We start from the raw sequence: 122,213 nt of genomic DNA on the forward strand, positions 1-122,213 counted from the left end.
ACACCCATTGTGCAGATAAGGAAACTGAGACATAGTGATGTTAAGTACTTAAGTTACACCATATGTTAGTGGAAGATTTGCCCTCAGGTCATTGACTCTAAAGCAGCATTTTCCAATAGAAATATAACGCGAGCCACATATGTATAATTTTAAATTTTCCAATAGTCACGTAAGACATGTACACACAGGAGAGATCAATTTTAATAATATTTTACTCAACCCAATGTATCTAAAATATCGTTTCAACATGTAATCAACATAAAAAATTGAGATATTTCACGTTTTTCTTCGAAATCCATTGTAAAATTTTATACTCACAGCACATCTCAGTTCATACTAGACATATTTCAAGTGCTCAATAGCCACATGTGGCTGGTGGCTACTATACTGGATGGCATGACTTTAGAGTATGCCCTTTTAACCCTTTGTTCTGCCTCCCACTGTATTCTTTCATGCTATATATATACCTTCATTATGATTTTTAAAAAATTTCTCTGCATTTCCCCAAATTTTATCATATTGGAATTGAAATAATCCATAACATGGCCACAGAAAATTTTAAAAATCAAGCCACTCAAAAGGATAGTTTTAAGCATCCATTCTAAACTCTTAGAAAACTATTATTGCATTCATAATTTATTTGTAGGGGAAAAATGTAATTGTAAGTATTTTTTAGGCTTTAAAACATCATTTAAAAAATAAATTTGGGGACCAGCCTGGTGGTGCAGCGGTTAAGTTCACACATTCCGCTTCGGCGGCTGGCGTTTGCCAGTTCGAATCCCAAGTGCGGACATGGCACCGCTTGGCAAGCCATGCTGTGGTAGGCGTCCCACATATAAAAAGCAGAGGAAGATGGGCACGGATGTTAGCTCAGGGCCAGTCTTCCTCAGCAAAAAGAGGAGGATTGGTGGATGTTAGCTCAAGGCTAATCTTCCTCAAAAAAATAAATAAATAAATAAAAAATAAATAAGTTTGGAGCCAGCCCCATGGCCCGGTGGTTAAGTTGGTGTGCTTCACTTTGGCAGCCCAGGGTTTCACCGATTCAGATCCTGGGCACGGACATGGCACCACTCATCAGGCCATGCTTGAGGCAGTGTCTCACATAGCACAACCAGAAGGACCTAAATCGGAATATACAACTATGTACTAGGAGGGGCTTTGGGGAGAAGAAAAAGAAAAAGAACTAAGTTTAATTAGTATCTATGGGTTCAAACTGAAATTTAATTAACTCAACATTTGTTGGACACCTGCAATGACTCAAACTACCAGCTGCCAGAAGGAAGACAAAGATGCCCCTGTAGGAGAGCAGACTTATGTGAAGATGAGACCTGAGTATAAACAAATTTGTGACCTACTTTTCACAATTCCTCTCCCTAGTGGAATCTCAATCTTTTGTGTGTGGTCTTTAATTTTTTTTTATTTTGGTCATAATAGTTTATAATATTGTGAAATTTCATTTGTACATTATTATTTGTCAGACACCATATACACCTGCCCCTTCACCACTGTGCCCATTCCCCACCCTCCTTGCCCCCTGGTAACCACTAAACTGTTCTCTTTGTCTGTAAGTTATTTTATGTTCCACAAATAAGTGAAATCATATGGTGTTTGTCTTTCTCTGTCTGGCTTATTTCACTTAACATAATACCCTCAAGGTCCATCCATGTGGTTGTGAATGGGACGATTTTGTCCTTTTCTTGTGGCTGAGTAGTATTTCATTGTATATATATACCACATCTTCTTTATCCAACCATCAGTTGATGGGCATTTGGGTTGCTTCCACGCCTGGCTATTGTGAATAATGCTGCAATGAACATAGGAGTGTATGTCTCTTTGTATTGTTGATTTCAAGTTCTTTGGATAAATACCCAGTAGTGGGATAGCTGGGTTCTACGGTATTTCTATTTTTAGTTTTTTGAGAAATCTCCATACTGTTTTCCATAGTGGCTGCACCACTTTGCATTCTTACTGACAGTTTATAGGGGTCCCCTGTTCTCCACAACCTCTCCAACATTTGTTATTTTTTGTCTTGGTGATTACAGCCATTCTAGCGGGCATAAGGTGATATCTAAGTGTAATATTGACTTGCGTTTCCATGATGACTAGTGATGTTGAGCATCTTTTCATGTGTCTATTGGCCATCTGTATATCTTCTTTGGAAAAATGTTTGTTTATATCCTCTGCCCACTTTTTGATTGAGTTGTTTTTTTTTTTTTTTTTGTAGTTCAGTTGTGTGAGTTCTTTATATATTATGGAGGTTAACCCCTTGCCAGCAGATATATGATTTGCAAATATTTCTCCCAGTTGGTGGGTTGTTTTTTCGTTTTGATCCTGGTTTCCTTTGCGTTGCAGAAGCTCTTTAGTCTGATGAAGTCCCAGTTGTTTATTTTTTCTTTTGTTTCCCTTGTCTAAGTAGACATGGTATTCAAAAAGATCCTTTTAAGGCTGGTGTCAAAGATTGTCCTGCCTGTATTTTTTTCCAGAAGCTTTATGGTTTCAGCTCTTATCTTCCAGTCTTTGGTCCATTTTGAGTCTATTTTTCTGTATGGAGAAAGATGGTGGTGTACTTTCATTCTTTTGCATGTGGCTGTCCAGTTTTCCCAGCACCATTTATTGAAGAGGCATTCCTTTCTCCATCGTATGTTCTTGGCTCCTTCATTGAAGATTGGTAGTCCATAGATGTGTGGTTTTATTTCTGGGCTTTCAATTCTGTTTCATTGATCTTTGTGCTTGTTTTTGTACCAGTACCATGCTGTTTTGATTAGTATAGCTTTGTATTATATTTTGAAGTCAGAGATTGAAACGCCACCAGCTTGGTTCTTATGTCTTAGGATTGCTTTGGCTATTGGGGGTCTTTTGTTGACCCATATGAATTTTAAGATTATTTGTTCTATTTCTGTGGAGAAAGTCATTGGGATTCTGGTTGGGATTACACTGAATCTGTAGATAGCTTTAGGTAGTATGGATTTTAGCTATGTTTATTCTTCCAATACATGTGCATGGAATATCCATCCATTTCTTTATGTCATTATCAATTCCTTTCAGTACTGTCTTACAGTTTTCCTTGTATAGGTCTTTCACCTCCTTGGTTAAATTTATTCCTAGATATTTTATTCTTTTTGTTGCTATTGTAAATGAGATTGTATGCTTGAGTTCTTGTTCTGTTAGTTCATTATTAGAGTATAGAAATGCCACTGATTTTTGTAAGTTGACTTTGTACCCAGCATGTGCTGTAGTTGTTGATTATTTCTAATAGTTTTCCAGTGGATTCTTTAGAGTTTTCTATATATAAAATCATGTCATCTGAAAACAATGAGAGTTTCACTTCTTCATTGCCTATTTGGATTTCTTTTATTTCTTTTTCTTGCCTAATTGCTCCGGCCAAAACCTCCAGTACCATGTTGAATAAGAGTGGTGAGAGTGGGCACCCTTGTCTTAGTCTTGTTCTCAGAGGGATGGCTTTCAGTTTTTCCCCATTGAATATGATGTTGGCTGTGGGTTTGTCATGTATGGCCTTTATCATGTTGAAGTACTTTCCTTCTATACCCATTTTATTGAGAGTTTTTTATCATGAATGGATGTTGGATCTTGTCAAATGCTTTCTCTGTGTCTATTGAGATATCATGTGGTTTTTCCCCTTATTTTGTTAATGTGGTGTATCACATCAATTGATTTGTGGATGTTGAACCATCCCTGTGTCCCTGGTATGAATCCCACTTGATAGTGGTGTATGATCTTTTTAATGTATTGCTATATTCGGTTTACCAATATTTTGTTGAGGATTTTGGCATCTATGTTCGTCAGCGATATCAGCCTGTAATTTTCCTTCTTTGTGTTGTCCTTGTCTGGCTTTGGTGTCAGGGTGATGTTGGCCCTGTAGAATGCGTTAGGAATTTTTCCATTTTCCTCAATTTTTGGAATAGTTTGAAAAGGATAGGTAATAAATCTTCTTTCAATGTTTGGTCGAATTCTCCAGAGAAACTGTCTGGTCCTTGACTTTTATTTTTTTGGGAGGTTTTTGATTACAGTTTCAATCTCTTAATTTGTGATTGGTCTATTCAGATTCTCTACTTCTTCTTGATTCAGCTTTGGGAGGTTGTAGGAGTCTAAGAATTTATCCATTTCTTCTAGATTGTCCAGTTTGTTGGCATATAGTTTTTCATAATATTCTCTTATAATATTTTGTATTTCTGTGGTATCTGCTGTAATTTCTCCTCTTTCATTTCTAATTTTATTTATCTGAGACTTCTCTCTTTTTTTCTTAGTGAGTCTCGCTAAGGGTTTGTCAAATTTGTTTATCTTCTCAAAGAACTAACTAGTGGAATCCTAATCTTAATTGTCAGTGTGCACTGTAAATCTTTAAAGTAGATTATGGGCAGATTTTTCCTTTATTTTAAAGGTATAGCTTGTCTTTAATAGGTGTAAGTTTACAAAGGCTGAAAGAAAATCCAGATCTCCAAGGATGTATAGCATGTTTGACAGAAGAAAATTAAGAGTGTAAGCTTTGGGGCCAGCCTAGTGGCGCAGCAGTTAAGTTCGCATGTTCTGCTTGTCGGTGGTCCGGGGTTCGCTGGTTCTGATCCTAGGTGCAGACATGGCACCGCTTGGTAAAAGCCATGCTGTGGTAGGCGTCCCACATATAAAGCGGAGGAAGGTGGGCATGGATGTTAGCTCAGGGCCAGGCTTCCTCAGCAAAAAGAGGAGCATTGGCAGTAGTTAGCTCAGGGCTAATCTTCCTCAAAAAAAAAAAAAAAAAAGCAATGTAAGCTTTTTCCTAGATTGCCTCTTATAAGTCATCCAGAAGAGGAAATTATTTTAAGACAGCTTTCTTTAAACTAAAATTTGTTTTAATAGGTATGCTAGTCTTTAGCTAAAGTAAATTAGGCCCCTGATATACAGATATGGACTTTGAGCTTCAAATGTCTCTATGTGTTATAACTGCTCGTGTAAAACTACAACTACAGTTCATGTTATCGGAGATTTAAATTAAACACCAACAATTGAAGCACTATCTTCGCACTATCTAGAGATAGAAGAAAACGACATTCCCTTTTTAATGTTTATAAGCTCTATAGATAAATTTAAATAAATAAAAAATTATAGGTGTGTTGAGCTTCCATTTGAGCAATTGTGTAATCACATAACTACAGCAGAAAACTAAACAAGAGAAAATTGAAAAATACTTTAGGAGACAAAATTGTCATGTTTTTCTGGATCAATGGAAGAGACTTGTTAAATAGCAATATCAAAAATAACATACTTTATGTAGAAATTGAATAAAATGGAAGCACTTTACTAATAAAACCCCCATTTACATAACGTGTATTTGTAGAACACGATCCTGTGAATTATAATTTTATTGTTTCCACTTGAACATTCATACATCACTTGACTAACAGCAATCAGACTAAAAGAGAAAATATTCCAAATTATTTTAGAAGGCAAAATTCTTGCTCTGTTTCTGGGTTGTTTTAGCGGACTTGTCAACAACAACAACAAAACAACTGTAATTACCCTACCTACAAATAGAATAAAATGGAAACAATTTACTTTTAAGATTCACATTTAAATAATCTACAGTTATAAAACAGTATCTTAAGAATTATAATTCTATCTTCAATTTGAGGCATAGAATGATCACTTAATAGCAATGATACTGAGAGAAAATATGAAAATTACTTTAGGAGAAAGCAAAAATGCATTTTTCCTATGATTCTGATCTTCAGAAATAGGCTCATTAGAAGGTGAGATCAACTCTGAAGGGCTATCACTTCTGTTTTCAAGTTTTTAGACAAAAAACAAAATCCGGCTCTTGTCTAGAAGTGTTTCTTATTGCCAGTGGATGATGTGCTGGGCCATGGACAGCCCTCCATGGATCAGATTCTTGGGGAAGTCCATCCTGGCTTTCCAGAGAGGGGGACAAGACAGAAGTTCCTCTACTCAGGAACTGTTTCCTGGGACCCATCTGTGACATCTGACCTCTGACAGGAGGATAAAGTAGAAGAACAGAACCTGGGTCAGCTGCCTGCCGTCCAGTGGGAGGATTGAATTCAGCATAGTTAAGTGACCAAGATCATCTGTGGTATCATTCCTATTGGCCTATATTTCTGAAAATGTGTATGCCTCAGAGTTATCAAAAGAAAGTCTTGAGCATCTGCCAGCATGAGGGGCACCAGGACAGGCTCCGTTTTGCTGCTTTGGAGGAATTGCTGTTCAGGAGGGAGTTGGCCTGATGGAGGAATCTGTCCCTCATAGGCACAAGATTCTGGATCCTTGAGCCATCCCAACATAATGCTCCTCCTTCCTCATGCCAGGGGACTCGGGCACCTCTTGAGTCTCTGCCAAATGCCCCTTTTGGAATATCAAGAACATAAAGATACTTTTTTAAAAGATGAAATCTGAATTTTTCCTAAGTCATTATTGCTCTGAAGTGTGGATTTTATTTTCCTAAGTTATCAAAGTTTTTCTCAGCCAACAGATCTCTCAACCAAATGTCATGAACTTTATTTCTCATGATAATTGATAAGACTCAATGGTTCTTTCTGATTTTCTAAAAGGATTTTGGCTTTTGTTCTGTAGATGTCCACCCCTTCACATGCATAAATGATCTTTTCATCTACTTTGGGAAGATCCTTCTCTTCCTTCCCATAGTAAATCACTTTAAATTGAATTTTCCATAATCATTTTATTTTATTGATGCAGTTCAGTAATGACTTTAATCTTCTATTGGAGCTCTGGAATCTCACTTTAAAACTGGATTTTTCTGATTGCAATGAAGCTTGTGAGCTTTTGAGAATTTTAAATATGATTCATAAGTGCATTTGCTATTTTCACTTCTTCATATAATTTAGTGTATATTTGGTGGCTTTTTTTCTTCAAGAGTTTTTAAAGACACATTTACCTTAGCCACATAATCCAGTTTCTTCAAAACTATATTTGTTTAATGTAGTTATAAACCTTCATGACTTTGGATTAGGCAATGGTTTCTTAAATATGACACTGAAAGCATAAGCAACAAAAGGCAAAATTGGTAAGTTGCACTTCATCAAAAACAAAATGTTTGTGCATCAAAGGACACTATGGTGAAAGTGAAAAGATAACCAACAGAATGGGAGACAATATTTGCAAAACATATATCTGATAACAGTTTAGTATCCAGAATATGCAAACTCTTACCAACTTGACAACATAAAGACAAACAGCCCAATTAGAAATGGGCAAAGAAGGGCCAGCCCAATGGCATTGTGGTTAAGTTTATACATGTTCCACTTTAGTGGCTCCGGGTTCATGGGTTTGGATCCCAGGTGCAGACCTATACCACTCATCATGCCATGCTGTGGCGGCATCCCACATAAGAAATAGAAGAAGATCGGCACAGATGTTAGCTCAGGACCAATCTTCCTGGGGCAAAAAGAAGAAGATTAGCAAAAGACGTTAGCTCAGGGCCAATCTTCCTCACCAATAAAAAGGGGGGTGGGCAAAGAAAAAAAAAGGGCTAAAGATCTAAATAAACATTTCTCAAAGAAGATAAGTAAATGGCCAATAAGCTTATAAAAAGATGCTCAACATCATTAGTCACTAGGAAAATACAAATCAAGACCACAATGGGTACACCACTTCACGTGCACTATGATGGCTATAATAAAAAGAAAAAGAAATATGTCAAGTGTTGGTGAGGATATGGAGGAAATGTGCCCCTGCAAACCTTTGGTCAGAATGAAAAATGGTGCAGCCACCATGGAAAACAATTTGGCACTTCCTCAAAATGTTAAACAAAGAGTTACCATCTGATTCAGCAATTATCCTCTTGTGTATATACACAAGAGAATTGAAAACGTGTTAAAACAGGGACTTGTACATGAATGTTCATAGTAGCATTATTCATAACAGCCAAAAAGTGGGAACAACTCAAATGTCCATCAATAATGAATGAATAAACTGTGGTGGGATAGAATATTATTCAGTCACAAAAAGGAATGAAGTACTGAAACATGCTAAAATGTGGATGAACCTCGAAAATATGCTAACTGAAAGAAGCCAGACACAAAAGGTCACATACTGTATGATACCATTTATGTGAAATGTCCAGAACAGGCAAATCCATAGAGATGGAAAGCAGATTAGTGGTTGCCAGGTGGTGGGGGAGGCTACACTGGAGGAGAGGTGACTGCTTATTGCGTATGGCGTTTCTTTTTGGGATGATGAAAGTGTTACGAAATTAGATAGTAGGGCTGGTTGCACACATTGTGAGTGTAGTAAAAGACACTGAATTGTAAACTGTAAAATGGTTAAAATAGTGAATTTTGTTATGTGAATTTTACCTCAATTAAAAAAAAAATTTCTTAATATTCTATGAAATCTCCATTGTCTGATGCATTCATTATATCCAATTCCCAAATCCCATCCAAGTGCTTTTCTCCAAGAACAGCAGCCCAACCACTCATCTTCTGTAAGTTTCTTCTGTTTATTAAATTCACTGGCTCTTTTTTCCCATCCTTTAGCTTCATATGAAAGCAAGTTTACGCTTTTCTGAGCACGGGCATTTTCCTCCAACTATTCTTTATTGCCACCTCTAGGTGTTCATTTAGCTGATGTATTTTTAAGGATGTTTGTGTTGCAGCTACTTGAAACTGGATATATTCTGATGCATTTTTTAAAGATCAAGTCTTTCTTGTAATGTCGGCCATCAGCTCAACTTGTTCCCCGTGCTAAGATTTGTCTTCAGAGTCTCTCAGCCCCAAGTAAAAAGTTGGACATTTCCAGGCATTTATTAATGGCCACCAGTTTTTGTGTTTATGATCATTTGTTGAAAAGACTAGTTTACATTAAAGAAGATTGAAAGGCTCCAAATTTATCGGAATGAGGCTAAGCTGTTAACAGCATTGATGTCTTTCCTCCTTGAGGGCAGAAGCTCCAAAGGCCAGTCCTTTGTTTTTATTTGCATAAAATTGTGTTTTTAATAATTAAAAATCTGACTGTGACTGCAAATACCATTATATCTCACAGCTATTGGTGAGGATCTGTGCTGAGGTTTGAGAAGCACTGTTCTAGTTAACTCTTTCTTGCCCCCAGGCGTCAGCTCAAGCACCCTTTCCTCAGATAGGCTTTTGTGAACTCACAGACTAAGTCAGGTCCTTGACAGTGAACTCCAGAGAAGCACAGTCCTTTCCTTCAGAGGTTATCATAGTTCATAATCACATACCCCAACTGAACTGAGAGGTAGCCGTTTTCCTGAATTTGACATTAAGCATGCCCTTCTTTGCTTTAGAGCGCACCACATATGTATGTAACCTCTAAACTATTGTTTACTTTTGTCTATTTTTAAACAAAATCAATTAAATCATGTTGTATATGGCATTCTGTGATTACTGTCACTGTTTTGGGATTCATCCATTTCATGTGTGTGCTTGCGTTAATTTTCACTGCTGTATAAAAAATCCATGACATGGATAGATCACAATTTGCTTATCCATTTTACTGTCAATAGTAATCTGAATTGTGCCAATGTTTTTGCCCATTAGGAACTGTTATGGGCTATTATGCATTGGAGCCTCTTTCAGGTGTCTCTTGCTGCACATGTGCACAGATCTTTTGAGTTTATCTGTGGCAGTAGAATTGCTTGGTATATGATACGTGCTTATTTGACTTTACCGGATGATGCCCAATTGCTTTCCGAAGTTGTCCCAAATTATGTCCCCACCAGGAGTGTGCGAGTTCGCACTGCTCTACCTTCTTGTCAAAACTTTGTATTGTCTCATTTTTACATTTATGCCAGTCTGGTGAGTTGAAATAGTTTCTCATCATGGTTTTAATTTGCACTTTCCTGATTACTGAGGAGACTGAGTATTTTTCCTGTTTCTGGACATTTGGGTTTCCTCTTGTGTGAAGCGACTTTTTGCCTATATTCTTTATGGTTGTATGTCTTCTTCTTCGTTGTTTATAGGAATTATTTATACATTCTTCATACTAATCTTTCACGCATTATGTATGTTGTGACTATCTTCTTCCAGTTTTGCTTTTGCTTTTCATTCTCTTTATCATATCCTTTGTTGAACAAAAGTTCTTAATTCTAAGGATGTTTAATGTTTTACCTTTTCCTTTATGAGTTGCTCTTGCTGTAGCTTGTATAAGAAATCTTTCCCTAGCTTAAGTCATAAAGATATTCTGTATTTTCTTTTAAAGTTTTCAAAGTTTACCTTTCGTATTTGATCCTTATGAAATTGAATTTTGACTATGGCATGAGGTACGATCCATTTTCACATGGGCTTGTTTTTCTCTTGTGTAAAACAAATCTGGAGGTAGGCAATCCAGCAATGCTACTCCAAGGTATATGCCCCAGAGAAAGAATCTTGGACATATATGAACAAGTTCAATATAACATTATTCATAACTGCAAAAACGCTGGTAACAACAGAAGAAATTTAATGTGGAGAACTAGTGACAGAATGTTGGCAGAGCTGCCAATGAGAAGATGAGGCATCTCAGAGATCACCAACTGTGGGGAGTCACTACCATCCCTAGGGATAGAAGACAAAAGGAGGAGATGGTGTCATTGGAGCCCAGGAACCGGGGTATATGGCAGGATCTGTGTAGCCGCCCCTGACACAGGCAGGGTTAATAATCACTGGAAAAAGCTTGCCAACAAACTGTGACCCGGAGGTGAGAAGGCCAGTTAGCCAATGACGGGTAAGACCTCCAGGGGGAGACAACCTAAGACAGGCATCGGCCGCCAGGGGCACAGATGGAGACACGATATCAGGAGAAGAAGGGGCCATTGCCTAGGAGGGCTTGCATGTTCCAAGAGAAAGTATACGAGCACAGCAATAACATGATAATATCAAAACAGAGGCCAAGGGAGGGCTCCTTGAGAAATCACTAAGAATTCTTGGCATTCGCTAATTACTTCATCCAGAACACCTGTGTATGTTTAACACCTGTAAGCTATGTATATGTTGAAATGCTCGTTATAATAAACTCAGAGTGGCCATCAGCCCTCTCCGCATCTATCCTGATGTGTACATTGGATTGTGACACCGACAATCTGGAACTTAGAGCAGGAGTCTCCAACACCACTCAATGGATTGTGCAGCCAGGGTTTCCAGAAAAAGTTGGAGCCATGCATGGTAGGGGCTGCCCAGCAAGAGCTGGACCACGGAGGAGACACAGCTATGCCAGAGATGCTTGCCCAAAGCAGAAAGAGAAGGGGAGAAATACACTGTCTTCTTCCCTCCTCCTGCCCTCTAGTCTGCTATCAGTGCCCCTATTGGCCAAACCTAAGCAGAAGCCAGTGGGCAAGGTTGTCTGAGAGATGTGTGTCACTTGGGTCAGCAGGAGAGGGCAGGGAATGGATCTGAGTACCATCACGCCAACAACAGGCACAAGATACTTCCCGTGTCTGGCCCTAATTTACCTTCCCTTTCTCATTTCCACCACTCCCTGCCCCCTTGTACTGTTTGTCTCCAGCCATGTCAGATTATAGGATATTTCCAGGCTATGCTCTGCACATTCCCATTCTCTGGCCCTTTGTTCCAACTGTCTCCTCAGCTTAGAATGCTTCCTTGTCTCCCTTGAAATTTTATTTATCCTTCAAATATTAGTTTATGTCCTCACTCTTGAAGCCTTTCTCCCCAGTCACATTTGCGAGTTTCTCACCCTCCAAACATCCTGTAAGTGTTGGGGTCCCTAGGATTCTGTCCTTAGTGACCTTAGTGGGTGATTTAATACAAGCCCATGACTTTCAACTTCCACTGAAGTAGTGATGATTCACAGATTTATCTTTCCTAAACTCTAGACCTACATATATAGCTATGATTAGACGTTTCCACTCGCATGTTTTGTAATGCTTCAAACTCAGTATGTCTAAAACTTAATTCTTCACCAACCAAACTGCCTCTCCCAGTATATTTCACTTGTATCCTACTTAGTTGCCGATGGTCAATATTTAGAAATCACCCAATGCTACTCCTTTCCTCTGAACCTTTCCGCAGTTATAATCAGTCACACCAAATCCTATCTGCGCCACCTCATTTAAGTCTCAAAGATGCACCCTAAAAACTTGGCAACGTATATAAAAAGTCTTAAAGATACGTTATGAGTTGAATTTTGTCCCCCTAAAATTCATGTTGAGGTCCTAACATCTAGTACTTCAGAATGTCACCTTGTTTGGAAATAGCGTCATTATAGGTGAGGTCATACTGGAGTAGGGTGGTCCCCAATCCAATATAAAAATGGGAAATCTGGACACAGACAGGCACACAGGGAGAACGCCATGTGAAGATTAAGGCAGAGATCGAGATGATGCCGCAGAAGCCAAGGAACACCAAAGACGTCCAGCACACTCTGAGAAGCCAGGAGAGAGGCATGGGGCACATCCTCCCCATGGCCCCCAGGAAGAATCAACCCTGCCGACAGCTGGATCTTGGACCTCCAGCCTCCACAACTGTGAGACAACGAATTTCTGTCGTTTAAGCCACTCAGTTTGTGATACTTTTTTCCAGCAGCCCTAGAAAACGAATACAGTATGTGTACTCTGACTAAATTTTCACACCTGGTAATTAATCCTATGAAAATAATTGCACAAGTGAACAAAGGACAATAGTGCTTATAGTTGTATAGCAGGACAGACAACCTAAGTGCTTACAGTGGAAGACATAGTTCATAAATTATGGCATACGCAAACAGTGGAATGTTATGTCACTTTAAAAAGTGATAATGTATGTATAGAGCTTAAGAGAGAAAGACATTCAAAATATAGTTAAGTTGTTTACAGGGGGGCTATAAAAGAGCATATATATTACAAGACCATTTTTGCAGCTTATATTTAAGTGTGTTATAAATGCATAGGAAAAATCTGAAAGTATATCAACATATTTACAGTAGTGGAATTTCAGGTAATTTACATTTTCTTCTTTCTGTTTATCCAAATTTTCTTAAGAGACATGGTTAAGAAATTAACCTGTAAGTGTTGTTAGTTTTCTCTTTCTCCACTGCCCTCTAGTAAAGAGAAGACATCTTTGCCTGATTAGATTTGCAATCCTTCTCTACCTTGGGAAGGAGGAAGGAAGAAAAGGAGTAGGGGGAGGAGCAAGAGGGGAGGAAGGAACGTTGTCAATCTATTAAAGAACTAGGATAGAAAGATAGGGAATTTATAAAGCAAAATAGCAGTGTGAACTGTAGGAGAAAACGTTTTTGAGAGGTAGAGGTGTGAATGAGAGGATCCAAGGCAATATGGGGTATAAGAGCAATGTGGAAGACAGAAAAGGGCACAGGAAAAGGGTTCCTGGCAGTTAGAAACGAGATACTCAGGGCCAGCCCCGTGGTCGAGTGGTTAACTTTGAACGCTCTGCTTTGGCAGCCCAGGGTTTTGCCAGTTCGAATCCTGGGCGCCCACATGACACCGCTCATCAGGCCAAGTTAAGGCGGCATCCCACATACCACAACTAGAAGGACCCACAACTAAAAATATACAACTACGTACCAGGGGGCTTTGGGGAGAAAAAGGAAAAATTAAATCTTGAAAAAAAAAAAAAAGAAAGAAAGAAATAGAATCCTCTGCAAAGATTTTTGAGCAGTGCAAGTTAAAACTCAGAATTTCATTTTTATTATTCCTAGCTGTTTGTACTTCTTTGAATACAATATCGTACAAAGAAAAGACCCAATGAGTCTCAGATTAATAAAATTTACATTATTTTTTCTATAATAAACATACAAATCCCAGTTCACAAACTGATGTAAGAAATATGACTTTATTTTTCTGTATCTGAACTTAATTTTTATTATTATTCCACTCAGTGGCAGAAAGCCTCAGACAATGTGAGTTTTCTGAGATAACATTTAAGTGGAGGTAGGGAGTGGGCACAGGCTTAAGTAATGTTGAGTCACATTTGGGGCACATCTGGGCCTCAGCTCTCAGAACAATGAAAACCTTTGAGATGTGTCTCATCCCATCTGGTCTTTGGTCATTAGTCTGTCTAGGTCTCTGACTTTTCTAGTCTGATGAGTCTCTTTGCTGGGCCCAGGCTGTTTTGAGTTAAGGGGCTCCTGAACTACATTGGGCCATGTCCACTTTACTCCCTTCCACACTGGGCTGTGGGTAAACTGGAGTCTTGTCACCTCTAGGGTTCGATTTGGGACTTGGGTAGGGGACCATAGATCCACTTAAGCCATCAGATGAGAGTCTGTAATTCCCAAATCTTTCTAGGGCTTCTGACATTGCATCCCCAAGCCCCTAGCCACCTCCCAACGCACACGCTGTGAGTTTGACCTCTTTCTCAATGACGCTTGCCAATATTTAACTCTTCTGCATTATCTCCAATTCCCTTTCTCCCCTCGGTCTTGGGAAATCCTGCCACAATTTTCTGCTATCCAGATTCTTCTTAGGCCTCTGAGCATCCCTTCACTGTCTCTTTCCTGCACGTTTGTTCATCTTCTGCCCATGAAATATTCAGCATCTTAGCATTCCATCTTCGGCCCGCTGTCTCAGTTTTCCCAGGTTACCTCTTCCACTCCCAAAGATTTAACCACCACTATTGAACCTGACTCCCGAATCTACAGTTCCAGTTCAAAATCAATGTCCAGTCACTGTATATCTCTTCACGATCTCCCACAAGCCAATAAAAACTTATCCCAAACACTATACATCTTTTGGAGACCTGTTCTTTCTCCTGCATTCTCTCATTGTCTGTTGGTAGATAGGATTATAAACTGCTAAGGTTATTAAAGAAAAGTGGTTAGTGCTCTGAAGATGTTCAATGGAGGCACTCTCCATCTGTTTGGGATGGGGAGTGGCAATGCAAGGCAAGATTCTCTCAGTATTACTGCAGCCCACATTTCTGTATGTGCACAGCTCAGGAACCTGACCGTGTCACTTCCTTGCCCCAGATCTTGAGGAAAAATATGCAGTGGTCATGTTGACAGAGAGGAGTATTTTTATCATTGTTTACAATTGTTGGTAAGTTAGTCATTTTTATTATTGTTTTCAAATACTCTACAAAGAGCACACTTCCTTTTTGCCTGCACCTGGGGCGGACCACTCCAGTTACTCTCGGCTTGGTGTGCCACTGACAATTTGGAGGTCTCCAGCCTCCTCTCCTTATTGCCACCTGCCTTTCAGGTAAGGATCTAAAGCTGAGTCACTCTTCAATTTCTCACTTCTTTGTCTCTTGTCATGCTCTCCCCTTTGCCTGAAATGCCCTCACTCGATACACTCTCCATCTGGTTTCCCCTACTCTTTAAGATTCAGCTTAGTGCCACCTCCCTCAGAAAGCTGCTTCTGCTCACCCAACCCCAAGTCATGTACCCCTTGGGCTTCCATAGTATCTTCTAAATATTGAATTCCTTTATTGTCCACATTGTACTCTAATCTGTTCATGACTGTATCTTCCCCAGTTACTGGGCACAAAGTCAAGGTCGTCTTATTCATTTTCATAGCTCAAGGATCTGGGGAAATACTTGTCACATAGTATGCCTTCAACAAAGGTTTACTGAAAGAATGAAAGAATAATGAAATCACTATCATTTTATTTTTTATTTTTTTAATATTGATTAGGAGTTAACACATTTAGTGCTTCTGAAATGCTAGATATATGAGCTGATGATAAAGGTATTTAGTATTTTTCTTGGGATGTAAGTTTTAATTTCTACGAACATTTATTTTCATGGAAAAAACATAAGTTTTAAATTCTATTAAGACTTATTTCCATTGAAGGAATCTCTTAGAATCTTCTTCTACTTCCTTTCTTGATGCCCTTTAGAAACCTTCATGTGATCTTTCCACATATCTGTTTAAGGCCCTGGTTGGTCTCCACCCATGTGGCCTGAATTCTGCAACATTCACAAGGTGAAAGAAGTTTTTGAGTTTTAAAGAGTATTCTTTTCCAGGTCTCTGCAGAGCTTTTGTTTTGGCAAGACAGTTACACTCAGTGACCAAGCATTTGGGATTCAATTATTATTCCATTTATTTAACTCCACCAGCAAAGGGTAACAGAATTCAGAACGTTGAGCTACAATAGTGTGGAATTTTTAAAAGGCACTTGAAATCCTTGACAGCTGAAGCAGAGACATTTAAAATACATATGACAGGGAATCAAATTGTGAAATGTTCTCTCTGTAATCTTCACCAAAGAGATGTGCTCTGGAAATGACTCCTTATTCCAGGGGAGAAAATACGATCTGTTCGTCTCTTCCCATCACTGCCATTTATAAACCACCAAGTCTTGCAGATTTTTTCTTCCCAATGTCTCTCGTAACCATTTTAACTTTACTAGCCTTATGAATGTTCCATCACTTCATACCATCTTTTACAGTCATTCTTTCAATAGCTAGAATACTGTGTTGAAATATCAAAAAGAGCTGGAAGCAGTGGTGTGCTGGTAAATGTATCACAACCAGCTCTTTGGGGAAAGAAGCTCTGTTTGTAATACTTGCCAATTGCGATGGTATAAATACTCCCACCAAAGCAGATTTCAAACTATCACCTTGACGTGACAGAATGAGGAACAGGTGAGAAGAGCGCAACAATTGGCTTTCGTGAGCCAGAGCAAGCGGCTGCAGGTCAGCTCCAGCACACCACTGACTGGAAGATTAATTTTTCTCAAGCACCATTTAGATCAGGCTACTCCCAGATTCAGGAATCCACCTAGACCGCTACTGCCTACCATGGAAACAGCAACTGCAGTCTGTTCACTTTTCTCTACCACAAACACTATGCTAGGCCACTTGACTGGAGGCTACATTAGCCATTTAAATAATCTCCCTGGTTCCCTGATAGCCCTACAATTCTTCTCCACCCAGTACTCAGAGTGTTCTTTTAAAAATCCTGATTTGATTGTATCACCTGCAGGAAGGCAATGTTATGCCACACCAGGGAGTATGCCAACAGTGTCCCACAGAGCTATGCAGTGCCCAGGGCGTATAGTCAGCCATATTTAGCACCTCTGGCCTTTCCTTAAAATCCTCGGTGGTTTTCCACTACACTTAGGGATTTGTATAATATTGGTATTTGTATCATAGATGGCCGAACATGGGCTCTGAGGACCTTTATGATCTGCCCCATCTCCCTCTCCATCCAGCACCGTCAGTGCTGCTCTCCCTCTGATGCTCTTTGTTCCAGGTACACTGGACTCCTTCATTTCCTCTACCACACCAAGTTCTTTCCAGGATCCCATCTGGAACTCCTCTCTCCTTACTCTTCCTCTGGCTAATCCCTTTTTCCAAAAAGTCTCTGCTCACAAGACATTTTCTCAAAGAAGCCTTCCTTAAACCCCTAATCTAAATTAAGTCCCCTTCTTTAGTTTCTTTCACCATATTCGTTCCCTTCAAGGCACTATATCAGGTACTTTCAGCTTGAGTTTTTTGGTGTTATTGATGGCAGGTTTTGTGCCCAGTAAAGATTACCTACAATTAGTTTGGTTTTAGAAATGAATGTTCCACTTAAGTTTATGTTGACCTCAAACAAATAGACAGCCAGTTATTTCTCCAGCAAAACTGGATTTATTTGGGATCAGCAAAGAATTGCGATTTGGGGTCTGCAATCATGGCAAGCCACATATGAGTCCCTCAGCAGCAAGGGAGGAGAAACTCGATAGAGGGGAAGAGGAAGTTGGGAGGGCTATTGTAAACAAAGAGGTTGAGGTGTACTGGCTTTCCATTGGCTGAGTTGTGACAGTCTCTCATAGGCTGAGTTTCTTGGCACTCATGAAGAGGAAGCCTCTGACCAGCCTGATGGCACAGCTGTTAAGTTTGCACATTGTGCTTCGGTGGCTCAGGGTTCACCAGTTCAGATCCCAGGTGCGGACTTATGCACTGCGTGTCAAGCCACGCTGTGACAGGCATCCCATAATGTAACGTAGAGGAAGATGGGCACAGATCTTAGCTCAGGGCAAATCTTCCTCAGCAAAAAAGAGGAGGGTAGGTGGCACATGTTAGCTCAGGGCTAATTTTCCTTAAAAAAAAGAAAAGAAAAAAGAAGAGGAAGTCTTTCTTCTTCCTTTTGGGCTCTGCTATCTACACAGGGCATGAGAGTTCCTCCTTTTGGCCTCCTGACTCCAATTTAATGAGTTTTCTGTTTATTAATTTCCATACTTTTCCCTTTTGATCAAGATCTTTCTCTGAAAGCATTGCTGGGCAGGTTTTTCAGGTTTCAGTAGCCTTTTGTCCCTCAATGCCAGGAAGGAGCTTTCCATAGTATCATGTCCCACGTCAGAGGGAAAGTGCATAGATTGGAAACCTATTGAGGTCACGTTTGAGCAACAAGAAAAGGTAGAAGAGAGAACACCCAGGCATTTTTCTTTTCTCTTTTATTTTTGCTGGGAAAGATTTGCCCTGAGCTAACATCTCTTGTCAATCTTCCTCTCTCTTTTTTTTCCCTTCCCAAAGCCCCTACTACATAGTTGTATATTCTAGTTGTAAGTCCTTCTAGTTCTTCTGTGTGAGCTGCCACCGCAGAAATGAGTGGTGTGGTTCTGTACCCAGGAACGGAAGCTGGGCTGCCAAAGCAGAGTGGGCCAAACTTTAACTACAAGGCCATCAGGGCTGGCTCAGGCATTTTTCTTTTCTAAAGTCCATATGTCACCAAGATCATAGGCATTGGAAATCATCTGAAGCATTATGTCATTATCAAAGGTTTGGCAGACAAACTTCCAACAGGCCTGATCTGGACATCTTGGGAAAGCTGTCTCATCAGATGATGTCTACCTCAGTTCTGGGAAATCTTTACTTTCAGGTCACCAGATGATGTGCAGGTCCAGCCAGGGTTTGGTGCTTTCTTTAGGTGTGTCCATGTGAATCGAAGAGTTTTGCAGCACAAGGGTTACTTAAAAGGACCTGATAGGGGCCTTTCCAGTGAGGTTGAAGAGAGTCCTTCTGGAGGGGGTCTTTCCCAATAGATGAATCTCTAGGTTGCAAAGTGTGAGGCTTAAGGTTTTTGTCTCCCTGGAGCAGACTGTGAAAAGATTGCTCTACCAAAACATGGTGATTTTTAATAGAAGCAATTAAGCCCTTGCAATGTCAGAGTATATCTCCTTTTCTCAGCTATGGGTCAAAAGAGTCAGGAGCCAAATGCATTGGGCCTCCTGTGACTATCTCAAAGGGCGAGAGCTTACGAGTTCCCAAGGGGGTGGATCTGACATTTAGAAGGACCAATGGCAATGCTTTGGGTGAAGGCATTGGAGGATCTCTACCGATTTTGCTAACTGAGTCTTAATAATGCTGTAATACATTCAACTAAACCAGAGAATTGAGGGCAGCAAGCACAGTGAAATTGTTGTAAAACCAAACAGCATGGACTTATTGAAGTACCTGACCAGTAAAATGGGTTCCTCAATCACTGCAAAGCTTAAGAGGAGTTCCCCAGGTAGGGACAATCCTTTCTAAAAGGATTTTAACCACAGAAGAGGTAGTAGCCTGTCTGCAGGGGAAGGCTTCAGACCAGCACACAAACCATGGCTAAAACATATTTATATCCATAAGATGGGAGTTGTATGAAATCCATTTGCTAAACCTGGAATGGTCCATTAGGCAGTTTAAAATGTCTGGGCACAGTACAGACAGGTTTCCTTGGGTTGTATTTTGGACCAGTGAGAGAAGTGAGGTAGGCACTTTTTGTGATCTTGTTAATCTTTTCCCACCAGTATAGATTCATGAATGTTTTCATCTTGTCAGTAGATCAACGGTTTAATGCACGTACAGCAGTTAGGAGTGGGAATTTTAGAGTCTCCAGGAGGAATGGGTTGTTATTTGGTCCAAACCAGAGCTTCCTCTTTATATCAAACCAACAATTGTTGAACTTCTAATCTTGTTTTTCCTTTTCTGAGGCCAATTGTTGGGCTTCTCTAGCCAGTTTTTCTAAGTTATCATTTGGGGAAATATCCATTAGGACCATGACAGAGGTTTGATTGTTGCTGGTTTCTTTAAGGGCTGCATTCCTTGCAGAAATATCAGCAAGGTGATTTCCTTTAGCTTCCAGAGAGTGAAGTTCAGAATGCCCTGGGATCTTTTTTCTTTTAAAGATTTCATTTCTCCTTTTTCTCCCCAAAGCCGCCCAGTACAATTTGTGTATTTTTAGTTGTGGGTTCTTCTAGTTGTGGCATGTGGGATGCTGCCTCTGCATGGCTTGATGAGCGGTGCCATGCCCGTGCCCAGGATTCGAACCAGTGAAACCCTGGGCCACCGAAGCGGAGCACGCAAACTTAACTACTCAGCCACAGGGCCAGCCCCCACCCTGGGATCTTAATAATAGCAAAAGCAGCAGATAAAAGTATAGCATCCAATAATTCCCGAACATAGGGGCCATTTTTAGTTGTATTTCTGCCAGAAGTAAGGAATCCACGTTGCATTCACAACATTCCAAAATCATGAGCTACTTCGAAAATGTATCCACTATCAGTACAAATAGTGGCAGTTTTGCCCTTGGCTAAAGTACAAGCCCATGTAAGAGCATGTAATTCAGCCTGTTGGGCTGAAGTAGCCATAGGTGAAGGTGCTGCTTAAACAGTATCAAAAGGAGTTGCAATAGCATACCCAGCACAGTATTTGCCATTGTCACCTTTTAAATAACAACCATCAGTTAACCATGAGAAGTCAGCGTTACCCACAGGAGTTTCCTGCACATCATCATGTGGAGCCAGAAGGGGATCCGTCAGCATTAAGCAGTTGTGAGGGACTTTGTGGGTAATGAACGGGAGAAGAGTAGCAGAGTTAAGCTTATTACAACATAAAACAATTATTTGAAGAGCGGTTAGCAAAAGGATTCTATAGAATTAAGGCAGCTGACTGAAAAATGTTGAGTGTGATGAGAATTCAGGAGGCCTGGGCAAACTGCAATTTCTCCTTGGCGAACTTACGTCCCTTTAAGGCTAAAAGCTTTAGCAAGTGGATGCTGTCTTCCTGTGGGGAGCTACAGGAAGGAGAGTGAGAAAACAAATCCTCCACATGTTGCAACAAAGTAGAACCCCTAGGGAATTTTACATCGTCCAGATCAGCCTTCAGGATTTGTGAAAAATAAGAAGGGCTCTCAGTAAAACCCTGAGGCATGACTGTCCAGGTGAATTGTTTTCCTTCCCAAGTGAAGGCAAAAATGTATTGACTAATTTCATCCACTGGGATGCAAAAGAATGCACTACATAAATCAATTACAGTAAAGAATTCACTTCCAGTGGGAATGGATGTTAGTAGCGTATAAATGTTAGGAACAACAGGGCATCAAGGGATGACGATGTTGTTTATTGCTCAGAGGTCCTGAAAAAACCTTCACGCTTGGTCCTTGGGTTTTCTCCTTGGTCCTTGGGTTTTCTCACAGGTAAAACGGGAGTATTACGGGGACTAGTCTTGTAATCTCTTATTTTTATACCTTTATACCTTGAAGGGCTTCTTTACTTACAAGGTATTGATTAATTCTGGGGAGAGGTTTCGAGGTATCTATTTGAATCTTGATGGGAGGTGTGCTGTGAATTTTACCAATATCAGCTGGAGATTTTGCCCATAAGGAGGGTCGTAGCTGATCCAATAAGGACAAATGATAAGTGTTTACAGAATCAGCTCTAGCGTCGTCAAAGATGGAGCAAATAAAAGATGTCAAAGAGTCACTTAATTCACCTGGTTGGCCATTTTGATGGCTACTGTCAAATTTAGAATTATTTCCCCCTGTCAGGAGAAAGAAATTCCAGCACAATACTTTTCCAAGAAGTCTCGGCCAAATAGATGGATGGGGGTGGAGGAACTAAGGAGAAAAGGGTGTGTGTCTCTCAAAGGGCCTAAACAACAGGGAATAGTGCAGAGATAGGAACTTTTTGAGGTTTATTAGAAATCCCCACTATTTTGAACTATTTTCGTACTCCGAGGGAGAGGCTGCTTTATGGTGGTGGGATTGAGCATCGAGAGTGTGGCTCCAGTGTCACTTAGGACAGAAAGAGATTCATCTCCAATCTGGAGAAATGTTTCTCCAAGCCAATTAAGAGGGGAGATTGGGAAGAGCCCCCAGAGTTCCTCGGAGCCCCATCATTGAGAATTTGGAGGACATTGGAAAGGCTGGTTAGAGGGCTGAAGGCACTTGAAGCACTTAAATTTGTAACAATCTCTTTTCCAATGTCCTGGCTTTCTGCAGTAACACCAGAAACTAGGAGAATTTTGTTTGCTTAAGGGCCTTCATTTGCTGGAGTTGAAGACTAAGAATTTTAGTGGTCTTTTTTGGGGGGTGACTCATCTAGAGTACAAGAGAGCTGGTTTGCCATATTAACCAAATCTGGAGTGGACATAGTTTCCCATTCCATCCTGGACCTTTTACTAAAAGGGAAAGGTCTCAGTTCAGCTCATTAATAAACAGAGTTAAAAGCTACCAGGTACAATCAACATCTGAAGGAAGACCAGAATTTTCTTTAAAAACAATCTGGGGGCCAGCCTGGTGGCATAGTGGTTAAGTCTGTATGTTCCACTTCAGTGGCCTAGAGTTCACCAGTTCAGATCCCAGGTGGGGAGCTATGCACCGCTCATCAAGCCATGCCGTGGCAGGCGTCCCATGCTGCCGAGACCAGCTAGGCAGCCAGCTGAAGGGGCGGACGGAATTAATAAACAGAACACAATCTATATTATTCAATGGGACGGGGGACCATCAGCCTCAAGGACTGAGGTGATGTCCCTCGGATCGCCACATATTTATTTGCAGGTGAAGAATCTCAAGCAAGTACAATAGCCGGAACTCATGCCTGCAGGGACACGCAAGCCAAAGCCCAAAGGTTCTATTCTTCATCTCCCCAAATCACACCAGCCCATCCCAGGTCATTCCCTTGGGGAGTATCTTAAGGACAATCAGCAAGGTATGCAGACGGTGTTCTGTCCCTGCAAGGGCCCGGTGTTCCTAAGCCCCTTGTCTTCATGCTCCATGAGATATTCCCTTCCGGCCTTTGAATCCAAGGCGCAAGCAATCTGGTGTCAGTTCACAAATCTCCCAGTTACCCATTTGGAATTTGTTTTTCCTAGGCTTAAAGCTTAGCAAGAATGCCGCTATGATCTCCTGCAGCAGTCCCACATACAAAACAGAAGAAGATTGCCATAGATGTTAGCTCAGGCACACTCTTCCTCAAGCAAAAGGAGGAAGATTGGCGACAGAAGTTAGCTCAGGGCCCGTCTTCCTCAAAAAAAAAAAAAAGAAAAGAAAAAAGCCTTTGGGACAGCCCTAGGAGTTGCCCAATGAAGTCGTCTAGCAGTTGCCCAAGCCTGATCATACAACAGGTCAGCAGGTTGGTCTCCTGGTTGTAAATCTAGAGACCTTTCAGGATTTTCCCAACCAGCGAGTTTCATCCAACGCTGGGCCTGGCCTTCACTGACAAGCATATGAACTAGCTGATATAGTCAGAGAAACAAGTTTGATAAATTTGAATGACTATATTAAATTCCTCAGCAAATCTGTGAGGATCTTCAGTTACTTTGGGAAAATCTTTGATTACGGCTTGCAGCTCAGTGTTAGTCCAAGGAATATAAAAAATTACAAGTTTAGTCTTTGGATCCTCAGAAGGCTTAATTTTAAAGGGACAGGTTCTTCTAAAGAGGGAGTAGGGAGAGGTTCTGGGGAAAAGGAAAGTTTGACGAGAGTGTTAGTATGGGGGAACTGAGAGTACAGAGGAGGTGTAGGTGGTATAGAAGGGAAGGAGGTGGCTCCAGAGGTGGAGCCTGAGACACGGAAGCAGGAGGAGAGGTACAAGATGGCGCCGGAGAAGAGGAGCTTGAGGCTTCAGAAGCCATGTTATCTTTCTTTAATTGTTTGTTTGCCTCAGTTAATCTTAAAATTTTACTTTGCAAAGAAGCATTTTAGGGGCTGGCTCCATGGCCAAGTAGTTAAGTTTGCGCACTCTGCTGCAGTGGCCCAGGGTTCACATCCTGGGCGTGGACATGGCACTGCTCGTCAGGCCGTTGAGGCCGCGTCCCACATCCCACAACTAGAAGGACCTGCAACTAAGATATACAACTATGTACCGGCGGGGTTTGGGAAATAAAGCAGAAAAAAAAAAAAGATTGGCAACAGTTGTTAGCCCAGGTGCCAATCTTTAAAAAAAAAAAAAAAAAAAAGAAGCATTTTAGACTCCTGATAATGTTTGGAAGACTCAAAACACCCATCAAACTAGGCGTGCCCTTCAGTTTGGGAAACAGAGATATAGTTGTCCAATTTGGTTCTCAGAATAGTTTGGGGTGGGGCTGGCCCAGTGGCCAAGTGGTTAAGTTCACAAGCTCCACTTTGGCAGCCCCGGGTTTCACCGGTTTGGATCCTTGGATCCTGGGAGCGGGCATGGCACTGCTTGTCAGGCCATGCTGAGGCAGCGTCCCACATGCCACAACTAGAAGTATCTACAACTAGAATATATGACTATGTACTGGGGGCCTTTGGGGAGAAGAAGAAGGAAAAAAAAAAAGAAGATTGGCAACAGATGTTAGCTCAGATGCCAATCTTAGAAAAAAAAAAGAATAGTTTGGGTAATTCAAAAGTTCCCCATCATGGCCATTGATATTCTAAATTACTTTTGGTTGAAACCGTCCATTTAGTTAGAAATATGCATGAGGGAGGACCGTGATTTTTAAACATAAAACCAGCAGGGGTCCCTGCAGAGGGGGTGCCCTTAAAATATTTAGATAACTGAGATCCCATTTCTTAGAGGGTTTTCTCTAGAGCAAAGGGATAATTTTAAACAGCCTAAACAGCTCCAACAGCTTTAGCTTGCAACTCAAACAGCTTGAACAGCTCAAACAGCCTGCAAGCTTAGTGCCAGCCAGTTCCAATAGAATAGTCCAACTTCATTAAGGTAGACCGAAGATTGAATCAACGCAGTTCCAGAGAACAGCCCAGTTCCCAAAGGAATCAAACCGAAGGGTGATCAATGCAATTCCAAGGGACAGCCTGCTCCCTAGGGAGTCAGGGTAAGGCTGGATGGCACAGTTCCAATGAATAGTCTGAAAGTTGGACCAGAGGCTAACCAGTCCCCAGTATGGAACTGAAGGCTAGCTCAGTTCAAAGAAATAGCCCGATTCAAAGAGTCAGGCCCAATTGAAAGACTACTCACAGACAAACAAGACCTAACCAGAAAAGGACAAAGCCTTAAAATAGATCTTAAATAAAAAGCCTGAAGAGCCCCAAAACACAAAAAGGGCAGAAGCTCAGATCCAGGAGAAAGACTTCCCCTCACACTCTAGGGTGATGAGAAAAGCAGCGAGAGCAGCGGACTGTGTTGTGGGTACCACACCTGTTTGCTCACCAGTCTCAGAGTCGTTGGGTGTCTTTGCTGGAGCCAAATGTCGACCTCAAACAAACAGATGGCCAGTTATTTCTCTAGCAAAAATGGGTTTATTCAGGATCAGCAAAGAATTGCAGTTTGGGGTCTGCAACCATGGCAAGCCACGTGCAAGTCCCCTAGCAGCAAGGGAGGAGAAACTCTTTCATACAGGGGAAGATGAAGTTGGGAGGGCAATTGTAAACAAAGAGGTTGAGGGGTAGGGGCTTTCCATTGGCTGAGTTGTGACAGTTTCTCATTGGCTGAGGTTCTTGCTGGTCAAGAAAAGGAAGTCTTTCTTCCCGTTGGGCTCTGCTATTGATGTAGCGATGAGAGCTCCCCTTTTTGGCCTCCCGACTCCAATTTAATGAGGTTTCTGTTTATAAATTTTCAGTCATAAGATTAAAAATCTATTCATCCTTAAGCTTCTAAACTCAAAGTTAAAATCACATTGTTCTATTTATAGATAGACAAGACTTTTAACAAATATGTTTAAGGTGGACTTTAATTAATGTGTGAGCCTATTTACAAACTTAATTTTAGTTTCTTAAACATTTTAAATTATACTTATAAATGTAATGTAATTGTTTTTATTTTAAGTCCTTCAATTATCTAGCAAAAATAATGTAACTGTAATTTATTAAACATCTATATATGGTGAATACTAGGTTTTCTTAAATATTCCAATACTGTCTTCACATTTAGTAAAATCTTCCTATTAATTGAACTTAAACTCATAAGTCTAATCAATTATTCAATTACATAATATAAATTGAAATCACAAGGCAATTTGGTTTGATTTGCTAATATGCTAAACTTTCCGAAATATTACAAGCATTGTAAACAGCAAGCATACCCTCTTATTCCTCTGCTTACTACGATTACTACAGTAAGTTCAAATTAATCAGTTATCATTGATGTGGGCTCAGGGAGGTGAGGAGTAGAAAGAAAGATTTTGTGGACTCTCAAGTTCTGGTAGTAGTGCTCTTTTATTCAGAGAATAGCATGGGGACAGGACCCGTGGGCAGTGGAGGGCTGCAGCATGGGGACAGGACCCGTGGGCAGTGAAGAGCTGCAATGGGTTAGCAGTAGGGTTAAATTTATAAGGCACAGATATGTGAGTTATTTTCTTACAAAACAAAGGAAAGATCATGTAAAAAAGTCCTTAAAATGGTGCCAGGGCAGGTGGGGCCTGGTTATCGTGTGGTTGTACAACTTTAGATATGAATCAGGTCAGGACGTCCTATACTTCCTGGAGGCTGGTATAGATGGCAGGTAGGCCAGAAGGCCTTGGGCTTCTCTCCCTGGGGCAGCCTTGATCCTCCTCTTCCTCCTTTACTCCATTATCTTTATTCTCAATTCTAAGTCTTCCTGGAATTAAAATGGACAGATAACGCAGATTACACCATACCAAACAATTTAGGGTTATCTTTCAGGGAGGAGGGCACTGAGGATACAAACTGACCTAGGATTTGGCTGAGACTCAGGACTGTGTGTTCTCCCATCACACTGAGGCCTATTCATGTTCATTATAGCAGGGATTCCACCACCAGAAAGGGTCTCATATCCATTTCCCTAATTTTAGTCAAATTTGAGTCTGTAACCTCTCACCCACATTGTTTCACTTCATGACTGGATTCATTTAATTTCTTAAATTATCCTCTAAATTGAATTATTTTTAAATTATTGTATTCTTCCTAGCTGGTTGGGTTCAGCCCCTACTGATATTTAAAAAGCATCCAATAGCATTCCACATATCTCTTGTAGTTTTGTACGGAGATGGATCTCAATCTACAAACTGACAAGAGATTTTCACATATTGACGAATACAGGGTTCGAGTTCAAAACTGATTCAGCTTGAACTAAAAAGCCTGACTTATGGCCTATCAAGCATACATTGTACATCTGATTAAACATCCAAAGTAAAGAATGCACTCTCTTAAGATAAGAATGCATACTTCCCCTCCTGCGCCTTATTGGTAACGCCTGGATTAGTTGAACATCAAGATAATGTTGACCTGCTAATTTGCAACTGAGTACCACTTTGAAATTTTGATGAAAATGTATCCTGGGTGTGTTTAGTGTATGTTCTTTGTTCTAAAAAGATATAAGACTGCACTGAAACCCATGCTTCTCTGGAACGTCTTCTAAGGCCTTCCTGGGTTATAATCCTCACTCTGGCTCATAATAAATTCACCCCAATTTTTATTTATAGGTTGGTTATGGATTATTTGTGTTGAAGAAACTCAGGTCTACAAAAACTCTAACTTTTTTTTTAAATAACTCACCTTAATTAATAATTTAAGCCTCCTTTCAACGAGGAATTGAAAACAATATTGGAGTCAGTATTCTCCCCTCCTTTTCCTCCTGGAGTTTCATCTAGTTTCCAGGGAGCTCACTGAGTGCCACGACATTAGGAGAGGGAGAATGTGGTTCTTGATTGTCATCCATCAAAGCTGATCTCTGCTGTAAAGTCCCTTGACCCCTCAATTTCCCAGTAACAGCCTACAGTGGCCTCTGCTGTCACCTCCTGGCTTCCATTTATGGGCCTTCCAGGCGCTGCTCTTCCTTGTTCCTTCCACATACCCCTTAGGGGTGGGACAATCCATTTTGCAGCTCTTGCACCATGCTGAACTGTGGAAAATTCTCTGGGGCCTTCTGACACCTGTGGGGACCTGAAATTGGCCACCCCAAGATATGTCTCTTTGGCATCAGGATTATTTGAGGCTGATTGCTTTTGATAAACTGGGACAGGGAAGGAGGCTCTGAGGAATGGAACTTGCCCTTCCTTAGGACACCTTTACATTTGTAAGGTAAATCTCTATCTGTAAAGGTGCCTCCCTCTCTGTACCAGGAAGAAGAAAGGAGATGACCTTCTCTCTAAAAACTCTTAATCAATACCAAAGGCAAGGACTTAAAATCTGCATTTTATTGTGCTAGTCTGGTAACCTCCTGTAACTGACTTCCCTCCCCCTCCCAACATTGGCATTTCTTTAAGGATTAAGCATCTTTCCTTAGGCTAGGAACTGATTGCTGCGCTCACCTGTGACCGCCCAGCTCCAGACAATCGACTTGCCTCCTGCTACGCCCACCGAGATAGCCGACCACTACCTGCTGTGTCCATCAAACACTGTGCCGACAGGGCAATCTTGTGACTATTGTGGGAGGGACATTTCAATCGCATGTGAAACACCCTGTTTGGGGGTATATAACCACTATGTGCACCCCACTTCTTGGGTGTCCTTTCTTCCTTCGGGAAGAAAGGCCCCGGGTCATGGTTCCTCATAAAGCTTTGTTTAATTTTCTCATGCTATTCTGTCTCATGTGAATTTAATTCATTCTCTGGCCAGACGAACCCCCCATTTGGGAAGAGGAAATGTCTTCCTCCCCTACACACCGTATGTGTGATATAGTAAAAAATGTATATATTTGGTCTTTGTTCCTTGTTCCTGGCACAGAGCTCCTGATACCCCAGGAATTTCCTGATAGAGGTCTTTTGTTATTCCTAACAAGCCCCTTTCCACCATACCTGAATTTATGCTAATGAGGTGATTCTTGGCCTTTAGCTAGCTTCAGGATGGGGGCTGGTCACCAGAGGAACCAACCACATGATTAGAAGGTTAGAACTTTTGTCCTATCCCCCGACCTTGGGGAAGGAAGAGGGACTAGAGATTGAATTCAATCACCAGAGGACAATGACTTAATCATTCATGTCTACGTAATGAGACTTCAATAAAATCTCTAGAATAACCAGGTTTGGGGGCCTTCCAGGTTGGTGAACACATTACTGTACTGGGAGGGCGTGTACTTGGAGAGGGCAGAGGAGTTCTGTGGACTCCCCCTCCCTTCCTTGTCCTGTGCATCTCTTCCATTTGGCTGTTTCTCAGTTGTATCCTTTATAATAAAACTGTAATGGTAAGTATAGCGCTTTCCTGAGTTCTTTGAGTCATTCTAGTGAGTTATCAAAGCTAGGGGTGAGGTTGTGGGAACTCCCACATTTGTAGTCAACTGGGCAGGTGCAGGTAGCTTGGGAACTCCATTTGTGGCTGGCATGTGAAATGGCGGCTTTTTTGTGGGTCTGAGCCCTTAATTTGTGGATCTGTACTACCTCTGCGTAGTTAGCATCAGAATTATATTGTTGGACACCTTGTTGGTATCAGAGAATTAAAGAATTGGTTGTTGTTGGAAAACAACAGATTTGCTGTCAGTAAAACAATACTATGCTTCTTTGGAGTATTACTCCTCTCTGCCCTGGGATCACTTTGCTTTTCTATACCAAAAAGAAGCACAGGCAACTCTGTGAGGCTTCAAAGGCCAAGTGCCTAGACCTATCATAATGCCGTTTCTAGTCTGAGGTTGGTCAACCTGCTGGGCCATACTGGAGAAGGGGAGCACTGTTCTCCTGTGCTCTCGTGCACCACAAGCCTATCTTGGTCTTCTGTCATCCACTGGAGGACGCCCTGGGCAATGAGATGGGATGGGGGCTCCCTTTCCCAGAGACCTAGCAGCACCTATACTCTGATCACTTCGCTTCTGACTCTTCTCTCCTTCAACCTGTGGAAATATTGCTCGCCTCTGGGCCAGGAAGCCTTGCTCTGACTCATCAAGTATTTTCCCAAATCACTATTCATGCCAGAAGTTATAATCTTTGCCTTCAGAAAACCAGGATTTTGAAACTCAAGAGCTGGGACAAAATTCCCGTTAGTTATACATTGGATTCTGCTGTGTCATACCTTTTCTGAGTCATTACATACAGAATACTGAAAGGAATAAATACATAAGGGCCAAAGGGGAATGGGAAATACTGGTGACAAAACCCACATTGATTGGGGCTGGCCCCGTGGTCGAGTGGTTGAGTTCGCGTGCTCCGCTGCAGGGGGCCCAGTGTTTCGTTGGTTCGAGTCCTGGGCGCGGACATGGCACAGCTCATCAAACCACACTGAGGCAGCGTCCCACATACCACAACTAGAAGGACCCACAACGAAGAATATACAACTATGTACCGGAGGGGCTTTGGGGAGAAAAAGGAAAAAGTAAAAAAAAATCTAAAAAAAAAAAAAAAACCCACATTGATTAATATGCCCAAAATATTAACCCAGTGCCCACTTTGGCAATTTGTATTGATATTTATGGAATATTATTTGATATTAATCTTCCACTAGATTATAAACACCTGAGGGCAGAAATTATATCTCTTGTTCATTATTGTATAAAAAGTACCTAGAATAGTACCTAGCACTCAGTAGAAAGTCTAAATATTTGTTGAAGGCGTAAATTAATTTAAACCCCTTAGGTTGACATTCAATACATTTAACCAAATGATGACTCCCTGCTCTGATAAGCTAATTTTAGTCCTGTATTGACCAACTTTCTTTCTTTCTTTTTTTTTTTTTGAGGAAGATTAGCCCTGAGCTAACTGCTGCCAATCCTCCTCTTTTTTGCTAAGGAAGAGTGGCCCTGAGCTAACATCCATGCCCATCTTCCTCTACTTTATATGTGGGATGCCTACCACAACATGGCCTGCCAAGCGATGCCATGTCCGTACCCAGGATCCAAACTGAGGAACCCTAGGCCGCTGAAGCAGAACGTGCGTGCGCACTTAACCACTGCACCACTGGGCTGGCCCTGACCGACTTTCTGTATCACTTGAATTAGTATAGTTACCAGCATCTGTCTGTCACTTGTTCAAGACTGGATCATTTCCTTGAATATCTCATTTTCTTTGGTAAAAATGTCCTTTCTTCTTTCTAATAATTAATCATCTTCCCTACTTTCAAACTATGCCTTAAAACTGACCTCCAAACAACCATCTATGATTGACCTCACTTGTCTATTCACTCAGTTTTATTCATTCATTCATTAAAAATATATATACTGGATAATTACCATTATTAGACACCCATTATAGGCACTGAGGATATAAATGTAAATAAGACAGAGAAGGTCTCTGTTTAAATAAACAAACACACAAATAAGATATTTCCAAATAGTGGTAAATACTAATAAAACACAAACACATATGCCTGGTGGCATAGTGGTTAAGTTCACGCACTCTGTTCTGGCAGCCCAGGTTCACAGGTTTGGACCCTGGGAGCGGACTTAGTATCGCTCGTCAAGCCACCCTGTGGCAGCATCCCACATAAAAAAAAATAGAGGAAGATTGGCAACAGATGTTAGCTCAGGGCCAATCTTTCTCACAAATTGAAAAAAACACACACAAACATAGGGCAGTATGATAGAAAGTAACTGGGGGACAACTTTAAATAAGGGTTCAGGAAAGCACCCTTTGAGGAGGTCATGGTTGAGCTGGGACCTGAATAATGAGAAGAAGATGTGAGAGTGGAGAATTTCTGATACCATTTCTCACATGAGGATGAACAGGTACAAAGAACCTGGTGCAGGCACAAGGTTTGGTTTGTCTTGGAAAAGCAGGGGTGAGGTCATCACTGGAGCTGCAAGAACAAGAAAGAGAGTGGTAGGAGCGAGGGCAGAGAGGGCAGCAGTGCCTGACCAAGCAGGGGCCTGCAGGCTAAGAACAGGAGTGCGCATTTTATTCCAAATGTAAGGGGGCTCTTGGGAGGCTTTGAAACTTGCAGTGTCATGGTCTGATTTAAGCTGCAAAAACCTCATTGAGCTTTGGGCTATAGACAGCAAAAATGAAAGGAAAAGGACTAGGGAGAAGGCAATTGTAGGAAGAGGCAAGGAAAAAATCTTTCCTAGAGCCTTCAGAGGGAGCATGGCCCTGCCAATATCTTGATTTCGGGTGCCTAGCCTCCAGAACCATGAGGGAATACATTTCTGTTGTTTTAAGCTACCCAACTGTGGTCATTTGTTACAGTAGCCCTAGCAATGTAACGCAGAAACGAGAAAAGAAAGTGTTTTAGACAGGGGTAGATGATAGACCCTTTGGAATGCTGCCAAGAAGATGAGGACTGACAAGGGGTCACTGGATTTGACAATGAGCAAGTCTTTGGTGACCTTGCTAGGACCAGCTTCAGTGAAGTGTTTGTGGTGGAATTCTGACTGTAGTGGGTTGAGGGGAGAATGGAGAGTGAGGAAGTTGAGACAGGGGCTATAGACAACTTTTCAGAACATTTTCACGGTAAAGTGGGGGTGATGGTTGCTGGGCATGGAGGGATGTTTTTAAAGATTGCCATCCTAAGTACGTTTGTACGCTAGTGGCAATTATCCAGTAGGAAAAGAAGTTGATGGTACTGGGGAGAAAGGGAATTGCTGCAGGTTATAAGTTCTTGAGAAAGCAAGAGAGCCTGAGATTCAGATTCCTAGTGGAGGACCAAATCTTTGATAGGAACGGGGAACCGTCTCCCATTATACAAGAAGGAAGGCTCAGAAGATCACTACAGAGGCTGATAGGTTCACTGTGGAAAGATGAGGGATTTGATCAATCATTTCTATTTTCTCAGCTAGCTACTCACCTGAAAGAGAGTAGACAAGAGAAAGAGAGAGAGAGAGAAAGAGAGAGAGAGAGTGGTATTGGAGGTTGGAGAAGAAAGCAGAGTGAGCCACTCTGAAGAGTACAGAACAAACTTATTAGGGCAATACGGTGGGTTTGTGGAGCAGGGCTGAGGCCTAAGCTTGGAGATTTGTGGCTGGTTGTGGGGTTTATCCAATAATATCAGCTGCTCAAGTGGAGGTGTAGAGCAGATGGCGGGGGAGGGAGGGAGGAGTTAAGAATGTTTGTGTTAGAAATTTAAATGGTAGACTATAGAATGTATGGTGGGTAAAGAGAGATGTGAGGACATAAGAGGGGTATGTAAAGAATTGGTAGGGTCAGTGGACGGAAGCTTAATGCTGAGAAGACCATGTGAGTGTAGGCTTTATAAAAAAAAGAACCAGGGGCCGGCCCCTTGGCCGAGTGGTTAAGTTTGCGCACTCCGCTGCAGGCGGCTCAGTGTTTCTACGATTTGAATCCTGGGCGCGGACATGGCACTGCTCATCAAGCCACGCTGAGGCAGTGTCCCACATGCCACAACTAGAAGGACCCACAACTAAGAATATACAACTATGTACTGGGGGGCTTTGGGGAGAAAAAGGAAAAAATAAAATATTTTTTTAAAAAAAAGAACCAGAATGTTTGCAGGAGTGATCAGAGAGAAAGATGCTCAAAATTGAGGTTTTGAAAGTTGATGTTTAATGACAACTTGAGAGGTAACTATGAGTGTAGGTGGGATGGAGGAAAAGATCATTTAAGTGAGAGGGTCAAACTAGGAGATTGGGGAGCAACTACTTCATGGGTACGGAGTTTCCTTTTGGGGTGCTGAAAATGTTTTGAAACTCAGTAGAGGTGGTGGTTGCATAACATTGTGAATATAAGTGCCACTGCATCGTTCACTTTAAAATGGTTAATTTTGGGGGCTGGCCCTGTGGCCGAGTGGTTAAGTTCGCGTGCTCCGCTGTAGGCGGCCCAGTGTTTCGACGATTTGAATCCTGGGCGCGGACATGGCACTGCTCATCAAGCCACGCTGAGGCAGTGTCCCACATCCACAACTAGAAGGACCCACAACAAAGAATATTCAACTATGTAAGAATATTTGGGGAGAAAAAGGAAAAATTAAAATCTTTAAAAAAATAAATAAATAAATAAAATGGTTAATTTTATGTTATGTGAATTTCACTGCAATTAAAAAAAAAGAAAAAGAGAAAAAACACGCATTATCTATGCGGTTGTTGAAGTCACCAGGAATGAGGACGCAGCAGAGGTGGAGAGGAACTCAGTGAGCCAGGGATAAAGTTATCTGTGAACGAGGGAGAGTGATTAAGCATGACCTCATTCCATTTGTACCACTGCATCAAGGTGCGGTCCTATAAATTTGTTTCTCAGTTGCTTCGTGTTCACTCAACCACATTTACTGAAGACTTGTGATATACAACATCCTAAATGGACGGCAGAGTTGGTGAGGGGTTCAAAGAGGAATAAACATTGGCTCATACCACGAAAGAGTTCATAATCAAGCAGGGGAGATAATATGCACAAAGCAGCTTTACAACAAGGCAGTATAAGTATAATAGTCCATCTATCTAACTGGGTCATGAGAGGCTTGAAGCCAGGAATTATGCTCTGTTTCATTTGTATCTAACTAGCATCTGTAAAAATTGTGTTTTAATTCATTTATATCGTACCTAGAATCTAACAGATACTATTACTATGCATTCAATAAATATTGACTGATGGTTAGTATCTTTAGTATTAATCTTTGAATAGTGAAGCATGATAAACCAAAATAATAACAATAATAACAACAATGATAGTTAATGCTGCTTTCCTTGTGCAAAGCATTGTTCTGTGGTATATATATATATATATATACACATCTAATCTTCACAAAACTCTATGAGATCACTGCTATTAAGTGGGAAAATTAGGCACAGAGAGGTTGGCTAACTTGATCAAAGTCATATAACAAGGAAGTGGCAGAACCAGGCTTTGAACCTAGGTAGAATAACTCCAGACTCTCCTCTCTTAGCCACCACCTCTATTTCCTATTTAAGAAAAGGCAATTTTCCATACTGTGCTCTGAAGTCTATGACCCAAAGCAAACTTTCTCATTTTGTGGAACCGGGCAGAGACATCAAAGAGTGCTCACAGGGAAAATTCCCGAAGTGTTGCTCCTTTTTGTTTATATAGGTATTTCAGGTAAGATAATAATAATGTATTCATTTCCAAAGAGAGACCAGGGGACTTTGAGTTCTAGACACAGAGAGGTGGCTCTTTGAATAAACTCATTACCTCTTCCGATATGGTTAGTCTGACAGGAAGCAGGGTACAGTGTGGTGAGGGACATACGCAACCAACCCCGACACTGGGTCGCATCTAAGCTCTGCTCTTGACTAGCTGTTTAACACCAGACAAGTTACTTGACCTCTCTACACCTCAGTTCTCTCATTTTAGGGTGGAGATAACGATTGCATCTATTTCACAGGGTTTTTGTGAGGATTAACTGTGATAACTCATGTAAACAACCTAATATAGAACCTAGAACGTAGTGAATGCCCAAAAATATTACTCTCCTGCACAAACTCCTCAGTGTTGCTCCATTTCCTGTTAAAGTCCAAATTCCTTAGCATGACGTGGAAAGTCTCTCCTCAACTCCTGAACAGACCTCAGCTTACTTCATCTCTTCCTACATTCCCTCTGTAAATCTAAGATCCAATCACAATTGTATTGCTTATTGTTTCTTGCATGTACCTCACACTCTGGGGGTACCTAGCAAGATTTGTGATGTAATTAAAACACAATCTGATTTTGTCACCCTCTAGCCCTTAAAATTTTTATTCAGAAGGGGTAATTCTTCCCTGCCCTCCAATGTACTCTTGGACGGATTTCAAGACTTCTTAATTAAAGGGCAGTCCTACTCACTTTAAGTCACAAATCATGGTCTTGATTTGGTAATGAGAATGTGTCTAGTCAAGAGATTAATTAAATGTCTCAATCTCCGTTCAGGAAGTGAGAGTTCTCTCCAGGTGTGAAGGCCTGTGGTCAATTTCTGCTCTTTCCCCATCACTTTCTCCCTGTGCACCAGCTGCTGCATCAAACCCGGCCTGGGTGGAAGCCACCTGAAGCAGGACAGGTCAGGGACCTGGCAGTTGTTACTTGTTGGTGGCTTTCAACTTCTCTCGATCTGGCAGATGGCTAAACTTGAATCTTTCTCTCCTAGTGCCTAGTGCACATTTTTTTCTTTTTAAATAGCAGTTTATTGAAAAGGATATATGGATATATAACAGAAAGTGATATAGTTGATGGAAGAGGACCCACGATATCACTATTCACTAATTGCTCCAGGAAACTAGTTCATGCAGTGACTCAGAAGGGGGTCCTGGTTGCAGTGTGCACGGGCTGCTTCCACATTGGTTACTAGTTATTGGTAAAGTCTGAACAATCAGCACCGACTACTGATCTCTCAACTAGTGGAAGCTAGCTGGCTTTTTATAGTGATCAACTGTGGCAAGAAGCTGGTGGTCCTCCATGGATTGTTAGAAGATTCTTTTTTTTTTTTAATTAAAAAAAATTTTTCCTTTTTCTCCCCAAAGCCCCCTGAAACATAGTTGTATATTTTTAGTTGTGGGTCCCTCTGGCTGTGGCATGTGGGACGCTGCCCCAGCATGGCTTGACGAGTGGTGCCAGGTCCTCGCCAAGGATCCAAACCAGTGAAACCCTGGGCCACCGAAGTGGAGCGTGTGAACTTAACCACTTGGCCACAGGGCCGGCCCCTGAAGATTCTTAATTCTGGTGTCAATGACCTAGGTAGATGCATCTCTGTTCTAGGTGATCACATGTGACCCTAAGAATTGGGTTTTTTACCTCCAACTTCTTACTGCCAGGTCCCTCTGCCCTTCTATTTAGGCCTATTTTACAGGACTGTGGAAAACTGGGGGCCAGCCCTGTTTCCCATGGGGCACACATCTGCTCCGTGGGAAACACACACCTACCTCTTGCTTCCTTTGACAAACGCTAGCAGTGCTCATCCATCCCAAGGCAGCCGCTTCTCTTTTGTGGCCATAGGTTGCTTTCACCCTCTCAGGTGGGCATTAGGCACCAGCCTATGCATGGAACACATTTCAACCTCTGTGAACGGTCCCATGGAAGATCTCACCACCGTTAGACTAGAGTGGAAGCAGAGAGCATCCTCTGTGATGCCTCCTTTGCTTGGACAGCAACAGCTCCCTCCAAAGAAACCTTTCCCAAATCCTCTCTCTGCTCACACTTTTACACCATTTGGTAACCTCGTCTGGCTGAAGGGGTCAACGAGTCTTGGAACTAGTTTGCTCACATTCCTTTGGTAAGTTATGCCCGTGGGAGAATTTGCTTCATAAACATGCTGGCACCTGAATCTATTGCTTTGGCCCCTCACTTGACACTTCAGCAAGAAGTGGCCCATGTCAACATCCTGAAATGTGTATGTGAAATGTGTGCTCACTCCCCCCCTCCCCCACTCAAGAGCTAACTCCTATGGATTTTTCAACACTTAGCACGCCTTTCCCTTCCTCCCTCCCCGTGACCCCACAGAATGGGCTAATTCCTCCCATTTGTATTTCCATGGTAGCCTTTGCTTACCTTTATCACAACCAATCCATTCCACTTGGCATTAAAACCATTTATGGTCTGTCCCCAACCCCAAGAGCTTGGAAGTTCTTGGGGTCAGGGACTCTTGAGATTTACTGTTACATATTCAAAGACTATGATAAAATTTAAATTACCATTAACAATAGCATCAAAAACATAAAACATCTAGGAGTTAATGTAATAAAGGATATGCAGACCTCTATGTCGGAAAACTAAAAATCTCAATGAGATCTTGGGAAACTCAATAAGCCAAAATTCCAAATTTCATTCCAAAATCAATAAAGAAATGCAAACAGCCAAGATCCTCTTGAAGAAAACAAAGAAAACCAAGTGGGAAGGCTTGCTCTACTACATATCAAGACTACCTATTTAGCAAAATTAATTGAAGTGGTTTGTTATGGGCACAACGACAAACGAACAGGTGGGGTGGACTGGTGAGTTCAGAAACAGACCTACTAAGATCTGCTCACTCAATTTAGGACAGCGATGGCACTGTGGAGCAGCGGGGAAGCAGGTTAAAACCAGCATTAAGCATAAAAAAATTATTAAATTTAAATTAAGAATTTATGTTCATCAAAAAACACCATTTAAAGAATGAAAAAGGAAGCTACAGAACAAGAGAAGATTTTTGCAGCATATGTAATTGACAAGGGGCTTGCATTCACAATATACAAAGGATTACAAACCAAAAAGCAAAAAACTTGCATAAGAGACTTGAGCAATTCACAAAAGAAGAAGTCCAAAAGGCCAGTAAACATATGAAAAGGTACTCAACTCCATTAGCCCCACTCCAATGGCTAAAATGAAAAGACTGACATGCCATTGCGGGCTAGAGTACAGAGCAGTAGGAACTCTCACAAGTTGCTGTTGGGAGTGCAAATTGGTGCAAACATCTTGGAAGACTGGAGTTATCTAAGAAAGTTGAATGCCTGCTGACCCTGTGGTCCAGCATTTCTCCTCAAGAAAAATGCGTTTAGGTGTGCGCCAGGAGACAAGTGCAAAAATCTTGACAGCAGCATAATTCATAGTAGCCTCAAAATGGAATTTGGGTGTTCACGAACCCAAATGCTTTTAAAAAGCAGAATGAATTAATAAATAATGCTATAGTCATATGATAGAATTGTATACTGTAATGAAAATGAATGAACTGCAGTTTCACACAAGAACGTAATTGAATCTCAAACACAATGTCAAGCAGAAAAAGTTACTTACTGAAGAATATATACATGTGATTCCATTTATATAAAATTCAAGAACAGGCAAAACTGAGCTACAGTATTTAGGTATTCGTACTTAGGTGGTCAAACAAAGAAAAGGAAGTGACTCTATTAAAGTCAGAAAAATGGTTACCTTTGAGCTTAGTGAAACATGCTTTGTGCATGGGAAAGAGTATATGCAGGATTTCTGGGGTATTGAGAAAGCTTCTATGTCTGGATAGTGGTTCAATGGTTGTGTTTTATAATAATTTATTGATTTGTACAATTGTGTTTCTATATACTTATCATCATTTTTTTAGTTGCTTCCTCGTCTTCATAACAGCATATTACACTGACTAGCAAATTAAAAGGATTGAATGCCTTGCGACTCTTTTAACTGCAAATAACAGAAAACGTAACCCAAACTGACTTAAGCAAAAAAGGCAATTTATTGGTTAATATAATTAAAGAATAGGAGGTGGACATGCTGGCTTCAGATAAGGCTTAGATTAGGGCTCATACACTGTGATCAGATCTTGGGGTTTTTTGTTTTTGTTTTTGTTTTTTTTTGAGGAAGATTAGCCCTGAGCTAACATCTGCTGCCAATCCTCCTCTTTTTGCTGAGGAAGACTGGCCCTGAGCTAACATCTGTGCCCATCTTCCTCTACTTTATATGTGGGATGCTGCCACAGCATGGCTTGAAGAGAGGTTCATAGGTCTGCACCCGGGATCCGAACCAGCAAACCCTGGGCCGCTGAAGCAGAATGTGTGAACTTAACTGCTACACCACTGGGCTGGCCCCCAGATCTTGGTTTCTTATTATGCCTTGGGTTCTTTTACTTGCTTTGGCAAATTTTCAGATTGGCTCTTCTCTTTTGGATCCAAGATGGCTGCCTATAGTCCCTGAATTTATAGGATTCGTTTTTTATGTCCAGCAAGAAAGAGAAACTTTGCTCTCTTGATATTTCAGTCAAAAGCCCTAGTCTTGGGTCTTGCCCCGATTGGCTTGACTTGGTCATCGGTCCTTCCCTGCATGATCACCATGGGAGATAGGATAAGCAGATTGAGCCATCTATGGTCAATGACCAAAAGACTACATGGCCAGAACTGTAAAGATAGTATTAAAAAGAGAGAAAGGAGAATAATCGATATTGAGGAGGCAACTTTCAAATGTCTATGACAATCAATATCTGCTCAATTTAGTTGAATATCATCTGTTTGAAAAGCAACACACAATTTTGTATCACTGCCCAGCTCAGGCTTAATCAGAATCAACACAAAGAATGTGGCTGGGTAGGATAGAGGCACACCAGCTGAGGTTAAATCTGAAAACAACAGCAATAATATATATATATATATTTTCCCTGCTGATGTTAGAGGTTCAAAACGGTCACCAGCACTCTGCACACAAAAGCAAGGCTGGCTTATAAGACATAACAACCAAGGCAATGAGTGAAAGTTGATTGGATCTGGGTTAGAAAAAAAGTTATCTGTAAAAGATATTTCAGAGAGAACTATGAAATTATGAATATTGGCCGGACAGTAAAAAATTTAGGGAACTATAATTGATTTTCTTAGGTGTGGTAATGGCATTTGATAATATCGGAGAAAACCCTTGTGTTTAGAAGAGGCAGGCTAGAGTATTTAAGGGTGCAGCATGTTGATGCCTGCAACTTACTTTCAAATAACTTAACAAAAGACACATATAGACAAAGCAAATATTCAAAACTTTAACAACTGTTGAATCTAGCTGGTGAGTATATGAGTGATAATTGTAACATTCTTTTAGTTCTTCTGTATATTTGAAACTTTTTTTTTTTAAAGATTTTATTTTTCCTTTTTCTCCCCAAAGTCCCCTGGTACATAGTTGTATATTTTTAGTTGTAGGTCCTTCTAATTGTGGCATGTGGCACGCCACCTCAGCACGGCCTGATGAGCGATGCCGTGTCTGCGCCCAGGATCCGAATGGGGAAAACCCTGGGCCACTGAAGCCGAGAACTTAACCACTCGGCCACGGGGCCAGCCCCTGAAACTCTTTAAAATAAAAAGTTGAGGAAACAAAAAATCTTTCGGGGAAAATCTGAAAAATCCAAACCAAACAAAAAGCTGACTTGTTTCTATGTTTTCTCCCCTGATAGTCTCAGGAATTATTCCATAGGAGGTAGAAAAAGATAAATTTATTTTGGTATTAAAACTATGTAAGTTCTATTGCTTTTCCAATTATCCATGACAAATATTTATTCAGCACCAACTATGTGTCTGCATCTCTAATTGTTAATAGGGAGTTATAATTTTATCTCTTTCTGACTTTATTACAGAATAAATGTTGCCAACCAAATACTAAAGACAGAAGGAAGGGAACGAATAATATTTATTGAGAGAGCTTACTTTGTACCAGGAATATTAGCATACATCATTTCATTTATTTTTCATTATAATCCTGTAAAGTAGATATTATCATTATCCCTGTTTTGCAGATGACAAATGGAGGCATTTGTAAATTACGTACACTTGGCACAGGGTTCCACATCCAACAAGTAGGGGGCATCTGAATCTAAGAGTAAATCCTTCCTCCTACACTGCTGGTGGGAATGTAAAATGGAGCAGCCACTTTGGAAAATAGTCTGGCAGTTCCTCAAAAAGTTAAACATAGAGTTACCATGACCCAGCAATTCAGTTCTGTTCCTAAATATACACCCAAAACAAATGAAAAGATGTGTCCACACAAAGCTCGTACACAAATGTTCATAGTAGCACTATTCATAGGAGCCAAAAGGTGGAAACAACCCAAATGTCCATCAAGTGGTGAATGGACAGACAAAATGTGATATATCCATATAATGGAATTTTATTTGGCAGTAAAAAGAAACGAAATACCTGTACATGCTACCGCATGGATAGACCTTGAAAACATTATGCTAAGTGAAATAAGCCAGACTCGAAAAACCACATCTTGTATGACTTCATTTAAATGAAATGTCTAGAATAGGCAAATCTGTAGAGACAGGAAGATTAGTGGTTGCCTAAGGCTGGGGGAAAGGGAGTGACTGCTAATGGATTACAGGGTTTTTTATGGGGAGGGAGGTAGTGATGAAAATGTTCTAAATTGATTGTGGTGATAGGTGCATAACTCTGAATATACTAAAAACCACTGAAGTGTACACTTTAAAATAGGTGTATTGTATGGTATGTGAATTATATCTCAAAAAGAGTGAATGTCCCCTTTACTGAACCGTGTCACCTAAAAAAACAATAGTTTTCCTCTTAGAATCGGCTCTCAAAATCAAAACATGGGCGTAGCCAGGTGGAATGAGATTTTATGTATCATTTGGAGTCTTCTATTCAACAAAGTTAACTATTTTTGAATTGGATAGATAAAATCTCAGAGTGCCCAGAAAATATTAGAAACTAATAAAGTGAGTGAATAAATGAATAGATAAAAAGTCTCCGTTCTCCAATATTTCCAACGTTGGCTATCCAAGTTCCTTCGTTTTGGCCCCATTCTGTGAAATCTCTTATGGGACATCTTATCTCTGGATCTAGCAGGTAGTGCATAATGAACTGGCCGTGAGTTATGTGCAGATTTGCAACAAAGGACTATTTCTATGTGCTGATTAGCAATCACTGGTTCTATAAGGAATCCAGGGACTAGCCTTTTGGAGTGGCCAGAGCTGTAACCAACGTGCACTCTTCCAAACTTTGTGCTGACTTCCTCCTCAATGTTGCATACAGTCAGTGAACAGGAAGATAACCTTTAGAATCCTGAATGGTCTGCCATTCTGCACTCATAAACACTCCACTCCTTTCCTTCCAGCACCCGGAGCTAAGTCTTTTATGACCAAGCTGTGGCATTTGGGCATTTCCTTAAGCTCGGTTCCAGGTACTTATAAGTTCTGCTCCTGACCTTTGGTGATCTGGGTGAGTCTGGCGCCTCTAGAAAGTACTTCAAGTACTCTGCACTGGGATTGCTTTTTATCTGAGCAGCCCTCTCCACTTCCCCACTCCTGTTTTTTCTCGTGCTTTTCCTTTTAGTTTGATTTAGTTACTTGCTTCTGGCAATGTGGAGCTTTCCAAAACTGGATTAGCAGCCAATATAATAGCAGTAACCCTTTCATTACCACAGTAATTTTCTTTACTGGTTTTGAACTTCAGCATTTACAGGCAGCTGCTGTAAAATTCAAAGGTGAAAAAAAAGACATGTGGCTTTTTCCTGTTTTTACAAGTCCAGAGTACTTAGAGTGAGGGGTGCAGGGCTTTGAAGCCATTTTTTTTTTCTTTTGAAAAAAGGAAAGGTGAGAGCTGAGGTAGGCCTCTCCTCCATTTAAACAAAACACACAAATCCAATAACAATACCAAAGGAATATCTTCAAGATTCTGCAATTCACTCTAGAAGATGAATAAATCCAATTGGAATTTAAGATTTTTAGATTTTGGATTGAAATTTAAATATTTTTTTAAATAAAATTAACATTTTATTTTAAATTTTAAAATTTAGATTTAAATTTTTTTAAATTTTAGATTTTGACTTCTTTGTAATCTGTTTCTGGCCTTACGTTTTCTCCATGGAGTCAGGAGTAAAGTTGCTAAAATAGGGAGGAAAGCAAGGAATAAGGCCTTGCTATCTGGGGTGGTTTCCTATTCCAGTCATTAGTCATGTGGCCTCTGTAATTTCTTACTATACCAGGCTATATAAAGAGACTCATAAAACTACTGCCCTGGGATGTAGCAGGCCTGATTATTCCAAAGCAGTCTAAAGTACCAGGATGAAAGGTGAAATGTGCTTATAGAGAGTTATGAACACAATTCCCAGAAATTTCAAAACCTTGATTTCTTTCTTTTTCCTGCTTTTTTCTCCCCAAATCCCCCCAGTACATGGCTGTATGTTATAGTTGTGGGTCCTTCTAGTTGTGGCATGTGGGACGCCGCCTCAGCGTGGTCTGACCTAGCGGTGCCACGTCTGTGCCCAGGATCTGAACCAGCAAAACCCTGGGATGCGGAAGCGGAGCGGGCGAACTTAACCACTCGGCCAGGGTGCTGGCCCCTAAAACTTGATCTTTTTTATTTTTTTGAGATCGGCCCTGAGCTAACATAACATCTGCTGCTAACCCTCCTCTTTTTGCTGAGGAAGACTGGCCCTGAGCTAACATCCGTGCCCATCTTCCTCTACTTTGTGACATGCCTGCCACAGCATAGCTTGATGAGTGGTGCCATGTCCGCACCTGGGATCTGAACCGGCAGACCCCCGGCCACTGAAGTGGAATGGGCGAACTTAACTGCTACGCCACCGGGCCAGCCCCTAAAACTTGATTTCTACAGAGCTATCGAACTAGTAAAAGAGAAGTTACTCAGAATTTGATAGACTGATATCTCCAATAATTACATTTTCTAAATGTAGAGCTCGCTTTTACAATTTTAGCAGGATACAAAGGTTGCTCAGAACTGGGTTTTGCCATTTGAAATGCAGAGGCCAGAGACCTGAATTTCCAAGGAAGGCCCCCAACACAGAAATCTAGATTGAAGTGGGCTCATTTCTTTTGTAACATGCAGAAGTTGAGGCTTCACAATTTCAGGATGATCCATATAGTTGCGACATTTTACCCACTACTAGCTGTGTGTCTTCTGTGTATACTGTACAGACACTGTCACCCTCAAAGGCCAGACTGGTTCCAAGTAGCTACTGGCTCTCCAGGAACTAACCAAAGACAAAGCAAAGAACAGTGTAGGGAGTTTTTCTGGAGGGGGAATTTGTGGAAGGTCATGGTGAGGCACGGCAGTAGAAAAACTGGGCAATAAGGAGTCCTGCCAAAGCCCAGAAGACTAGCAACATCTGTGATTTCGTTCTGTGCACACACAACGTGCTCCAGGCTTTCTACTGTGGGGGAAGTTCGGAACAGCTCCTGCCCTAAAAAGTGTGTAGGCATTTAAATTAAGGTAGGAACGATGGTCAGTGCTAGCGACTCAGGCAGAACAAATGGGTTTCCTCGACCTTGGGAAGAGGGTGTGTACGCTAATCACTGGAACCTTGGACCAAAAAACAAACACACAAATGCCATTTCATTTCATACTATAGTAAAATTCTTCGAACAAATTCTTTAAACCAAGAGGTCAGAATTTTAAAATTAAAGATAGCGAACAGTTTCAATTCATTTATTCGGGCATCACTCATTTAGTCAACAGAGGTTTATTTAGCGCCTATTCTGGGCTAGGCACTGCTGAGCCATCACAGACATGGTCCCTGACGCCACGGAGTTGGCAGTCTAGGCCAATCAGTGAGGGAGTTAACTAAAATTCCGGCATCATTGCTACTGCGGTTGCACCGGCTGAGGATCAGCCCCTCCAATTCTCCCACGTGGTCCCGGCAGGTGAGTGTGGGTGTGAGCGCGTGAGGCTGGTGGTGTTTGGGGAGTGTGAGAGCGCACGTGTGTCAGAATGGCGGGTGTCACAGTGTGCGTGCAGGTGTCGCCGTGGTAGGCGTCTCCATAGCCGCCAGAGCCCGGCTGTGCGGGCCACGGGAGGCGTGTGTCTTTCGCCCACGTACCGGAGACAGCGCGGGAACCCCCGGCCGGTGTGATTGTGAGTGAGCGCGGGAGCGCGCGCGGGGGCGGGGGAGGGGGCGCGCCGTGCTGGCAGGGCGGCGCGCAGGCGCAGAAAGCGGGAGCCGGCAGCCGCCGCCGCAGAGCGCCGGGGGCGGGCGGAGTGAGCGCAGGAGGCCATGGCCGCCGCCGGCTGCTGAGGGGCTCGGCCTGTGAGCGCCAGCTGCCGCGGACGATGGTGACCGCACGGGTCGGGTCGCTGCCGCCGCCGCTGCCGCCGCCTCCCAAGACGCAGCAACCAAGGCCCGGCGCGGAGGAGCCGCCGCTGTGAGCCGCGCCGTCCGGGCCCCCGCCGCCGCCGCCGCCGCCCGAGGAGAACGGGAGGGCTGGCGAGAAAGCCGAGGAGTTGCGGAGCCCGTCTGCTCGCCGGCGGTGCCGCCCCCCGGGGAGGGAGGCCGCAGCCCGAGGTGACCGAGCGGTACCCCCCTTCTCATCCCGGCGCCCCCCGTCCACTTCCCACATCCTCCCTCCCCTCCCCCATCCCGTCGCCCGCTCCTTCCTCTTCTCCCCCTTCCCGGTTCACCGCCCTCCTCTCCTCCCATCCTCCACATCCCCTCTTCACCCGCAGCGCCCCCTCCCTCGCAGCCGCCAGCCCCTCTCGCGGTCCTCCGGGCCCCTCACCCTCTCCCTCCGACTCTGCCCTCTCCTCTCGGGGCCCCGCACGGAGTCCCCTCCCCCAGCCCCGGGCTGTGTCCGCCGCCGCCTCCCCACCCTCCTGGAGATTACCCTCACCTCCCCCGGCATTCCTGAGATGCCCTCACTCTGAGCTCTCCCCCATCGCTTGCCCAGCTCCCTGTTTCGAGGCCTTTTCTAAGCCCCTTCCTGAGCTGCTGCTTTCCTAGCTGCTCTTTTCCCCCAGTTCCCACTTCCAACTTTCCCTCTTCTGCGTCTTTGTCCACTTTGCTTCTCAGCTTCCCTCCCTCTTTCCTTTCGCCTTACCCTTGGGTCCACGCAGCCCCAAACTCGGCCTCCCCACTTTCATGCGGTTGGAGGTTGTTTGGGGGTGGGGGGGGGGGAAGGCCTGCCAAGCCGTTTTTCGAATGGGGACCCATCTGCTCTGCATCCCGTCTGTCGGTCCTGTTTAACAGTGAGGCGTTCCTTATCCTTTCCTTTTTGTCCTCATCGCTTCCTCTCTCGCTTGCCACCCTTTCTGCATCCCCCTCCAGTTCTGCTTTTCCCACCCAAGGACCCCCGAGACCTCCCTTCCGGAATGAGTCCCCTTTTTGTTCGGGTGTGATGAACTTCGCCGGCGTCTTTCTTCGGAAGCTTTTTGGTGCGTGGCGGGCAGCATCCTTGGCCAGACGAGAGGAGAGCTCCCTGGCACGGGCCTCTCTCCTGGCAGAGTTTTTGTGGACGTAATCCCCTAGCCCCGCGGCGGCAGCAGCTCCGCCGCCGCGGCTGCTGCTGCTGCTGCTGCTGCTGTGCTGCCTGCTTTGCAGCGAGCTGGGTTGGGGTTACTATAGTTCAAACGCATCTGAGATCAGCAGGCGTCAGGGGCGGGGGAGGTGCAGGGAGAGAGGAAAGGGGCTTTACAGTGAGAAGGCATCAAAGATTAATGGATGGCTTTGCATCGCAGTCTGCAGTAAACAGGAAACTAGTTAGGAAGGAGAGGAGAGGACTGTGTGTCTTTTTATTTTTTAAAATACAGAGTGTGCAGTTCTACTGAATCTTGAATCATGCCCAAAGGATGAGCTGTCGGTGCTGCAGTCGTGACCCAGGCTGCGCGCCCAGTGGCAGAGATAGCAGTTTTTATTTCCTCTGTCTGGTTCCTTAAGTTGAAAGATGGCCTTTGTATTCAGAGTGGACTCTGTCTTGGCCGCTTTGGAGATGACGAGCTGCCACAGAATTGCTAGTAGTTTATGTGAAAATCAGGTACATAAAAGTTAGCTAGCAGTGAGTGAGAGTGGGGAGGACCAGCTCTATTTAAAACGTGCCAGTGCTTATGTAAGAAGTGCCTTCTCTTCCAGGATATCTCAGTTTTGGCGGAGTTTACTTAGGATTTTAAGGTCTAGCTTTGCCCTCTCACATTTTCAGGACTAACCATCCTAACATATGGACAGTAAAGGAAATATATTTTTCTTAAGATGGGTTTTAGCTGATGGTAGAATGTTTTTTTAGTTGGATTGGACAAAGAAAGGAGATTAATGATGAAGAATAGTATGTTTTTCTTTTCATGGGGGAAAAAGGTGTAGAAACTTTCAGCCATAAATTGTGTTGTACTGAATAATTTTGAATTGGATCTATGGCATTCTTATTTTTGTCTTTTTAAAAGGAATTTTATCTGGGAGATATGAATACTGTTCATTTTTTGGATAAGAGGACATATTCCATTTCTGTTTCTTATTTAACATAATTCTTCAACAGGTTGAGCTGTGACTTTAAAAACTTAGGTTTTTCATATTGTTCAAGATGATTTGTTTGACTTCTTCATATTCAAAACCAAAATGCAATGTTTTCAGGAAAGTAGAATAAGGCCTCATGTGTTTCGTAACCCACAAATATGAATGGTGAGCTGTGCACAGGACGTTGCTGTGTGTATAAGCAGGGGGAAGTCATTTAATGAAATCGTTGTGGTCTTGTTTTTGGTTAGCATTTGTTGAGCCTTTTTTGCCGTCGTTGGAAAGAAAGGGTTTTCTTTTAAGCTGTTTTACTCTGTAGAGCATCTTTGAGTCACGTTTAGTTTACGTTACTTGTGAGACATTTTGTTGAAATATTACTCTCCTGGTTCTTTTCACATTTCAAGGAGGAAATTTAAAAATCTTGCAGGAAAGGTAAAATGTAGGTAATGGAACAGGGCCAGAAGTAGCTTTAGATATTTGGCTTTAGGAGTGTCAAGCCTTTAGATTTTATTTGCCTTCAGTTCTCTTGCTTTTTTTGAGGATTATTTGGTATTGTTTTGGTTTTAAGAGAATTTTGAGCCCCCTCTGACTTAGAATAGGCTTATTAGCTCTGTTTGACAATAAATCTAGGAAAAAGATAAATTAGCTTGAACTAAACATCACAGAGGTATGGTAATCTGTTCACCCCAGGAGAGAAAGGTCCATTTTTACCTCATACTTCTAATATAGTGATTTGCCAGGTGTAAGTGATTTCATGTATCTGCAAACAAGATAAATATTTCAGCATTTTGTTTAGGTGTTGGTTTAGTGTGTAGTGTTAGAGTGTAGTGTACGGTATTTATTTGTGATGGTCGTCACCCTGTCACGTGGTGCTTCTACTGTAGAAAGTTTCAAAATTATAAACTTTGGGGGGAAGTATTTTTTTTCTCTTTTCCTTCCGCAGCTCTTGTGGGTAACATTTTAGATTTAGTTTTCCGTGTATTAAATTTGTTTCCTCTGTACATGTCCCTATACATGGCCAGCTTGCCAATGACTTGATAAAATAACACTCACATATAGAAATAAATGAAATATTTAGTAAGCATTAGATTTGTTATTAAATGAGCATGTTTCATTCTGTCCAAGATCCTCCTTAATTCAGACGTTTCAGTCTTGAGTTTACTATGCAGTAGAGTTTTGGGATCTGTCTTGGACATTCCTCTGTATTAACAGCTTTAGGGACCCAAGATTTTCTTTTTATTCTTCTATTTGTGAGGCAGGAGTACTGGTAATTAAGAGGGAACATGTGCCATTCTGCTAATGGCCTTCTTTTGTAGGAGAGATCATCCTCTGTAAGAATTAGGGAGATTTTTTCCCCTACAAGTTCAGGTCTTGGTTTCTAATGCAGGATTGGTTATTTGTTTAGTTTAAATTTTTTTGTTTACCCCTTTAAGGGCTACAATAAATGGTGCAAGTTGGTACATTTAAAAATAACAAAATATTAAAAACAGAGGAGGGCTCCGAGTTAGATGAAATATAGACCACATGTATTAGTTTAGTAATAGTCCCTTTTTTTGTTACTTACAAAAGCAGTAGTGATTTGTATTGGATTCTAGAATGTGGAAAAATAGTTACTTTGCCATTGTGGTATAATGCCTGTCAGTGATATTATTATCTCCGTACGTGGTAATTTTTACACGTGACTGGTGGCTTGTGAGAAAAATCTGTTGTTGTGTACTTTAAAATAAAATCCCAAGAGTGCGTTGAGTGAACAGTTTGACTACCAGAGTAAGTAGTTATTTCCCGTATATTTCTTTAAGTCAACTATATGGCGTAGGCACATTACACTTTTTACCAAGAATTTTTTTTAAGTATATCCCCCTCCCCCCAATAATAGATGGGTATTCTAAGACATCTGGCAAAGAGAAAAAAATAGAAGGAAATAAAAATCTCCCCAGCCCCACTGTTGAAAGATTGTTAATGTGAATATTTTGGCATATTTCTTCCCAGCATTTTTTTTTGTTAATATCGTGAGCTTTGAGAAATTCAGGTTCCTGAATGGTATAATGTGCGATAAATATTGATTAGAGATTTTATTTTTCAGTGCTTTTTTTGCCCTTAGGATACAGCTATTTGGTTTTGATTCTCTTACAATATTTTTTTTCTTACAAAAGAAAATTATTAAGGTGGTTTTGTTCATTTAAAGTAATCAGAATTACAGTATTTATAAAAACATTAATTCTGCATTATTGGTAGGATATATATATAACATTTGGGTAATGAGAATGTTGTATGAGCAATCACTGATCAATAAAATCCATCAGTTTTTCAGAGATTAAAAAACATTAACAGTGTTCCAAGTTGAGTTGCCTTTTTTTTTTTTTAAACTAAGCTAGGAAGCTATGAAAATTAGAGGGTAAAATGGAAATACTGACAAATATTTAACCATAGCATAGCAATCTGTCACTATAATTTTCTTCAGAAATAAATGTTTTCATTTGTCTTGTAATGTCTGAAATTTCTGCCAGAGCTAGAATTGTGTTTAGCGTTCTCAGCAAAATTTTTAAAAGGATATTGTCAGAGCCAACAATCCAGAATTATCATTACTGTGAAAATTGTCCTTTACCCACTTTTGTTTGCCCTCTTCTCTTTCTTATAATTCCTTGGATTAATTTGCGGCTCTATCATCTAAAGCAGTATTGCGCTGAATTTGCCCTTTTAAATAGTAAGTTGTCCAGGGAGATCCTTCATGACTTTTTTTTTTCCATTCTACTACTCCTACTACTCATCAACAGCTAAGCAAAGATGGGCTGCAGACTCACAGTGCCTGACTTCTTCCGTGTGCCAGCATGTCTGTGTATCACGGGAAGATGAGCATTGTTTTCCTACTTTGGAGGCAGACCACGGGAATTTCAGACCAAGAGTTTAACTTTAATGATTCAAGGAAACAATATTATAGCTAATGTTACCTTTATATCATGAGTTATCTGGATTGTATTGATATCATGTACATTTAATACTTTAATTTTAATTGTAAGAAGGAAAAGGATAGACTATGAGATGCTGCAAACTAAATGTGCAGTTATCAGATTTTTATTGAATAGCTTAGGCTTTTCCATATAATGACAATTTAAAATTTGCCCTTTTTTAAGAGCTGCGTAAATCTCTCATAATTTCATAGGAGTGAATTTTTCTTTTCAAGTCAATTGGACAAAAGCTGGAGTATTCTTATAGGGTATTTTGTTACTAAATGCCTAGATTTGGAGTTTGGGGCTTTTTAAAACTAAGTTTTGAGGCCTGGACATTTAATCAGAATCTTAGGATTGGGCAGACTTGAAAGAGTCAAGGTGAAAACACAATACAAAGCTTATTTCATAAATATCTAGAAGTAGTAGATGTGGCTAAGGAGTTTTATCCATTGTAACATAGTTTTTGAATAGTATGTGGCAATCCTTAGATTCCTAAGAGGATATCTAAAAGCTATTTGAGCTGACTTATTTTTATATTTTGTGTCTTCTGAATTTTAGGCCTGTTCCAAGAAAAAACATGGCTGCAAAGGAGAAACTGGAGGCTGTGTTAAATGTGGCCCTGAGGGTGCCAAGCATCATGCTGTTGGATGTCCTGTACAGATGGGATGTCAGCTCCTTCTTCCAGCAGATCCAAAGAAGTAGCCTCAGTAACAACCCTCTTTTCCAATATAAGTATTTGGCTCTTAATATGCATTATGTAGGTAAGTGTCTACATCACCTTTTCTAATCTTTTAGTGAGCATTCTGATTTATTTTATGTCTTTGTATATTTTTGAATTTGGGTAAAATGAACTCTGGTTTACGTTAGAGGAAAACAGACAGTGTTGGATTTATTTTACTGGATGAAACTTTAAGGCAGACGAAAACATTTTGTGTTTTACTATGATAAAATGTAATGAGAAACGCTTTTCCAGATATTTGGCCTGTTCTAATTTGTCATGATTTTGGGTTGTGGTAGTAATTCAGAAAGTAAGCTTTTTTAAATCCAATATTCCTTATTGCTCCAAAACATTAATATCAGTTGAAGATAAATCATTCATTTCAGTTAAATGAAATATAGGAAGTATAATATTATTATAATATACTTTAAAATTATATTATATTTTATATAATATTTAAAAAATACTTGAAATATAATTGATATGATTTGGAGTTAGTGGTGAAAGTAATGTTGAGTGTAAAGAAATCAAAGTCAAGAAATATAGGCAGGAAACAGATAAAATTTATCAAGAATAAAAGTCATGATCCTTAATTTCTAGGTTAATTTTTGGTTTAAGTGATAATGGCAATATATTTTCATTTAACGTTACTGTTGCGTAACTCAAGACGTGGTTTGAATGATATACTATAGTGGTTTTATTAGTATTTTTTATTATTAGAAATTTCCATCAACAAGTATATCTCTTGTAAAATTGTGAAGGGTTATGTTTTATAAAATTATGAAGAGTCGTCCTGTCTCTGAGATTTATTTTTAACTGTAGATGGACTTTCTGGGTACGAAAGCTTAGCCCTGAGAACCTCTTACAGCTCTAAGAAATTACCGAATAGGCCACTGTGGGAAGAAGTTGGCATAGTAGGAAAGACAGTGTACTGGAAGCAGAACATCTGGGTACAATAAACTCATCTCTTAGATGGTACTACCTTGGGAAAGTCTGTGAAATGTTCTTTTATGCTGCAGAACACTATAATTTGCAGCCCTTTATTAAAGGCTTTGTATGTTAGCCAATTTATGGAAAAAAATTTCAGTCTGTTGTTGAAGTGCAGTTGGGTACTTGGCTTAGATTTTTAGCTTAATCAGCAGAGTAATTCACACTGTGGTTTAAAAATATGCTTATATATATATAATTTCTCAATAGATTGAAATATTTATTATAAAAACAGCTGCCTAATAACCAGAAACATTAATTTTAGAAATTGAATAGGTGCTGGTACAGTTGCAGTTCATACTCTCTCGCTCATAACTTTGGGAACTCAACAGAACCTTCTTGATAGACTTATTACATGCTATGGTAGAGTAAATTCAGTAATTACATGAGTAGATATTTTCAGCTTGAACAGTTTTTTTGGTTGGAGTAACCTCTGTGTCAAAGTATTATGTAATGGTTATGTAATGTTCTGGTTTACAGAATTTCACCCTTAAATACATTTTAAAAAGCAAAAAGCATAAAAAGTATAGTGAAAATATCTTCCTCCTATCTCTGTTCCTCATCCACTAAGTTCTCACTCTGAGCCCCAACAAGCAGACATTTTTATTTCCTTGTGTATAATTCTAGAGATATTTTTATGTATATAAGTAAATATAAAGATATATTGATATATAAATGTAAATATGTATAAAAATAAATGTATTTCCAACTTTTTGTACAGATGATAGCTTAATACACACTGTTCTGAGCCTTTTGTTTTACTTGACGATGTATTGTAGAGCCATAACTACTCTTTTATTCATGGAAGAAAGCTTTGTAGTCTGTTTTTTTTTGTTGACACTCTCTGTTCTGCCGTATCTTAAGATTTTGATTAAATGTTGAGCCTCCCCACAAGCCTCCAATTCTGTTGTATGGTGGCATAGTTTCTTTGTGTGGCTGTACCATAATTTATTGAACTAATTACTTTACAGGTGGTCATTTTAGATAGTTTCTGTCTTGTGCTGTTTGATTCAGTTTTGTACTAAATTTTGTGTAGCCATAATTTCAACAGGTCCAAATATAGCCTTGGGATAAATTACTAAAAGTGAAATTGCCGGGTTAAAGAGTATATAATATACATTTGTATATTGATCGATATGCTCTTCATAGGGTTTTACTATTTTGTGCCTCCACAAACAGTGGTTGAGAGTTCCTGCAGTCCTACATCCTTATCAAGAGTGTTATCCAGGGGCTGGCCCCATGGCCGAATGATTAAGTTCGCACGCTCTACTTTGGTGGCCCATGGTTTCCCCAGTTTGAATTCTGGGCATGGACATGGCACTGCTCATCAAGCCATGCTGAGGTGGCACCCCACGGGCCACAACTAGAAGGACCCACAACTAAAAAAAATACACAACTATGTACTGGGGGGCTTTGGGGAGAAAAAGGGAGAAAAAAAGAATGTTATTCAGCTTTTATATTTGGCTACTCCAGTAGGTGAAAAATAGATGTTTTTTAATGTAGGTTTAATTTCTCTTATTATGAGTGAGATTGAATTTTAGTCACATTTAAGAAAAACGTGCATTGCCTCTTGTGACAGTTGTCAGTTATATCCCTTGTCCACTTTTCTGTGGGATTGTTAGCCTTTTCTTACCAATTTGTGGGAGTTTGGTATATATTAGGGACATTAACCCTTTGTGATGAGTTGAAATTATTTTTTCCAGTTTCAGATCCCCTGAGTTTGCTTATGATTTTCTTGACATGCAGAATTTGTTTTTAATATGGTTTAATCATTTTTTATAGCTTTAGGATTTTGCGTCAGTTAGAAAAGCCTTCTCTATTTTTGAGTTTATGAAGAATTCTATCATGTTTTGTAACATTATTTTTGTGATTTCATTTTTTCCATTTAAATCTTTGCTACATTTAGAATTTATCTGCATTTACAGTGTGTTATAGGTATAATTTAATTTTTTTCCAGATAACTATCTGGTAGTCTCCATGTATTTATTAAATAGTTTAGTCAGTCTTTTCCTCACTGATTATTATGTACTAAATTCTCACGTATATTTTGTTCCAGTTCTGAACTTTTTTTTTGTTCTTTTAGTCTGCCTTGCTGAGGATTTAGATTATATTTACCTGTCTGATAGAGTTAGTCCCATCATTATGTAACAGACTTTTTCTGTTATTGTTAGTTTTCTGTATGAACTTTAGAATTATCTAGTCTTGTTCCCAAAACAAACAACCCTCTTGACCTTTTTGTTGAAATTGCATTATTACTAAATTTTAAGTTAGGATGAAGAGATAGCTTAAGGATGCTAACTCTTCTCTATGTAAGAACACAGAAAGCCTTCCTGTGTTCAAGATTTCTTTTGAATCCTTCTGGAGTGTTTTAAAGTTTTCTTTATATAGGTCTTGGACATTTATTGTTAAGTTCATCCTAGGTATTTAATCTTTTTTATTGCTATTCTAAGTGATTTTTCCTCCCCTTTATATCCTTTAATTGTTTTTAAGAGCTTGAAAATGAAGGTAGGGAGTGGTAAAGTTTGTGTTTATGGGATATAATTGTACCTTCAAATTTAGAAGCTTTCCAGTGTGGGTTCTGTCTTAGAACAGCAAACAGAAGTTACTGCCCAAATGTAATTGGTGGAATGTTAATTATAGAACTGTTTTGCAGAGTATAGGTTATAAAAAGGGGAATAGAAATAATATTAAAAAGGTAGAGTGGGGCCGTTTGTGAAAAGCCCTGAATGCATATGGTTAGGTATTCTGCCTAATTTGGTAGGTAGTGATGCGTCAGTGAAGGATTTAGAGCAGGTGAACTGTATTTTAAGAAAATTGATTTAGGCAGTGTTGTATAGGATGATGGATTGTGGAAGGGAGAAAACTGGAGGCTAGAAGACCAGTTAGGATTTTAGGCAAGAGGTAATGAGAGCCAGAACTAGCATGGTAGAAGTTGGAAACAAAAGAGTGAATATGAGAATAATTCTATTGAAACTGTGATCACTAAAATCATTAGTGAACTAAAATGTGAAACTCAAGCTTCGTTTGTTTACTCATTTACAGACCTTTCCATGTTTGTGAAACTGTTGACCACTTCTTTCTTGAAAATATTTCTGAATTCTTCTGACTTTCTGACCTTCCTTCTGACTCCTTTGCTGTCTTTTTCCTTTAGACTTCTTAAGTGTTGCCCAGAATTTATGTTTAGTTTTCATCTTTTGTTGTTTGGGTGATCTCACATAGTTTTGGCTGCAAATCTCTCCACTTTCCACTGCTTGCTTGACCACCTTGGTCTGAGATTAGTGTTCCTCCTCTGTCATCCCATGGCACCCAGTTCATACCTCACTATAGCACTTAGTATGCTGCATTCTTGAGGGTGCATATGCTCATCTATCTTCCTGACTAGATTATGAGCTCCTTTAAGGTAGGAATGGGGTTATTATCTCAGTATTCCCAGCACCTAGCTAGTGCCTGATAATGAATGAATTTCTAACTATCCTTAGACATGTTCACCTGAACATTCTATAGGCACTTCGACTTATCATCAGTCACTGAACTCATCAGCTTTACTTCACCTCAAACCTGCTCCTCTTTCTGTTTTTCCTATCTCAGTAGGAAAGCTGTTTTCTTGATTACCCAAGCTAGAAACATCAGAACCATCTTCACTTCCTTGTTCTCAACCACTCACCCATAGATCACCACTAAGACCTATTTAAATATGTATGTCATTGCTGACCCTGCCAACTCTATACGCTAAGCTACTGTTTTATTCCAGGTCCTCATTTTTTCCCCACTACTAACATAATCTTTAAATAGCGGAAATTCCTGCATTTTGTCAGGAAGATTCATCAGTGTTATTTTAAGCAGGTCATCATTTTTAAATGCTGCTGGTCTTGCTTTTTGATTATAAATTACTGTTGGGTTAGCTTCATTACATCAATTTAATTTATTGTGGTTTGTTTGGTTAATTCTGTAGAATGAATAGTGATACATATTTGCATCACCAATAGTTTTGGTTTGTATTTTTCAAATCATTAGATTATGTACATATTGTAGTTCAAACGATTCATTCATACTACTATGTTTTAGCGTAAGTATTCATAATCCCTCAAAAATCCTCTTGTGTGATATATTTTCTTCTCATCACAGAGTTATTTTTCCACTGGAGTGTGAAAATAGGGGTATAGGTGAGCCATAGGGTTTTTGTTGTTGTTCTGTCTTTTGTTTTCTTACCTCTTTTTGTTTTCTTCCCTCGCTTAAACAGGTTTCTATAGGATTTGAGAACCATTAGCACAGTCTAACTCATCCTATGCAAGGCTTTATATTGAGGCTTTAGCCACCAGTTCTGTCAGCATTATCTCCCAGAACTCTCCCAATACTCTTTCTGTTTACATCAAATTCTAGTCTAGCCTATAGAATTTACTGTCTCCTGAAAATATCCTTTGTGTTTTTATGGTCTCCATACCTGTTATTCTCTTTTCCTGGAATGTTTCCCCTTTTCTTGGCCTGATAAATATCAGATCATTCACCCGGAAGTCCAGGTCAAATTTAATCACTTAATCAACCATAGCCCTTCTAATGTTTATTTATTATAACACCAATATTGTATCATAATTTTGTCCATGTTTATTTTTTCACTAGACTGTGATTACTTTGTTCTTCTTTGGATCTTCCATGTGTAGGAATGCATATGGCTTTACATGTAATAATGTGGGTTGAGTGACTGGATAATTGAAAGAATGAATGAAAACAATTTGTTCAGTCTAGAGGATTTGACAGCTGTTTTTATGAGATGTGCAGGAGAAGAGAAAGATAATATCTGGAAAGGAAAATGATAGTTCATTAAAAGATGTGGAGGATCTAAGGAGCGGTATCATGTGATAGATTGATTGGAAAATCCTTCAGCCACAAACACTGCAAATGCTTGCTAAATATAATAAACATCCTTTTAAATACTGCTAAAGTCCTTTGAGATAGGGATTAACAAAATAAATTGGGGAAATTATTTTAAGAACTTCAAAGCAAATAGACATGCTTATCTCTGTCTTCTGCTGGATTTTTCTTGAAGTTAGGATGTATGAGAAATCTGAATTCTACCTCTAGTCTCTGGCACACTGCTCCTTTTTTCTTAGCTTTAAGCATGATTGATTCAGCATGAGAGGGGCATTAGGTGCTAAGAAGGGATATCTGTGTCCTAATAAAGACTCATTAATAAGGAAAATAGTTATAGAAGAGTAGACTGGGACCAGATTTTGCGAGACCTAGAATATCAGGCTGAGAACTTCAGAACTTTTTTTGAAGGTTTTAGAGCAAGAGAGTTGTCTAGATGAAAGTGATGGTTTTGGGACTGTTACCCTGGTAATGAAGTATAGGATGGAGGAGGAAGGAAAGAAACCGAAAGAAGAATAGCAGTATACTATTATATTACAGAGCAGGTTATGATGGAGCATAGAGACTGGAAAGGAAGGGTAACATATAGGAGGCCTATTGAGGAAGACTTAGCAGGACTTGGCGATGAGAGAAGAGATGGCTCAGGTTTGAGTCAGAGTGAATGGGATTTAGGAGAGTGAAAGAGGGGGTGAGCCAGCTTGTGAAGGGATGAGGAAGAGAGCTCAGTTTGTACTCATTTTATGTGAGGAAATTTAAGTGCAATATATCTCAGGCATCATGAGCTATGAGATGTCTACTTAGGATAAAAAATCGTTAAGTTTTTTTACTTATATAGTAGGTTCTCAGTAACTATTTGTTGATAGCATACATTTGGAGTGGTATATTTGAAACAGCAAAATAGATTGTTTGAGGTAGATAGTTTATAGAGAGGAAAGCAGTTGTTCAGGGACTAAATTTCCTCTGTTCATCTGGGAAGGTGAACAGAATGTTCAGGGGAGAATTTGGAGGGTAGAAGGAACTCCATGTCACAGGGCTAAAGAAGAAGAGTTTTGAGGGTGGTTGCTTCAGATGCTGGGACACGGACAAGCAGGACACGTTAGATTTGACAAGTGGGTAATTGTTGACTTCTTAGTTTCTTTAGAGTGGAAGAGTAAAGGGGTTTGTAGAGGTGTGTAGATTGTAGAGGGTACAGAGAGAATAATAGATGATTAGAAAATAGAGACATCAGTATAAATAGTTTATAACATTTGTCAGTGGAATGAGAAAACTAGGTAATATAAAAAGGGAAAGTCACTGTCAGTGCAGAGAGAAGTTTATCTTTCAGACTGGGGAAGAACCCTGCACATCCTCTGAAAACAGAGGTGTCAGGACTGGCATCAGGGGAATGAGTGAAGATGTAGTGGGTAGAGGGTCTTTAGAAGCTGGAAAAATAAGATCTTGAGTCAAACGGAAAGGGCAGCCTTAGAGAGGGGTGTTAAGACACCAATTTATTCCTCTGGGACTAGAGAATGAGAGAAGTGGTATAGAACAGATAGGTAGACATCAAGGAAAAGTGGATGATGAGTCCTGTTGTACCATTGTGTGATGTATTTGATTATAAAGCAGAGAAAAGGTACAAAAGGAGTGAAAAATTCTCCACAAAAAAATCCATAGTGCTTTTACTATGGTAAGCTTACTTTGATAGTAAAGTGAAAAACCTTAAAGTTGTTGAAACCCAGTTGGAAAGTAAAAATTCAAGCTAAGAAATTCAAGCTCTTTTTGTTAGTGTGATTAATTGAGAGACTAAATAGAATTATATTTTATTTATATCTCTCTTAATTTCTACTACAGGTTATATCTTAAGTGTTGTGCTACTAACCTTGCCAAGGCAGCATCTGGTTCAGCTTTACCTATACTTTTTGACCGCCCTGCTCCTCTATGCTGGACATCAAATCTCCAGGTAAGAATGTGACCGCATTTTTGAAATGTATGACTAAATTTAAAGTTTTCCTTTACCAATAAAATACTTTTCATGAACACTGTTGAGCTGAGGCTTTGGTAGGTATCCAAAACAGTTTTTTTGATACTTTTCAAAATAATTATTATCATACAAGATTATTAGCTGGGGTTATGCCTCAAATTTTTTTGCTTTTAAAAACAAGCTGAATTTGAAATGGGCCTTAAGGTTATGTTTACAAGAGACCCATGAGCTTTTCTATACTACATAAGAAAGAATTTCGAAAGACAGGCTATAGGAACATTTTGACCATTTGCACTTCATTACTTTCCTCATTTTAGGAAGTCAGGTTATGATGCATCAGAATCAGCATATGAGGCAGTCATGTATGTAGGTGGTGACTGGTATGGATTATTTGATGAGGTTAATTATGGAGCTAAGAATTTCTGCCTCTTTAGCAATATTATCTGTTTGCCTACGTTTGCTAGTCCTAAATTTTAAGACTGGTCTACCAGTGAATATGAGCTTCCTACTTTGGAACAGAATGTGAAAATACAGGTGAACCAAAGCCACACAGTAAATGTAATGGGGTATAATAAATCTAGGAGGTATAATTTCTTTTGTTTTGATCGACATGCATAACCATAATGAAATATATTCCCAAATCTAAGAAAACTGGCAGTTACTTTGCATATATAACAAAATACAGTTGTCTAGAGGTCTGAAACACAGATTTTGGTGTAGGCTTGAAATTTAATCTTAGAAATAGCATTTTTATATTACTAGAATTGAATGGTTGACTTTTTAAAAAATCAATTAATTATTTAATTTGGTGAGGAAGATTGGCCCTGAGCTAATATGTGTTGCCAGTCTTCCTCTTTTTGCTTGAGGAAGACTGTTGCTGTGCTAACATCTGTGCCATTCTTCTCTATTTTGTATGTGGGATGCTGCCACAGCGTGGCTTAATGAATGGTGTGTAGGTCCATGTCTGGGATCCGAACCTGCAAACCCTGGGGTGCTGAAGTGGAGTGTGCAAACTTAACCACTACGCCACCAGGCCAGACCCAATGGTTGACTTTTTAAAAACCTTCCTCCCACCCCGATTATAAAATAATGCAGTTCACTGTAGGCAATTTTTGGGAAACAGAGGAAATTTAAAGGCAGTTAACAGTCATCTGAAATTATACCACTCAAAGATAGACCTGTTAAATTCTGGTATTTCCTTCCAGTTTTTTAATACCTTACAGTTTTCACCACTTCATTGGATACAAAAGAGTGAAAATAAGTAATAGTCACTGACTCTTGGCTTCTCTTGTTGAAGCGGGACCTCCTTCTCCTTAATATTTCATCTAGTTATTTCTCAGAGGCCCCAACGTGTTTCCCAGAGCACTGTGTTCCTTGTCTGATTTCCTTGGCTCAAAATGGTGCCTGGAGGGTGGTCTCTTACTCTTTAACTTCTGTCACTATCCTTACCAAGGATAACTTCTGCCACTATCCTTACCAAGGATATGTCCTCGGATATCAAAGTTGCAAAATCTGGAGCTGCCAGAGCAGTGTGGCATTTCTTGTAATCCCCACAGTGTTTCAAATCAAGCTGTGTTTTACTCTGCAGTGGAGACAATGACTGTTCTAATTTCGTGTCACACAAATATGTGCCTGTGTCTTAGAATCCTTCATGAGAACAACTTCAGCCTTTTCCTGTAGCATCTTTCTCCATAGAGCTTAGACTAGGAGCCCAAGGGCCAGTACTGACACAGACAACGTGATATCCTTTCCATTCCGGTACCACCAGGCTCAAACCCTGACACAATCTATTCCTGTGGCCTTATCCAGACACCTCTGAATGTCAACTCAAGCTCGAGGTGGAGGTGTTTCTTATCTTGATTTATTCATTTTTAAACAAAATTGTGTTTGTAGAGTATAATGCCGTAGTTAGGGTATGGGCTCCTGAGTCACTGTTTTAGTGTGTAAATGAGTGCCTGGGCAGCTGAGAGTACCATATCTTTTGGGTAAGTGGACAGGTGATTGGATAAGTTCGAATTCTACATTTCTTATTTACTGCTCTATAATCTCAGTGTCACTTATCAGAAAGATAATGTCTTAGTTTCCTCACCTGTAAAATGGTGATAATCTCTTAAAGGGGTTATTGTAAAGATTCAGTAAGATAAAGTATGTGAAGCCCTTAGCACAATTTCTTACATAAAAGTTCTCAGTGAATTGTAGCTAACATTCTTATGTCTTGTTTTCATTTCTCAGCAGTGTTTTCTGAGTTTTCCTGTGTCATTAGTCTTTAAAAAATGATTCTTTTAAATGGCAGAGTATTCCATCATATAGCTAATAGAGTGGTAGCTTTTAGTGTTGATAGGATTTTGATGATCTATCAGAGAAATCTCAAAGTTCAAGATAGGGCAATTAAAATTGTTTCTTTTATTAGCTATAATTTTGGGTAAAAATACAATGAACCAGCCCTTTCCCTCATGGTTTTTCAGTTTCCATGTGGTTTAGTGGTGTAGAGCTGGTTGAAACAATGTAGCTCTATTTTTGTCTATAGTTTTACCATCCAGGCTTTTCTAGAAAGGTCAAAATTTTATTATGTAAGGATAAAGGAAGCCTAACAGTGTCAGAGGTAAAGAAAAACGTTTTTCTGACCATTCTTCTTGTGGCGATTTCAGCTTTTTAGTCTATGGGAATTGTTTTTCTAATCTGTAAAGTTTGTTTTCATTAATAGAAAATTCAGACTTATTTTAAATAATAAAAGAATTGTAATAACATTTTACAGTGTGCAACAACATTCCCTGTTCTTTATTTCATTTTTATCTTTATTATAATCCTTTGGGATTTACTGATAAAAAAACTGATGTGGGTAAACAACTAGGAAGGGATAGTCCCAGACTTTGACTTGAATCCAGGCTTTCTGATTCCTAATTCTGTACTCTTATGGAGGCAGTCAGGTAGTAGAAAGAAAATTAGTTTTAGAATCAGACTGAGTATGAAATAGTTTCCCTACTTAATAAGTATGTTACCTTGGCAAGTTGCTTCTTTGAAACTGTAAAGTAAGACAATGCCCATCTTAGGGAGTTAGTTTTGATATTAAATTAATGAATTTCAAGATAGGGCATATTTTAGTATTTCTCCTCTTAGTATAATTTACACTAATTGTGCTGTCTCACAAAAGGTTAGCAAAGATGTTATCTTTTATTATTTACAACTTGTCACATTTAATAAATATTGAGGTTTGAACCTGTCCCATTTATAAAATATTAAGGCTGAAGTTTTTAGTTTTTTCTCTTTTTTTTGGGGGGAAGATTAGCCTTGAGCTAACTACTGTTAATCCTCCTCTTTTTGCTGAGGAAGACTGGCCCTGAGCTAACATCCATGCCCATCTTCCTCTACTTTATACGTGGGATGCCTACCACAGCATGGCTTTTGCCAAGGGGTGCCATGTCCGCACCTGGGATCTGAACTGGCGAACCCTGGGCCTCCGAGAAGCGGCATGTGCGCACTTAATTGCTGCACCACAAGGCCGGCCCTGAGGTTTTTAGTTTTAAGAAACATAATGGTTCACATTTCACATGGCAGCTTCATAACCAAGTATATTTTTAAAAAAATAACAGCTTTATTGAGATATAAATCACACACCTATTTAAAGTATGCAGCTCAGTGGTTTTTAGGACAGTCACAGAATTGTGCAAACCATCACCACAATCGATTTTAGAACATTTTCATCACTCCAAAAAGAAACCCCATACCCATCATTGCAGTTACTCCCCGTTTCCCACCACTCCCTTCGCCTCCCATCCTGGGCAACTGTCAGTCTCTTTTCTGTCTCTATGGATTGGCCTATTCAGGACATTTTATATACATTAAATTGTACAGCATGTCGTCCTTTGTGTCTGGCTTCTTTTACTTAGCAAGTTTTCAGGGTTCATCCATGTTGTCGCATGTATCATTACTTTATCTTTCTGTCCAAATCATAATTCTATTATATGACTGTACCACATTTTGTTTATCCATTCATCCATTGATGGACAATTTGTTTCCACTTTTTGGCTATTATGAATAATGCTGTGAATATTCATGGTTTTTGTGTGGGCATACTTTATTTTCTTGGACATATACCTTGGAGTGAATTGCTGGACCCTGTGGTATCTAAATTCAAGCTTTTGAGGAACTGCCAGACTATTTCCTAAAGTGGCTGCACTATTTTACATTGCCATCAGCAGTGTATGAGGGTTCCAATTTCTCCATTTCCTTGTTAGCACTTATTTATATCTTTTTTAGTATAGCCATCATAGTAAGTGTGAAGTTATATTTCATTGGTTTTGATTTGCATTTCCCTGATGGCTAATGATGTTGAGCTGTGTTCATTAACCATTTGTAAATCTTCCTTGGAGAAATGTTTATTCTGAGCCCTTGCCTGTTATTTAATTGGGTTATTTATCTTTTTTTCATTGAGTTGTAAGAATTCTTTATATATTCTAGTTACAAGTCTCTTGTCAGTTATAGGATTTGCAGATGCTTTCCACCATTTGTACCCGTCTAGTTATATCAAGGCAGAATGTAGTGTGGTCCTGAGAAGGAGAATCAGTGCTTGGATAATTTACATAATTCATTCAGCACTTCAAAAACTGTTACAGAAAAAGACATTTGCAAATAATATTTTCTCAAACTGAAAATTGCATCAACTCTTGAAAAGCTGGGTCTCTCTTTTCCTTTAATACATATATAAGGAAGCTGATTATCCTTAAGTGAATAGAAACTTGTTTAGAATGTGTCTATAGAATGGATACAGCTTGTAGTTCAAAAGAATTAAACTTTAGAAAAATGCATGGCCTTAATTGGTGTAGTATGAGCATTTAATATTCTACTTGTACTCATTAGAATTTAGTAAATGTCAAGTTCTTTGTTTCTTAAAATTACTAAGCTATGCTTTTTTGTTTTAATTGCTTTTCCTCCCCAAATCCCCCCAGTACATAGTTGTATATTTTAGTTGTGGGTCTTTTTAGTTGTGGCATGTGGGATGCCGCCTCAACATGGCCTGATGAGCGCTGCCATGTCCGCGCCCAGGATCTGAACCAGCGAAACCCTGGGCCACTGAAACGGAGCGTGCAAACTTAACCACTCGGCCACGGGGCCAGCCGCTAAACTGCTTTTCATGTTGAGTGAATGTAAGGAATGTATTTTCCATTTCCAATCCTACTTTAAAATTGAAACTGTCCAGAACTATGGGGGAAAAAGAAAACTGTAGTTGACGTGATCATTCCTATGAGGTGTGGTCATGGTTTACATCCAGAAATCTGTTTTTCTCTAAAATTTTTAAACTCTAGTGTTTTTTTTTTGTTTGTTTTGTTTTTTTAAAGAAAATTAGCCCTGAGCTAACATCCACCACCAATCCTCCTCTTTTGGCTGAGGAAGAGTGGCCCTGAGCTAACATCTGTGCCCATTTTCCTCTACTTTATATATGGGACGCCTGCCACAGCATGGCTTGACAAGCGGTGCGTAGGTCTGCACACCAGATCCAAACTGGCAAACCCTGGGCTGCTGAAGCGGAAGCGGGCGAACTTAACCCGCTGTGCCACCAAGCCGGCCCCAAAACTCTAGTATTCTTAAATTGCTTGTTTTTTTGTTAGATTTATGAACCAAAATATCAATTTTTTATGTATATTACTTGAATTAAGAGTTCATGGGTTTCGAAAATGAAAGTATACCATTTTCCATCCTGGCTTTGGGTATGTAAGTATGTTTTCAAATGTAAAGCTTTCCCAAGAGTGAGTTATGTGTAAAATATAGGTAACTACCTCTTTATTTTATGCAAGTTTGTTTAATTAAAAGCTGTAGTTGAGGGTTTCTCTATTTCAAGATTATTAGCATTTGGGGCCAGGTCATTCTTTGCTGTGGGCGCAGTCCAGTGCGTTATCTGATGTTGACAACACCCTGCCTCTACTCCCTAGATTCCAGAGCATCACCAGCGCTCCGCGCCCCCCCCCCCCCCACCCCAACCCCACCCCGCCGGCAGTTGTGAAGCCAAGAAGTGTCCTTACTTGCCCAATGTTGTCTCCTGGGGAACAAAATTTTCCTCAGTTGAGAACCACTGCTATTAGATAAAGGAATTGTTAAAGTGAATTTTATCATTATATATTCAGCTTTTAATTCTGACTGGAATAAAACTGACTCACTTCAGTATTTGATATGTTTTCTTCTTTTGAACATTATCAGATCCAGGCACTAAATATTTGGTAGAAAGTCAGAAAGAAGCTGAGGAAAGAAACAGGGTGGTAGAGAAGATTTACATGATTAAACCCTGGGTAAATGAACTCTTCGATTGCTAGCACAGTCTTAGGGTGTAGGAGGTACTCAAATCCAGGTGTTGGAACGTCTCGGTATCTGGGATCTCTTAAATGGAGCAGTGCCTTTTGTTTGCACATATTGCAAAAGCTGACTTGGAGGGCTCAGCCACTTCAAACTGTGTAAAAGTAGATTAGGTTTCTTTGGAATTGACTTTGTTTGAAAGCTTTAAGTAGCCAGAAGGTACATACTGTTCCTACATTGTTCAGTGAGGCAGTCAGGTTGCTTAAGAGACTGTTAGAAGTGAAGTCTTTAATCACTTGGTAAATCGGTAAGCTTCTGGGTGGTGGTGGTGTTATTTATTTTTTGTAAGTTGTATGCTTCTCTCTAATGAATATTTGTTCAGTTATGTCTCCACTCCTGGTTTGTCACTTCATGCTGATGGACTGTGTCTTTCTTATCTGCTGCAGTATTCCCAGAGCCTAGCAGTATGCTGGTAACATTATATACACAATAAACTCTTTTTGAGTTAAAAAAAAGTATAGAGAATGTTAATCTTCCTTAGGAGTTTTGTTATGTGAAATTAGAATTTAAAGTAAGAGACTAAAGAAAGAAAAAGAAGCTTTAAAGAAGAGAGGAAGCTAAAGTAGGCTGGGAAATAATGCAAAACAATTAACGGGTGTCTCAGCAATAAGAAATTTTAGGATAGTGTTGAGTTTGCTGAGGTATATTATAAAACGTCCGTAATATGGTGACAAAAGCAAATGAGAAAGAAAACATGACAAGGAATCCAACTCTGCAGCCCCCCCCCCCTTTGCCCCTCACTATGAGAGAGCACCTGGGGACTGAGGCCCTCTGGGGCACCTTTTGGCTTTTCCCCTTAGGGATAGTACTCCTGTAGACCCCCCTTTTTTATTGAGGTGAAATTCACATAACATAAAATTAACTTTATAAAGTGAACAATTCAATGGCATATAGTACGTTTGTAGTACTGGGCAAGCATCACCATTATCTAATTCCAAAACATTTTCATCACCCCAAAATAAAACCCAGTACCCGTTAAGTGGTCGTTTCTGTTTCCCCGCCTCCCAGCAAGCACCAGTCTGCTTTCTGTCTTTATGAGCTTGCCCTGGCCTCTTTTTAAACTGCATCTGTTGGAGAGGGCTATGCTATGGCATGCTGTGGCCAAAAAGAAATTAAGTTGGCTTTAGAGTTCTAGGTAGTACTGGGACTCAGAGTTAGATCTCTTTTAAATATAAATTTATTTCTTTGATAGCATTTTTCAAAGACTTCATAAATGTATGTGGTATTTATATGTGTATTTTATTTTAAACTTCATAATTCTCTTAATTCTTTTAGCTTTCTATTCTAAAACTATGTAAAATATAATAATTACATTGATGGTTACCTACAGTAATCTAGTAATCAGATCTTTATACTGTGTGATTTGCATGTGTAGCATTTGTACCTCTCTGCGTTAAAACAGGGTGTCAACCACTGACCTTCTGGACTGGGTGGTTCTTTGTTGTGGGGGCTGTTTTGTGCACAGGCGGAATGTTTTGGCAGCATCTTGGCCTAGGTGCCAGTAGTACCCCCCGCTTCCAACTGTGACAACTAAAAATGTCGTTAGACATTGCAGAATGTCCCTTTTGGGGCGAAATCACCCCTGGTTGACAACTACTGCATTAAAATCCTTCTTCTTGAGAATTTGGCTTTCTCTTTCCATAGAAAGAGACCATTAATACATTATTTGTCAGAAATAGTCATCATAGAGTGATAGAGGAGAATTGCTAAATCACCCATGAAGCTTAGTCAGTCATTGATTTTTTATAATTATTCCTCAGACTGCTCCCATTCTCAAAACAATTTTATTTTAGTTTTTAATTTTGTTTTTTGGCAATATTCTCCTTGCTGGTTATGTAAGGGTCGTTTCTTGTTTGGCTGTGCTGTGCTAAAGGAATTCAACTTGATTGCCTAATAGGAAGTAATTTCATAGAAAAAGTAAATATAGCCATGTGCGTTTGTTCAGAAATACTTGAAATGTTCAGACTGTTTTTAAAATATGACTAAAGCATTCAGCAGTTGAAGAAAAGAGGGAGAAGTTTTTTACACAAATTTGCCTACTTTGATGTCAAAAGAACTTAAGACAACTATCTTCTAGTGTTACCACTTAACTTACTAGTAATAAATTGTTCCTTTCTGTGCATCCTGGTTACGCCCTAGAAGTTCTGTTTTCTCAGAGTGTAAAGGCTCTTTGGCTCCTACTTAAATCTTGTTATTTCTCAGTAATCACGTGTTAAATGAATTAAATTTAAAAAGGAACATTTGATTTAAAATTTGTTTCAAAATAAATTTGTAGCCTAGTTAAATGTTATAATTCTAATTATAGATTTGCTATAGAGTTGGAAGTGACAGTTTTTAAGGATTGTGCTGCTATGAGCCAGTTTTCTAACTAGTTTGTGATTTAACTGTAAGTAAGTATAACTGGGGACAAAACTTTGGGGAAAATAAGACAGGAGGGATGGTGGAAGAGAGACAAAGGGGAAATTTAATGTATTATTACTGGGTATTATCAGTTAAGTAGTGAGGTTCAGAGATGGCATCTCAGCTGGCTTTTTACTGTTTGTAGGCCATAGGAAGAAAGAAAATCCCACAGAATGGAGCCTTGGCTGTCTTCTCTGCATAGTAAAATTGTTTAAGTAAATTCTGTTTCCAGTGCCTGGAAGAAGGAGATGAAGGCCATCCCTATATAATTCTTTATACCTAAATTTTTCCTTAGTATAGATGTGGAGAGAGGTGTTATTAACATAATATTCTTCTTATAAGAATACTTGTAGCTGCTTCTCTCTCCTATATGTGCTTGAAATGTATCTAATATATTCTTATTTTATTTATTTAGAGACTACGTCAGGAGTGAACTGGAGTCCGCCTATGAAGGACCAATGTACTTAGAACCTCTCTCCATGAATCGTTTTACCACAGCCTTAATAGGTAAGTACTATAAAAGAATTAAAAGTGTAGGTAGGAACCAACCAGTCTTACTATCTTATAAAATTGGTGCATACTTACTACAAAAAAAAAAAATTGGACAACTCAGAGTTCTTCCTGGTGACTCTTTCAAAATACAGCCATTGTTAAATGTTATATTTTCTCAGCCTTTCCACCCCCCACACACATAAGTGTTTCTTAATTTACATTTATAATCCTGCATAGCCTATAGTTACTTGTGTTTTTTTGAGAGTATTTTAAGGATTTTGGAAGATTAATTTTTAAATAAAAGCTGATTATTAACAGTTGTCCCTTGGTGTCGACACGGGAGATTGGTTCCAGGACTCCTGCGGATACCAAAATCCTGTGATACTCAAGTCCCGTATGTAAAATGGCGTATAGTATTTGTGTATAACCTATGCCCATCCTCCTGTATACTTTAAATCATGTCTAGATTACTTACAATACCTAATACAATGTAAATGCTGTGTAAATAGTTATTATACTATATTGTTTAGGGAATAATGATAAGAAAAAAAGTCTGTACATGTAAAGACACAACCATCGTAGGCCTTTTGATCCATGGTTGGTTTAACCCATGGATGGCGGAAACCACGGATCCAGGACCAGGTTGCAGAGTGTTAAAAATGGAAGTGTTGGTTAAGATCCCCAAACCATATATGTATAGTCCAGAGTGACGTACCAGACCCTACCACGCCAGAGTTGCAAAACAGGAAGTGAGAGGAAACCTGTTTGTGCCTCTTAAACTCACTCACGTAGAGGGTGTTAAAAGGTTGAATGTTGGAGATTGTAGGAGGATTTCTTTAGAGAGAGCTGTTGTCTCTCTAATACCTTCCCAGCCCTTCACATCTAGAGAATTCAGCGGTGGACCATTTGGAGAATCACATGTCTTCTGTGGCTTAGTGGGGGATACTGTGGACTGGTGTCTGACCCAGGCCTACAAAATCTAAATAAAGCAGCACCATCCAAAACTAGCCACATGTGGCTGTCGAGTATTTGAAATGTGGCTGATCCAGATTAAGATATGCTGTAAGTGTGAAACACACACCCAATTTCTAAGACTTAGTACAAAAAGGGATGCAAAATGTCATGTTAATTTTTTAATAGAGATTGAATGTCCATATGATAATATTTGGGATGTATTGGGTTAAATAAGATACATTGTTAATTTCTCCTGATTTTTTTTTCTTTTTAAAATTTTAAATTACTTATGTGGCTCGTATTATAATTCTAATCTGATATAAAGGCCAACAGTGGGTTGTCTGGCTGTTGAGTTTTCTGACTACGGAGTGAAGATGTCTTGTGGATCTCTCCTGTATCTTCTAATCTGTGTAGACAAAGAATATTAGTTTCCTATGGACTAGATGGGGCCCCAAGAGTCTGGGATTTTCTTAGATCCTTCCAAGAGGGCCCTTACAAGGATGAGAAGACTCCAACAGGGATTGAACTTCCAGATTCCCAGGAGCTGAGGAAAGAACCAAAAACAGCCAGAGGAGGGTATGTAACAAGCAATAAGGGTACTAAAGGTGAGAGATCCACAGTGATGGGAACAATCTCAGAAGAATCCATAAAAATGCCCAGGAGAAAGGAGATTAGTTTTATATACCCCAACTCCGGGGAGTACCAACACCGTATCATTGTAAGGGTACAGTTGAATAAGAATTTCCTACTTCCCTCTCTCTCCTGCCCTACCTTTTTCAATCCTGGATAAATCAGGAGGAGAGAGAGATGGCGCAGAGAAAGAGGAAGAAGCCTGGTGTAACCTCTCTTTTCCCTCTCGCAACTGCAGATTTTCTGCCTGTCGTCCCATAGAAGGCTTGAGCTGGAGTAAGGGAAAAGCCTCAACTATAAATCAGTTTCAAAGTTTGGTTATTATTAGATTGAGACTGTAACCTTAGCTAGATTAGAAGAATTATGGGACTTGCTTTAGGGGCAGGAGAACGCTTAATTTTCACAGAGTGGATTTTAAAAGACAGCAGGAGACAAAAATAATGGTGCTTTATGACTATATCCTGTGAGTTGGGGTATTCAATAATGGTAACATTCATGTCTGAAAATGTTTGCTAGGTTAGAAAGCTTGTAAAATATTCTCTTTTATTCTGCGACGAATGCAATCTAGTATAAATCTGAAACATATTTCCTTAAGTTTTTCCTATCAATGGCTGGGATAGTCTGTTTATTCAACTAAGATTCATTTAATTGGAAATAACACAAAATCCTTAAACTATTAAGTCACATATTTTTTTCCAACTTTGGTTTTAATGTAACTTTCTACTTTTCTTCCATTTCGCTAATGAACTTTTAGTGAAAAACTAAGAAATTTGAGCATGCCATCATTTTTTAGGGTTGAGGACTTCTTGGAGATAGTTCTAATAGTGGAATCTTGAAATCTGAAGAGTTCATCTTGATTTTGATTTATTCAGAATTACCAGTTGGAATGGGCACATAGAATTAAACAACTTCCCATTCTTTTGGAGTTTCAGGAGAGATTTTCACTAACAATATGATTCCTTCCTTCTTTCAACTAAATAGAAGTAGTCTCCTCTTAAAGAGAGTCATAGCATATGAGTCATATTCTATGAAAGAAGATTAATGAAGCCTGTAACCCTTGAGCTCAGCACTGAATGTTCTGGCATAGACTTACGGGAAGTTTCACAGCTTAGAGGAAGTTTACATTATGCTGAACAAGGACATTTAAATATCATAGTCAGGAGTACAGTGAAAGTAAGATATACCAGAACGAAAATTCCTAATTGTTTCTAGTACTAAAGCGTTTCCTCCAAGCAGTTTATTTCTTTCAGGGTTTTAGCTAAATTTTTAATTAAAGAAATACATTTATTTTTAAAAGTCAAATACCACAATTTTATGGTGAAAATCGGCTCTTTCCTGGACAACTTATCTCTGCTCTCAGCTGTCATTCCCCAGAGATCTCTTCTTTCAACTCATGATAATTTCTTCCCTGCTGTTTTCTGTTTGGCCCCTTTCTGGAAATCCTGTTAATTAAAGAAGTTTCCTCCTACATTGCGCCCCTAACTTTCTTATGTTCTGTTTTCCTTTTCTCTCCCTCTCTCTCTTTTTTTTTTTTTTTGTCTTTTACTTTCTGAGATTTCCCAGCTTTATCTTCCAACCCTTTTTACTGTATTTTTTTTGTTATATATTTTTAATATCCAGGAGCTTGTTTTCATTGATAGTGTTTTTGTATCATGACAGTCTTTTTATTTCTTAGATATATTCTTTCTTTCTTTGAAGCTCTCTTTTGTTCTTTGCATTTTCTCCATTTCCTCAGATCTTTTTTCTGTTTGTTTTGGTCTTTGTTTTTCATGGGACAGCAGTGTTTCTCAAGCCTGGATTAGAATCATCTGGTTATATTAAATACAGAATTATAAATACTGATGCCTAGGTCCCATCTGAGGCTGATTAAGTCAAAAGTTGTACTTAAATATGTGGAGTCCTTGACTGATCATTTGTATTAACGTGAGTTAGTAAGTTGTTGGTTGTAATCTCTTTAGGGCTTACCAGCTGATGTGTTTCATAGTTGGTGTCCAAATGGGACTGGCTGTTTTTGAGGGGGCCCCTAAGTGTGAGTATTTGTAGGTTTTTTTACTTGAATTTGGTCAGTTTTCCCCAAAGAGCAATCTTTCTATCCCTTGTAAGGGAGGCCAGTGTCAGTGACCAGAAGTGAGTGGCAGTAAACGTGGCAACAGTGTTTGGGACTCTAGAGAGATCTCATCTTTCAGGGTACGGACTTTTATTTTAGTTTCCTCTTTTCATTTGGGCACCTCACCTCTTCCTTGGGCTGTGCGTGTGGTGACCAGGAGCCTGTTTCAGCTTCTCCAGAGAGCAAACTTCACTCTTCCTCCCAGGGTGAGGGGACGAGTCATGGCCTGGCTAAAACCACAGTTAGCTGCCTCATATTTCTTTGTTTTCTATCCTCCAGAGAGTTATCAACATATCTTACTTTGGCAGCCTTTCCTCTTGTTTTATTATTCAGATTTTCCTCTTTTTTGGGCCTTTATGAATGTTTTTCCCATTATTTCATTATCATCAGTTCTTTAAAGGCTACAATTAATACTTTGTGGAAGAAAATACCACGTCTTATAACATAGTAAATGGTTAATAAATGTTCAGCTTTCTGTAAAAATGGTTGCCATTTGTGTATCTTCTAATAATAACATGGATAGAACACAAACAAAAATCCCAAAGTATTGTGTTGCTTTTTATTAGCAAGAAGGAAGAAAATTTGACTAAGTGATTCTTAATCTGAAATAACATGTTCAAGAATTTCCAAGAAATTCTGAAAGGAGCAATGAGAGGAGACTTGTCCAGTCAGTGAAATAAAACAATGTGGTACTGTCCTCAGAGAAGATCATTGAAAAAAAAAATAACAAGTTCCAACACAGACACACATATATTTGCAGTACATTAAAGTGGCATTTCAAATGAATGAGAAAAGAACTGGATAATTACAATAGCTAGTTTTAAGACAACTGACTGAACACCTGGAAAAACAAACTTTGATATTTACTTTTTATCTTACTCTAAAATAAATTCCAAATGTATTAATTAACTCTCCCTGCATTTTTCTTTTTTTTTTTTTTTAGGAAGATTGGCCCTGAGCGGATGTCTCTTGCCAGTCTTCCTCTTTTTTTTCCTTCCCCAAAGCCCCAGTGCATAGATGTATATCCTAGTTGCAAGTCGTTCTAATTCCTGGATGTGGGATGCTGCCACAGCATGGCTTGATGAGCAGTTTGTAGGTCCACATCTAGGATCTGAACCAGTGAACCCCAGGCTGCTGAAGCGAAGTGCATCAACTTAACCACTTGGCCATGGGGCCTGCCCCCAAACGTATTGACTTTTAAATTAAAGATTACTAAAAGAAGATATTGATTACTTGTATAATCTTGAGTAGGGGGAGCCATGTAATTAACCATGGCATCAAAGGTGAAAACTATTGAGGAAAAGATTGATAGGTTTGACTATTTACAATAAAAATTTCTATACTGTAAGAGAAAAAAGTTATTAAAATATTCAAATGACACATTGGGAAAATACACTCATATGACAAAGGAAATTAATATCTTGATCAAGCCATAGAAGGCTACGTATCCTAATAGAAGAATGGACAAAGAATTTGAACAAGCATTTCACCAAATAATTCCAAATGTTTTTATATACTTACTGGTAATGTCAGTGCTACTGATAATCAGCAAAGTACAAATTTAAAAAAATTTAGGAAATAATTTCTTGGTCTTCCCTTTCTTAAATTATTTTCACTGTTGGCAAGTCAGTGGGGAAATGGGCACCTTGTACCTGAGTGTTTTGTTTCTGTAGGGCAATTTGACAGTGTGTGTCAAAAGCCTTAAACAATGTTTCTTCTCACTCAGTAATCCTACTTTTAGGAATTTAGTCTAAGAAAATATTAGGAAATTTGCTATGAGTAGTTTATACAAGGATGTCATAAATGTACAAGCTTATTCATAACGAAGCATTTTATAAAATATTTGAAAAAAGCCAAATGCTAATAGTACGTCATATACATTGTGTAATATACCACAAAAAAAAACTATGTATATGTATTTATTGCTGTGGAGAGATATGCATAATATGTATTAAATGAAAAAAGCTGATTATAAAATGGTATGTATAATTTTATAAAAATTATAAAATCATGTATACTATAATCACCTTTATATGAAACATTTGTGTATGTTCACATGCATAGAATAAATCTGAAAAGGCAGCAAATACTATGAATAGCTAACTTTTATTGAGCGCTTATTAGGTCTCAGATACAATGCTAAGGCTTTACATGTAGTACTTCTTTTAATGGACCCACCTACTTTTTGGTGATAGGATTATAAGAGTTTGGGTTTTTTTCCTTTTTGCTTATGTATACTTTCTAACTTTTCATAATGATGATGCATAATCCTCTGTGAGAAGAATTTCTTAAACTTTTCAGTTATAACTCATTGAGTCATTTGGGAATGCTTTCATGGTACTATAAGAGCAATTAAAGATCGAAAACCTCGCAATAAGTCTTGTCGCAGCATGATCTCGGACGGGCAGCTGTGTCTCTTGGATTTTATGTTTTCACCTATAGACCAGAACAGTTAAATATTTAGGACCTTTGTAAAAGGAGCTTTATATAAACAATAGTTACTGAATTACTGTAATATTGAATTAGACGTTTTAATAAACTTTCTCCATATTATGCATGCCATCTGGAATATGATGAAGACCATTTGGATATTTGTGCTGCTTTTTTCAAATCAGTCCTAGGGAATTGGTGTTCAAAATTCACAGAACAAGTGAATGTGTAATTATGGTCAGATGAAGTTAAAACTTGATTTAAAGTATTATCTAAGAGATCTTAGTAAGACTTCTTCAAAAGCTGTGTCATCATCCTCGTTTTTTGTTTTTGTTTTGTGGATACCAAATCTCAAAATTAAATGCATTCTCTTCCCCATTTTAGGTCAGTTGGTGGTATGTACTTTATGCTCCTGTGTCATGAAAACGAAGCAGATTTGGCTCTTTTCAGCTCACATGCTTCCTCTGCTAGCACGACTCTGCCTTGTTCCTCTGGAGACAATTGTTATCATCAACAAATTTGCCATGATTTTTACTGGATTGGAAGTTCTCTATTTTCTTGGGTCTAATCTCTTAGTACCTTATAATCTTGCGAAGTCTGCATATAGAGAATTGGTTCAGGTAAGACTGACAGTCACACACAGGCAGATAAGATTCTATGTAAATTTAAGGCTATTAGAGATGTAGTTCACTTTCATTTCACAGTCATGGTCATCGTAACATTCTGTTTGACAGTTTCAAAATAGCAACTATTTTCACCCCAGTTAGGAGCATCTGAGATTTACTATTATGAAGTTCTGTTGAGAGGCAGTGAAGTGAAGTGCTTCTCTGGAAGCAGACTGTCTGGGTTTTTGCTCTGGCGCTGCTGTTCACCAGCCACGTAACCTGGGGATAGTCACTTAAGTTCGCTCATCTGTAACATGGAGCTACTGACAGTGGTACTTAGCTCAGAGGGTTGCTGTGAGACTTAAATGAGTTCACTGCCAGGCAGACGATGCTCAGTATGTGTTAACTCTTATAACGAAGACAAAAATAATACAGAATTGAATACCTAGAGATCTAGTCCTGATTGTTCTCCTGATTATAGTCCTGCTGTGACTAGTTTTTTCCCTGTGTTTGCCTAATTTATTTAAATTGACGAGTTAAATAGTCTGGGCTATAATATGATGAATTTTGTTTAGGTATAGTACTTGAGCTGATTTTGACGACATAACATACTTCTGTCTTCCTACTTTTTTCAGCCTTTGCTCTAAAACAGATTATTCCCAGGCGCAAATAGTAGATATTCAGGTGGTAAATATTTCTACTTGATGTAATTGATAAGTTTCAGTATATAAGATTAGATCTTAAAACTGGCATTGGTGTAAAAAGAGAATGTTAAAATGGGCATTCTCCTTACATCTTGACTGTGTCCGTGACCTTAAGGTACAGGAAGCGCTCAGATTGGCCAAGCTGGTGGTACCAAGTGAAGTGTTATTTGCTGCTGTTGTGGCCCCAGGGGTAGATTTCCCAGAAAAATTTCCCTAAGCTCTTGGCCTTAGCCTGTTTCTACCTCCTTTCTTCATCTTACATAACAATTAACTTGGGCGATTTTCCTGAAAGTAGGTCTTCCAAAGAAGAGGAAGTTATTTTCACACTGTAAATGAAGAGCTTCTTCATGAGGAAGGGTTGCAGTTGTCTTCAGAGTCAGAATGACAAATTTAAGATGTGTATTTCTTTGAATCAGTCTTCTGGAGCTGTCCCCATTTGTAAGAAACAGTAGATATTCAGTAAATATTAATTGGATACTGTTTATTTAGTCACCATGAGGACAGAGCCTCCATTTTTCCATGTCTTGTTTACCCTCTTGGTTGCCATAGATTCATGCATTACTAGGTATTGTAGTTGAAAATAAGTTGTAGGTTATGAAATTCATGACCTGGAAAGAACTGGATAGGCAAGAAGTAGAAACTCATGCTTTTAGTGATCATCGTCTTGAATGGAAAGGATCAAGAGTACTCTCTCCCTCTCAGTGATCAGCTTTGCTGCTAATAATAATTTTGCAACTAGTTGGGCAGTTTCCTTTTTCTTTCAATATTTTCTAATCAGGGAAAAATAGAGGTTAATCTTCACTAGATTTTAGCAAAAGCATTGATTTACAGATGAAAACATTTAAATTTAGAATAACCTGCATGTCAGGATATTTTAACTTAATACTTAAAGATTTTTATCTACCTAGAGATAGATATTAATTAGAAACCAGTACAACTTGCAAGTCAATGTATTTTAATTTAAGATTTTTATAGTTTATTGAAACTTGCTGGTATCACATTGAGAGTTTCAGCAAAACCAGTTGGCTGCTCAAGTTAGAATTTGTAGCCTGCTTGGCAGAGCTCTGTTGTGTTACCAGGGTCTGGTCCCTGGCTTAGTAACTCCAGAAACTTAGTTATGTTTATACTTTCAGGCTGAATCAGATGAGAATTGATTCTCCTGATCAATCTCGTAAGAGATTGTTCTATAAACTAGAAAGCTAATTTTACTGACTTACAGTTGATTAATAAGCTTTTTTTAGGTGTTACCTTTTTTGCTGGTGTTAATGCACTTGGCAAGCCAAATCAGTTGAGAAATGTTGCTTGTTAAACACACAGTAGGAGCAAGGGGAATTGATTTGCCTGGGGGACAAGACTTGGTAACCATCTTTGCTCCACAGTGAACTTCTCCAGTGATTATACTGTCTTCCAGCAAACTAATTCTCATCTGTGACATTCTTGAATAAACCCTGCAAAATTCTTTCTTTTCTGTTTCCCCTTTTCCTCGTCCCTCAAGCAGTGTTGCATCATTCGTGCTAGTCCTGATCATTTTGATTAGATATGAGTAAGTTTACCAAGTCTCTTCAAGCTGCCTTTGACTAGTTTTACTCTGAATGTGACTTTCTTTTGACCTTATCTGTGAACTATATTAGGGCAGTATTCTGTTGCCATGTAATGGGTATATGTCAAGTATTAATAATAATTCACAATCAGTAGATTTTAAAAAAACATGCTATTTACTAACTGTATAGAGCTAACTTTAAAGGAATTTAGCTGAAACACTTGCAATAAAAGAAAATCTGTTTAATTTTTCTCTTTTAGTACTTTGGATTAAATTCTTTTGTGCTTAAAAGTGTGTGTTGAAATGATACAAGATGTTATTATCTTATTTTATTATTCAGGTAGTGGAGGTATATGGCCTTCTAGCCTTGGGAATGTCCCTGTGGAATCAACTGGTCGTCCCTGTACTTTTCATGGTTTTCTGGCTCGTCTTGTTTGCTCTCCAGATTTACTCCTATTTCAGTACTCGAGATCAGCCTGCATCACGGGAGAGGCTTCTTTTCCTTTTCCTGACAAGGTAAATAATAAGAGCATATAATACTATATATAACCTTAGGAAGAGAAAACTTTGATCTGGGGTAGAAAGTTTTGCAGATTAACTTTTATCAGTCGTATTATATTAATATTGCTAATTAAATATATTGATATTTAATTAAGCTAGGATTTTCATTCAGTGGATGCCTATGTCTGGCAATGCAGGGAGGTGCTGAATAATAATGGTGGTGTATTTGGCTGCAGTATGGACCAAAGTGCAGCAAATGAGTTGTGGAAAGATATATATAGCAAATTGTAAAAATATTTTTTCAGTTTCAAGTTAAGTTATTGAGTCAATAAAAGAAAAATGTTACAAAAAGTAACTATCATTCATTGAGTATTTAGTATGTTCCAGCCACACTACTAAACACTTTTCCTCCTACTTAATGTTTACAGCAGCCCTGAGGATAGGTGCCTTTACTGTCAGTACCATTTTATAGCTGAGGAGACCGCCCCATGAGTGACTCGCCCTGTGATGCTGCTTACACGCAGACCCTGAGTTCAGGCCCTGTTCCTTACCTATACACTTTCACTGGATCCTGGTGTTTGTAATGTTTTGCTTCATTATTGAGATAAAGTCAAATAATTGGTGAAATATCATAGTACTTTACTATTTAACTCAAAGGAATTCTAAGACTTGTTTTTTTAAGGTTTTGTTTTTTTAAAGAAAATCTTTTAAGTCATTAGAGTCTTTTTTTCTGCTTTGCTTTTTCTACTTCACTGCTGTGAGCTTATGCTAGATCCGCAGTTGTCATTTTTCCACTCTGAGTTTGGATCTCAAGCCCTCAGAATCTGGTGCGTAGGTATACGTCTTTGTTCCCTGGCTCTTTGTCACTTTGAAAAGCAAGAATGAACCTCCATCGTCCTGGAAAGTAGATAGAGGCAGATACAAGTTTTGAGTTTAGTTAATAGTGCCATTGTTTCTCAGCCGTCGAGATGGTGGAGCACTGTGCACCACATGGCGCAGGGAATGAGATGGTTAAGACCAATTGTTGTCCTTAAGGGTATGGCATTTGTTAAGATTGAAAATGTACTAAATTAAATATCAATAAAAATGTCATGGGGCAATACCTGTTTTGACAAATAAGTAGAATAAACTTATTGGTGAGTCAGATTTTGTAGTTTTTGAAAATAAGACTTTTACTTGGTAAATAGCTTTTATAAACATGCAATAAATTGATATCAAATACATTTTAATGGCTAATTCATTATTAATTGTTTCACTCCTATTTTTATATAAATATTATGGAGGTTTTATGCAGAATATTAAAATGTTCCATAAGTAACTTCATTGAAAGAGAGAGAGAGATACAATCCTGTGGTTAGGATAATAACCCTAGTGTGGAGCTGGGATTGGTCATGTTTTAAACCAGATTGTTATCCACTGTAAAGCACAGTCAAATGAATTATAGCATAATGTAGTAAGCTTAACAAATCAGTGAAGCTGTGAATGAATTTGGACTTACTTAGAGAGTAAGAAAATAATATGTGAGATTTTAGATGAGGTTTCGGTATCTTAAAGTAATTTTTCTCTCTGTTCCTTTCTTATACGTAAGATAGATTGTCCCCTCTCAGAATAAGAATATTTTAATTTGGTTTTTAATAGAGAAGTCCCCGTACAATTCTTTTCTTAATTTATGTCTCTGTAAGTGTTGTTCTTTGTCCTTCTAGAGCTCTCGTGCACCAGGTTATATTTGTGTGCTGCCTTGACCAAGAACAACTTATTTACAAAAAGAATTGCAAGTTTACCAGATACCCTGACTGAACAAACCAACAAAAAAAGCACACACAAACAAACTGAAAAACAAAAAGAAGATTTTTTTGCAGCCGAAAAATAGAAACTAAAATCAATAAAATGTATCATTGAAGAGAGAGGGGAAGAAAAATTTTATAAATTTCCCAAGCTCGCTCACTTCCCCAAAGCTAGGTTGAAACCTTTTGTTTTCTTTAGTATGTTCTCTTTTGAAAAATAGCACCACATACTTTTCTAAAGTGAGAGGGAAAGAATGTGCTCCTCTTGAAAATGTAGTTGAATGTTTGGGTGTAAAAGATTTCTGTCTATATGGAGACAGGAATAGAGAAATAGTGTAGACCTCCAGTAAAATTTTCAGACTTTTCCAGTGAGGATGAAGTAAAATTTTTAGTACTATTTTCAGCCATGGTTCTCATATTTTTTAATTACTTGATGTTGTGTTTAAACATATTATGTAATAATTTTGCTGAGAAAAATGTCAGTCACTTCAGAAATTATATTTGTATAAAATTATTTATTTTAGCTGTCAACCACCATGACTGGTAGATATTTTGGCTCGTAAGGGATATTTTTTCTCATCATAATGTACATTGGTCTACGTAAAATTAGATGTTTTCACATAAAAACTCCCTTGTAAGCAGTCGTGCGGGAAGGATGACTGGAGCAGAAGCGGGAGCTGCATAGTAGAGGGCGGGTGTTGATTTGCCTGAATGGATGCCTCATCCGAACGAATGAAATTCTTCCCTGAGATTCTAAAACTTAAGGTGTACAGTGGTTTGAACATTTTTTGGATGCTATATAAATGTTAAATCCAAATTATTAGTACATAATATTACATATATTTGCAAAATACTTGTAAGTTAATATCTACGATGGTCAATTAAAGTATTGAATGTATTTCCATAAAATATGAAAGTCTTTCCAGGCTGTAGTGTCAGGTCTTCCAGTTCTTCTAATAAGTAGTATTCATAGCAAACTTGTTTGTTAAAAATTGATCCTAAAATTATTTTCAAATAGTCTTGGGCTGTAATCTTGGACATGCTTTTGAAATGGCCCAGGAAAAAAATGCATTTAGCTAAACCTAAACTAAATTAAATTAAATTCTAAAGCACCATTAGTGTGGAAGATACTGTGTGGTGAGCGAGGTCGAGGGCTGCAGAGTCAGGTGGGCCCTGCCCCATAGCTGTCGGGTCAGACGAGGAGTTTGGACAAGTAACCACATTAGCGGTACGGTCTGACAAATTTGAACAGCCAGCATTTTTCAGAAGAAATAATGGGCAACTATACAAGTTTCTGTTAAATGTCATTGTGTTAATTATATGTTTCTTAAGGTTTGAACAAGATTTAAGCCCTTAGAGTTTTATTGCCTTTGAAGGAGATGATAGGTATATAGAAATAAGGCTTTGTTTCAGGTAGGGTGCTATGGACTGAATATTTGCCAGAGAGAGAAGAATGTAGGTTAGGATAATAAGAAGGGGTTTAAATTATTAACGGAATGGTTAGATGATTTCATCTCAAATTTTGGTTTGGGGTGTATTAGTTAATGAGGATCAGATCACGCTTGGTGGTTATTTAAAGGCTAAAGAAGTTTTTATTCCCAATGGAACGTTTTTATGTGTCAGCGTTTCCCCCTTTTTTCTAGTATTGCTGAGTGCTGCAGTACGCCTTACTCTCTTTTGGGTTTGGTCTTCACGGTTTCTTTTGTTGCCTTGGGCGTCCTGACACTCTGCAAGTTCTACTTGCAGGGTTATCGAGCTTTCATGAATGATCCTGCCATGAATCGGTAAGTTCTTTACAATGAATATCTCTAGAAATTTAAATCTTATATTTAACTTAAAGAAGTAATGATTAATTTTTTTTCTTGATGAATATTAGAAGAAATGGAATTTTGAGGAGGCTTTTTTGGAATGAGTGCAACATTTGGATTAAAATACTATGGAAAATAACTAAATTCTCATGTATTAGAGATATATTTTTGTTGTATATACCTAACAATGCATATAAGTCACTCTCCTAGATTTGTTTAAGATATTCTTGGTAGTTTCCTTTTTCCCATTTGAAGTTTTAGTGTAGCCCTGTTAGAATCTGATTTCTACATTTGATACTTTACTAAAAATTTTTACATGGGGCCGGCCTGGTGAGCGAGTGGTTAAGTTTTGCTTTGGCGGCCCAGGGTTTCTCCAGTTCAGATCCTGGGTGCGGACCTAGCACCACTCATCAAGCCATGCTGAGGTGGCATCTCACATAGCAGAGCAGAGCCAGAAGGACCTACAACTAGAATGTATAATTATGTATGGAGGGTTTTGGGGAGGAACAAAAAAAGAAGATAGGCAAACAGATGGTAGCTCAGGTGCCAATCTTCAAAAAAAAATTTTGTTATTTTTCAACATAATTTTGATGCTGATTGAAGTTTCAAAGGACACATTAATGAGAATGCAGAAGAGTCACTCTAGTTGTTATTAAGTCACTAAGATCAGATATTGTGAAACTCTGTAACTGTTTGTAGAACTTGTCATGATTTCTGTTATCTTAATATAGAAGTTTAATGGTTTCATTTATATAAGTTTATAAAACCTCTTAAAGTTTTTAAATCTTTATGGAATATTTCAGAATTAGTAGATGGTGTGTACTTTGGAAATTGGGGGAAAGTTTTTTTTGTGTGTGTATCAGGGTTTTTTTTGAAAGAAAAGAAAAAAACCTATGCACTACAATCTTCCTGCCAGTCCCAACTAACACTTTTATAATGGGAAAAGAGGAGGGAGGATAAGAAAGGAAAATAATTCATGTATAAGTTCACAAAGTTCATACCATTCAAAAAGTACAAAACAGAAAGTGACAACTTCCTCCCCTACTTCTTATTTCTTCTCCCCAAAGGTATAGCTATAGATGGTTATTTTAAAATTTCTTGTAGGGAAAAGTACATATATATATATTCTTTTTGGTTCATTTCCATGTACTATATACACTGTTCTGCACTTTATTTTTTCACTAAATATGTTTTAGATAGTTTTTGTTTTGTTTTGCTTTTTATGTCAGCACATACAAATACATCATTCTCTTTGATGAAGGGATAGTATTTCAAAATATAGATATCTCTTTTATGTTGTTTTGCTATTTAAAAATAATTTTGCTGTGAGTAACTTTGTACTTGTCTCTCTTTCTTTTAAATGCTTAATTAGGAAAATTCAAACCAACACAGTTGAGAGAACAATAAAATGAATCACCCTCATGTACCTGTCACCCCTCTCCAGTAACATGACCAGCCTCATGTCGTGTATGCCCTTATCAACTCCACCCACCCTTCCCCCTCCTCCATAACCCTGGCTGCATTTGTTTGGAGCAAATCCCAGATATAATATCATTTTCACCATAAATATTTCAGCCTACAAATCTTTTGAAAGAATGTTCATTCCTAAGAGAAGAATTCCTTGACGTCAGTTGCTGTTCAGATTTCCCTAATTATCTAAATTTTTTTAAACATTTTTTTGTTCAACTCAAGATCCAAATAAGGCCCATATTGCAATTAGTTTACATGTGTCTTAAGTGTCTTTTAATATTTAGGTCCCTGCTATCTCTATATTTTATCCCTTTTATTTTACTTGTTGAAGACACCAGATTGTTTGTCCTACTTAGTTCTTCAGACTCTGGATTTTGCTGATTGTATCTTCATGATGTCACATAACACATTCCATTGTTCACTATATTTTCTCATATCTGTATATCTTAACTTTTGTAGTACATGCATAGGGTAAATTATTACCAGTAAGATTGCGTTGAAGGGTATGTCCATTTTAAATTTATTAACAGATTTTTCTCCAGAAAGGTTTCATCTGGTTATATCTCAACTTGGTCTGACCATTTTTTTCTCACATTCTTTGTCAGTACTTGGGTCATCACACTTTGAAATATTTGCTAATTTGTGATTTTGAAAGTTATACCTATCCTTTGCTCATTTCGCATTTATAAAAGTTCTTTATAAATTGAGTCCGTAGGATAAAAGGTCTTAGAACTTTGTATATATTTTGCATATGGAGATTGAATTTCAAAGAAATATTTGTATTTATGTCTTCTGGTTCTTATGCTTAAAGAAACCTTTCCTACTCCAAGATTATGAAGACATTTACCTGTGACTTTTATATTTTATAATCAGGATATAGCTCATGATGATATAAGGATATAGTTCAGGATATAGCAGTGATAAATTCAGTAGATATCTGAGAATGGGTAGAGGTATCTGGCTCATTAGCAACAAGTTAGAACACTTTTATTTATCTTAGAAGTTGCTTTTTTTCTCCTCATTCTGTGCTAAAATAATAGCTGTTATGTTTTGCACATGTAGTGATATATTATGACTGTATTACGCTGATGTTAAAAGTTAATATTCTGATCAGGTTTTTTTTATCTTCAGTCAGAATAGGTTACAAATATGTAACAACAGTCTAAACTTTTGGATTATTTTCTCTCAAAATTATGTAAGATTGTAATTATTGTTTGTTTCTCTGAAAATGTGTGTTTTTTCAGGGGCATGACAGAAGGAGTCACGCTCTTAATCCTGGCAGTGCAGACGGGTCTGATAGAGCTGCAGGTGGTCCACCGGGCCTTCCTGCTCAGCATTATCCTCTTCATCGTCGTGGCGTCCATCCTGCAGTCTATGTTAGAGATTGCAGATCCTATTGTTTTGGCGCTGGGAGCATCTAGAGACAAGTGAGAAACTTCCTGAAAGAAATTTTTGTAATCTTCTTTACATGAGTTTGTTATCTGAAGATTTAGAAATGGATGAATAATTGGTATTAGGTTAAGTTAACAAGTTTACATTTTTGTTTTTTCTATATGTTTAGTGTTTCGTTTTTTTCTCTCAAGATTCTTGCAGTTAAAAAGTCACATCAAAGGCTGTGTGGTTACAAATCAACTTTTTCTATTTTGGAGAAATTTAATACTTTTTGTATTTTTCCAGTTTTAAAATTAAGGATGTAGAACATCAAATTTAGTCCAGTAAATATGGCAAATAATACATAATTTTATTCTGTGTAATGCTGAAGGAGAGAAAGCATTGAGAGAACTGCAAATGGAGAGAAAAATAAGGCTTGTCAGGCAGTCATAAAGATAGGCATTCATGGAACAGCCTCATCTGATGGCCTTTCAGACAGTTGCACCTTAGTGAGGTTATAATGGGGATTCTTGACCCCTTATGGGACCAGATAAATTTAATAGGTGGAGTCACATTTATCTCATATCACAGAAGTTTTCTTAAGAAATAAAAGTTACAGTATTTAGCTATTTAAGATACTATTTTTGGCTTATTGTAGTTTATACAAGGACATCCTATAAGGAATTGCTTAAAATTCAGGCCATTATTTTTTTCCAGCTTCTATCTAACACTGACTGTTGATTATCAAAATGCCTGAATCTGTTACTGCTTTTGGTGGTGTTTTATGAGCAAGGGAGCAAGCAGTCTTTTGGGAGATAGAATTTTGACAGCAGATTTTTAAAACATTCAGTATTAGCATTTTAATTCTAGTTCATCAGATTTATCTTTCTATCCCCCATCCCAAATTGCCAAACATTCTGAAATTTTTCTCAAATGGTAGAATGGCTGAAAGAAATACTTTAATTTAAATAATCTCAAAGCTCTTGCGTATATTTCAGATAATCATTATAATTAATTATAGTTATTTGATATTGGGTTTGAGGGTTAAGGTTTCTCAATAGAAGCATTTAAGATGTTGACCTCAGTGATGAACTCAGTTAAATGGCTGCTTAAATTGGATTGTTTTTGACCTAAATACAATTACTATTTTGTCATATCTGGCAGTATCCTTTAGTATTATTAGTTATACTAATTAATTTAGCATATTTTAATGAGACTAATATAATACTATAGAAAGTCTGAAAAAGAGAAAAATATACGTAATTCCACTACCATAAGAATCAGAAATCCAATTCTGGATCCTTCCAGGATGCGGAACTAGCCTCATTACTGGCCTCTTCCTCCAAGATCAAATGCAGAGGAAATTGAGAGGGAAAGAAGCAGAACTGAGATCCTTGTGTGTGGGGGTGGGGTGGTCACTTTGACCTGGTGTCAGTGTTGTCATTGATGCCCACAGCGGAGCCAGGAGAGGCTCTTGGCTGTGAAAGGATAAAATAAGAATGAACTGTTAGGGTTCTGTTCTTACCTCTTTCCCACCATTGCCTATGGTAATAAGAGAACACTGTCAACAGCTATATGCCAATACTTTTTAAAACAAATGAAATGGGAAAGATATGGGGAAAATGTAACTTAATAGAACTGACTCAAGAAGAATTAAAAAGCTTGCATAGTTCTACAACTGTTAAAGAAATGGAAGCAAATGGGTTTAAAGATCTTGGCCCAGTTGGCATTACAGGCAAGGTCTACCAAACTTTGAAGGAACGGATTGTCCCTATTTTAAACAGACACTTCCAGACAATGAAAGGAATACTCCCCAACTCATTCTGTGAGGCCAGTATAATCCCTATATTAAAATCAGACAATTTGAGAAAAATAAAGTTTTATTTCACTCATAGTGGGAGATACTATGAAGCTTTTGTAATATTGGGTCAAGTATAGACACCTTGACCAGTGGAACAGAGAGCCCCCAAAACAGGTCCATATATGTATGGAACTTGGGTATATGACAGAAGTGGCATGTTAGATGAGTGGGGACAGGTGTAACGTAGCTTGAAAAAAATGGTTTCTACTTAGATTCTTATCTCAAACTATAAACAAAAGAATCAACTTGAGAATGTTAGAAGACTTAAATGTCAAAACCGAAAAATTAAAACTACATAGGTTAGTATATTTTGGACCTTCAAATAGGAAAAAATTTCTTAAACTAACAGAACTGGCTACGAAAGACTAAGACTAACTGTGATTATGAAAGAAATGAGTGATTAACTATTAAAATTAGTAACATTTCTTAAACCTACAGATAAATAAATTAGAAATGATTATTACAAACTGTCTTTGGGAGAAGATAGTCATAAAATTCACATGTGCCCAAGAATTAGGATCAAGAATATATGAACAGCTCAAATCAGTGAGAGAAATGGATAAAATGCATTGCCACTTTAGCAAAAGAGGAAACATATGAATATGGAGAAGTTCAACATCTTTAGTAATCAGAGCAATGTAAATCCAGACCACAATGAGATACTATTTTAAACCTGTGGGATTGTCAATGAATAAATAAATAAAAGGAAGGCAGAAAAAGAGAAAGGAAAGTCAGCTGATACCTAGGGTAGAAGAAGATATAGATCACAGGATATCCCAGGTTTCTGGTGGACATGTAAATTGGTGTAATCACTTTGGAAAACAGTTTGGCGATATCTCCTCCTAGGTATATGCCAAAGACATTCTTGCACGTGTTCAGTAGGGACACACAGAAGAATGTTCATAGCACAATTCACAATAACAAAAAGGTGGGAACAACCCAAATGCCAAACAAGAAAGTGGGTGAATAAATGTGATAATAGTCACAGAGGAGTGTTAAAAATATAGTGACACAGAAAACAGTATGAATTGGGACCGGCCCGGGGGCACAGCAGTTAAGTTTGCACGTTCCGCTTCTCAGCGGCCTGGGGTTCGCCAGTTCGGATACCGGGTGCAGACATGGCACTGCTTGGCATGCCATGCTGTGGTAGGCGTCCCACATATAAAAAGTAGAGGAAGATGGGCATGGATGTTAGCTCAGGGCCAGGCTTCCTCAGCAACAAAAAAAAAAGAAAAAGAGGAGGACTGGCAGTAGTTAGCTCAGGGCTAGTCTTCCTCAAAAACAAAAAAAAAAACAGTATGAATGATTCATAGCAATATAATGTAAAAAAGTAAATCCAAAAAGATGACAATATAGAATATTATTTTTATGTTAAAAACAGTTTTGAAATATGCTCTTTGGGAATAGATATAAGTTAAACAAAACTATAAACAGGGAAACAAGCAAGAGAGGGAAGAATACAGGATTCAAGACTGGTTTCATTGGGTGGAGGGAGGCAGGACGTGGAATAGGCAGGCCTGCCGTATAGTTGGATGTGGGTTATTGTCCAGGCCCTCGCTTTTGTTTGGGGAGATGGGTTCGTGAACGCTTGTTACATTATTTACAATAGCTAATTAGATGACTAACTAAAAAGAGGGACATGCACAGACCAATGATGATAGTGTGTTCTGAATCAAGCATTACGATTAATTCAGTGTACTGGGGATTAAAAAAGGAAATGAAAAATATCTTAATTCTCAAATTAGAGGAACAACTAGGAGATAATATTGATAGTGCATGAAACACTGCTTCTCTCTGTTATTAAGGAAGTCTTTAGGAGGAAAATCCTCATGTCTTTGGAATTGCTTGGACTAGAGGTAATTTCCAGCGTTTAACTTAGAACGATGTCTCAGATCGTTTTAGCCATAGAGATAATTGTTACTTTTATCTGTAAGTCTTATTGCTTTATTTAACAAGGAATTTTAGGACTGCAGTCTGCTTATTCAAATTATGTAGCAGATTTTTCAAATGACAGACTTTTTAAGAAACGAGTTGGGGTGGATGTAAAAAAATTTTTTTCATTTAAAGTGCTTAACCTATGAATGGACCAAGATTTCAGTGTCATGTTCTGCTGTTCTTTTTATTTATTTATTTATTTTTGCTGAGGAAGATTGGCCTTGAGCTAACATCTGTGCCAGTCTTTCTCTATTTTGTAGTATGTGGGCCACCAACACAGCATGGCCACTAACAGAGCAGGGTAGGTCGGCACCCAGGAGCTGAACCCTAGGCCGCTGAAGCAGAGCGTACTGAACTTAACCACTAGGTCAGTGGGGCTGGTCCTATTCTTTTTATTTTTAATTTTAAATTAGATTTTTATTGAATATTACCTGCTTATATAAGGGTATGTATGTGTATATAATACACGCAAATAATTAGAATAAATTTAAAACTCTTGTCATACTGTTGTATATACTTTTCTGTTTATGTGTGTAAATATACCTACTTTATATAAATGGATTGTAGGTAACTTGATTTTGGAAGATATATTTAAAATTTTAAGGCAAGTCATCCTATTAAATAAAATGATTTATAATTTATCATCTAACCTAATTACTGTTACAGTAATTCCTTCCTGCTTTTCTTTAAAAAAAAATAAAGTTGCTTGTGTTTGAATCTCAAAGCACCCTTAACTTCTGATGATAGAAATGTTTGACAAGAAAAGACATAAAACACTTTCCAAAGTACCCAGCTTTAATATTTACCATCATAATAATTCACTTCCTTTTCCGAATTGCTAATTATAGATAGTCCCACACAGTGTAGCACTTAACTTTGTGTGTGGTTATTTTAAAATAGTTAAAGGTAGGAAAGATGATTTATGCTGCTTTTTAGCTCCTTGAGACTCTTAGCATGGATTTGAGAACATATCACAAGTGCTTGATATTTGATTAAAACAGCTTAATTTTGTTGCAGCCACAAGGTTTAAACTATTTTGGGTTGAAATCCACATTTCTTCATAATGGTTTTAAATAATCTGTTCATGTTTTATAGGAAACCATTAAAAAATAATTTTAAGTCTCGATATTCAGTTTATGTTGATTGTAGTTGAGTTTTGTTTTTAAGAGAGGGGAAAGCTGTTTTGGGCTCATGCTGATTTCTATCTAGATTTGTGATCACAATGTTAAAAAATTACTCCAACTTTAGCTTTTATTTACCCAGGAAATGGAAGTAGCTATTATCTTTTTTTAAAAAATCGCTTGTGGAGGTAATAGGGTCCTTTATCACCTATTTGCTTATGAATTGGATCCGTAAAGTAACTTGTAGGGGGGTGAAAATCACATCTTTTTTCTGTTGCACAGAAAAGATTTTTCAAAGTTCTGCTTAAGGCGCATCTTGGGGAGAGTTTTTGTATATTTATCTTTCGGAAGTTGGTGTACAATCTGCCTTAATTGGGGTGTATTTAAGGAATGATCTATTAGAGTATTACAATGTATAAAGAGGTAAAAGAAAAAATTATGTTTCTTCTGCTTTTGCCATAACTAGTGGGCTTCACGTGTATATGTATTCCACTGTTGATAACAAAGCAGAGTTCAAGTGGAATCAGAAACTGAAATCTAAGTCTGAGAAATCTCTTGATTATTGAGTGTCTTAAAAGCGTAAAGTTATATGTGTAACTATTTCCCTGTGAAATAACCACGATCTCTTGTCCTGCTTACATCAGAGGGCTTTGCACTTGGATGGGTAGATGGGTAGGTAAGAAAAGGTAGTAACAGATGGAAAATAATTTGAAAAATATAAAACAGGAATAAATTTTCAAGTTTTATTTGTCTCTAATTTCAAGTCTTTGTGCTTGGGCTCTGGGCTGTATGAGGGAGTAATTGTCCTTTTTTCAAGGAATTTGGATTTGGGCAATAAGACTTTTTTATGTGTGTGTGTATATATATATATACACGCATACATATGTATAAATATTTTTAGATAAAAATATAAATAAAAATGTTTAGATGCATAATATATAAAATATATAATTGAAGCAGTACTACAGCTCGTTGTATTGTTGGTTGGTATAGGTATTAAGAATTCTGAGAGTACAGGTGATTCTTGGAGAAAAGATTTACATTATCTGTAAAATATATTCGTTTAGCTTGAGTCTAGACTAGGGTTTAGAAAAAGAGAGAGTGGGATGGAGGCATTTCTGGTGGGATGTAAGAGTGCTTGTGTTTTTCTGGGAGGACAGATCATTAATTAACCATCTTTGCTTATAGTGAGGAACAATGTTAACAAGTTTGGACTGAAAAATTAGTAGTAGAGGACCTCAAATGCTGGGCTACAAAGTTTACAGGAGGTGTTGCCAATGTTACTCTGGTAGAGCTTTGGGAAGATTGATCTGGCTGGGATAGATCAAGGGGTAGAGGAAGGAGCGCCAGCCAGTACGTCTTAAGACACAGTGGTTCATAGTTTCTTCCCCCCAACCTCAGCAGATGTGAGGATTAATATATCTGCTCATCGAGAGCCGTTCCTTTTAGTAACTGTACTCAGAGCGGCAGAGGTTTTCATCACAGGGTGGACCGGATCAGGGAAAGGATGTTGTGTAACTTCCAATCACAAATTACTATTAAAATTGTTAAGATTTAATGCTACAAAAGCTGGAAATTGCTTTGAAGTGCTAGGAGTGGGAATGAAACTGAAAGCAAACTATTGAGAAAAAAAGAGAATTGATGATACTTGAAAGTGACTGAGCGTGGAGATTGAAAGAGAAGGAGTGAGTCAGGTGGCTTTGAAATACCAAGCCTGTGACACGCCTTGCCCTGAAACCCAGCACAGTGACTGCCGTGGGTAGGGGCACTGAAGCAGCGCATTGGTGGAGTTTAAGCATGGCGCAAGACCTGCTGGTTGCTGATGCGATTGTCGTGCTGCTAGATGACAGGCACTTTAAAAGAATGCTTTTCTTCCCTTAGGAGTTTATGGAAACACTTCCGTGCCGTGAGCCTCTGTTTGTTTTTACTGGTATTCCCTGCTTATATGGCTTACATGATTTGCCAGTTTTTCCACATGGATTTTTGGCTTCTTATCATTATTTCTAGCAGCATTCTCACCTCTCTTCAGGTAAGCCCAGGATTAAGTTTATATAATAACTGATTTTCTTATTTTTCCTTCTGGAAAAGGAATTAAACTTTTTCAAGATTAATTATTTTAAGTGTCCTGTTTAGGTGATTACTTCCCACTCTGTTTACTAGAATACATTTATTTGCGCATAGGAGTGAGAATGTAAGTTATTAAAATGCTAGACCTATGTCGTATTTCTTTTAATCAAGGTAATTAAACTTTGAAATTTCTCTTTTTCAAAAAGGTATAATACAGGGGCCAGCCTGGTGAAGTTAGAGGTTAAGTTCACGGACTCCGCTTCGGCGGCTCGGGGTTCGCCGGTTTCAGTCCTGGGCATAGACCTACACACTGCTTATCAAGCCATGCTGTGGCAGGCGTCCCACATATAAAATGGAAGAAGATGGGCACGGATGTTAGCTCAGGGCCAATCTTCCTCAGCAAAAATAGAAGAATTGGTGGAGGATGTTAGCTCAGGGCTAATCTTCCTCAAAAAAAAAAAAAAGGTCTAATACAGAGCTGTCATATAAATCTTCAACAGATAAGTACCCAATAAATATTTTAAAACTTTAGCTCTTGTTTGGAGCACATTTTTTAGTAAATACCCACTCAGAAATATATATAGTTTCATGATGTATATAAATATATGACGTGTGTCTCTATTACAAACACAGACGTGATATATACTTTATATATACACACATACACACACATGCATTATTGCCCTGGAAATGATAACTTGTATTGGTAATAATACTGTATATTGCAGGGAAATTTTTATTGCCTAGTAGTAAGAAGTAAGAGAAAATGTAGTGCTGGCATTAAAAATGGATTCATTGTTTCCTGTAGAGGTAAAGAGTCTTTGAAAGTTGAGGAACAGGCATGACTACAGGATTAGGAAAATTTAGGTAGAATTTTGTTGGGTTTTAGTGATCTAGGGAATGAGGGGAAAGGCTGAGTCAGAGAAAACTGATTATTAATCAGAATTGTTTTAGAAAAGTTACATTTCAAGGTATGGCTTTTTGGTATCTAATACCTGGGTTACTGAGATCACCCACATTTTAATTACACCACTGTCTCCTCTAGATATAAAATGTGGCATCCTAAAAGTGTTAGGAATGTGTTACTGTTTTTGAAAGCTATGAAAAACCTTTCTCAATGATCATATTCTGTTTTAACATACATACTTATTTTTTTTCAGGTTCTGGGAACACTTTTTATTTATGTCTTATTTATGGTTGAGGAATTCAGAAAAGAGCCAGTGGAAAACATGGATGATGTCATCTACTATGTGAATGGCACTTACCGCCTGCTGGAGTTTCTTGTGGCCCTTTGTGTGGTGGCCTATGGTGTCTCAGAGACCATCTTTGGAGAATGGACAGTAATGGGCTCGATGATCATTTTCATCCATTCATACTATAATGTGTGGCTTCGGGCCCAGCTGGGGTGGAAGAGCTTCCTTCTCCGCAGGGATGCTGTGAATAAGATTAAATCCTTACCCATTGCTACGAAAGAGCAACTTGAGAAACACAATGATATTTGTGCCATCTGCTATCAGGTAACTCACAGCAAGAATCCATTTGGTTGGGTCATGTGACGTATCCCTTGGGACGTTAACCACATTAACCAAATTCAAGTTAAATTTCCCGGCGGAATTATCTCCTTGGTTTGGAAAAGAAAAAGGGCCTCAGAAATTATTAAAGACCTGATAAAATATTTCCATTTTATTTCTAAATTGAAAGTTTTTAATTTAGTCCCTCGAATTCTAATTTATTGTTATTTTCAACATTATTGCTCACCCATAAATAAAGGAAAAACAGGTCAGGTGTATTTTATATTTACTCCTGAATATACACACACACACACAGATATATATGCACTATCAAATATATACTGTCAATCAGGAGTCAGCAACTTCTGAAAAGTGGTGTGCCAAGATTCTGACTCTTCCTTCTGGTGTTCCCCGGGTGGGGAAGAAGTATTCATTTACTTAATGTAGGTGCAGCGGGTATGTGCTTACCTGTGGGTTGATGGATATCTGAGATGGGTACAAACTTCTCTGTGTGACAGTGGGGGGCGGGGCGATATGGTAGAGGCAACCAGTTGGTGTGCTGTTGCAGTTGGCCTACCTGGCATTTTTGGCACATGCACCATGAATAGCTGCTGATTGCCTTCTTTTAAAAATCCAAAGATACTATTTAAATCAGCTTGGAAATAAAACAACAACAAAAATTGGCCTAGAGTGTAGTCACCAGTCACTTGAGTAGCATTTACAGCTGAACTGTACTGTTGGAAGAGTGGACAGAAATTATGGGCCACAGCAGAAACTCTGCCTTTAAAATCCCTCTTAAAGAGTGTGGGCTGGTGGAGTAAAACCATGGATAGTACCCGTGAGTGTGCAGGGAATCTTCTTCCTCCAGGGCTGCTTCATCGTTTAGGTGGGGTGTGTATGTGTGTGTGTGTAAGACTGTCTAGAATAGGCATTTTTTTCCTAAGAGTAAAATGCAACTACCACTTTTTTTTATTGTTGTTAGAGCATACTTTTGGGTACTAGCAAAATAACGTTTTCCGGGTTGTTTCTGCATTTGAGGGGACTGAGGAGTGATGTAGGTTCCTCCCAAGTTAAATGGTCATTGTCTTAGTTCTGGCTCCTTTGTGCTCAGTAGCCTTGTGCACAAGACAAAGCACATCAAAGACAAGTTCAGGCACATCAGCTTCAGCAGCCGATGTCTCAATGTTCCATCTCTGGGATTTGAGTCCTCTTTTTGTATTTCCTGTTGTCACATCACTTTTTTTGAGGTGCTAGAACTGCCTGCTGATATCACACAGATAATGAAAGTCAAATTGCTTACCCTCCCAGCTGGCTGCCTTTCTTTGGATGGCTTTCTGCTTAAAAGTTGATTCCCAGGTGTTACCAGTTCTTGGCAAGGAATTTCTGCAATAGCCACAACTCCTTGTTTTGGGACTTAAAATTGATGGTCCATTCACTAAATGTATATTCTTATAATTTAAACTTCATGTTCTCAGGCTTCCCTCCCCAAATATATATTATGCAAGGAATATTAATGTATATTAAGGAATATACCACTTTTCATTCCAGTGTTATGGAACTTGAGTGTGCATAAAGTCACGTGAGTGGCATACTATGTAACTATAGATTGGTGAATGCCATCTTCAGATATCCTGATTCAGTAGGTCTGGGGTGGCCCAAGAGTCTGCATGGTTAGCAAGCACTCTGGGTGATTCTGATGCAAGTTGAGAAACACTGGCTTATATAGACCATCTTGAAAACTGGGTATTACATTGTCCTTAGTGAAATTGCCACTTCCTTGCCAACACTCTGGTGTTCTGTGGCTGATTTTGTCTCCTTGTCAATAATCTCATCCTGGAATAATCTGTTCAGCTGTGTTGAAGCATAACTGTGGAAAAAGTCCTGTCTTCATCAGATTTTTGAGGTTCTGATTGTACTCATGCCATTCCGTTGGAGACCCAGGAATTATACTCTGCAGTTGTGTGATCCTCGTGTTTCATACTAAGGCAGAACTCAGTTAAAAAGGTTGTCTCTTCCTCATTTTTAGTTTTTAGTTCTTTTTTTTTAATTATTTAGCCAGCGGTTCTTGCATTATTTGTATAAAGGGATCTTTGATGGCAAGAGGATTGTTACTAAAATATAAAATGAATTTTATTTTAAGATCTTGTGTTACCAATTTTCTATGGGGAATTTGTTGGAAAGAAATGCTGGAACTAGAACTTTTGGGATGTAGCAGCAAAGATTTTAGATGACAGACATTTATGAGGTATCTTTTTTCCCCCTTTTTAGGACATGAAATCTGCTGTGATCACACCTTGCAGTCATTTCTTCCACGCAGGCTGTCTCAAGAAATGGCTCTATGTCCAGGAGACCTGCCCCCTGTGCCACTGCCACCTCAAAAACTCCTCCCAGCCTCCAGGGTTAGGAACTGAGCCGGCTCCACAACCTCCTGCTGGAGCTGAGCAGAACATCGTGCTTCAGGAAGGTACTGAACCCCGGGACCAAGAGCGTCCTCGAGGGACCGGGATGGAGGAACATTCTAGGGACAATAATGAGTGCATTGCCAGAAGATCAGAGAGCCAGGAAGGAACTTGTGAACCCAAGGAGTATCCTCTTAGTGCAAAAGATGAAGCACGTCCTATTGAGGTCAGCCCAGAAGAAAAGAAGCAGGAGTAAAGCTTCGATCCTCTGGTGGAGGGCTTGACTCACGATGCCATTCGTGCTTAGATTTGAGGAATGAATGTATGCAGTGACTGGGCAGGAAACTCGACATTCCAAGGATCTAATCCAGGAAGTACTCTCAGTGGAGACCGCCTGCTGTCATCCCCTTGACATTGTGGGGGAAATTTTGCAATGTATGCTAATCAAAATGTATTTATGTATCCTATGCTGATGTTTCGTAGAGGTTTGCCAAGAAATTCAACCTCAACAACTTCAGAAACTGCCCCTGACTTGTAAGGGATAAGTAAAATCAGATTTGAGTGTTTGAAAGGGGCTAAAGAAAGGAGGATGAAGAGCCTAAGGACAGCATGGGAAGAAGCAGGCAGAGTGGAACTGACATTTCACTTTCCATGGGACAGGATCATTCCTGTTACCAAGTGTGAGTAGTGACCAGCCCTTTTCTCCACTCCCTTTTCCCTCAGTTAATTGGAACTCAGTCAGGTGATGATTGAATTTTGTACAGCACCGAAATGAAATCAAAGATGTAAATGCATTGATTGTATTCAGAGATTGAAGCACGCTCATACGTGGTTTGTGCTTAGGGGCGGGGGGGTGGGGTGGGCACATGGGCCTTGCGGGTGCATTCACGTAATCTGAGGCTCTTGAACTTCATGATGGAGTCTTCACTATTTTCATGTATATGAAGCTTTTGTTAATATGTTGTATACTCTGTTGGCTGTGTGAAGTAAACTAAAACTCTAATGAACACTTTGGAGTCCACGTTAGTGTAGGAGGCCAAAGTGGGAAGGGCTTTAGGGCACTGATAAAGGCCCTAAGTGTACTTTTCAATCCTGTGTAATGTTTAATTCTTGCAACTGAATCAAAACAGTGTTAAATTATGGCAATATTTGCACTTTGGGAATGAGTACATAACTGTATGATCACATTCTGCAAATGCCACTTTTAAAGCTGTTAATAGACTTTGCACCTTTTCTTTGACGAGGATGTGTCATATTTAAATTTTTACATTCATCATGGCTACAGGTAGAACTGGGGAGGGGGGAATGTAATTTTTTATGGGAATTTTGATATGAAAAGAAACTAGTCATTTATTTATACAATAGGATTGGCTCAAAAAGTGTTTTTCAGACTCGGTATTCCTAATGTGGGATGTGACTTTATTTTCTTTTTAGTAGCAAATTTGGATGTAGACTGACAGACATAGCTGAATGTCTTAATAAATTTAAATTTTGAGGATAACGATGTCTTGTTCCTGTGATTACTATTATTGTAAAGTGTTTTATTGAAATTCTGTTCTTAGGAGGTTTTGTTTTTATCTAGCTGGGCTTTTTATATATCTTGATCCCTGTCAAAAAGGCCCTGCAGATGGCAAAGCTTTTTAACTGAAAAGGACCAGTTCTTTGAAATCTCCTGCCCGTGGTAGCAAACCTAGCTCTGCATCAGAAGCATCTGGGAGCTTTACAAAAAATTACGCATTTCTGAAGCCCATTTCAGACCTACCGAATCAGCCTTTGGGGGTGCCTGAGCACGTGCATTTCAAAGCATCCTGGGTGATTCTATCCAACTAGCCTGGCACCAGCACAATTTTACATCTAGAAAAGAAGTGGCTAGATGAGAATGAATTTCTCCCGCGTGTAGCTGGAAGTTTCTCGCCAGGCTTTTGTGAGCCAGGGTAGGCAGGAACAGAGCAGGTGGCTCCCTCTACTGGTAGCCAGGCTCTTGTCCAAAGACCTAGCAGCCATCTCTGATTTAAAAGGCTGATTTTCAGCCTTTGTGTAAAAGTACATGTTCAAATATTAAACTTCCTGTTGTCTTATTTGAAGGAATAAAATTGCAGACAAAGTTGAAATCATTTACGGCACAGTGAACTTGGCTATCCTTTAGCATTGTTGACTCTTCTTCCCAAAGGACTTTCTCTCACATGGACCTAAGGAAAAGTACTCAGATGTTTTAATAAAAGTGGAGACTTCTTTGGCATGAATTTTACCTTATAATACACTTCTTACTTCCTGATGGCACAGAGACCCCAGCTCTCCTGAGTCTCATGAGCCTCTCAGCAGCCTGGTGGACAAATCGCACCCTCCCAATGTGTGTCCTTTTGCTTCAGTCGGGTGAGCTGTATTATGCTCTAGTAACAAAACCCCTCAAAATCTCAGCGGCGTCACAACAACAAAGGTTTATGTCCCGGGCACACACTGCATATGTGCCTATCTGCAAGTTGGCTGGGAGCTCTATTTCGTGCAGACACTCGGGGATTCTAGGCTGATGGAATAGCCACTGTCTTGAACCTTCCTGATGGTTGTGGCCAAGGGAAAGGGCTCTGGAAGGCTGTAGGTTAGCAGTTACGTGCTCCTCCCGGCAGTGGACCTGTGTCCCTTCCGCTCAACCCCTGTGGCCAGAACTATGGCCCCACCAGCGCAAGAAGGTACGAAAGTTCAGTCTGCCTCCCGGGGTCTGGAAAGAGAACCTGTTGGCAGTGCTGATGACTACCACACCTCAGTGAAAGCAAGACAATTTTATTTACATGTTCAAAATTTGGGAGCATACCTGTGAATGACTCAAAACATACCAGTTGAGAACCTCTGGCTTAATTTGTTCCTTGTTCCAATATGCTGGGATAGTAGCGTTGTATAATGCCATCTGTATTTAAAATTTCTGTTTTTCGGTCATTTTTGTGATAGTTCCCAACTCACTGCCAGACTTTGGACTTAGGAAGACAAAGTTTAACTACCTAGTTTGTACTAGTGAAGAGAAAAGAGGAAAATAAGATTCAATTTCCCTTCTATTATACTTGATCAAAGTAAATGAGAAAATATCACATCTCTTATGGGCCCTTTTTAGGCCGCTTTTCCTGTCCGTTTAATGATTTCTACTGTTTTTCAGACTGCATGTGCATTTTCCCTCATGATCACTTTTCCCTTAAAAACTTTTATCACCTTGTGAACTTTGACATCAAAGTTAGTACTTAATCTAAACTTTCATACTAGTCATCAACATGTATTTCCACTGTGTGGTGTTTTTCATTTCATAAAACTCGTTCTAGTGATCTAAATCATGCTGTTTGCACGTCTCTTAAGGGTCTGATTTTTAAACATTGGACTGAACAACAGGCTCCTTGAGGTCCGTCCCTCATTAGGGCTTCAGTGTTTTAAGTATGCCTTGTTTCATGAGCATGTTCCATTGTAACACTGCTTTCCCTACAGGTTTTGTTATGATGTCAAATTGTGAATTTAATTGGTTAATGGGAAAGGAAAAATTGTGTAGTTTCCAAGTTTAAAAGGGGGAATTTTTTCTAAGGCTGTGGTAATGGGACAAAGACCTTACAGAGATTTAAGCACTAATAAATTAATGTGCCAGTTTTGAAAAAAACAGCTTCAAGTAAGTTTTACACCCTATTTGCTTCCACTCTGGCTTTCCTGAGAATAGAGTTTCTCCATTTTTAGAATCACGGCAAGTTGAAGGTAAGAATTACAAGATTTTGGGGGCTGGCCCTGTGGCATAGTGGTTAAGTTCCTGTGCTCCACTTCAGTGGTCCAGATTTGTGGCTTTGGATCCCAGGCATGTACCTACACTACTCGTTAGCCATGCTGTGGCAGCGACCCACATACAAAGTGGAGGAGGATTGGCATAGATGTTAGCTCAGGGTTAATCTTCCTCAAGCAAAAAAAATATAAGTTAATAATTACAAGGTTTTGATTTTTTATAAATGCTTTGTTATTTTTAAAAATACTTTTTCTGGGGCCAGCCCCGTGGCTGAGTGGTTAAATTCGCGTGCTTCGCTTCGGCGGCCCAGGGCTTCACTGGTTTGGATCCTGGGCGCAGACATGGCACCGTTCATCAGGCCATGCTGAGGTGGCATCTCACATAGCACAACCAGAAGGACCACAACTAGAATATACAACTGTGTACTGGGGAGGTCTTTGGGGAGAAAAAAAAAAAGAGATTGGCAACAGATGTTAGCTCAGGTGCCAATCTTTAAAAAAAAAAAATTTTCCTCCTGTTTTTCAACATTGCTTATTACTTGGAAAGTATTTAAAAAGAATAAAAGTCACTCGTAATCTCTCTTTTGGAATTAGTCTTTTCAAGTTACTTTTTTATTTGGAGATAGGAGAACTCCGCTATTGGCAAGCACACCCCAGGAGTCATTTTCACTTCTCTTTCTAAAGTCGACCATCTATCATTTAGCTTCTGAAATTCATACACATTCCAAACACTTGTGAAATTCATCAGTTCAGGCACACCTGTTTCTCCCACCTTTGAAGATAGAGAATGCTATGACTTTTCAAAATAAGGTTACATTTTATAGGTAGTACTTGCTTAGAAAATGATCAAAAATACTAGGGGCAGCTTATAGAACTGGTTATTCTTGTGGCCACTCAGGAAAATACTTCCTTTCTCTCTTCCAGTGGATTCATATTCGGTTGCAGTGTGGTTTCAGAGTAAAGGTAGGACATTTCTAGCGAAGACTGAGTAAACCCTTCCCTCACCCTCACTTCTACTATCCTGTTCATTTTCCTGGCTCTTACTAACACTGATATTGGTGTTCTTTTCCTATTTTGTGAAGGTTGGCTGTTTGACTCAATTTTTCTTTCTATTCGTGATAGATATAAACAACTCCTTTCTTTTCTGTTGTTTCATATGTTCTGAGGTAAGAGAGAATGGCTTCTGACTAGCTGGAAATGATAATCTCCGTGAAGGTACGAGAAATTCTGAGTCAATTCTAGATGGAATATTCAATTACTTTCCAAATGAGAACTTGGCAAAGTGAGGTCATCTCTCTGAGTGGCATAAAGCCGGCTAGTTTCCTTTGTCAGTCCTTTCTCAGTCCCCTTGGGTTAGGGAAATAGCAGAAGGGGTGAGAAGAGTCTTGACTCAAGGCAGGAGCTCTGGGCTGTGATTTTTACTCTCATTCTAGCTGTGTGATCCTTGGCCAACCTTCATTTTTCTGGGCTTCAGCCTCATCTGAAAAAATGGTCTCTGATCTATCATTCTGCTCTTCAGATTTTGCCTGTCTGTATTTTTAATCTTGCCCACTGACTGACTGGTGAGCTTCGTATATTTTTTATGTGCTATGCCAAATACTAAACTTAGCTAAGATTTGATTTACCGCTGTGCTCTCAGTGCCTGGCACAGGATGGGAGCTTGCTAAATGTCTGCTGGGTGAACAAATGAACCTAGTGTGTGGCTCCTCGTATGAACCCCATAGTTCAAAGGTGGCAGAGACTTCTGCTGGTTCTAGAGGCAGAGAGCATAACACTATGTGCCAGCTGGATGAAGTCATTTTTGTGAGTGGATTGTCTTAACTGAATTCAGATACAGAACTGAGAGCTACTAGAACAGAGATTACAAACTTAGGACATTTAGGTAAAATCTGGGCTGATGTATTTTGCTTTGTTTTATGTTTGGACACAAAGGTACACTTCTAAGTGGTGTTTTAAAAAACATTTGAATTAATTGCCCACCATTTAAAAATTGCAAGAATATAAATACAAACTCAATTTCTAGCTTCTCTTGGAAAATGGGAAGATCTGGCCACATGAGGTTGCTCACTCCTGCCTGGCAATAGTGGGCAGGAGCTGAGGTGGGTTGAGTGGGGTTTCTAACTCACTCCAGATACCTTCCCCCCGCCCACCCGCTCTAGAAAATGAAATTGTTTTCATCAAACTCTTCTGTTTGCATGAGAGATGTTGTGATTACTGGGAAAGTTTGGCTTCTCATTTATTGAATATGAATAGCGTAGATGTTCTGTACTGATCACAGTGAAAAATATGAGAACCAGAAGCAGTGTGGGTAAATCTGATGTTCACTTGTGAAAGTGTAGAATCTGTATATTTTCATTTTTCTTTAATTCCAGTAGTCCAGTAAAAAAGAAAAGAAAAGAAAAGAAAAATTGGTGACCAAGTGTTTCATTTAAATGTATTTTCAATTTAGGTCTATGCTTGAATTTTGCACTCTATGGTATTACCGTATTGTTACATGAACCTAGGCCGGTGTTTCTCCATCTTTGATGGATGTTGGGAGCAGGGAAGAAGCATGTGAAGAATGCAGATGCCTGGGCCCAACCCCACTGATTCTGATTGGATAAGTTTGGGATGGAGATTGAGCATCTGTTACCTTTTTACAAATTTTGCAGATGATTCTGATCCCATCAAAATGTGCGAACATTTGATGGAGAGCAAATAAGCCTGCTATTTTGGTGAGAGAGGGTTCCTTGTTTTTGGAACTATGGCTTTTATGGAAGATTCTTAGAGAAGAAATACACATGAAGACGCTCACCTCTAAGGAACATTTGTGGTTAAGGTTCGCAGCAGATGCAACAGTTTACAGGGTTTCTGCAGTGAAGCAGCAAGCCTGGCTGGCGTGCCAGTGCAGGCGCACCTGCAAGGTCTGACCTAATCTACCCACCATTTTGGTTGATTAACCACCCAGAAATGTTGGAAACTATTTATATTTGAAGGTAAAACATTGTCAGTTTTTTTCCCACAGCATACAGAATTAAAGAACCATATGGGGCCGGCCCCATGGTCGAATGGTTAAGTTCTCGCGCTCTGCTTCGGAGGCCCAGGCTTTCACCAGTTCAAATCCTGGACGTGGACATGGCACCGCTCGTCAGGCCACATTGAGGCGGTGTCCCACATGCCACAACTAGAAGGACCTACAACTAAAAAAATGTACAACTATGTACCAGGGGGCTTTGGGAAAAAAAGGAAAAATAAAATCTTTGAAAAAAAAAAACAGAATTAAAGAACCATAGAATTTTGGGAGTAAACCAGCCTTCAGAGTTCTAGATCTCTTGTCCTATTTTACAAGATAGCAAATTATTCAACTTGTCCAAGGCCACACAGTTGATGGCAAAGCTGGGCATAGTGCTTAGGGCTCCTGGATTCCAGTCTAGTGCTCTTTCTGTCATATCTGCTCATCTCAAAAAAATACCCAAATATCCATGTGTATCATGTCGCATTCAAGACAGCCATTTTATTAAATTTAAAAGTATTGTATGTGAGCTTTGGTGAGAAGGTGAAATAGAATTTCTGGGATATTATATTTAAAACTATCAATTTGACATAAAATTTTTGGTGAATTGTTTAAAGGGAAAACAGAGTAAATAAATAATAGTTGGGGTGCAGAATAAATCTTAATATATGGCAAGCCACAATCCATGAAGACGTGGAAGTTGGAAGCTGTTGGCTATAAAATGTCCTTGTATCATTTACTAGGAAAATGCACACTGTCTAGTTAGAGCCACAAATTGTGCTGACATGGGGTGACCCAGTTTGCAGGAAAAGCTGGGAAGTGTTTGAGATTGGGGAGGCAAGTTTTGGTTGAGAGAATTTTAAAATATAAAACTGCTTCCTTCCCGAGATAAGCATTACATCTTTCTGAGAGGCAACGCAAAACGGACAGACAGATATAAACATTATAAACTCCTGTTTTCTCACGAGTTGTTGAATAAATCTTTTTCAAAGCCACTAGTCTTTCTTAAATCACCCCCAAACTCCTCCCTCTCCCTTTAAAAAAATGAAGCGCATTTTTTTACAGTTGTAAAAAACAAATGTTTTGTACAACTCCCACAGAAGTGAGCTCGAAAGCTGGAGCCTCTGCCTGCGTTCTCGAGTTGCTGACAGCGGAGGACCAATTTCTGAGTCCGTGTGTGTGAGGAGCGATGCTGACAAGGGAAGGTAGCCAATTCGCTGAGCTAATTTGTGTCATGAGAACATTTAAGACTTTCAATCTGTATTTTACGGGCCGAGAGCCTGCCTTCATGCTGTCGCCATATATCTTACGTTACGGGTTTAGGTTTTTGTAGTTTCTTCCACAGTTAAGAAAAAAATAAATAGCCTGAAGAAATGGGACCTAAGAACTGCATCTGTGCCTGGAGTGGACAGCAGCAACCAAAGGCCACCTGGTAATCTGGGGGGAAGGAAAAACCAACTTTTAAGAAATCTTTCTATAAGAAAGGACAGAAAGTGGTGTTAACTGCTTAGAAAAAGAATATTTTTAATGACATATGGAGCAGACACATACTTCATAAGTCCCAAATCCAAACACAAACTAACATTCTGCTTAATCAAATGCACGTGCATACACAGCACATCATACTTTGAAGACAGAAGTGGACGAGTTCAGTGAACTCAGGTGCGGTGTGACTCGTTTAGAATCGGATCAGAAGGCGCAGTTACTAGCACACCGTCACAGGACATGGACTTTGAGGGTCCCCCACTATCCACCCTGGCCTGGGGGTGAGGGGACCAGTGTGTGCGTAATCATTCTCACTGAATCAGCCAATCTTTCTAGACTACTACCGCGTGTTTAAAGAGATTTAAACAGAGTCTGAGAACTAGGGAGCTGTCTCGCCTCCCTTTCCCCTTAGGCTTTGACCCCAAGACCTTGTGAACCCTGCATTCTAGGTAGCTCATGGTCCGTGTTTTCCAAACATCTGACGTGTTTATCCAAAAGAAGCACTACATCCTTTTTTCTGATATTCTCCAACAAAATACCAGCTAACACTTGCCCTGTGCCAGGTACTCTTTTGATCTCTTTACACAAAATCACCCCTTAACTCCTTACACCCACCTGTTGGCGTAGGTATTATGGTCCACATTTTCCAGATGAGGAAACTGAGGCACAGAGGCGTTCAATGATGTGCTTGAAGTCCAAAGTGGTACCTGGGCACTCTGGCTTCAGAGTCTGCTTAATCATCACATTATGGTGTGTCCCTATTCACAGACACAGGTTTTTCAGAGTTTTTCATTCTTATACTTAAAATTGGCAGAGGTCGTAAGGAAGCCATCTTAGGGACTCCTCCTGGACACTCCTATGGGCTGGGTACTTTGCAGGTTTCATTCTTTCAATAGCCATCACAGGTGGTCTCCATCAAACCCACCTCTGTTCTTGGATACGGACAACGGATGCTTTCTCAGTTCTGTGTAAAGTGCTGTTGAAATGTAGCTTCAACCAGTATCCCACCCCACATCCTTTCGCCCCCAATTAACTTACCTTCCCTACGTCCCCATGGCATCTAATCAACACATATTTGTAAGTAACTCCTAGGCCCCGAATGTGGGCTCCATGCCTGGGACAGTCCTGCCCTCGTAAAGCTCTCAGAGTCCATTTGAGGACGCATAATTAAATAACACCAATAAAGTGCAATGAGCTCCTTGACAGGGAGCCCAACTTCTCCACTCACCTGTGGCTGTTTGTGAAGTCCATCGTTCCTAAGTCCAAAGTGACTAAGGACAGGTTTAAGCTTGTCACTCCTGGATTCATTTGCCATCGAAAGTGAGACAACCTTCAAAATTTAAAATACAGTCATCCCTCAGTATGGGGGGGGATTGGTTCCAGGACCCCTGCAGATGCCCAGATCTGCAAATACTCAAGTTCCTTACATAAAATGGCACAATATTTGCATATCACCTACACACAGCCTCCCATATACTTTAAATCATCTTTAGATTACTTATAATACATAATGTAAAGGCTATGTGAAAAGTTGTTATACTGTGTTTCTTAGGGAATAGTGCAACAATAAAGTCTGTGCTTGTTCAGTACGGACACAGCCATCGTGGGCCTTCAATCTGTGGTTGGTTGAATTCGAGGATTCAGAACCCATGGATATGGAGGGTCGACTATAGCTTTCTTGCCTTCTATGGGCATATTTCCCCCCAAAGACCAGATTTATCAACACTGTGGAGACAGGTACTTGGAATCATAGAGTCCCGTAGTGTATTGGTTCTCAAACTTTGTTGCATATTGTAATCCCCTGGGGTCCTACCCCTAGACATTCTGGTTCACCTGGGCTAGGGTGACACCTCGGCATCAGAATTCTGAAAAGCTTCCTAAGGGATTCCTGTGTGCACCAAGGTTTGGAAATCATAGCGTCCAAGAGATCAGCACTCGCTGCTGCTCTATGACTTTGATGCTTTGCAGATAGCCCCCGATGAGCCTGGGACCTTTTTACCCAGTGTCGCGGGATGGTGGCATGATTGCCTCCCAGACTGATCTTGCATTCTCAATGCCCAGGCTTCTCTGCGATCAGCCTCAGGCGAGCTGGTCTCTGCTGCGCTGCCAACCTCCTGACTCAGACTTGGCAAACTCGCACCCAGGGGCTAAATCCGACTGGAAACTTTGTTTGCTTTGCCTGGACAGTGTTTCCAAAAAATCTGAGCTAACATCTAAAAATTTGGAGATTTCACATAAAAAGTCTGGATTCCTGAGTTCTCTAGAAAAATTGGAAGATCCAAGCCCATTCCCACTGTAATATTCAACAGGAATTTGGGGGCTCCTGCCCTTAAACCAACATCTACTCCCCATCACCACCCCCTAGTTCAACAGACCCTACCCAGACCCCCTTCATTTATATTTATACTACCTGTGACCCCTGCAGGCTACATACCCAGGAATTACTCCTTTTTTTTTTTTTAGGGAGATTAGCCCTGAGGTAACATCTGCTGCCAATCCTCCTCTTTTTGCTGAGAAGGCTGGCCCTGAGCAACATCCGTGCTCATCTTCCTCTACTTTATATGTGGGATGCCTACCACAGCATGGCTTGCTAAGTGGTGCCATGTCCACACCCAGGATCCGAACCGGCGGATCCCAGGCCACTGAAGCAGAAGGTGCACACTTAACTGCTGCACCACCGGGCTGGCCCCAGGAATCACTCCATTTTGACTGCTTTTGCTCGCCTTTTGCTGAGTATTGATTACATATGCACATGGTTTGCTTCCGGCTTGAATAGTTTCTACTAAGGTAGTGCTTATCTCTCTCTCTCTCACACACACACACACCACTTCCCAGGTTTATTATCCTACTTCTGTATTCACTATTTCAGATCACTTCCACCTTTTCTCCTTTTATACCTTCCTGACAGGATAGGGTTAGCAGGGTTGTCAAAACATTGCAAAATTAAGCAGAAACCAAAAAGTGTCTGGTAGACCAGGTTCTCAAATTCAAACGCTTACAGAGGTCAGGCTGGGGACCACAGAGACCTGAAAAGCTGTTGCTCTATCTGCGGGACTACCCTCTAGATAATAAGGCTCAATAGAACATTTTAGGATGATGGACATGTTCTGTATCTGCCCTGTCCCACCTGGTAGCCACCAGCCACATGTGCCTATTGAGCACTTGAAATGTGGCCAGTGAGACTGAGGAACTGAATTTTAAATTTTACTCAATTTTTATTAATTTAAATTTAAATAGCCACATTTGGCTAGTGACTACAATATTGGAATGAGTCTAGCTGGTAATGAGCTGGCTGAGCAGAAGTGAATGTGGGTCCACTGTGGCCAGCTGTTCCAATTTTTCCAAAGCATTCAGGAATCCATATTTCTAATGAAATCTCTTCCATTTAAAATGTTTGCTTGGGGGGTGAGCTCTGTGGCTGAGTGGTTAAAGGTCTGTATCCTCCAGTTCGGTGGCCAGGGTTGGCAGGTTTGGATCCCAGCTGCGGACCTACTCATCTGCCACGCTGTGGTGGCATCCCACATAAAAAGTAAAGGAAGATCATTGTGGATGTTACCTCAGGGCTAATCTTCCTCAAGCAAAGAGAAAAAAGAAAAGGAGGATTGGCAAAGGATGTTAGCTAAGGGCAAATTTTCCTCACAAAATAAATAAATAAATAAATAAAATGTTGGCTCGAGGCTGGCCCGGTGGCATAGTGGTTAAGTTTGCATGCTCTGCTTCAGCAGCCTGGGGTTTGTGGGTTCAGATCCTGGGCTCGGACCTACACACTGCTCATCAAGCCATGCCGTGGCAGCATCCTACACATGAAATAGAGGGAGATTGGTATAGGTGTTAGCTCAGCGACAATCTTCCTCAAGCAAAAAGAGGAAGTTCGGCAACAGATGTTAGCTCAGGGCCAGTCTTCCCTACCAAAAAAAAAAAAAGTGGCTCCATTTTTAAAATGTTGTGAAAGCTAAACAAAACACATTGATGGGATGAATCATGGTCTGTGACCACCCATGCATGTCCTCCACTCATTTAATTAATGAACATCCAAGGGCAAGGAGAAAAACTCCTTGCATATGTGTCAGTAGAAAGCAAAAGGCATAGTTAATGTGTTATTGCCCTGAAATTTAATCTTACTTGCACCAAGGAAAGTTTGTTGGTTGAAAGCTTATCAGTGGTAGAGTTTATATACATCCTATCCTGTGAAAGCATGTAACAAGGACACGTAGGCTGAGACATAATGAATGAAGAGAAGGTCTTCAGATGAGAGGAAACATCAAGGGCAAAGACCCAGAGGCAAGAGAGGACATAACTAGTTGGAAACTTAAAGATGTTTTATGTGTCTGCTCTGTCCAATATGGCTGCCACTACCCATGTGTGGCTATTCAAATTTAAATTTAAATAAAATTTCAAAAATTAAAAATTCAGTTCCTCAGTCACATTAGCCACATTTCAAGTGCTCAATAGCCGTGTGTGGTAGTGGCTGCCATATTGGACCTTGCAGATACAGAACATGTGCATCATTGCACAAGTCTACAGAGAAGCCCTAGAGCTGAGAGGGTGGAGGAGATAAAGGCAAGGGGTGGGGAGGAGTATTGTGAGAGAGGCCAGACAGATCCTTACAGATGTGACCATGAGATCCTGAAGGGGCTGGTGTGTTACATGAGGAAGTTTGGACTTTGAGCTGAAGATCTGTCTTTTAGGAAGCTCATGCTGGTACTGTGTGGAAAATGGATTGGAAGGAGGACGAGAGCGGATGTCGGAGACCTGATAAGAGGCTGTGGTAGTGCAGGTAAGAGATGAGGATGCCCCAGCAGTCAGCATCCATCACCCACTTCAGCCTGCTTGGTCCAGGACCTATAGTACATTCATCACTTGCAGCACCAGGTATAGAAAACTCACTCAAAATAACCCTAATTCTCCAGTCAAGGAAACTGAGGTTCATAGTGGTAAAACAAATTAAAGTCACAGAGCACACCACTAGTAAGTTCCAGAACTACGAATTTAATCCACGGCTGTTTAGTTCCAAAGCCTGATATTATTTTTTATTTTTATTTTCTTTCTATCCAATGCTCACATCAGCTTCCCTCACATCCAGAGAGTCACTCTCTCCAACTGCAATCTCACCAGCACTCCATTTTCTGTACCTTTTACAATGAGGAGAATTACATTTCAGAGCATTTTTTTCTATAGCCAGGTTCTTCCATTCCAAATTAAGGGTAGTCACAGCTGGTTGCTTGGGTTCTATGCCAGAACCCAACATGGAGAAAAGTCTTTTGTATGTTATATTAAGTGTGTCAGCTTTTATAAAAATATGTGTGCCTTTGAGGAATTCTCCAGACATCTGGGGAATTTAAGCTAGTAATTTATAATAGATTTCCTTGACTAGCATGAAAATTCCCTCATGAAAAGAGTGGGGCTCTCTCTCAAACTGCATGCACAGTGGAAAGAAACTTAGCTGAGACCTTGAAATTCTCAAGCCTCTAGGTGCAAGTTTGTTTATTTTGCTCTTTTTTCATTTGTTTTTCAATAAATAAGGCACTTAAAAATGCCTTAAAATCAATTTTCTCTTTTTTTGGTGACTTTTATTTTGATAACAGTCGTTTCTGCAGATATATAGTCGTTTCTCCACGTCCTCTGGCGATTGGGTCCAGGACCCCCCCGCCCCCCCGCAGATACCAAGCTCCCCGGATGCTCACATCCCTTACAGGAAATGCAATATTTCCATATAACCTAGTACATCTTCCCATATGCTTTAAATGGTCTCTCTACTACGGATAATACCTAATACATTATAAATGCTATGTGAATAGGTGTTATTCTGTATTGTTTGCAGAATAATGATAAGGAAAAACGTCTGTACATGTTCAGTACTGACGCAACCATTGCAGGCCTTTCAATACGTAGTTGGCCGAATTCTAGGATGTGGAACCGCAGATACGCAGGGCCAACTGCAATTTCAAACATACAGAAAACTTGCTAGAATACTACAAAGAACCTCCGTGAACTCTGTACCTGTTGTTAACATTTTGCCACATTTGCTTATCATTTTCTCTGTCCACACACACGCACGCGCACGCACATTATTTTTTGAACCACATGAGTAAGCTGCAGACGTAAGGAAGCTTTATCCCTAAATATTTTAGTGTATATTTCCTAAGACAAGGACATTCTCTTACATAATCACAGTAAAATGATCAAAACAGGAAATTTAACACTAGTACAGTGTCATTATTTAATATACAGTATCTAATTCACAGGATTGTTCAAATTTCACCAATTATCTGCATCACGTCCTTTATAGGTATTTACAACTCCTTCCTTCCCCCACACCCTGTGCAGAATTAAATCCAGGATTATGCATAATGTTCAATGGTCATATCTCTTCAATCTCCTTAACCTGGAACAATTCCTCATGCTTTTTTTTTTTTTTTTTTTGATGTAATAACAGAGATTAGCTTACATTCAAGAGTTTTTTGTTTTTTTTAAAGTTAATTTTTATTGAGTTAATGATAGGTTACAATCTTGTGAAATTTCAGTTGTACATTATTGTCTGTCAGTCGTGTTGTAGGTGCACCCCTTCACCCTTTGTGCCCACCCCCCAACCCCCCTTTCCCCTGGTAGCCACTAATCTGTTCTCTTTGTCTACATGTTTAAATTCCTCATATGAGTGGAGTCATACAGAGATTGTCCTTCTCTATCTGGCTTATTTCACTTAACATAATTCCCTCAAGGTCCATCCATGATGTTGCAAATGGGACGATTTTATTCTTTTTTATGGCTGAGTTGTATATATATACCATATCTTCTTTATCCAATCACCTGTTGATGGGCATTTAGGTTGCTTCCATGTCTTGGCTATTGTAAATAATGCTGCAATGAACATTGGGGTGCATAGGACTTCTGGAATTGCTGACTTCAAGCTCTTTGGGATAGAGCATCCCAGTAGTGGGATGGCTGGGTCATATGGTATTTCTATTTTTAATTTTTTGAGGAATCTCCATACTGTTTTCTATAGTGGCTGTACCAGTTTGCATTCCCACCAGCAGTGTTTGAGTGTTCCTTTTTCTCCACAACCTCTCCAACATTTGTTACTTTTTGTTTTGGTTATTTTTGTCATTCTAATGGGTGTAAGGTGATATCTTAGTGTAGTTTTGATTTTCATTTCCCTGATGATCAGTGATGCTGAACATCTTTTAATGTGCCTATTGGCCATCCATATATCTTCTTTGAAGAAATGTCTGTTCATGTCTCCTGCCCATTTTTTGATTGGGTTGTTTGATTTTTTGTTGTTGAGTTGTGTGAGTTCTTTATATATTATGGAGATTAACCCTTTGTTGGATATATGACTTGCAAATACTTTTTCCCAGTTAGTGGGTTGTCTTTTTGTTTCAATCCTGTTTTCCTTTGACTTGAAGGAGCTCTTTAGGCTGATGAAGTCCCATTTGTTTATTCTTTCTATTGTTTCCCTTCTCTGAGAAGACATGGTGTCCAAAAAGATCCTTTTAATACTGATGTCAAAGAGTGTACTGCCTACATTTTCTTCTAGAAACCTTATGGCTTCAGGTCTTACCTTTAGGTCTTTGATCCACTTTGAGTTTATTTTGGTGAATGGTGAAAAAGAATGGTAAATTTTCACTCTTTTACATGTGGCTGTCCAGTTTTCCCAGCACCATTTGTTGAAGAGACTTTCTTTCCTCCATTGTAGGCCCTCAGCTCCTTTGTCAAAGATTAGCTGTCCATAGATGTGTGGTTTTATTTCTGGGCTTTCAATTCTGTTCCATGATCTGTATGCCTGTTTTTGTACCAGTACCATGCTGTTTTGATTACTGTAGCTTTGTAGTATGTTTTGAAGTCAGGGATTGTGATGCCTCCCGTTTTGTTCTTTTCTCTCAGGATTGCTTTAGCTATTTGGGGTCTTTTGTTGCCCCATACGAATTTTAGGATTCTTTGTTCTAATTCTGTAATGAATGTCATTGGGATTCTGATTGGGATGGCGTTGAATCTGTAGATTGCTTTAGGTAGAATGGACATTTTAACTATGTTTATTCTTCCAATCCATGTGCATGGAATGTCTTTCCATCTCTTTATGTCATCATCCATTTCTTTCAGAAAAGCCTTGTAGTTTTCGTTGTATAGGTCTTTCACTTCCTTAGTTAAATTCACCCCGAGGTATTTTATTCTTTTTGTTGCAACTGTGAATGGTATTGTGCTCTTGAGTTCTTTTTCTGTTAGTTCATTATTAGAGTATAGAAATGCTACTGATTTATGTAGGTTGATTTTATACCCTGCAACTTTGCTGTAGTTGCTGATTATTTCTAAAAGTTTTCCAATGGATTCTTTGGGGTTTTCTATATATAAGATCATGTCATCTGCAAACAGCGAGAGTTTCACGTCTTCTCTCTCTATTTGGATTCCTTTTATTCCTTTTTCTTGCCTAACTGCTCTGGCCAAAACCTCCAGTACTATGTTAAATAAGAGTGGTGATAGAGGGCATCCTTGTCTCGTTCCTGTTTTCAGGGGGACGGCACTCAGTTTTTTCCCATTGAGTATGATGTTGGCTGTGAGTTTGTCATATATGGCCTTTATTATCTTGAGGTAGTTCCCTTCTATCCCCATTTTGTTCACAGTTTTTATCATAAATGGCTGTCGGATCTTGTCAAATACTTTCTCTTTACCTATTGAGATGATCATGTGGTTTTTATTCCTCAATTTGTTGATGTGGTATAGCACGTTGATTGATTTGTAGATGTTGAACCATCCCTGTGTCCCTGGTATGAATCCCACTTGATCATGATGTATGATCCTTTTGATGAATTGCTGAATTCAGGTTGCCAAAATTTTGTTGAGAATTTTTGCATCTATGTTCATCAGCAATATTGGCCTGTAGTTCTCCTTTTCTGTGCTGTCCTTGTCGGGCTTTGGTATCAGCGTGATGTTGGCTTCATAGAATGTGATAGGAAGTATTCCATCCTCCCTAATTTTTTGGAATAGCTTGAAAACGATAAGTATTAAATCCTCTCTGAAAGCTTGGTAGAATTCCCCAGGAAAGCCGTCTGGTCCTGGGGTTTTATTCTTTTGGATGCTTTTGATTGCTATTTCAATCTCTTTCCTTGTGATTGATCTGTTCAGATTGTCTGCTTCTTCTTGACTTAGCTTTGGGAGATTATAGGAGTCTAAGAATTTATCCATTTCTTCTAGGTTATCCATTTTGTTGGCATATAGTTTTTCATAGTATTCTATTATAATCCATTGTATTTCTGTGGAGTCTATTGTTATTTCTCCTCTTTCATTTCTGATTTTGTTTATTTGAGCTTTCTCTCTTTTTTTCTTTGTAAGTCTGGCTAGGGGTTTGTCAATTTTATTTATCTTCTCAAAGAATCAGCTCTTTGTTTCATTGATCCTTTCTACTGCCTTTCTTGTTTCAATAGCATTTATTTCTGCTCTGATTTTTATTATTTCTCTCCTTCTGCTGACTTTGGGCTTTGTTTGTTTTTCTTTCTCTAATTCAGTTAGCTGTAGTTTAAGATTACTTATTGGGGATTTTTCTTGTTTGTTAAGATGTGCCTGTATTGTGATGAACTTCCCTCTTAATACAGCTTTTGCTGTATTCCATGTAAGCTGGTATGGCACGTTATCATTTTCGTTTGTCTCCAGATATTTTTTGATTTCTCCTTTAATTTCTTCAATGATCCATTGCATGTTCAATAGCACATTGTTTAGTCTCCACATCTTTGTGCCTTTCTCAGCTTTTTTCTTATAATTAATTTCTAGCTTTATAGCATTATGAACAGAGAAGATGCTTGTATTATTTCAATTTTTTAAAATTTATAGAGGCTTGCCTTGTTTCCCAACATATGGTCTATCCTTGAGAATTTTCCATGTGTGCTTGAGAAGAATGTGTATTCTGCTGTTTTTGGATGAAGTGTTCTATATATGTCTATTAAGTCCAACTGTTTTAGCTTTTCGTTTAGCTCCACTGTTTCCTTGTTGATTTTCAGTCTGGATGATCTGTCCGTTGTTGTGAGTGGGGTGTTGAGGTCCTCCAGGATTATTGGGTTATCTTTGATATCTTCTTTTTGGTTTGTTAATAGTTGCTTTATGAACTTTGGTGCTCCTGTGTTGCGTGCATAGACATTTATAAGCATTATTTCTTCTTGATGAAGTGTCCCTTTGATCATTATATACTGGCCCTCTATGTCTCTCTTTACCTGCTATATCTTGAAATCTGCTTTGTCTGATATAAGTATTGCGACATCTGCTTTCTTTTGTTTTCCATTAGCTTGGAGTATTGTCTTCCACCCCTTCACTCTGAGCCTGTGTTTGTCCTTGGAGCTTACGTGTGTTTCCTGGAGGCAACAAATTGTTGGATCTTGTTCTTTAATGCATCTTGCCACTCTGTGTCTTTTTATTGGAGAGTTCAATCCATTTACATTGAGGGTGAGTATTGATGCATGAGGGCTTAAGGCTGTCATTCTGTTGCTCATCTTCTGGTTTTCCTGCATTTCCTTTGTTTCTCATCCTGTGTGTTTTAGCCTACCCATTGACTTCTGCAATTTCTTATGCTGGGTTTCTTAGCTTTTTCCTTATTTATTTTTGTGTCTCTGTTCTGTTTTTTAATTTAGTGACTACCCTGAAGTTTGTATTCAGAATCTCACGGATAACATAGTCCATTTTCTGGTGGTCTCTTACTTCCTTAGCCTAGACTGTTTCAGTCCCTTTCCTCTTCCCCTCCTAAGTTATTATTTTCATCTCTTCATCCAATTTGTGTTGTGAGTTTGTGGTAAGAGTGATAAGATTGTCTTTGTTTTTGGTGATTTCCTTCCCTTTGTCCTAATGCTATAGTTGAATATTTGCTATCCTATTCTGATTCGACTATTTGTCTCCTTACTCTGTGTTTTGTGACCGCTATCTCCCTCTTTTCTTTTTTCAGGTATGAGAGCCTTCTTCAGGATTTCTTGTAGGAGGAGTCTTGTGGCTATGAAGTCCCTCAGCTTTTGTTTGTCTGGAAAAGATTTAATTTCTCCCTCATATCTGAAGGATATTTTTGCTGGATAGAGCATTCTTAGCTGAAGATTTTTATCCTTTAAAGTTTTGAATATGTCATTCCAATCTCTCCTAGCTTGTAAGGTTTCTGTAGAGAGATCCACTGAAAGTCTGATAGGGGTTCCTTTGTAGGTTATTTTCTTCTGCCTTGCTGCCCTGAGCATTCTTTCTTTGTCATTCATTTTTGCAATTTTTACTGCTATATGCCTTGCAGTAGGTCTTTTTACATTGACATATCTGGGAGATCTGAAAGCTTCCTCCACACACATTTCTCTCTCAATCCCTAGATTTGGGAAGTTCTCTGCTATTATTTCTTTGAGCATGCTTTCTGCTCCATTTTCTTTTTCCTCGCCCTTGGGAAAACTGATGATTCTTAAGTTGCATTTTCTCATTGAGTCGGCTATTTCTCGGAGAGTTTTTTTAGTCTTAGTTCTCTTTCTTCCTCTGTCTGGAGCCACTCAACCTGTATATCTTTGATTACGCTGATTTGCTCCTCTATGGTGACCACATGGGCATTCAGGGAATCCGTGTTCTGTGTTATCTGATCCATTGTATTTTTCATCTCTAGTATTTCTGATTGATTCTTCTTTATAGTTTCAATCTCTTTTGTGAAGTAGCTCCAGAACTCGTTGACTTGTTTCTCTATATTTCCCTTTACCTCATTGAGTTTTTTGATGATAGCTATTCTGAATTCACTATCGTTTGATTTACCTATTTCCAAGCCCTCAGGACATAATTCTGTGTTTTTATTCTTTTCTTTCTGGTCTGGAGCTTTTATAAATTGCTGGATGGTAGAGGAGCAGATTTTCCGCATAATGCTATTATTTGGTTGCAGTTACAGCCTGTTGCCACTAGATGGGGGTCGAGAATCCGATATTATGAGCCCTCTGCCTTCAGCTGAGATGGCAGTGCACAGCATGGGTTGGGGGCGGGGCACTTTCTCTTGTGCACAGACCCAGGTTTCCCATCAGCTCTGGCTCTCTGGTTTCCTGGGGCCTTGGCTTATTGGGGTCCCCTCACATGAAAGCTTTCCGCTGTTAGAGGGCTTCCGTCTGGGCAGCACTGGCCCTGGGAGTCCAGGACAATCCCCTGGATGCGTGGCCCCTCCCCCACTCCTTCCCTGTTGGAGCCTCCTGTGGCAGTGATCCCAGTCTTTAGGGGAGGGAGCGAAGTTCTCTCTTACCCCATTCCAGCTCCCCCCAGGGGGTTCCAGCCTCTCTGCCCTCTGTCATTTGGCTGCTGTGGGTCTCTGAGGATTCACGAGCTATTAGGATATTTTTTTTTGGAATGTGGTTGCTCCTTTTTGTTGTATGTTGGAAGGGAGAGAGTCCTGTGCGAGCTCACTCCACTGTGATGCTGATGTCACTCCTCCTCTTACTTTTCTGACTTTCATGACATTTATGTTTTTTAAGAGAAAAACATAATGACAGCAATATATTATAGATTATGTATAGATTTGTATGCAGAGATTTATACATAATCTCTAATTTATACATAAATCTATGTGTTTAATATATTAATATAATATCTACTATAGAATATATACTGAATATTCTCATGAATTCTTACATAGTATATAATTTATTGGGAAGAAATCTTCGAATGAAAGGGAACAGCAAGGGCAAAGAACCTAAAGAAATTCCTTGTATCTGCTCTGCCCAATATGGTAGCTATAGTGAACACTTATACATATAATTGTTGTATGGATTATAGATGATGTAAGAATTCATGAGTCCATATTAATAAATAAATAAAAACATAAATAAATAATAAAATAGAGAAAGCCCTTCTTTCTGTAAAACAATGAAACTATAGAAAGGAATGACAGAATTAGAGAATTACCATTTTTCAACCATTATGGTAATAATTGATTCAAGCAAGAATTATCAATGGATACTAAAACTGTGGATAAAAGTTTGAAGAGGAAAAAGATATTTATATAGCCCCAAAATATTGCCCCAGGAATCATTTATTAATTAGAAAGTAAAAGACAATAACTTTATAGTGGATAAACATGGAGGATATCATTTTAACCAAGCAGCCAAAGTTAGTGCCACCAGTGACAGAACAAACCGTCCTCATTTGCCTCTTTATATGATGCACTAAGGAGGGCACAACTTCACTTATGTGGTATTCCTGTTAAAAAATAAATCTATTCACGAGGAAACAGACAAACCCAAACTGAGGGATATTGTACAAAATAACGTTTGCTCTTTAATGAAAAAGTTGCTCAAATTGTGTTGCATCAAAAGTTGCATTATCGAAGAACACCACTAGATGCCACTGTGGCTTTGCAAGTAGCACAACTTTTATCCACGTTAAAGAACATCAGTTCCTTTGTAGGCTGCCTCCTTACTTTGACACCTTTGTGCACTGGACACATTTACCCAATTCCAACACATATAGCTTTGGGGAAGCTTCCAAGTTAAATAATGGTAAAAGCAGTGGAGGGGGAGGCAGCAGGCTGAGATTAAAGCCTGTCTTGGCCATTGCAAGCTTGTCTCCGGGCCTTGGTGTCCTCGGGTGTAAAATGAGGGGATTTGGTTGTTTGCTCCAACTCTCCTTTAGCTCTGCCAGTCTATGATTTCACGCTGATATTTTCTTAACTAAAATTGTTTCCGTCCTCCTTAACAAGACTTTTGCCCAACTGCGTTGGACCCACTACTGGTCTTTGCTTTTTCCTACAGTACTCTAACTTACCCAATGCTTGTCTTTAAGTTGACTCAGTTTTTAAAAATGTAAATAAAGAAAAAAATTTATAGGCCGATCACAAATGGAAACCAGTTCACTTGCCATAAATAGAAGGCAGCCGCAAAAAGAAATATAATAAAAACTACATAGCGTCATTAAATTCGAGCTACATATATTGTCTGCCAAAGCCTCAGAGCCTGTGGCCTGCTCTGTTTTTCTTTTTTAATGGGAGGTGCTAAAGAGAAGTTGAAGACAGGCTAGCCCTGAGACCTTCCTCTTGATGGAAGCAAAAGAAGTGAGACTGGGAAGGGATCCTTCTGTCTGTGCAGTTCACTATTATTTAATCCGGTATCCACAAAACCAACCACAATACTTCGTATGCCATTTAAACCAGTCCCGTGCTTTCATGAGCTGTCCTAAGTTATATTATTCCCTTTCCTACTTTGAACTCCTGATTCTTCAATATTTCTAATAGACCGGAAATCACACATTATTGTTTTCTTCAATCTGTATTTAAGCTTTCATTTTATTTTGATACTCCTTTCCATTTCGTATCAGTTTAGCTTCCCTTTAGCGTTTATTTCAATTTGCTTTTACATTCAGTCTTCTTCCATTTAAGACGCTAACTCCCTTTTTAACAGAGGAGATGATATATACCCCTCTGCTGTCAATGTCAAAGCAATTATGTGCCATCAAATGGCTTGTGATTTGGCATCTTCTCCTGATAAAGGCTTATGATAGATAGGATGTGGCAGAGGTCAGGAATTCTGCTGGGTACAACCTGAGGGTATGCTTCAAATTGCTTGAGCTTTACCCAAATCCCCTAGGACACAATCAGAAAACTGGTCCCCTTCAATTTTGGTGCAGAGCTTTTGTCTTCATTCTTCACAAGGATTCAGAGTGAAGACATCCAGGGCTGAGCCCCCTAATTGCTCGCTTTACTCCCTCACGTTAGTGTAGCCCTCTCCTGCTTTGTATAATCTGTTATCATCACTAATTTGCTGGCTACAATTAGCATAGGGGATTGTATAGGAGTAGAGACAATTTCTTAGCTGGCCAATGTTACTAAATAATTTAAAAAGGGGAAGACAAAGAATTTCCATCAATTACGTTTTGTTTTCTTAAGGCCTGTGTTGCCATTAAGGAAAACCATTCTAAGGTAAGAAAAACAGGAAATTCGTAGAGATCAATACATCAATTATTTCCCACATTATAAAAGTCATTTTTTCGTAACTTTCTTTTCTTTGGCGAGGTGGTTTAATTTGCCATTAGAAGCCCAAAAGCTGAGAAGTCATTTTCACTGTTCAACAAAACAGATGCTTTTTGTCTTGCATGAAGCACTGTTCCCATCAGCAAAAAAAAAAAAAAAAAAAAAGACAACCAAAAAAAACTAGAGAGATTTCTTTTCAGAAGAAATTTTCATAAAAAGGTTGATTCTGAATCAATAGAAACTTTTTTTTCTATAGTAAATTCTATAGAACTATGCTCTTACCACCCACCCACCCCAATTCAGAGTAAGAACTGTTTTTCCCTTTTCTGTTCTCAGGTTCATTGCTGTAGCCATGCTCCAATTTAAACCAGAGTGAGCGGATATTATAAGATTTCACGAGATTCACTAAATACACTAATGAAAATCAAATATGAAGCACGATTATTTTCTGGTGAGAGACTTACTTGAGATTTGCTAAAGAGTTCTTCAGTTTTCCTGTTGCCACATTTGTTCTTGATGTTGATGAATGTTTATGATTCCATTATCCTCTTTATGTTTACAGATTCTTACCCCCTATCCCCGCCCAACATTCACTGAATTGTTTTATTATGTGTTGACATCAGTGTTAATGGATGATGGTATTCTGGCAGAGTCTCCTTCCAAGGTTTGCTGAATATCACTAGTAAGTGTACTTTGAGCCCGTTTCTGGAACTGTATCCCCACTATACCGCCAGGGCTGCAAATTATACTTTAGTTCATTGTTTCAAAGTGTCTAGAGCCAACATGTCTGTTTGAGATACTGAGCCGAGTATTGTCTTCCCAGCACATCTATAACTATTGATTCCTATGAGAGAGGCTTAATTATATTTGCGCTTATCTTAGGACCACAGCATCGAAAGAGGCTTTAAAGATCCCTTCATCCCATCTGGTGCCCGGGTCCCTACCATATCAGCCTTCTCTGGTGCAAATAATAGAAACCAACTCTGGGCAAGTTAAACCAAAAAGGGTATTTACAGTATTAATAAAATGCGGCTCACGAAATTTAAAAATAAAATAGCCAAAGAACCAGCTTCTGCAGGGTCAGAAACCATATGGACTCTGGGGATCTAGGAAGTGCATACTAATTGGCAGTGTCTTTAAAAGTTAACCAGTGGTGACTCCTACGGGATATTTGGGGGAGCTTAAACTCCCCCTCACCCTGATTCTTAGGCTGGGCAGCTGAGACTTCTTACCCTTATTCCAAATGCCATGTGAAAGTAGTTTCAAGCTGGCCCGGAAATCCTGCCATCGAGCCGAATGCCACCCCCTCGCTTCTACACAGAAATGCTAAGGCCGCCCCTGAGACAACCGCTAGGGGGCATCAGCTTTGCGTTGTGTCCTCGACTCCACCTTTGGACCGCTGCAGAAAGGAGGGTCCAGCGGAAGAAGGCCCATGTGACTCGTCTCAGGTCATGACGTGACCACTCTTTGTCCAGGGCTATTGTTAAGTCAAGGTTGTCACAATAGGGGAGAGAGAAGTCCCACCAGGAGAACCGGAGATTGTTCCACATGAGAGGAGGGATGGCCAAAAACCGTGTGTTCACTAACCTTACTAAGAGAGTGACAATCTTCCAGTGATATGGGCTGTGCTGGCTCCTCAAGTACCTCTTGATGAGGCACTTGCGCTAATGGTGGAGTTAATACAGGGTTGCCAAAACCATTTTCCAAAAAGAGTGGAACATGTAGGCTTTTTTCTTGAGTCGTTTTTAAAAGCTTTATGAAAGTATAATTTATATGTAATAAAACTGCACATATTTAAAATGTGGTATCTTATAAGTTTCAACATACATATGTACCTGTGAGACCATTCTCATAGTCAGGTAATGATCATATCTGTCACCATCTATTTGCTTCATGTCCTTTTATAATCTCTCTCCCTGCCCTTCACAATGCTCCAAATAACCGTTGATTTGCTTTTCCTTACAATAGACACCTTTGCATTTTCTAGAATTTACGTGGTTGGAATCCTAAAATGTTTACTCTTTTTTCTTTTTAGTTTGTTCTATGTTTCATAATTACTTTGAGATCCCTCAATGGTATTATATGAATAGCTCATCCTTCTGGGGTTTTTTTGCTGAGTAATATTCTTATCTTTGGATATACCACTATTAGTTTATCCATTCATCTGTTTATGGACATTTGAGTTATTTCCCATTTTTGGCTATTGAAAATAAAGCAGGTACAAACATTTGTGTACAATTGTTAATATGGGAAAAAAGGAGTTTTTATTTTGTCCTGCCTCAAAGGAAATCTTTATTAATCATGCATAGTTCATAGATGTTTTTGAAAAGACCCAACTTTTTAGAAAAGCACAGTCCTCATGAGTGGCTTCAGCTTTGCATCATGAATCTTGTATTCAAAGAAAATCAAAGTGGTACAATTTATTTACATGATGATGCTTTCTAAATAAACTCTTTCTTAAAAAAAGTCTGGTCTTCTCTTAAATGTTACAGCAAAACATATAAAATTGACAACAAATTATAGTTTACATTTACAGAAAAGCTGTAAGTGCAATTATAGATCATAAACGTATTATTCAATCAGTTTAGTAAGAAATGGGTTTCCCAATACATGATTGTGAAAAAGACATTTAAAAAATATCCAAAGATTTAATCCAAGTCTTACTCTCTACAAAGGAAACTGTGATTTCCGTTCATAAAGAGCATGCCCACCCAGACCCCATCCTACAGGCTGGGCGCCCCTGCATCACCTTGTTTCCTTTGTTGCTTCTAACCTGCAACGTGAGATGCTGTGCAGTAAAAGGGGGAGAACCATTTTACCGGAATAGATGAGATATTAGAGCCAATGTTGCTGAAGTTAGGGTGCTTTTCAAAGAGCCATTCCAAAAAAGAAGAGGTGCCGAATTGCTTTCACACGTTACACAGTGAAGTGATGACTATTAAAAATGCTTCTCACCCCCTGTAGCCTCACCTCAAAGTGTGGGCGATCCGCTTTCAGTTCTGACGGCGCCAAGCCTGCCTTTCCTCCAGCAGAATTCAGCCTCTCCTGCCTTGTACCCGCTGATCCTCACTCCACCTCCTTGCGTCCATCCAAAGCAATCCTTCAGATGTTTGATGTCAGCTCGCAAGTCCCTCTCTCCTTCTCCAGACTTTTCTGAGCTCTCAACTTATTTTCTCTCCCTGGGAGGCGCTTGCTCCAGATCCTTATATGGCCAACTCCTTCTCACTCTTCAGTTCTCACTCAAATGTCATCTCCGCAGAGAGACCTTCTCTGGCAGAGCTGGCTCACTGCCCTCCTCCCCAGTGCTTCCCTCTAGCCACCAGCCTGTTCTTCATACTCTTTGTTGTAATCTGAAATTACCCCTTTTTTGGACTTACTTTTCACTGTCTTTCTCCCCATAAGCTGTAAGCTCCATGAGAACAGAGACGTTCTCTGACTTTGTTACTGTATGCTCATTGTCTAGAACTGCTGTTTATACTAAAGTTGCACAATAAATATTTATTGACTAAATTAACAAATTAATAGTGTGATTTATACAGTTTTTATTGTAATATATAATATACATGCTGAAACATGCATGTATAAAACTACATATATTGTTTAAGAAATGGTTTTAAAGTGAATATTTGTTAACTACCATTCAAATCAAGAGATAGAATAGTATTGGCATCCCGGAAACCATCCATGTGCTCCATGTGTCCACTTCCCTCCACAACCGCCCCTTCCTCCTCTGAGAGGTAATGACTATCCTCACATAGATGATAATCATTTACTTGCTTTTCTTCACAGTATCACCACCGATACACTCATCCTTAAACCATGTAGTTTAGTTTTGCCCGTACTTAGAGCAGATGTAAATGGAATTATACTGTACATACTCTTCCACATCTTAATTATTTCAGACTTCGAACTTCTGGCGTGATGGAGTGAGAAGGTTGACAAATCTTACCTTTGAAAAACAACTGTGAGGGGCCTGCCCTGTGGCGCAGTGGTTAAGTTTGTGCGCTCAGCTTTGGTGGCCCAGGGTCCACCGGTTCATATCCCAGGTGTGGACCTACACACTGCTTATTAGGCCATGCTGTGGCA

General features: G+C 39.3%; 2 protein-coding genes and 2 long non-coding RNA genes across 7 annotated transcripts; 1 reads left to right on the plus strand and 3 right to left on the minus strand.

Annotated features, from left to right (window-relative positions):
* Positions 1 to 25,304: 25,304 nt before the first annotated feature.
* On the minus strand, positions 25,305 to 36,965 carry LOC138917271 (uncharacterized). Its single transcript, XR_011425035.1, has 3 exons — positions 36,699 to 36,965; positions 31,608 to 31,702; positions 25,305 to 26,621 (listed from the first exon to the last, which is right to left on the minus strand). It is a non-coding gene; the product is annotated as an uncharacterized lncRNA (long non-coding RNA).
* A 7,865-nt stretch (positions 36,966 to 44,830) lies between these two features.
* On the minus strand, positions 44,831 to 45,583 carry LOC138917343 (actin nucleation-promoting factor WAS-like). The gene has a single exon (XM_070233353.1). The coding sequence runs from the start codon at positions 45,581 to 45,583 to the stop codon at positions 44,831 to 44,833; it is 753 nt and encodes a 250-aa protein (XP_070089454.1).
* On the plus strand, positions 44,936 to 96,475 carry RNF145 (ring finger protein 145). 3 transcript variants are annotated; one of them, XM_023617308.2, is made up of 11 exons: positions 44,936 to 45,101; positions 50,967 to 51,169; positions 58,810 to 58,918; positions 68,100 to 68,191; positions 74,682 to 74,917; positions 77,487 to 77,662; positions 81,075 to 81,215; positions 83,954 to 84,136; positions 90,879 to 91,026; positions 92,225 to 92,581; positions 94,844 to 96,475. In XM_023617308.2, the coding sequence occupies exons 2-11, from the start codon at positions 50,986 to 50,988 to the stop codon at positions 95,228 to 95,230; spliced, it is 2,013 nt and encodes a 670-aa protein (XP_023473076.1). In that variant the 5' UTR covers positions 44,936 to 45,101; positions 50,967 to 50,985; the 3' UTR covers positions 95,231 to 96,475. The 3 variants fall into 3 exon arrangements, with proteins under 3 accessions (XP_023473076.1, XP_023473075.1, XP_070089090.1); XM_023617307.2 differs by lacking the exon at positions 44,936 to 45,101 and adding an exon at positions 45,173 to 45,528; XM_070232989.1 differs by lacking the exon at positions 44,936 to 45,101 and adding an exon at positions 45,682 to 46,394.
* On the minus strand, positions 73,955 to 121,373 carry LOC111767748 (uncharacterized). 2 transcript variants are annotated; one of them, XR_011425036.1, is made up of 3 exons: positions 121,098 to 121,373; positions 104,424 to 104,525; positions 73,955 to 74,303 (listed from the first exon to the last, which is right to left on the minus strand). It is a non-coding gene; the product is annotated as an uncharacterized lncRNA (long non-coding RNA). The 2 variants fall into 2 exon arrangements; XR_011425037.1 differs by lacking the exon at positions 73,955 to 74,303 and adding an exon at positions 103,811 to 103,953.
* Positions 121,374 to 122,213: the final 840 nt, after the last annotated feature.

Source organism: Equus caballus, chromosome 14, assembly GCF_041296265.1.
Source record: "Equus caballus isolate H_3958 breed thoroughbred chromosome 14, TB-T2T, whole genome shotgun sequence".
In the NCBI taxonomy this organism is placed as follows: Eukaryota; Metazoa; Chordata; class Mammalia; order Perissodactyla; family Equidae; genus Equus; species Equus caballus.

Coding starts and splice junctions, on each gene's coding strand:
- LOC138917343 (XM_070233353.1), bottom strand. CDS start 45,583: ATGTGGGAAGTGGACGGGGGGCGCCGGGATGAGAAGGGGGGTACCGCT.
- RNF145 (XM_023617308.2), top strand. CDS start 50,986: ATGGCTGCAAAGGAGAAACTGGAGGCTGTGTTAAATGTGGCCCTGAGG. Junction 81,216..83,953: donor AATGATCCTGCCATGAATCG/GTAAGTTCTTTA, acceptor GTGTTTTTTCAG/GGGCATGACAGAAGGAGTCA. Junction 84,137..90,878: donor CTGGGAGCATCTAGAGACAA/GTGAGAAACTTC, acceptor TTCTTCCCTTAG/GAGTTTATGGAAACACTTCC.